Source organism: Watersipora subatra, chromosome 10 (assembly GCF_963576615.1).
Source record: "Watersipora subatra chromosome 10, tzWatSuba1.1, whole genome shotgun sequence".
Taxonomy (NCBI): Eukaryota; Metazoa; Bryozoa; class Gymnolaemata; order Cheilostomatida; family Watersiporidae; genus Watersipora; species Watersipora subatra.
Window position 1 is genome coordinate 39,180,025 of NC_088717.1, and position 123,413 is coordinate 39,303,437.

Below are 123,413 nucleotides of genomic sequence, written 5' to 3' on the forward strand. Positions count from 1 at the left end.
TAGACAAAGCTATAGTAATTCTGTATGTTTCTAATACCATCTCTACTTACCAATTTTACCTGCAGTATGAAAGCTACCTATATTAGCTAAGCTGGTTTTAACTTCACTTTGTCCAAATCGCCAAGCCACCTTTGAGTTTATGCATTGCCAAGCATGAACCTCTGTTCACGAGTCTTTAGCAAAACGGAACAATAAAAACCTCTCTTTCTATTGATTACTGATTGATTAATTTAGTTTTATATAAGTTAGTACTAGCAGCAAAACAGGCAAAACCAGAGACTTCTTTCAATCTTAATCAGATGCTCGCAGTTGGGTATTCAAGCGGCTAGTTTTTCAAGAACTAGATGGAGTTTTATAACCTAACATTTTGAAAAACTAAGTAAAAAGTATCTGCATGCGAGGTTTAAATAAAATTAACCAAAAATATGGAAATGTATGGAGTTTACACGGACTAAAACAAACACGCACTCATGCACGCATGACAGTCACGCATGGCACTCACGCATGACACTAATGTATGACAATCACGCATGACACTCACGCATGACACTCACGCATGACACTCACGCATGACACTCACGCATGATACTCACGCATGACACTCACGCATGACACTCACGCATGACACTCACGCATGACACTCACGCATGACACTCACGCATGACACTCACGCATGACACACACGCATGTAATGCACGCATGACACTCACGCATGACACACACGCATGACACTCACGCATGACACTCACGCATGACACTCACGCATGACACTCACGCATAGCACTCATGCACGACACTCACGCATGACACACACAGACACATGACACACCCGCATGACACTCACGCATGACACACACGCATGACATTCACGCATGCCACACACGCCTGACACTCACGCAGCACACTCGCGCATGACACTCAGGCATGACACTCACACATGACACTCATGCATGACACACACGCATGACACTCACACATGACACTCACGCATGATACACACGCATGACACTCACACATGACACACAAGCGCAATGACATATATAGTTTTTTTTACTATTAATTTATACATTGCTGTATATAAACATAGTTGTTTTTAATGAGCTAATACCAAGTTTTTGGTTTGCAAGCAAGTTAAAAAATTAGAATATAATCTTTGAGGAGTATTTTCTCTAACATACAATGATTTTAACACGAGAAGTGCTTCTGGGAATAAATTATCTTGGCATTTAGAGGTTTGACTGAATAAATATGAAGGATCCTATGAGATTCGTCGGCTGACGGCTGATCAGCAAACGCTAATTTGTCAGCCATCACAGCTCAATAATATAACAGTGAATTGTTCATTTTTATCTTTCATCAGTGGAGGCAAACACTTTTTGAAATATTCCCTAAATAAACACAGTGATAAATCAATGCAAATAACTCTGAAATGTTTTTGTTAAACTAACTCGCTGCTGTCACTTCTCCGTCACAGAGATTAAATTGTCAATCTGTTCAGAATAAACCGTTTCTATTGTGGTTCAAAAATAGCACAATAAGTTTTAATCTATTCTTGAACTGTTTGCTCAACATCTGTTCAAAAACACAAATATACTTGCATAGTATGAGCGTACTGTAAGCTGAACGTACTCTAAGCTGAACGTACTGTAAGCTGAACGTACTGTAAGCTGAATGTACTGTAAGTTGAACGTACTGTGAGTTGAACGTACTGTAAGCTGAACGTACTCTAAGCTGAACGTACTGTAAGTCGAATGTACTGTAAGTTGAACGTACGGAAGTTGAACGTACTGTAAGTTGAACGTACTGTAAGCTGAACGTACTGTAAGCTGAATGTACTCTAAGCTGAACGTACTGTAAGTTGAACGTACTGTAAGCTGAATGTACTGTAAGCTGAATGTACTCTAAGCTGAACGTACTGTAAGTTGAACGTACTGTAAGCTGAATGTACTGTAAGCTGAACGTGCTGTAAGCTGAACATACTGTAAGCTGAATGTACTGTAAGCTGAACGTACTGTAATCTGTACGTACTGTAAGTTGAAAGTACTGTAAGCTGAACGTACTATAAGCTGAACGTACTGTAAGTTGAACGTACTGTAAGCTGAATGTACTGTAAGCTGAACGTGCTGTAAGCTGAACATACTGTAAGCTGAATGTACTGTAAGCTGAACGTACTGTAATCTGTACGTACTGTAAGTTGAAAGTACTGTAAGCTGAACGTACTGTAAGCTGAACGTACTCTAAGTTGAACGTACTGTAAGCTGAACGTACTATAAGCTGAACGTACTGTAAGCTGAACGTACTATAAGCTGATGGATTTAAAAAGCTCCCGAGTTCTTTCAACATTTTGCTACCTACAGATACAATCTTCAAAAATCTTTTAATCATAGCATGCCTTACCTTTTGTTCCATATCACAGTTTTGCACAGTGTATGTCTCCATGCTTTAGAGCACATACAGATACGAACATTTTTTGCGGAGTTTTTTTTTAACAGGTGCGAAATATATTTGTTAAACTATGTAGAACAATATAGTCAGCCTTTTTTAAAACTTTATTCAGTCACATTTATCTAGTTCTCCAATGATGCCTTCGATAGCATTTTTTGAACAACTTCTACCAAAGTAGAAAAAGTCCATTAGCTGCAAGACTCAATTTTTCAAAACTACTGAATTCATTGGTTTTCATGCTACAAATTTTGGTATATAAATTTTCTGATAAACAAACTTGGTTTAACCAAGTAATATTTGCCTATATTTTAAATGATTTGGAATATTTTACCTATGCATGATTGCATTAACTTGTTACAAATAAGCGACATATTGACAAAAAACTTCCTGACTTTAAAAACCAATAAAAGCTGCCCCATCATTGTATTAATGTACAGCAAGTCATCAGCTCACGATCGCATTTGGTTTCAGCTGGTCGTAAGACAATTCGGACGGAAGTCGATTCTGTATGTTCTTGCGATTCTGATCTAACTTAAATGAATGTAGCCTACTAAACACATACTTGAAGGAAGTTTTAGTATGTATTTTAGTCAACTTCAACCTTGTAACTAAAATCTTATCACTTATCTGTTTGCAAATCCGTTTTTACCGTAATGGATAGCGCTGACCTCGTCATGGCAAGCAACGTATATCTCTTAATAATGTATATAATCAATACACAAATGGCCAAATTTTAATCTTGAGGGAAATTTTTGACGATATCGTGTGGTAGAAAAAATCCGCCCTTACAAAAAAATAACAAAAACCTTAACGAAAATAATGAAGCATGGCTTTTGCTACACCTCGCACCGAGCTGTCAGACTTTCCCACAGAAGTGGTTGTAAAGTTGGGTGAACATACATGTATGTCACATAGATCGTAAGCTGATGACTTACTGTATGAAATTTTGTTCATGCTAGTTACCTAGGCCAGCTGCAGAGGAGTGTTTTCTATGGAGAGAAGTTACTTACATTTTGTACATGTAGGCCTACTACCCTCAAGGAACGCCTGTTTCCCCGTTCCGCTCATATACTGATTTACTGCTTAATTTGCTGGCTTCACCAACTTAGCGTAACTGCAGTGACAACTTGCAACTGCCATGACCTCAGATATCACTGTAGCCTGGGCTCCACAACTCCCATCATACAACAGATCGTTCAATCTCAATTTTAACAAAAATGTAAGGCATAAGTTTGCGTTTCCCGTTTTTTCCTTATAACTTTCATCTAGGACAAAAATTGTATGCTCTCACGACAGCTATATTGCATTTTCTAGTTAGCCTAATAGCTTTCAAGGTTCCCCTATCCTGAGCCACCGCTGTGGGTATAAAGCTTTTGCTGTAATTATATTTAGATAGGTTAACAGCAAAGACAGAGGTTATTTTAAGATGTGTAATAAAACAGCAAGTAGATTAAGGTCGAGGAGCTGGCATGTCAAAGGAATGTCAGCATCGATAAACTGTCAAAACTTATTCACATTTGTGTTCACTGACAAAACCTACATGTAAGTTAGATTTGGCTGATAAGTGACAACCACTATGCTACTAGTCTGAGTCTAATCGCACATTCAATAGGAGAATTCCTAAGTGTGTCCTTACGTGTTCCAGTTGAGCGATTTTGTAAACCAATGCACGTGCTTGGACTAAAGTTCAGGTCAAACGATTTTGTGATACAAAGAGTTGGCTACTACTTTTCTTTCCCAACTCCTTCTTTGTCAACTTTCCATTCTTTGTTTATACGTTCTACAACAAGGCATTCTAGAACAAGGTGTTTCAAATCATCTGAGTAGCTGCTTAGTTCGCAGATGACCTTTATATGAGTGCTTCTTTCAATAATGTCTGACTCCAGGAGTCATCTGCCCATTACTATAAGCCTAAGATTATAATCATATAATCACACTGATGACGATGTTGCGTAGTTAAGCATATCTGGACAGTATATATCCACAATGGTACACTATATTTGGGCACTTATTTCTTTTACAAGGTCAGCTGTCTCTCTTGGCTTTTGAATTACTTGTGCTGCCAAGCAGAATTGACAGAGAAATGGCTGACACCAAAAGCGTGTCAACTCAAGGTTAGTGTACCAATCATAAAGTATCATAAGTTAAGGTCATAAAATATCATAAGTTAAGGTCATAAAGTATCATAAGTTAAATCGGCTTTGAGGCTAGTGTGCATGCTGTTCTGGAGGACGGCTATAATATTTTGAATATTTTGAATAGGTAGAGGGTACAAACTTTTTCAACATGACCAAATATTTGTCATCGTGAGGAAACAACTTCGTCTTTAAATGCGGTGCTTTTAGGTTGTTAATATACTGTTGTAAAGCAGTTTTCACACAGAGTTTCGATTTGGAAGTAAATGTAGGTAACTGGTTTAGTGTTGTGAGTGAGCGTTAAGATGAAAACACACTAGGCGATATTTAGTACGATAGCGCGCTGCGTGGCGCTAACTTGCACTAAAACTGGCTCAGCAAGCTCATGCAGAGCGATAACGCTTGACATTATTTATCACAACTTTATCGCGCCCGAGATGCATTTTGATTGGTTGGTTGTTCCAGAATGCAATTCTATGGCTGATAAATTTTTCGTATTGATATGTTCACCAACGTACGACAACAATATTTTGCTACGACTGAAACATCATCCAAACGAACACTGAATTGTTCATAGATTTAATAAGAGCACGCCCAGTCCTGTAGGACATAACACACAAAAATTACGAAGAAACCCAGTTGAAAACCAACATTTAGGAGTCAATTGTTGCAGCAATTGCGCAATTGCGCAGTTGCGCAGGTTGACCACCTTGGGAATAGTAAATAGTTACTATATTAAAAATAAAAGCTACTATGAAGTAAACTATATATAAAAATCGTAAAACGTTACTGTTAAAAATACAATAATCTTTTTTTTCTGGTCTTCTTGTAGTGAACAATCTGTAAAAACAATCTGTAAGAACAATCTGGTAAAACGAGATAGGCCTAATATCAAAAGCGGAAGTTGTTTATATTGCTGACATATTGACTTAAATTTATTAACAGCTCCGAAGAAACTAATGATATGAAATTTTATTGGCAGTTTGTGAGCGTGCCCGCGTTATCGTTTGCTGGTGAATAGCTCAAGTGTGTTTAGGCACATGCCAGCAATATCTCTGCACTCCTCATGACACGCGATAAAATCGCCTAGTGTGCTTGCACCTTTAGGTAGTTGATCGATAGACGCTTATTTACATGTATTATGGGAAAAACTCCACGTTTCAGACAGACTACTTTCTGATAACCTAGGAGTATAAAGTATTTATTTTGAAATATTTACTAAAACTAACAATAAAAAACAAATAAAATATATTTTAGTTTACTATTTCTTTTTCATTTTATCTTTTTTTTATAAAAGACTTATTTACTTTAATAAGGCATAAAAGCGCATCTCTCAAATTGTCTTTCTGTAGAATTTTAACAAGTTTTATTTTCCTAACCTATATTAATGAATTTCACATTGTCATTGTGTCTATTAGTCTGCGTAAACACTATTATGACTTTTAGCATTTCAAAATTAATAAATATTGTTCAAAATAACACTTAACATTAAAATTTCATTTGAATATTGTATGCATATGCCCCATGCCTTCCAACAGGTCGCCAAAAATATTTGGTTTCAACACTCTGTCTGGCTTCTGAGAACCAGCCCCTTAAACACCTCTATGATTAAAAGCTCAAGAATGCGCCTTTGCAGGTATTAAGGAAAATTGCCTTCTATGGCAGTGTTCATGAATTCCTCTATGGGTTGTTGTCATGAAAAAGTGTGGAAATTTACTTTAAAGTGCTGTGAACTATATGATTGAAAATAAAATCAATCACTGACAACGCCGAGCTTACTGCAAGTAAGTTTTAAGTGGCAAGACCAGATCTTGAGAACTTTAGAGTCCGGAATTGCCGATAGACTTTGTAAGGTGATTATTAGGAGTTTGGCATCTTTTCCACTAAAATTTACTTCTTATTGTGTTGGAGCAGTATACTGTCTACGATGGAGAAACGCTGACATGGCCGAGCCAGTGGAGCTCCAGACAGGGATGAGTCTTAAGGAGTCACTGCAGGACTATGATCGACCTATGGTCTGGCTTGCAATAGAAAAGAATGTTACTGCTGAAATGCTCGACGTTGACCTATCTCACCTTGAAAAGCTTGAACTGAAATGCATTGAATCATCTACCCTAGTGCAAAAGTAAGTTCTTTTGTTCATTTCAGTTTGATTCTTTTTGAGAAATAACTGTTTGCAAGTAGTGGTAAGGACAGTAGCATAGCAGACGAAATGACGCTTCCAACGTCAAAAAACTCTGCCAGAGTTACCGAAGCATGAAAGCTTGTAACGACTGGTTTTCGTCATGTTCGATTATGTTCAGCTAAGTGTAACAGAAGCTTCCACTTGGTTAGACAATGAATTTTAAGTGAATGTACTTTTTCTCTCTAGTGCCTCATCGTCATACTCGATCGCGCTAGTTTGGTAACAAATATAAATGGAACCGAGCAACATTAACACAGGAAGTACCTGTAGTGAAGTTTATTTCGTGAATTCAGAATCATTTGACCACTTGTTACAAACTTCAATTGCTTTGATGCAATGAGCCGTCGTAACTATTTGTCTTTTCGTTTGTTTCAGTAGATAGTTTTGTAAATAAAACAAAAAGGATATTGCTCATATTGCTGCAAATAGAAATACTGTCAAATATCTGAACTGTTCAACAAGTTATGTAGAATAAAACCTGAGTAATTTTTACCCTATGACTTTCACATTTCATGGAACAGTTCTGTGAGAGTGAAGATGCTAGTAAAATTTAAAAGTATAGTATAAATAACAAAGTAATATATAAAGCTAGTTTAGAGTTCAGCTGGTCTAAGTTAGAGTGAGTATATACTATACATATTCATCACTACCTCTAAACCTGAGTATCACCTAACCTGTGCTTCCATTCACGTATCTCTAAGGTAGAACACCAATAAAAACCTACTGCTGAATTTTGTTGATGTAGTTTAGTAAGTCATTTTTATTTTTGTTAAAAAATTGATGTTTTTTCGTATAAATTTTTACCAAGTTTATACGCAAATACTTAAAACATATATATTTGTCTTTGAGCTAAGGAATAAATTAAGCAAAATAGAATTCTTTCTCACATGAATGTTTGCTTTAAAATACCATATTTCTTAGGCTCTGGGAACTGAACAACTTTGAGGAATTTTGACTGCATTTACAGATATGCAAACCAGTATCAAGTTTACCAACTGCATTATCTAGCTAAAGTGTAACGTGAGGCATAGTTGTTAGCAGCAAAACCATTGGCTGTACAAAAAACTTTTCTAAACACCAGAGCAACTTAAAAGATTTTAACTTTGTCAATAATGAGATGTTTGAGATTATTGTGAAATTATTTGACATAGACCTATTAACTACACGTATAGTTAATAGGCCTATGTTATTTGAGATGTCATCAATGTAAACCAATTTTTTACTGGTATGCTCTCGAACAAAGCATCAGAGACATTTCGTTCAGAATTGACACAAACATATAGTTAAAGCAATTAAAACTTTTAAAAATTATAATAAAGCAGTAAATGTAGCTGATACAAAGTATTTGTGAAAACAAAAAATGCGGTTCTTAAAATGCGCCCTAGGATATACTTCAAACAAGCTAAGGGTAAGTTTTTTTTACTGTTGTTGTACCGGATTTTCTCAAATGCAGGCTATTGGATTTATTGGCTAAAGGGAATCTTCAGACTCTAACTATAGTCGATGGAGATTTTTCCACCGGGCTTCAGAAGCTTCCTGAATCGCTGCTCGAGCTGAATATGATCAGGTGTAGACTGAAGATTGAGAAGATGTGAGTTGTTCCCACATTTTACATTACAAGTTTTATTTGATTTAGCTAACTGCTTTGTATAAAAGTCTTTTCTAACTGACTGATTATCATTCAATTTCTAATCCTTTCTCTCTCCTTAAAAAAAAATTTGTGATTATTTTGCAATTACAACGTTTATTCTTGAAAAGAGTCTATGGGAGTTCGTCAAAAACTGAAAACCAAAACCACAAAATTGTCAAAAAAAATTGGAGGTTCATAGCTATGTCGTCACATACAGGTAATGAGGCATAGTGTATATTTTATTCAAATTTATTATTTATGCTTGTCAACACCGTGAAACTACAATAAAACAATAATTTGATTGTCGATGAAAGGTTACTGAAAGTATGTTAATTATACATTTGGTCATCTGTGAAGCCATTGGTAACATATAAAATAAAACACATAAAAGATATAACATTTACCTTAATAGCACATCCAAGAAATTGCTAAATAGTATGTGATTCCCCTTTTGGTCAACTCTTGATTATATACATGTATGTATATATATGTATGTATATGACATTGGCGTAATGATGAAACTTATATACAAATAAAAGAAAGTATCAGCATTGAAAAAAGAGCTGATAAACTACATGTTGTTGGCTCAAAGACTGACAAAAATGACTTCAAGCACACCTAATCAAATGTATAACACTATGGCAAGTCATACAGACCACATAACACTCACAGACCATCCAAGATCAACCGATCAACTGCCATTCAATCTGGGCAGGAGCATTGAATCATACAGGGTGTCTAGATTGTGAAGTGAACTATCAAATTAGGAAATTTAACAGAGACAAGCAGAACCTTACAAAATTACTTTAATAATTGGTTTTGATCATTTATCTTTTGATGATTTTATTTTTGGACCATTTTATCTTTTGACCATTTTATCTTTTGACCATTTTATCTTTTGACCATTTTATCTTTTGACCATTTTATCTTTTCCAGCTTTTCAGAATTGAACTTACTCAAGAAGCTCCATTTAGAATGCTCAGACTTCAAAACAGATGAGTCCTTGGGACACCTCCTAGCAGCTACACGTTCGTTGACAGAACTCAGTATTACAGACTGTGATATCAAACGGCTGCCACAAAGGTAGGAAAAATTGGAAAACGTCCAGATTAGAAATTAGCAAACAGGCTTAACGGTTGATACTAGTCACATAGTCGATAAGATGAACAATGTCGATAAGATAAGGTCGATAAGATGAACAAGGTGATAAGATGAACAAGGTTGATCTGTCATTAGAATATAACTAGCTTTATTTAATTGAATAACTTCTAAAATAATATTGATTCTACAGCAGAACATTGCCTGATTATAAACGAGAGCACAATTCTAGAAAATTCCTGAATAGACATGGGCAATCTTTGTCAATCGCGTAATCATGAGAAATTCATTGGTCACGTACAGAGTAAATTCCAAGAAACTGCATAGTAGTCACAGCAAACAATGCTATCTATGTATATAAATCTCATCGTTTGTCTGTCCTCTGTCATTTGTTTGTCATTTATAGTGAATAAAGTTTTAGGTATGAAAAATACACTTCATAAAGGATTTGAACTCAAAACCTTTAGGTGTGCAGATAAGTGAGTCAACCCATTAGACTACGCATCCAACTGAATGTAACGATTAATAATAGTGAAGATGTTCATTACATCGTTTAAAATATGCATGACAAAATTGTGCCACACTCAACAATTACCAGCTGGCCTCACAGCTCTTTTTATAGTAAAGACTAGATGAATTCCCGGGGTTACACGGGTATTCAAAACAGCTTATAAACAGTTGCAGGTAATGAAACTGTTGTAGTGTAAAGGTAATGTAGTAGGTAAGGTATTGTAAGGTTCATAAGCTGTTTTTATTATCTGCGCAATGCAGGGCATTCAGCTGGTATATTCGTAAACAACATAATAAAATTATCAGAAACAAAAGCAAAGTGGAATAATAAAACTACATGTACATCTATAGGGACTATACATGTACATCTATAGGGACTATACATGTACATCTATAGGGACTATACATGTACAGCTAAGTCCTGATTTTTAGACAATACTCAATACTGACTCTATGGGAATAACTCATAATATCAACTTACAATATCCCAATTCTGATATTGATGGCCAATATCGACATCTGGTTTTTCCAATACTCAGCATCGATAGCATTGTAATACTTAATATTTCATACCAGCAGTCAATGTGAACTTTGCTAATATTCACTACCATAAGTCAATATCAAATAAAAAATGCTAATTCAGTGCTAATATTCAATATTAAGATTAATGAATTACTAACATTCCATTCTGATTTATATAATATTTAATATCTGGTATCTATGATCAGTACTAGGTTTGTAAATACAACACATAAACTCACACTATTCTATAAACTATCACTAGAAATTCCACTGTCATACAGCCCACAACCATAGTGATATTGGAAAAAAGAAAGGGTACTGATGGTTGAGAAATGCAATATTAGCAGTCAAATGGCACTGCAGTGCAATAGGATAACTGCAATGGTAGCTGTAATGTACTGGGTGTGGGTGTTATTATATACAACAAACAGCAATAATGAAAGGAAAAGATTATATGTTTATATCTCTCCCTCTGCAATAGGAGAAATGCAATATTGGCCAATATTAGAAGTAAAATGCACTGATATTATTAGAATAACCAATATTATTAATATAGTAATAATATAAAACCAATGCACAATTTCTTTACATTTCAAAACGTCATAGCTAACAATATCAAGAAGTTGTGACATTTATATAAATTTTTAGAAAATATATTTAAAAAAGTGTTTGGTCATGACAAACAGCAATAATGAAATGAAAAGATTATATGTTTGTATCTCTCCCCTGCAATAGGAGAAATGCAATATTAGAAGTAAAATGCACTGATATTATTAGAATAACCAATATTATTAACACAGTAATAATAGAAAACCAATGCACAATTTTGTTTACATTTCAAAACGTCATAGCTAACAATATCAAGAAGAATATCCAAACTTATAATTAAATATTGTAATAATCTCATTAGAATCGTTAGAAAAAAATATCATCGTCATTTCCTTTACTTTCACTGCTTTGGACATCAGTTAAAATACCAAAGTACTCAAAAGTTTCCAAAATGTCAGTTACTTTGAAATCGGCAAAAAAAGAAACAATTTCTATACTTCTACGTTAATTACAGAAACCGTCGCCAATTGGACAATGCTATAGACTGGTGAAATGTGCACGTTATTTTTTCGTGAAATGTGCACGACTTAATTGTTCTCTTTTCTGTCGCTCGGCGTTTTGTTTGTCGGTCTTAATGTTGATAAAAGTAAGGCTTGGCCAGTTTTAATAACGATTTTCGGCCAAATTAATCTGTCTATTTATGTATAATCCGATGAGATGGGTTAGTTTTATGATTTTGCGGTAACCTTTCAAAGACTTGGTAACATGTTTAAATAGGTTTGTATGTGTTTTGTATCGCTATTATACTTTAACGAATCTACAAAAAAATGGTTAAATTTGTTGATGAGATTTCGATGCAAGGGTTTCGCCATTTTTGATGAATAATTTTCGTAAGTTGTGTGCACATGCATTTATCATAAAAACTCTCAAACATTCGTTCCGCTCGTTTGTTCGTGGGACTATTTAATTCTGTGTAGATAAATAACAATGGTTCTAATATTTCATCTTAAAACTTAACAGGAGCAGATAACTTACTATCACTGACCTTACAGTGACCTTTACAATGAAAAAATAGAGCAACTTAATAGCAATTATGCAATAGAAAAATATTTGTATTTGCTAGTCATTGCGTAATTATTCTGTTCTGACCGCTAATTCTGAAGATGCTACTACTTGATGAGTTCTGGAGTAATACAGGTTTCATCTATAATATTTAATTATTTAAAGAGCATCCTGTCACAAGCTGCTAAACTACAAATGTTTATGTAGTTAGAACAATAAGCAACTACTCACTCTATTGAGTTAACTAATGCTATTGATTATTATGTATTAACAGCGACTGAACTACAATTTTACAACTGATAAAAAGTAGCAATGAACAGTATGAATAGAGAAACAGTAAAATACAAGTTTACAAATAATATAAGAAAAGACCACATGTAGTCTGATTACATCAACTGTTATAAATCACTGTGTAATACTAACATTGTCAGCTTACAAACACTTATATAAATATATCATAATATACGTATATGATAACATATAGAACCAAAATCAAATTCATCCTCTAAATGGATCTAATTTGTCAATCTACCATAGTTGTGATAAAAAAATTGCCTGACTATGTTTATGAGTAAAAACATAAATAATAATAGTGAAAGAATGTTGCTGCAATGAGATTGAGATTTCGAAGAAATCGCCTAACTCATTCTGCAAGCTAACGCTGACAGTTTTTCTGCTAGAACTAATGCTGCTAATCTAGTTATTAAAAATTAAAATAAATGATCGTTACTTTTAATAAGTTTGGTACAACTTTTTTTTCAGTTTAGGGAACCTCAAAGTATTGGAGAGATTGAACATGTATAGTACTCACCTCAATTTAGAGAATGAAAAAACGTTGTCTGTGTTCAACCAGTTGGAAAACCTAGCTGAACTTAACCTGACTGAGTGTAAACTCCCTTTCGTTCCGGAAAGGTAAGTTTGTCTTAACTTTAGTCTATGTTATAATCAATTATCTGTCTACAAACCGAAAAGTTTAAAGAGAGGCTTCTGAAGACTGTCATTGCAGACTGTATGGTGAATACATATTCTATCACTGTGGTGGCGTAATAATAGAAATCTTCTATTAGACATTTTGGGCAGCATCTGGTATGACAGCTGTGTGAGAGTAGTTCATATTATAAAACATAGTTTTAAATGTATTGTGTGTGACAGATCATGAGATAATTGATATTTATTAATGGACTTAGATTGACTGTTTTCATATTCTGTACCGAAACAGAACAGTTGCTAGTAGCAAAAGCTATTTTTCATTCATCTATGTAAAGAGTTTGCAAATTTATATGTTGTTTGATGGCATATAAAAAATGTGACTTCCGCTTTTTTAACTATTCTAGTGTCCTGCAACTTCCAAAGCTAACCAAACTGATTCTCACTCGGAACAAACTGCTTGGGCAGACAATTCCTGACAAGTTTGATGGATTAGAGTCTTTACGAGAGCTTAGCCTTAGCACATGTTACCTCTCTGAGCTACCCAGCAGGTAATTTTAGTTACTTCCATATGAGCTGCATATTTTTCCTAAATAAAGCAATTTTCTCATTTTGCCACTCAATACAATTTTTCATTAAAAAGTTTAGTAGAAAATAACTCTTGTTGTTTGAAAAGAAAATATTTTTAAAGCATGTAGCTATTTACATAACTGCTAGTTTAAATTTTAATCATGGTATTTATGATTTGCACATTTGCCATTTTGTTAAATGTTTCAGTCGGACAAAAATGTGGAGTTTTGAAAAGTATATTGTAACTTTGGCAACAGCTCACATTTATTTGAACACCGTAGAGATAGGAAGCTCTAATGGTTTAGACTAAATTAATGTAGAGTAACAACGATTCACTTTTAACCACCAATTTTCAACATTTTAGAAAATTTTGTCATGTTTTACCAAGATGTTCCACGCCAGTGATAGCTTTTTGTGATTCGCGATATTGATGTAAAAGGTTATTCTTTTGGTCACCTTGGCCTAGTCAAATTTGAAGAGATCATCTGGCATCAGCTTTTTCAAGAAAAAATGCTGAAGGGCTTGCCATACTTTTCCTACGGCCAACACTATGTCATATACCCATCATACTATCAGCCATTTACACATTTTTGAAACCAAAATCAAAGAATAAAAATTTGAGTGCAAAAAAGTTACAAAAGTTAACAATTCTGCTTACATTAATTAACAATTTAAATTGTTAAAGCATTTTAGCCGATGAGCATATTAACTTTGAGAGAAACAAAGTGCAGTGAGCGCTATAAAAAGCTATTGATTACGTTAGCAAAGCTCAAATGAAATCACAAAGAGGAAATCTATATATAGATATACATCTCAAAGTTTGTCTTTTGATGGGCTTTTGTTTTCTGTCTGTTTTGCTCTTATTTTGACAGTTTTTAGGTCATTTCAAAATCTATTATTCATTTTTCTGTATTTGTAATTTTCAATTGTGCCATTTAAACTTCAAATGTTCCGTTATAGTGCAACTGTAACGGAACAATTTAAATCCCCAATTTCTGGTTACAACAAAAGGAAGTCGCTAGAAATTTTACGACTAAAAAATATTCACATTGACATTTTTACGTACGAATTGCCTCTACATGCTCTCTCAGTTAGGCTAGGCTAAGTATACTGGTGCGTTGCACTGATGTATCTAATTTCGATATATCTCATTTTTCTGCTTGTACCAGTATCGAGAGGTACCGGTATCGTCGTGTTCAAAATTTTGATGAATAGCTTCTGCAGCAACAGTAACCGTTTATATGGACCCACTTCTATGTACTTTTTCTTATTTTTATTCTGTTTTACCAGTTCTTTTTAATTATGTCGGTATCAATTCCTTTTTCATTGTAACCATTGAAACAAATCATACTTTATCTAGCCATTACTTGATAATTATTTCACATTTAAACACCTTTACCATTATTTATGTTTTTCTTTTAATGCATTTGAACTGCACAAAGCACTTTACTCATGCTATGAAGTTTAAAAGTTATATAGCAAATGTTATATATTAAATTTTTTTTCTCTGTAAAGACTTTTTATTACTTGGGCGTTCATTTAGTCTATACATTAATGTTAGTGCCTGTCATTTGTATGTCCAGTTAAAGCAATAAAATACGCACACACATAACTACTTCTCATCGTATTTGAACTCGGAACTATCTGTTCTGCAGACAGGCAAACTTATCGCTACACCAAGCGGCGTTCATTGCTATTCAGTGGAATAATTGTGCACATACTTATTGCACCTGCCAACCTTTAACGGTGATCGGTTGAACCATAACTGCCACAAACAGCTTTCATTGTTTTTCTGTAGGTAAATCAGACATGCTGATCCCGATTTTGTACTCAAAATAAAGATTGGTGCACTAGCTTTCAAAGTAATTTTTGTTTTTGAAGGCTTTTTTACAGCGATCCAATAGCGGTGTCACAAATGACACAATCGACACAACAAACCTCACCTATAAAAATGTGACGTAACCTAGCTTGTTAGGGATGAAAGTTAGGGATGTTTAATCTGATCTAAAATTATAGAGATGAGTGTCTTAAAACCCATTATTCTCTAAATTCAGCCTTCAAAATAGTTTCAGTTTTTTCTGAAAGGTAAATAAGCCTATTTAACATTGCTTGTAGCTTGTTACAGGGTGTTTAATGGGCAGTCGACCGAAAAAAATGAGCTCAAAAAGTGCGATTCTATCACAAGCTAGCGATGTTATCACGGTTTTTTGAGCTCATTTTTTTCAGTGTTCAGCCTGTTAAACATCTTGTAACAGGCAACAAGCAATGTTAAATAGCTTATCTACCTGTCAGAAAAGACAGATTATTTTGAAGACGGGATTTAGAGAATAATGGGTTTTAAGACACTCATCTCTATAATTCTAGATCGGACTGAACATCCCCAACTTCTGTCCCTAAAAAGCTAGGCTACGTCTCATATTTATGGGCGGGGCTTGTTGTGTCGATTGTGTCGTTTGCGACACCGGTATTGAATTGCTGTAAAAAATGCCTTCAAAAAACAAAAATTACTTTGAAAGTTAGTGGGACCAATCTTTAATTTGAGTACAAAATCAGAATCAGTGTGTCTGATTTACCTATGAAAAAACAATGAAAGCTGTTCATGGCAGTTATGGCTTAACATATCCACTCTTCATGCTTCATCTGACACACTGGAAAAAAACTTTACAGGAAGAAAAATACACGCCCAGAATTCCTGAAATGCTATAAATCTATATATACATTTCTCAAAGTATGTCTATCGTCTGTCTGTCGTCTTTCTGTCATTCCAGCTATAGCTATTAATAGAATAGCTGTAGCTGGACAACAATGTACTAGCTTACTAGCTTAGAATTAGTAAGCTTACTAGCTTAGTTAGTTTATAAGCTGATTTTTAACACTCGGGCAACGCCGGTAAGCACAGCTAGTATATGTATATATAGCATCAACTTAGTAAAACTTACAGCACACAGAAATAAACACCTCCATTTAAAACTTTAAATGGTGAATGTTGTATACGTTAGTTAAAAATAAATTTTCTGCGCAAAAATTTTTTTATTCCCCATGCAATGCTGGGCATTCACCTAGTCACTAATTAAAAATTGCAAAAATCCAACCAGTTTCATGCTGTTGAATTTGACGGGGGTATTTTGTAACGAGTCAAAAATGTCAAACCAGCGGCCGGCAGATGCTTATGGTGTGGTCTTCTAGAAATACACAACAGCTCTTATTACAACTTGAGTAACTCTATAAAACTGAAAAATTATGATATGTAATTGTATATCATATTTGCATGTCACTGTTCATTGTAAATCTTTACGCTTTTCACAGAATTTTCTATTGTGTGGCAGCATGAGCAAACTCAAGAAACTTGAGTCTCTGGACCTGTCTGCTAACAGCCTGTCAATGGAAGGTGACCTGAGCCCTATAGAATCACTTACATCTCTGACCTGCCTTTCTCTGTCGGAGTGCAACCTTGACACTTTGCCAAAGTAAGTTGAAAAAAACTGAACTTGAAATTTGAATTTTTGGCCAGCAATTCACTTGGGACTAACCCTTTACATCAAACAAGCACCGACCAGTCCTTGTCATTGGGCTTATAAATGGGTGCTATTGTTCAATGGTTTTTCATAGATGTTTCACTAACTCTTTCACTGCCGCATTAAATTCTGATCGAATGATTATTCTGCCCGAAAAAACCGGTATACTGCTAGTATTTAAGCAATATCTCGAGAATCAAAACAGATATCGTTTTACTGTAAAAAACATCTTATTCGGAACAAAATATTTTACAAGATAAGTATAAAATTGTTTAGTGAATCCCATTCTTGCAAAATCTCTGACGCTTTATTTGCGTTGAATGATCGCATTGTGCTTCTTATTGCCACGATGATAACGATTCGGTTTTTCCATTTTGAAAAATAATTAAAATGAATTTGCTGAAACAAACAATTTTATTTTAGTTGCACGTGATTGGCAACAAGGTTGTTTCATTGAAAACAAAATTTGATTGGTCTAGCTAATGTGTGGGCTTCGTAATGAAGAGAAAGTTGAAACCCTATTGATAAGCCGATACATCAGCTTATGGCCAGTACTCATATTACCGCGAAAGCTGATACATCGGCTTACGGTAGCGAAAGAGCTAAAGAAACAGACTTCAAAACCTTTGACTTCAAAAAACGTGAAATTCTATTGATAAGCCGATACATCGGCTTACGGTCAGTATTCATATTACCGCGAAAGCCTCTATTATGGTAGCGAAAGAGCTGAAGAAACAAACTTCAAATACAGGCATTCGGTGAAGTAAAGCAAGAATGAAGTAATGCTGAAAAAAAATATTGATGAGCACCTGCCTTGTACAGTCACAATGACAAGCTCTCCTCTTTAACTGCCTACCATTTGTTACTACAAGTTTACTATTTTAACTGATTGCTACATGTCAGTTCTCTGACAGGTTCTAACAAGTATTCCCATCAGTAAGTGTCAGTTAGCTGTTTTAGCAAATGCATTTTTAAATCAAATGCAATGGCAATGTGGAAACATTTTGCAGTTTTTATGGTTAGTAGTCTCACTTTTAGGGAAAATGCTATTATTAATTATAATCTGATGAAGAAAAAATGCAAAAGTTTCTCTTTGAGTAATTTGGTGGCCTCAAAAAGGCCAATGGGGACTGACTAGCCTTTTTTCTACAGCTCACAAGAAAGTGAAAACCAATGTGGGCTCTTTGGCATTAGCAGATTTTTAATTTTCTCCTTTTCATGATGACTTTCATATTTAGTCGGTGTCAGCAAGGTTGGCCTTGGATTAAGCAGAAAACAGTTTATTGTCTGATCAAGGCAATGAAATACCAACTACAGTCAATTCCTGAAATACTAACTACAGTCAATTCCTGCTTCTTTGCACTTCACCTCCCTAGACTTGTAATTGTCCAAAAAAAGTCTCAGGTTAGAATGACTGCCCGATGCGGCTGTGTCAGCCCAAAGAGTGACAAGTTTTGTGGCAACTTTTTGGCTTTCACGACAGAAGACGCAAGCTATGTGCGCACACGAGTTTCACACCAGTCTAGCGCTGTGATTTTTGTTTGTTATTATTTTTACTGCTATTCATATCAGTTTAGTGTTGTGCAAACATTTCTAGGAATTTAAAGTTTAGAGATTTTATGACTTTACTCATGTGTGTGGCTGTAATCAACTACGTATATTGACTTTGAACCATAACAACACCGTGAAGTCTAAAAACAAATGCAAGTAACCAATACAAAAGTTCAAACAAAACTAGTTCAATGAAAAGCCTCATCACTAGGTTTTCTTAGTACAACCATAAGCAAATGAATGATCAAGAACATGAAGGATGCAAAATGATATAAAAGCTCATAACTATAGTACCTTTTGCTCCTGGTAAATAACTTTGAGACTTTGTGTAACAAGAATTCTTTTAGTAATTAAATACATGATAGGTGCAAATAAAACAGACTGACCTTCATGAGAAGTTAAGGCTTTTGAATCACTGACTTTCAAGCCTTGACTTTCCATGAAAGCCAGGTCTTTTATCACTGGATAATCACAAAAAAGGTCTCAGATATTCACATAATATCTCACAGAGTCTATGAAAAATGATCATTATAATACACACTCTTTACAATTACGCTGTACCCTATTGTAGATATAACCATATTTTACTCTCTCATGTATACTGCATATGCCTTTTGTACAATATTGTTGTCAGGAGCATTTTTGCGAAACAATATAGGCTGTTTTATGTAAAGTGCTCAATTTTCCATGTCCGAACTCTGTCAATGTCCGAGCCTCTTCAATGTCCGAATGTTTTCAACTTCCAAACTTTTTCAATGTCCGAACCTTTTTAATGTTCAAATGTTTTTAATGTTCAAACTTTTTCAATGTCCAAAATTTTCCAATGTCCAAACTTTTTCAATGTCCAAACTTTTTTAATGTCCAAACTTTTTCACTGTCCATACTTGGCCTAGTCTGTTTAAGCTTAAACAAATGAGGGTTGCCTGCGCTTTTCCGGGTGTTCTCAGCTATTGGACCCAGTTGTACTAGGTTTGTACCTATGAAGGCCTCTGGAAGAGAGGAGAGCTAGACAATACTCTGCCGCGACATTCTTGGTTCCAAGCATCAACCTATTCGTTTAACACCTAAAGTATATCTACAAGTACAGCTGAAGGAATTGAAACCCCTCAAGTAAGCGTAAGCCAAATACAATGTGTGCATCAAAGTTATTGAGATATCTTTGATGATACAACCTGCCTTAATTGATGGCATGAGATAGAAGGAGAACATCATCAAGTCACATGGTGTACGACCTCGGCATGCAAAAAACCGGCACTGATGCTCGGTATTCTTTTCAGAAAGATTGAATTACTGCAAGGAGAGTCAAATATATCGCAAAGATATTTAAGACAGACCATGAAAGGTTGGCTAAAGATACAGAGTCAACTCTAGAGCATGGGTATAGTGTCGATATAATTTTATCGCAAAGTTTTTTGGAAATTTTCATTCACACCGATAGGCTGGGTTGTAGCTACTTGCTGCAAGGGACTTTCACTCCAAGAGAAAAGCAGTTCTCAAGTTTTCAACTTGCCAAGTCAACCATCACTACAAACATTTTGGACCATGTAAACAACCGAGCAATTGGCATGCAAATTGGCTTTGACAACAGTGGATTATAATTTTTACAAAAGTGTAGTAAAGTAAGCTGACTATTTCACCCAACTTTGGGTGAAGTGTTTGCATTGCAAAAGATCATGGTTGTAGGTCAAGGGTCAAAAGATCATGGTTGTAGGTCAAGGGCACATATAATCTTTATCACTGCATCTACGTAATATCATGCTACTTGCTGAGCATCATCTAAACACACTGTACAATGTTTTAAGACAAGTGCCATCCCATTTTAGCGCTTAGTAATAATTTAGTCCCTTAGTAATTTTGTTTCATCATGGTCTCTCTATCTCTCTCCCTCTCTTTTTGAAGGCTGACTTGAAAGAAAATTCACATTACAGTTATTTGGTATCAAAAGGTTCACCATGTTTTACTCTGGTTATAGGTTCAAAATACGTATAAATGGGATTACAAGTTCTTAAAAGCTAAAAGAAACAGTTTATCGCAACCATCACGAAAACGGCTGTAGGTTGTAATCCATCTTCAAAAAGGCTCAAATGTGACGTAGTTGAACAAGATGGCTTCTGTTTACACTTTCATGCAACCTTATTCGTCGAAATATTTTCACAAATATACTTCATGCATTCAATAAAACCATGTTTATTGTCCTTAGGCGTCCATTTCATCGTCATTGTAATGCTGTCACATTAAGCACTGATATCTCAAAACCTACCTTGAAACGCAGTTTAATTTTTTAACCTTAGCTCAAGGGAGTGCACATCATCCTCTGATAAACATCAAGAACCTGTTGGTCACCTGTGATGGTCAAAATATGCTGCAGAAACTGTTCGCGCCATCTGGCGGAAAATATGGGTCACATGATCAGATTATGACTAAATTATTAGACCAAGCTGAAACGAAATTGTAAAGTAGCGAGCATCTATACTTGGTAAGGGCTTTTCGGTAGAACTTGAAGTGTTTGTCATAAACTAGTGCTATGAAAAGTGTTATATTGAGCCTTTTATTGGCCTCTCATTTCATGTGATATCATCATGTGTCAAAACAATAATCACGTCGAGTTGAATACATCATCAAAATAAGGCATTCTAACCTACGGCGTTTTCGTTATGGCTGTGATTAATGGTTCGTTTTTGTGTATTTGAGAGCTTGTAATCACATTTCTACATATTTTCAGCTTGCATCACAGCAGAGTAAGACAAGGTGAATCTTTTGATAGCAAATAACCGTAATGCAAATTTTGTTTCAAGTCAACCTTTAAGTACCAAGTCTTGTGAAGACATAGGCGATCATGGTTCTTATCATATTGGGTGTTTCTTAGTATGACACCATCTCTAGCTGGCTGGCTGTTGGCTCGTAGGGAGCTCCTCCACCCTTTTTCAGGTTTTGTTTTTGGTCTTGCGGAGTAACCAGCCACCCTCCTAATCCATGCTAAAAGGCAGATGAGGAGCCAGTTTAATGGCTGTCCCAACTTGGCACAGGAGCAATTTTGGTTGGATGTCCTTCTTAACATCACCAATGGTTCTTATGTGACTGGAATCACTAACCTATTGATCATAAGACAGTGCTCTAATGATGGTTGCACATTTAATATTTAATAGCATTAAACTAAACATATACCAAGTAATGTTCACCTACTTACAGTGACCTTACAGTGACCTAATGCTTTTACACAATTACTGATGCTTGAGACTTTTCAGTCATCACCTTTTGAGTACATCTAGTCACAAACTCTAACAGCATGAATGTCATCATCACACTAACTTGACATCTTGGTATACAGCATTACTGTCGTATTAGTAGTCTGCTTGTTCTGGTTTATACTGCTGTAATAGCTAAACATTGCATCTTTGTTTTGCCACCAAATTGTGGGAAAACTAGCAAGTCATGAAATTTTGTAATATATAATTGGTATTAAAAGCTAGCCACAATAATAAGAGCAGTGTCCATCCATCTGTTTCCACGCTAAGAATTAGGGAAAAAGTTGCTTCACGCAAAAATTGAACTCATATACTCTGGTTAACAGACTATCCCATTAGCTGCCACACCACTCAGATGTCATGCTGGTTTACGAAATAATTATGGATATATTACGATTTCTCACGGTGCACTGGGACTGCCAAGCATGTTAGTAAACAACAGTAAACACTGCCATGGACATCATGTTAAGAAGGCATGGAAAGTATTAAAATATTTTGACAAGTGAGGCTATGCAGTGTAATGAGGAAAGCGAAACAAGCTCTAAAAGTTACAATATTGAATACAAGTTCTCAAGAGCCTTGTCAGGACATGACCGATGCAACATGACAATTGCTAATTAGAGCTTGTCATGCTACATGTGTGAGAGATCTCTTGACAATTGAGTATGGTGTCTGTGTAACTTCTGGCATTTTTTTAAAAGCAACATTGTGCAAACAATGGCTTCGTGATTTTGGCTGGACATGTCTGAGTCTGGTGGCAAGGGAACCTCGGCGATGAGATATACGACCATTTGCTAAGCAAAATTTGAGATGTAATGGAATTTTCTTCACCACCAGTGACTTTTTAGGAAATTCAACCCCAAACTGCTGTTTGCACATCAGGCGCTCTAAACCACTATGCCACAGATGTTCTCAACGCTACTAACTTAGTGTTTTTGTATGGACAGAATATTAAGAATAGAAAGTCAGCAAAAGCAGTGAGCAGACAGCTTTGACAGTTTCTAGAAATAAAACATCAGCTCACTAACAAGAAGTGCTGACTGCCATCTTGTTGCACCAGCCATTGACACAAAAGCCTGATGTTTAGATTGTCTTTTAGTTTTCATACTTGGTACATATTTATTTTGAAGACTAGACAAGCTAATCAACTTGCGTAAGCTGGAACTAGCGTGCAATAACTTTTCTACGGCAGTCAGTCAAGAAGATGAAGTCTCAGAGGATGCTTCAGCCACCTTTGCCATATTAGATGGAATTCCCAAAAGGTAATGGAATTTCTTTACACAAACTTTGTAGCATAGATAATTTAATGGCAATTTTTTGTTCGAAGGATATTATTATTGTTTGCACAGAAAGCCGTTATTCAGCCAAATGCAAATTTTTCATTAATTAGCTAAAAAGAAATTCAACTCTATGTTTTGTAGCGTGTCCGAGCTTGACCTTTCTGGCAACAATTTTTCTGGTGGATTACCAGAGATTGTGGGTGACTTGCCTAATCTGACATGCCTGAAGGTTTCAAACTGTTATCTTGCGACGGTTCCAGAAAGGTAGGATATTCATATTTACTATGTTAGGAAATCTAAAGATAGATTTACAAGCTGCCATAAATACTTTGGAAAAATAGGATTAGCATATATATATATACTAGCTGCATTACCCGTGTTCGGGAACAGATTTACGTAAAGCAAGTTTTATTGGTAGTTGTCTTTCATACTGTAAAACAACTCCAAATATACAGTCTACGGAAATTGTCCTGATCAAAGAATGCATGCACATATACATGTCAATGTTGGGGAGAACAATGGAAATCTGCAATGTGTCTTACAGCTAGATGCGTATAAAATCTAGTAAATATTCTAGATTCATGTGTCTAGATTCATGCATCCGTTCATACCCGTCTATATTTGCAGTTGACGATCGCGCACTTTTGCCGCTGAGCCCCGCCTCGGCTGACCAGTCTTCACATGCCTCGCAGTTGAAAATTGCGTTCTTGCACTCACCTCGCAATCAATCGCTTCGCACTCACAATCAATCGCTTCGCACTCACAATCAATCGGCCAGCCTCGCAATCAATCGCCTTGCACTCTCCTCGCAATCAATCGCCTTGCACTCGCCTTGCAATCACCTCGCCTCGCAATCAATCGCCTTGCAATCAATCACCTCGCACTTGCAATCAATCACCTCGCACTCGCCTTGCAATTTATCACCTTGCACTCGCAACCAATCGTCTCGCAATCAATCGCCTAGCACTCAATCGCCTCGCATTCACCAACTCATTCATCCGGAAAGCCGCGCCTGTAGACTCTTGCTGCACTCGGGGCGAAAAAGGTAACCCGCGCATCCCCGAGTGACGCCACGGTCCCAAGCCTAGCTGTGCTACCCGGCGTTGCCCGGGTAGTAAAAAAAGTCTTTGCACAGAAAATTGATTTTTATTTAACATAATTTTTTATAACAACATTTGCCATTCTAACTTTCAAACTACATATCATGAAAGAAGAGTTTTGTGTAGTTGAAATAAATTAAGAGAGAAAATAAAACAACTGTAAAGGTTTTCAAACTTTTTCACACAACTACAACTTTCAAACTTCATATCATGAAGAAGAGGTTTTGTGCAAGTCTAATAAATTAAAAAAATGAAACAATTGTAAAAGGGATTAGATGTAAATTTAAAATAATTAGCAAGTTAAATAGCTAAATTAAGTTGGTTTTGCAACAATTACAATAAAAGATAATACGGTAATGATACGATTAATACAAACTGAGAAAACAAAATAAAAATCATGAATATGTTGAATTAATAGTAGCAATTCTTGCATAAAAGTGTGTGGGTATAAAAAGGTTACTGTCCCATCAGAAACTATCCATCAATTCTTTGAATACGACGATACTAAAAAATATGACAGAATATCATAGTATTTTGTAGTTGAAATTTTATTAAAACAATGTCTGCCAAAAATGGTTGAATAAAAGAATAATATTAATAATGAATTGGAAACTAATCAAGTAATAATAACAGTGATAGGAAAATGAATAATGTTTAAACTTCAAACACGATACTCAATCTATGTTTAAAAGAATGCAAGATGAAATAATAACAACGATGAAACAAACTTTAAAAAACTTATATTATAAACTTCAAAAGTCATAAGAAGTGTATAAATGTAATAAGAGAATTTAAATATCTACTATATGTAAATGTATGTAAATATAAGATAGTGGAGAATAACTGATACTTGCAATCTTACACGATAAATCTTACAGCAATCTTACAAATGTTTGTTGTAAAATGTGAAAATAATTACGAAAAACTAACTGGTTAGATTTAACAGGAAAGGTGTGTAAGCTAATACATCTAGCTGTACAACCCAGCGTTGCCCGGGTAATAAAAAAAAACACTGAACAGAAAATTGATTTGTACTCTGAATACGACGATACTGCTACAACGATATGTTATGTAAAAGTAAATTATTGTAGTGTCTTTGTCTGATCGAAGGTGAGAGAATATAGATGTTACTCCTACTCGAGATAATACAATTGTCCGCGTGAAAAGTAGTGACCTTAACAGCGATTTAGCAATTGAACCTTAAGAAAAGCCAGAAATAGAGGTTCACAAAAACGGCATCGTGTTTCATAGAATTAATAAAATTTAGTCGCCAAATTCTAATATCGAGAGAGTCTATTGTCGATATCGTTTTGCCGAAAACAAATTAGCCCTAATACGTCGAGGACAAAAAAGCACCGTGTGTCATGCAGCTAAAAGAAAGCCGTAGAGTTGTAATTATTACGTCATTTTGGGGTGAAAACGGCAAACGATGAATAGGTTATGAGGCGCAATAACCGGAGATTCTCGTTAATGCGCCCTAGATACTTAGTAGCGGCTAATAGTCCGAAAAGTACGGTACTCTATAAAGCGGACAGACAGATACACAGATAGATAGACAGACAACGATTGCCGTTTATATAGTAGATATATATTAGAACTGCTCAATTATCGCGTCAATTAAACGATTAACGCGATCAATACAAACCCACGATTAATTGAGTTGAGCCAATTAATCTTCATGATGTGGTTCCTTTGTATTGTTTAATATATTGTAAAGGAATGAGCCGGCCTTTACTCAGGCACGATTTAGATTGCAATAAGTGTTGCATAAATTGTAAGAGAAGTGAGTATGGTTTTTTGTTAGTTTTATTCTGAAGGAATTGTCATTAGCCGTCGAGCTGTGACTACTCTGCTCCCCAGCGAGAGCACTCCCTATATATACATATATTTTTCCCGGACCGTATAATGGAACCGGGTAAGAAACCGTATAAGAATAAATCATAAATAGACTCGCTAACACGTTGGCTTAATTACGGCCAAACTAACAAAGTACTAACGATAGGACACATTATAAAGACAGTCACATATTGCAAAATATATATAAGAGTAATTATATGCACGTAAAACACATAATAAAGACAGACACAACATTCAAAATACATTGTATATACTGGAAATTCCGCTGTCATACAGCCCACGACCAAAGTGATAATGGAAAAAAGAAAGGGTACTGTTGATTGTTGAAAAAGTAGTTCTCAGCAGGAATTGACAGAGTATAGTGTAAATGAGACTTGTTTGAGATGATTTAAAATAAATTTGAGGGAGCACGACTCTAAAAAGGTGCGGCTAACAATTTATTTTTGCGGTTGAAACCAGGTATACAAGTAATTGGTTAATTGTTGATATTACAATATCTGTTATAAGTAGGCTATACAGTATCTGTTAAATGTCGGCAGCCTAGTCTCCTCCCTTTTGCGTTGTAAGATTTTGTCATGGATAGCTAATCGAGTGATGCGCTCCCTAGCCAAGTTGTTAACAAGTAAGTCATTGATGTTTCGAACCCCAGAGAGAGCAACAAACGATATTCCAGCGGTCATTCCGTGGTGGCCTATATCAATGACAGCTTTAGCCATGGTAGAACCTTGACTCTTGTGTATTGTCAAACCCCATGCTAGATCGAGAGGAATGCCTCGTCATAAAGTGGCATTGTAGTTCGGCCCTAGCTTGTACATAAGTTGTAAAGAATTTCGGCTAACGTTTTAAATAGTTCAATGAAACCTTCGGTGATTGGACAAAAAAGACATAGGCTGAGAAACTGTGTACCACAATTTTGCACCTGTAAATTGGTCTACGCTTCAAACGGTCTACGTTTATTACAGAAACCTTGGGAATAAATTCGATTACAAGTAAACAAGGCCATTGACTGGTGAAATAAGCAAGGTTTTCTCGTGAAATGCACACTGCTAAATAGTTCTACTATCTGTCGCACGGCTTTATTGGCGTTTCAATTTTTGGTCTTAACTTTTATTAAACCGAGCTTTTCAAGCGTTTTGTGGAAATTTTCATCCAAATAAATCTGTCTATTTGTGTATAATCCGATCAGATGGGTAAGTCTTAAGATAATAATGACGGTTTACAAAGACTTGGTAACATATTTAAATAGGTTTGTATATGTTTTGTATCGTTATTATACTTTAACGGCTCTACAAAACGATGGTTAAATTTGTTGATGAAATTTTGATACAATGGTTCGTCTCATTGTTGATGAATAATTTTCGAGAGTTGTGTGCACATGTGCATTTATCGTAAATCTCCCAACCAATAGCTTCGCTCTGTTTGGTCGTGGGATAAAAATAATTATATGCGATTATATGAAATATAAGAAGTAAATTCATGGCCTGGCATCCGCCACATAACATTAACATAGCAGGTTACTACCATTTAATTTACTAACAAATAAATACTATGACAAGCACCACTTTTTTACCTATTAGTTACAACCACAGTTATATTGCATTTTAACAATGAAAACACTAAGTGTGTCACTAACGTAAAACTTGTTTATACAATACAAAGACACAAGCACCGTGTCGATCTAGTTGTAAGCGGCCATGCCATTAGTTATTTGAACATGTTTCTAGGTAATAGCAACAAAAGCGATTTCAGTATTATTTAGTATTTTACAGTTTAATTTTTGTTTTATATTTGAGAACTTTTTAAAGTAAATTATACATGTATCTTCATGTTTCAAAAAATCACAATCTTATTTCAGCTTTAGAATGATAGTAATATAAGATTGACAATTTATTGGAACGTGAAAGCAGAAAAATGCCCTCCGTACTAGGTAGCGCATTTTCATGATGATGATGATGATGAACTCTTTATTGACAAAATAAAATATGATATACAACAATGAAACAAAAGCCTCTTTTTGCAGGCTAAGATGAAATGAATATGTATGGTCTGATTATAGCACATATTAGCTAAAATAGTAAATATTATCTAAATTATGATATTACATCATATCATATTTTCATATGTTGTTGGAAGTATAACAAGACAGTGAAGTGCAATATATACCACAAAGAATTTGCTTACCACCTCAGTACATCAGCATTACGATATCATTTTGCTAATTCTCATCCTACCGCTCAGAAATCATCACCATCTGTCGCAGACAATAACTGCTACTACTCACTACTGCCACTAGTGTTCCCTGTGAGCGGCTATTCTCGAAAGCTGGCAATACTGTATGCAGGAAGAGGGCATCTCTTCATTGGGATAATGTGAATAAACTGTGCTGCCTCAACTCTTGGCTGGCTTAATTATAGACTTTCATAGACTATTTTCATACTCATAATAACTATTACATTGTAACCTATGTACATTTTACATAACATGTAATCCTGTAAACAATAGTTGTATCAAATATAATTAATTTATAAGTAGCTGTATTATTTGTTTTCGAATATACAGGTTTTTGCTAGATTAATTCTAAGATCAATCAAAGATTAACTGGTTCAGACCAGTTATTAATCGCAATTAATTTTTATAATCATTGTGCAGCTTTAATATATATATTTCATATACTAGCTGTGCTACCTGGCGTTGCACGGGTATAAAAAATCAGCTTATAAACAATGAGAGGTAATGAGAGTTGCCTGCCACTTGCTATTAGCTTGACACATTGCCAAAAGATAATTTGAGTAATCTTACTAATAAGAGCTACCCCTCTCTGTGACGTTACGCCATCCCTTTGTGTCATGACCGAAAGCAGTAGCCTATTTGCTACCATATAGTGACATATATCGCCCAGCAAATCTATCAAGCTCGTGTGGCTGAATTGGTAAGGCAGTCGGTCTGGTGAACATGAGGGTCTGATATCAAATCTTCTGCGGTATGGCTTCTTTATTCTAAGATTTTAATAGCTATAGCTTGACATATACAACAACGACAAACTTTGAGAAATATATCTATATAGATGTATATATACAGTGAAACTCGGATAACTCAAACTTCACGGGACCGAGCAAAAGTGTTCGAATTATCAGAGTGTTCAAGTTATCAGAGCACTGTCACAAGTCCATGTATTTACTTATTTATTAGTAGATACATGAACATATACAAACTATAATATAAATCAAAAGCACAAATGGCTTGTTTCAAATTAAATGCTTCTAATGTAAAGTTTAAAACGTTTTTATCAAAAAGTATAGAGATTTTTCTATCACTTGATATTGGTTTGTTGTTTGAGGTGATGTTATTGCCAGGACGTTTTTTAGAGTGACATTGGCAAAACTTGATCGTTGCTGAAATGCTCAAAGAAAAGACATCTTTTTCTTTTGAGCGTTTTACCCACGATCAATTTTGCCGATCTTTCTTGAAGTTTATGGAAAGATTACCTTACTTTACCTGGGATTCGTTAAGAGCAACACTCTGAGGCAGTTCAATTAAAAGTTTTACGAGGTTTTACGGTACATTGTATATCACTCACGCTTTTTGAATGGATAATTATTGAATGTACACACGTATTTTGTGTTTAGGTCAAACGATGAATAGTTTTTTTTTAGCTAAGACAACGTATACGTTTGATTACAACATTTTTTAAGACGTTTTAAACATTCAACATTCCGACGTTAATTCAACACGGAATCAACGTCGGAAAACTATTCATCACGGGCTAGCCGGGTCACGCACTCAAGGATTTTCGCCACGCAAATACAAAACAAAAACAACATGCTGTTTTTGTTTTGTATGTGCGTGGCGAAAATCCTTGCGCCCGTGACCCGGCTAGTCCGTGCTATTCATCGTAAAGCAGTATAAATCAAATTTCACCAAACCTTTAGAACAGTCGTTGACAAAAATATTTTGCCGATGGAGGTAATAACGACGCTTATGAATTACGAAAAGTTGAGGTTTACCTCTATGGCTTGGAATAAAGTGATTTTCTAAAGTGATAAGCAACCGTTTCGGTAGCCGTTGGGCAAAAAACAGTTCGTTATAACAGTGTTGAATTCGAGTTATATAGAGCCATTTATCATTGCGTGGGAACGGACCAAGCAAATCCAGTCGAGTTAACCATGTGTTCACTATATCCGAGGCCGAGTTATCCATGTTTCACTGTAGCTAAACGCACATATATAATGTCGGAAAAACTTTAAGATTTATATATATATACACTAGCTGTACAACCCGGCGTTGCCCGAATCATAAAAAAGTCTTTGGACAAAAAATTGTTTTGTATTTAACATATAACAACATTTGCCATTCTAACTTTCAAACTACATCTGTTGAGAAAACTTTTTTAAACTTTGTCTAACAACTTTTAAACTTCATATCATGAGGAAAATGTTTCGTGTAGGTCAAATAAATTGAAAAAAAATAAAACGACTATAAAAGGGTTTACATGTAGATGTAAAAGGAAAATAATTTGCAAGTAATAGCTAAATTAAGTCTGTTTTGCTACGATTACAATAAGAGATGATTCGGTAATGATATAATTAATACCAACTGAGAAAACAATAAAAATTCAGAATATGTTGAATTAGTAATAACAATCCATGCATAGAAGTGTGTGTATGAAATAGTTACTGTTTGACCAGCAGCTGCTATCCATCAAAATTTGAATACGACAATACTGGTACGACGATATGTAAAAATGAGATATGGTAGCGTCTTTGTCTGACCGAACAGTGAGAGAATTTAGAGGCCTTCCTACTCGAGATAATGCAATTGTCTGAGTGAAAAGTATTAACTTTCACCGCGATTTAGCAATTGAACCTAACGAAAAGTCGGAAATAGAAGTTAACAAAAACGCAAAAAAGCATTGTGTTTCATAGAGTTTGAGAAAATCTATTGTTGATATCATTTTGCCGAAAACAAATTCGCCCTAATACGGCAAGGACGGAAAAGCATCGCGTTTCATAGAGCTAAAAGAGTTCATAGAATTTAAATTAATACGTCATACGTATACGTATAAAATGTATACATTATGTAGTAAGAATGAGCAGTTGCATAAGCTTCCGTGGTTTTGTTGTTAAAGCGTTGAACTTTCAAACTGTGTTCGCAATCTTCGTGAGTTCAAATCTATCATAATGTGGGTTTTTCATTATGTATAGGTATTAGTATCTATTGTTTCCTAAGTTTACATTTCTAAGTAGAGTTACGGGTTAAACTATGTCAAATATATTTTATAAGCATTTACCCTTTTATTACACACCATTTGATTATGTTGCTTTAAGATCTTTTCTACCAAAACTGCACACTGTGTAATGCAGCCTTATAAAGCTTTCTTTAAAATGTCTTAGCACTTTTGAAATAAATACTTTTTCTATATGAACCATGTTCTTTTGTTGTAGCATATTATCCATCAAAGATTTGGAGGTTCTGGATATTTCAAAAAATAATCTCACCGACCTTCCTGAGAACATTGGTCAAATGAAAAAGTTGAAATCTTTAGATTTGGCAAACAGCTCTAGATTAAAATCTATAATTACTCTTCCAAAACTTGAAATCCTGGACAAGCTGAATGTTGAAAAATGTGGCGCTCTGTTGTCCCCACCGTTTGAGGTATGCAAGCAGGGATTGGAGTTCATTCGAAAGTTCTGTTCAGAGGTAGATGAAGAGAAGCAGCCATTCAGCATTTTGCCCACCGTCGTTGTTGTTGGAAAATCTAGCAGTAGAAAGAAGTTATTGATCAAATCATTAGTAGCAGGCAAAATGATTCCTGTTCATGAAGATGAAGTTGAGGATGATTTCTCCACTATAGCTGAGAAGGTTCAAACGATAAAGATTGGTGAGAAGGAACTGCTTAGGGTTATAGATTTCGGTAGTCGCGAGATATTTCAGGTAATGTTTTGCTTAACTCTGACAGAGGATTCCATCCCAGTTATAGTTGTGAACATGGATGAGTACAAAAAACCTGGCTACGCTAAAATAACGAAACGATTGTGCTTTGACTATATCGCTTATTCCTACCTTACAACGAAACGTCTGCCAAAGCCAAAGCTTGTGCTGATTCAGAGGGACAAGTTTAACTCGACAGAAGAGTTTGAAACGCTGAGATCCAAGTTTTTAGAGGACATACAAGACATTCGACGTAGTTTATCACCAGCCAAACAAGAAACAGACAAGTGTTTTAGCAACTTGAATGAAGATTTCTTTGAAAAGCAAAATATTTTTGTAGTTGGCAATGACTACGAAGCAGTGGGTGAGCTTAGATCTAAACTCATCAATGAAAGTAAATCACTTTCTAAGCAAATACCTGCAAAATGGGAAGAGGCCAGTAGAGAGATTGCTAAAATTTCTGAGCCTATGGTGAGTGTTGACGAGATTGTGAAGAGTAAAATTTTAAAAGACTACAATCCTGAGATCTGCCGAAAGATTCTCTCTTTCAGTCACAGCAGTGGTAAACTTCTTTGGTATCAAAATGTCCAAGAACTTCAAAACTATGTTTTTCCTAAGGTTGAAACCGTTACTAATTTACTGGCAGTGTTCTTCGATTCAAAACAGAAAGCTAGAAAAGAAATGTTTCATGAGTTCTTATCCGATGAGGGCAAATGGATCGGAGGGAAAGAGCTAGAAGATTCAGAAAAAAGGTTTCAAGACACAGGAGTAATGAGCAAGACACTTTTAATCTATCTCATCAAAGAGAAAAGTCAATTCCAAAGTGATGCAGAGGTACAGGTTGCTCTCACAATTCTTCAGTCTTTTCAGCTAGTATTTGGACCAATCAAACAAGAGAAGGTAGAGAGCTACGTATTTCCCTATTTTGTCAAGGGACGCTTAGAAGATGCCGCAAGTCATCCCAAAGAATTCCCTTTCAAAATCGAAAACAAGATTTGGTTTGAAGATCTTCTACTGCCACAGTATGTTTACCACCAGGTGAATGTACAACTCCTTCAGCTCTTGCAGAATGAGTCAACTGCACTACCTCTGATCAATTCGGACATACATGTAAAAAACAATGGAGTTCACGTAGCTTCTGATCGATTCAGTATTCTGATGACTCACGACTTCAAGTCTATCAAAATTGAGCTCTGCAGCGAGGTGAAGTATGTGAAGCAATCATGGGATTTAATGGTGAAGATGTCAAACACTACAATTCAATGGGTGTGCAAAACTTGGAAAGCTGCAGAATGGAAGTGTGAAATAACATGTCCACATTGCCAGCTTACCAAATCAAAAACTTCTCATCAGGATGTGAACCCAAAATGGATCAATTCAGACAGCCGTCACAATGTGCAGTATGTACGAGGAATGAAAGAAATGAGCTGTAACGGGGAACCTGGTGTGCCTGCAGCCCTAAAACAACCTTGTAAGTAATTACTATCTGGTCAAGTTGGCCACAAATGATACTTTGTCTCAACATGACCAGTTATCTTTTATACATGTGTAGGACTTGCTGCTACAGTCTTCCTAAGCAAAATATTGTCACAGTCATTCAGAAATGTATGTAAGTTTGAAATTATATGTTAATACAAATACATATGTATATATAAGTATGGATATAAATGTGTATAATATAATAGTATAATATAATATAGTTTTAGCATTCGTAGTATACCACCGAATGCCTGGCATTGCAGTTTTTTGCAAATTTTTTTTATTTTCAATCAACATATAGGACATTTACTGTTTTAACCTTTGAATAAAGGCGTTTATTTCTTTTTTGTGTGTGTCCAGCCAATGCATAACTCAAATATTTGAAAGATGAAGCTAAAACAGATTGTTGAAAAACACCTCTTATGCTACCCATTTGCTCAAGATTCGAAACAGCTTATAAACAGTGGTAGGTAATCATAGATATATAAACCTATATATATATATATATATATATATATATATTATACATTACTACAACATTGCACATATATATACTATAATTGTTAAAACTAAAACCACTCAAATAAGAGTTGCTACATTTGCCTGAGACGTAGCACAATACAGTTTGTCCTAACCATAAAGATGAGCGTTGGTACCACAAATGACTCGCCATTTTTACAGGTGATACTCTGTCTAGGAGAGAGTTACGAGAGTTGGAAAACTATGTGAATGAAAAACTTCATGCAAGCAGACAAAGTAAGATTTATTATTTAGTATTGCTGCCAATAAAAACCTTACTTTAATCAGTAACCTTTGAATACACATTGTTATTATTATTGTGATTGAAAGCTGTCACTGATTTACGCATTCTTTAGCATTTTTCGCAATTGTTTGTCTCGTTTTAGAAGTTTAAAAGCGCTACTCAAGCATCAATGCTAATGCTAATGATACTCACTATGTTTATGTAGACAGGGTTTGGCACTCAAACTGTATACATGGATTATCAAATTTGTAAAATGTATTTAGAAAGATTTATGAATACAATACATATTCTATATACTATTAACATTCATTCTTGTATATCAATAGCTTAAACATTGATATTTATTTATAAGTAATGTATTATTTGTTTCATGTTGATAGTGAAAAATACATACATGGACATGTAAAACTAACTTAACTAATGGTGTATAAAAAGTTTGCCAACACTGGTGTGTTCAATTGAGTTTTTCATTACAATTGCAAGCAATTACTGAATAAAACAGTTTTAAAAAGTTGTTGGTAACATAATTACTAATTGTTAAAGAACTGAATACTATTTACTTTTGATTTAGTTTATTTATTAAAGTTTATAGACCTTAAACTGGACTAAAAAATTTGAAGGTACTTGCTGATAAAGAATTCGTCTGTGAAGATGGAACATCAGCGAAGAATACCCAAAGCATCAGTAATTTGAAGGCATCAGTTGACTCAAACAATGTAGAGTTCAATAAAATCATGTTTCCTGAACAAAACTTTGGAGCCTTTTCAGAGTTTAGATAATTTTATTAAATGTTTTTGTTGGAGCATTCATTCATTCAACGCATCCTATTACAGCGCGTGAAGAGCCAAAATCACTCCGAGCTGAGTCAGAAGACATAGATGGAGAGGCCAGTGACGTGTCGGATCCCGAGGAAGAACAACACTTTTTGCCCAAGTCTGAAAACGAGCCAGCAGAGATCTCAGTGCAAGTAGCATCAACACGTTTGGCATGTATAAGAAAGAAGTTTGCCAATACGGAGGAGGTACAAAGATGTTCAAATGCATTGTTTTTTGGATAAACTTCTAGGCTAGAATAATCAGTTTGTAAGGTCATAACCAGAGCCGTATAGCTTCACAGAGTTTCGCGGCCAAAACCGGAAACAAAAACGCTTGTTTCCAAACAAACCCGATCAAAATACTGATCTTTAATGTAATATTCTTACCTCACTCTCAATACCTCTCTCTTTTGCATTTACTTTATGTTTTCACAAATGAGTTATTATTAACCTTTAGTAGGAAAATTTGTCCTCTTTCAAATGATGTATGATACAACAATCAATTTTAAAGAAACTGCTAATGGGAGTCATTTTTGTTAGTTAATGTGGCGGCCTCTTCATTATAACTTATTGAAAATAGTGGATGCGGCCTCTTTGTTTGGTAACAAGCAAGCGCACATATACTGTAATTATATGCTTCCAGGGGTTCCATAACTCAAAATATCATAGATTAATAGATTTATTACTTATATCGACATCATAGACTAATAGATTTATTACTTATATCGACATCATAGACTAATAGATTTATTACTTATATCGATATTATAGACTAATAGATTTATTACTTATATCGACATCATAGACTAACAGATTTATTACTTATATCGACATCATAGACTAATAGATTTATTACTTATATCGACATCATAGACTAATAGATTTATTACTTATATCGACATCATAGACTATTAGGTTTATTACTTATATCGACATCATAGACTAATAGATTTATTACTTATATCGACATCATAGACTAATAGATTTATTACTTATATCGACATCATGGACTAATAGATTTATTACTTATATCGACATCATAGACTAATAGATTTATTACTTATATCGACATCATAGATTAATAGATTTATTACTTATATCGACGTCATAGACTAATAGATTTATTACTTATATCGATCGTATTACTTTCAAAGTTTTGAGAACAAATAAGCGAGAGACTTGGGAGTTACAAAGCGGATTTTGACACTCCATAGCGCATGCTGCTCACGAAAAGCATTTTAATCATCTACCTACATGTTTTAAAAACTTCATATCAAGCTGTAAACCACGTTATGGGTGAACGTAAAACGTATCAATAATTTTTCGAAAAGAATTCGCAAATGGAGGCAGAACTGGGAAAATAAATCTGCCCCCAAAGGGTTACAGCAGTTTTTACGTAGAAGAAGATTCGTGGAAAAGGTATTAAGTATGAACTTAACAGTTTTTCTACAAACAGATAAAAAAAACTTTTATCTTGGAATATGATCTCCTAAATAATGTTGCCTTTTTAACAAATCTGAACATCTGAATTAACTGCCTAATTTTCTGTGAATTTTTTCTAGTTAATCTTTTATTGAAGGTGTATTCCATGTCAACCCCAACCGGCACTTCGATCAGAGGACGTACTATCATTATTAACAATGTGCACTTTGGAGAAGAGGTTCTTGAAAGAAAAGGATCTGAAAACGACGCTAATAATCTTTCTCAGCTCTTTACAGCAATGGCCTTTGATGTTGTTCATGCAAATAATCTCACCGCTGAGGTAAAAAATTCCAACTTCTTACATTGCATTTAATGTCACGCCAGAACTCTATTTGTATACATTGCGATCAACCTCACACAGCGCAGGCAAACATCTATACTGTTTACCTGCGCAGTTAACCTCACTGCAGACATAAACAGCTCTACTTCTTTGCTGTCGATGATTAAAGCTTCTTGATATATTATATATATCAAGAAGCATATACATGTATATGTTATGTATATTAGCTACATAGATCAATGCCTTGATCTAGCTAAAAATTTATTTGGCATACAATTATATAATTTTAATTTGTTTTATTATTGTAGCAAAAATATCGTATTGAGTGGTTTAGAAACCCATACTAATTATCTAATGCATACACTACCTGGTAAAATCATCAAAATTTTATATAAATACTGTAAATATTAAAAATTAGTAACAGAACAGTATGTTAACCTTAGTAACCATAGTTACCTACAGTAACTTTAGTATATTTAGTGGTTATGATCTGCAAGTAAATGTAGCATTACAATGTACTAAGTGCAGTACACTACAGTATGGAGTTCTTACTTTTGAGACAGGCGTATAACATAAAATTTTAATTAATATACTAATATACATATACTAATATACATATAATATACATATACTAATATACATATATTAATATACATATAATAATATACATATAACAATATACATAAAATAACACTAATATACTTACTAATATACATATAACAATATGCATATAATAATATACATACATATAATAATATAAATATACTAATATACGTATAATAATATACATATACTAATCTACATATACTAATCTACATATACTATTATATCAATACTAATTTACATATACTAATTTACATATACTAATATATACTACTATATATATTAGCATATCTATTCATATAGATATTCATATACATAGGTATATGTATATATATACGTATACCTATGTATATATATTATATATATACATATATGCGTACATATATACACACATGTATGCATATATGTATATATATACGTATACCTATGTATATATATATATATATATTATATATATATACATATATGCGTACATATATACACACATGTATGCGTATATGTATATATATATGTATATACACACATATGTATATGTGTATATACATAATTATATGTATATATACATGTATGTATGCACATATACATACGTACGTATACGTATGTATATGTATACATATACATACGTATGTATATACACATATACATACGTATATATACATATACATATATGCATGTATGTATGCACATATACATACGTATGTATATATATATACGTATGTATGTGTATTGCTAGATTTTAATCGCGATAGCTGAACAGGCAGCTATATATAGGTACATGTATATGTATTATATCTACCAATGCCATTAATCCCCTCATTTGGTTGACTTCACCATTTCTCTTTTTTGTATTTTTTGCTTGTTTTATGATTCTTGGATGGCATAACTTGAAAAACATTTCTGTTTGATATGAAATTATTGCCATCAAAATAATATGTATGTCTGTATATAGCATCAATGATATACACCCAAGGATAGCCGACGGCTCTCATATGGGTGGGGTTTAATGATCGAGCTCTGTTAGGATTGTGCTGGCCGGGGTTTCGGAGCTAACACACTTTTCACGGGGCGGTCGCGTTGCCTTGTTAGGTTTTGGAAAACACGACACGCTGTTATCGTTTCATTGGCTCATTCAGTCAGTAGACCCCGCGGGTCACAATTGCAAACTTTGAATTTCTACAATGTAGGGGTAATACCTAACCAAAATAATGGATTTATTAAAAATAAAACATTTCAAAACTACCTACTTTTACTAATTTTCAAAATGGTAAAGGTCGTAGTATATGCTTAAAGTTTAATATAATTTACCCAAAATTACCCGAACAACGGCCTTTTTTCCCTAGTTTTTGATTAATATTTTGCCACCCCTGATATAAAATCACAAAGTCTTTCATCGTTGTCACATTGTTTTACCTTGCCAATATGATGGGACAGCAGGCAAAGCTGTGCAGTGTAGTTTTCATACTCAAAATCTAAATATAAAACCGAATTTGGGCTATTTTACGATTGTGACTATTAATATCACGAATGCTTGTGAATGGCAACTGATTGATCATAATGGTGACAATATTGGAATACTGTATTTATTTGACAACAAAATGAATTCAACAGATCAGTAAGATAACCACTATAGTTCATAATATTTTTAAATTCACAGGGGGCTTTATTCAGCATATTTGTTTGTTCGGGTGCCGTGTTCGGGTTCATCCCAACAGAGCTCCATCATTAAACCCCGGCCATATGAGAGCCATCGGCTATCCTTGGGGGGGGGGGCTGTATATCATTATTAGCATATATTACTTTATTGACAGCAATTCCATTTCAAACAATTGTGATCTAAATTATGCCATCAAAAATTCATAAAACAAAAAATATATAAAAACAAAAAAGACAAATTGCAACAGTTCATCAATTAAATCAATAAATCGCTAGTGTTAGTGTCAAAAATCTGAAAGCTGAGAAATCAACCAAATAGGAAAGTTTTAAAGATAACGCATAAATATAAGTATTTACGGTATAACAAAGTGTTTTGGTATTTGAAGCCGAAATTTCAAGAGTATTTTTATAGAAATAATTTTATTGTACTCCGATATTGTAGGGAATGATGTCACTAATTGAACAAGAGACAGATGATCCTAGACATAACAGCTACCAAGCATTTGTCCTGGTCATAATGAGTCACGGCACTCAAACCGGTGGTGTTTATGGTACCGACATGAAGGCAGTTGGGATCCAATACATTGTAGAGTCTGTGTCTGCTTCTAGATTTGCAGGAATGAGTGGCAAGCCAAAGTTGATCATTGTGCAGGCTTGCGGAGGAGGTAATTTAGGAATATGGAAAAACTTTATCGATGTTTTTCACAAGCTGCTGTGATACATAAACCTCTGGACCTAAAACGCTAAGATTTATTATTTTTATGATTATAATTCACACCAATGGTTCATAGCTCATAATTCACACCAATGATTCATAGCTCATAATTACACACTGCATGACCTCTTTTACGCAACAGCTTTAGAGGTCTTACTACATTTACCGCTATGAAATGAAGCAAGTTTTAAAACCGATTGAGTTTCTGGTTGGTATAATATAAAAAAACTTAGTATTACAGATCAAGCCACTCAAATCGAAGACTTCTCACTGCTGAGATGAATTTTTGAATATCATCTGCGACCGATCTAGTAACACAATTCTTTCCAGACTTATGCAAAACCTCAGCATTATTATCATAAATATTGTAGTAGCGTGGCTACCTTAACCGATTTGAGACGCAGTTGTTAAACAGACTATATATTTGTGTCCTCCCAAAATACCTTCCTCGCTCATAATTGTCATATGAATGTGGATTTTCATGTACACATCACTATTGACATTGAAATTAAACAGCTCTGCATGGTGTCTTGAGCCCAAATACATTTAATAAAGTAAAATATTTCTTTAGGTTTATTTTTCTGATCAATTAAATGGAATTCACCTGGATAATTATAATATATTCTGGTGGCAACTGTTTAAAGATCTCATAAACTATTGGACTAACCAGTTGACAGTCCTGGCTTTTTCAGGGTGCAATAATATGACATTCAGAAGATATTCTGTGTTTGGTATGGCTGTTAAAATTTGGCTGACTAAAAATGGGTGGCTTCTATCATTGAAAGTCTTTTGAAAATATTTATGACAGTTATTTAAAACAAATACTTTTTATTCAAAGTTTGTAAAGGCAGCTCCGATAATCAATATCGGCAGCATCCCTTTGGGTACATTCCTCTAAATTTTCTCCAATTTGTTTTATGTATTTTTTAATAACAAGGCCTTTGAGAGAAGCGTGTGCCATGATGGAGATGCATGTGCCAAAACAGAACAACTATTTGTTAGCTAAAATATTTTGACTCCATCAGCATTCGGACACATAGTAATGAGCTGTGTAGTCTTACTTCCTTTTCTGGAAAATGATGTCTACAACTACAGTGTCTATGTCTGCTGCTACAGATAAAAGGGCTTTTGGTGACTTAGCAGTTCATCTCAGACCCAGCGCTGATGATATCAAGGCAGCTGATCTAGATGAAGAAGCTCGAAAACTTGCAGGAAATCCTAGCGGCGACATTGTTGTAGTTAAATCTAGTTGTGAAAGTAAGTAGCAATATTTAATTAAGACAAATATTATTAATTTTGAGCTTTTTACGCTAAGGTTGCAAAATAATTTTTTGCCAACATATGCATGATCAGTAGCTAACTTAGGTATGACTAATGTCTAACACAAGTATTACTATCATCTAACTGAAGTTTGACTAGTAGTTAACTGAAGTATTACTACCATCTACCTGAAGTATGACTAGTAGTTAACTGAAATATTACTAGTAGCTAACTGAAGTATGACTAGTAGTTAACTGAAGTATGACTAGTAGTTAACTGAGCTATAACTAGTAGTTAACTGAAGTATGACTAGTAGTTAGCTGAAATATGACTAGTAGTTAACTGAAATATGACTAGTAGTTAACTGAAGTAATACTAGTAGTTAACAGAAGTATGACTAGTACTTAACTCAAGCGTGACTAATTGCTAACACGCATCAGGTCAATAGTTAGCATACGCCTGACCTATCGCTAACTTGTCTGATAGTTTTACATGAAAACTCCTACCATCTTGATGGTATGGCTATTCAGAAAACTTTCCTTTTGGAGTCATAATGACAAGATGATAATAGAGCTCATTTCAAAGATCAAGTCTTTTAAGCATGAATTATAGCATGCGAATTGACATGGGAAAGAAACCACACATATGTAAGATTTTATATTAAAATGTTTTCCTTTTTAGAATATTCTTCCGCCAGACATCCTAGATATGGTTCACCCTTCATAAGGTGTTTGGTGTCTACATTTGCTAAGCATGCCTGCCATCGAGATGTGGTAACTCTTCTTGAGATGGTGAGTCACTTCTCAGTCTGATCCAAGTTCTTTTCTCTTACATCTTTTCTCTTATCCTAGCTATATCCTTTATTTCTCTCTATATTTTATTATCTCTATATTTTATTCTAGCTATACTCTTTATTTCTCTCTATATCTTCTTATTCTAGCTAAAGTCTTTAATTTTCTCTATAGCATATTGTTCTGGCTATAGTCTTTATTTCTCTCTATAGCATGTAGCTCTGGCTAAAGCCTTTATTTCTCTATATCTGATTGTTCTGAAGTATGACCTTGAGCTATAACCTGATTTCTCTCTCTCTATCTTCCTGTTCTTGCTGTAGCCTTTATTTCTCTCTATATCTTCTTGTTTTAGCTATAGCCTTCATTTCTCTCTATTTCTTCTTGTTTTAGCTATAGCCTTTATTTTTCTCTATATATTGTTGTTGTAGCTATAGCCTTCATTTCTCTCTCTATCTTCATATTTTGGCCATATCTTCCACTCTTGTATTCATCCTCCTGCTCTAGTAATAACTTGCAGTTCTACCTATATTTTCTTTTTCTATGTTTTCTAGTTTAACTTACATGTATAACATCTATCATCGCTCATATTGAGTACTCTAACCTGTCTTGACACAGATACATGGTTTCATTACAAATGCACCATACTATCTATTTATTTAAATGTGTGGTGGAAGATCGTCAGGGCCAGCGCCGGGTGCAAAGCTGACATCGAGGAGGTGACCGACGCCGTGACTGGAGCGAGCACTGACGCGGGAGGCAACACGGCCCCCTGTAACATTTGCAGTCGACCGATAGTTGGCTGCCAAGTCAACTATGCTACTGAGGGATAGAGCCAAAGAAAGAGCGAAAGGGATATAGGAGTCACAGGGGTAACGAAGAGCAGAGCACCTGAAAGTATCATCCTATTCAGGTCACCTCAATACTTTTGGCTTGGAAAACGTAGGGTGCTTCTTCAGCCGATTCCAGGAAGTAGCAGAGACAAATAGCTAAACGAAAACTACCAGCCTGCTCCATCAGCAGGAAGCTGTCAGAATGGAAACAGAACTGTGGCCAAACCGATCAAATGGAAACCGTCTTTGACATGTTATGAGCTCAGTTCGTTCTCTTCTCCAGCCAGACTCGGTGTGCCACTACCTTCTAAAAACAGCCTTGTTATATAGGGTGGCTAGTCTATGTGGCCTACTGAGACTTCCCGGCTCCCTACAGAGCAAACATATCCAAAGAGCAGTTTTGCAGCAACATGAATTACTCAGGCCTACAACGTCACTTATTTGCACTACCGACCTCATGTTGGCTGACGTGGTCCACACTGAAACTGAGCTTTTTCGAGTCAAGCCTTAAGAACACCAGTTGACGGTCATCAGATCCATGGATGATGTACAGGCTGAGAGGACTGCTGTAGAGCAAGACTAGACCGTCAGCCAGCTTGCACAACTCGTGCAGCAACTGACGAAGCAAGTTCAGCAGCTACAGCAAAAGAAGGACCGGCCTAGGGAGTTCAGGGAAGAAACTCAGACAATGCTGGGAGTGCAGAGGCCAGAGCCACGTCTGCAAGGACTGCCCCAACCAAAAGCCACAGAACCGGGGCACTTGCGAAGGGCCGCAACAGCAGTGCTGACTACTAGTTGTACTGAGGCCCTGAACCGATCCTACTCTGGCAAAAGACACTCTGACCTGCTGGTTGGAGATATCCTGCCAGGCGGAACACCAGCACAGAAAAGCTCAAAGAGTAATGAAGAGATGAGACGAAAAAGGTTTGCCCCCGCCACACCAAATGAGATGGTAACGAAGGAGACTTCCACTATAGCTCTCTAAAATTGCTACAAGGTCTTAGAGAAGCTAGAGTCTGAATGCCTTAAGAACAGCACAGACATGGAAATATGTCCCGAGCCAGATCAAGCCACAGGCTGTTTCTGCGAATGTACCCAAAGATCAGCCTGAAGAACTCTGGCCAGTGCACAGTGGAAGCCTGTCTTAAAATCAGCATGGCCGACTTGCCTTACGTCCTTCTTCTGGTTTTAGCCAATACACCAGGAGCTTACTCCAAGAATGCTTTCCTTTGAGATCACTCTCAAAATCAAGTCCAAAGGTTCCTGGCTGGTGCATAGTTGGAAACCTGCCGTAAAAGCAGCAGAGCCGACTTGCCTTACATCTCTTTTTCGAAATCAAAAGGCACCTTAGACGGCTGGCTCAGCACATTCAGGAGTGTCTGGCCCCAGAGAATTTACCTTGCGAGGCAAGGGTGCTATTGAAACTGATCAGGGCGCAGTCTTTGGACCAGCTCCACTCTCTAAAATACTTCCTCGCCGAGAAGTTAAAAAGGCGGTCTATTCAGTTACTGATCAATTCCGGGTACACCATCAACTTGTTAAGTAAGCAAGTGTTTTACACGCTCCCTCAAAGGGCAAGGAACTTGGTTAAAAAGAGTGACAGTCACAGTATCATAGCCATGAGACCCAGCTGCCATTCTACAAAGTTATACATTTGCCATACAGCTCTGAAATGTAAAAACCGAAGAGATCTTTGTGAGGAGCTACATCAGTGATGACTCCATTCTAGGGATGCCCATATTGGTGGGGCACCAGTGCGTTAGGGAGTTTTCAGAGTCCGTAGTTTTTGTCGACGGTCGGCGCCTGACCTTTACAGATAAGCATGGGCAGCCGCTACTCAGCAAAATGCAAGTAGTAAGGAATATGGTAGTGCTAGCCTGGACAGATGTCTGTTCCATGTAGAAGTACTAACGAAACTGTAGCCCATTGGGGCTGCTAGAGGGTTGCTCGAGGGTTTCCGCTGGCTATGAGCTTGAATCGGCCTGAGCCAAAGGAATGCAATGCTTGAAACTCATGAACTAACCTCTACCTCTCTGTGCTGGCATCATGGTCGGCACATACTCAGGAGTGGAGGACTAACAGGGGAATGACAAACCGCCTCTCTCCAGCTCGGGTATTAAATCCCACTGTGCAAACATTGGAGGCAGGGTGCCAGCCTACCTGGAGGACTTATTTATGGCAGTCAGAAAGAATTGCACAAAGCCAAGACAAGCCGAGCGACTAGCGAGGCTGCTGACGCGCTATCAATGCATGTTCAGCATCGGTGAAGGAGACGTGGGACGGACCTCCGAGGTGGAGCATTACATTTTCCTAAAAGTGGAGACCTTGCCCATTCAGCAGCCTCCACTTCAACTAGGATCAGAGAAGGATACAGAGTGACAAGTCCAAGACCTACTCAACAAGAGACTTATCAAGCCAGCTAGAGGTGTTTGGAGCTCTCCGGTAGTTTTGATCTAGGACGGAAAATAGCATTGTATGGTCGATTACCGTCAGCTGAATGCAGTCACCAAGAGGATGCCTACCCCCTTCTTTAGGTTGATTACAAGTTTGATGCTCTTTTCGGCAGCAGATTCTTTAGCACACGGTCCTTGGTCAGTGGCTACTAACAGGTGCCCCTGGACACCAATGCACAGGGGAAGTCAGTATTTGCTAGCCACTTCGGCCCGTTGATGCGAAAGGTCGTGTCATTCAAGTTTATTTTCGTGACAGCCATCTTCCAGAGACTGATGAAGTGTGTACTACATGGCTTACATTGGAAGATATTGTTGCTTTATCTAGGCAACATCATCATTGTCCCGACTTTGACACGCACTTACACTGGTAAGAAGAAGTTCTAGAACCTAAAAAGAGCCGGACTGAAGCTGAAACTATTTAAGTGCGAGCTACTCTGGTCACCGGTGCGTTACTTGGGCCATGTAGTTAACGTTGAATATTGGCTAGTAATCTTGAGAAAACAAGGACAATTCGAAAATCGCCAATTTTGGAGCACCGAGCCGGACTATGTCAGGAGAATGCCGATGGCCCATCAGACAAATATGTAAAAACTGCAGGCATTGCGAGCTCCTTGAGCTGAGGGATGGTGAACTGACTCAGAAAGAGGTTGCCATGGAAAGCCAGGCCTTGTTGAGTGGACTAGAGTGAAGCCCAACAACAGTATCAGAGGTCACCAGAACTACGCTCGAGATGGTCGGTCACATGGGCTACCCCGCTGCCATAATGGCAGCCATGGGGGTTGACCCAGGACCGGCTGAGGCTACCCTGGGACTATGCGGCACGACTCGGGTAATGCCTCAAGGTGACGCTGACAAGGCACTGGCCCAGATGCAGGCAGCTGACCGGGAACCTATATACCAGGTATCACTGGTGGCCATCATATAACATGTATCACTCAAGCAGAGGAACTGACCAAAGATCAGCTGGAGCTAAGTGACCAAGAACTACAACAATTACACAGGTATTAGCCATTTTTCTGGCTGCAACAGAGTGGGTTATTGGAGGCTCAAAATTCCACATGACCAACCTCGATGGTGGGCAGTCTACTCACTGGCCAACAGAAAAACAATTGTTTGGTAAACCTACATCCTTGCTCTATCTGAGGTGAGTAGGACAATTGGTCGACTCTGATTGACCTGGTACTGGCCAAGAATGACAGTCACGGTGAGCAGACTGATCAACAGCTGTGAGGTTTGCAAGGCAGTGAAGCATGAAGGAATGAAAAGAGTCGGTTGCAAACAGAGACTAAATGCAGAACACTGCTGGCAAAAATTGGTCGTGGACCTGGTGAGATCGATGCCAACAATGCCTAAAGAGAACAAGTGGACCCTGGTACTGATTGACTCCTTTACCAGATGACAAGATGCTTTGGCCCTCCTGGAAGCTACAGCTCCAATAGCGGCCAGTGCGCCGGACAAACAGATTTATTGTTATAAGGGCCTGCTGGAGCAGACCTACACTGATCAAAGGGCAGAGCTCGAGAGTCAGCTAATGACCAAGCTGTGCCAGCCCTGCCAAGTGGAGAGGCATACTACTCCCTACCACCTTTGAGTCAAAGTCAACGGTATAGTAGAACATAATAGCCAGCAGCTGGGTGACTTCCTCCGAGCACTGCTGCTGACCAGAGACCAGTAAAAGTTGGATACGCTGCTCCGGCAATGATGAGGGTGAACCGCGGAACACCTCAATCAGCCACAAGAGAGACATCAATCTACTGATGCTCGGTTGAAAGTTACTCTTGCCGGACCAGTTGGGGTTTCACCCACCAACCATGGAAGCTCAGCCGATGCATGAATATGTGGTAGAAACACTTAAGAATCTGGAAGAAGGACATGTGGCTTTCAGAGATGAACAACTGGCTATCCGGCAAGAAGATAGAAAGGAGCCTTCACTCTATTGCACTGGAAGATTGGACTTGACTGTTGAATAAAAGAAAGAGGAGACAACATTAAGCTCCAAGCGAAGTTTGTAGTGCCGTACCAGGTCATTAAAGCCTGGCCCAACCATACTTGCTTGATTGCGCGTCAAGGGCAGTTCTCAGAGGAAAGTGAGAGCCGGACCAAACTCTTTCATGTTTGCCCAGAGGTTTTGGGATGAATGCCAGCCATGGTCGAGTCTCGCAGAGGTTCTAATATGCAAGGGGCCAAGGCTAAAAAAGCAAGAAGTTTGAGCCGAGCTAGAAACCCAACTGGAGTTGGTCAAAGCCAAGGCTACAAACAACCCAGAGCTCAGCAAAGAACTCTGAGCTTGACTGAAGGAGCTCCGAAAGAAACTAAAAGAGAAACAGGCTAATATTCTAGAGCAAATCAGCGAAGCCTTGAAGCTCACAGCCAACAACACTCGACGCCACATGGCATAACACTCCGCTAGCTCAGACCACTCGGTTGCCGGATCAGCGTAAAAAGTGGGCATGGCAATCAATCTTAAGCAACCCTTGCATGGGGATACAGAGTCCAAGAAAAGGTGGCAATCTCAAGGGATTAATGGGCCAAGCCATTTGCACACCACAAAGAGCAATAACTATACCGGAGATGTACAAACACTTATCTACCAAACACCACTTGATATTATCATGAACCTGTCGACCGGCCCCAACTGGGTGAAGCTATAGATTCTATTGCAGATTTGTTGAGCCTGTTAGCACCATTGGAAGCCGAGAAAGAGAAAAGCTTGGAGCCTTTGTCCGTTCGTAAGAGCACAAACATACCAGACTCAAACGAGGCAGTGGTGCCCTCCAGCATGGAAGAAGGAGAGTCTTTTGGCCAGGCTGCCTCCACAAGCGACTCTTTTCCAAGCAGAGAAGCTCATGTCAAGTCCCGCCTGGTTGGTGCTCTGCCTTCCAACACTCAATCAAAGCCAGCGTGAATCATACCCTTTAAGGAGATCCCGAGCAGCCAGCCGGAAGAAGAACTTCTTGAAATTCTCAAACGACTTGATTGGGTAGAGGTTGAGCGAGAAGTTGGCCAAGCCAGCCACAACACAGACTTAAATCCAGTCTCGACAGCTACGTTTGCAACTGAAGAAGTTGCCTGCCAAGTAGATCAAGAATGATATCCGGACGAAGCATTTTGTCAGTGATGCCGAGCAGAACAAGCCCGGCACCAGCGAACTGTGCGGCATCACCACCAGCATCCAGAGGAGTAGGCAACGTGTATTACAACGAATTCAATGTCCTTGCCGATGGCAACAGGCCTCATGTGACCAAGTGATGTTACACTGAAGGGCACACAAGGGTAGCAAGTGTGGTTGCGCTGTCTACCTTATTAATGAATCCAAGTGACCTACCTTCTTGCAGGAGAGAATTCGGCTTACCGACCTCCCAGTGAAGCCATGTACTCCTACACTGACCACGGCACACCAGTTCCCAAGAAACTAAAAAACAAGTCGATCAGTGTGGACAGTAGTGCTGGGCACGGGTAGCAATACTCGTTGAACTCGCGGGTTTATCTTCTCTCGAGTATCGGGTAATAGAGATTTCGGGTATTCCGGTCCTTCGGGTTCGGGTTTTGACTTTCAAGTTCGGGTTTTGGTAAACGAATCCGTCGGGTAGTGTTAACAAAAACTCGGTCTATTGCACCCTGTGCTCTTAGTCTGGGACCACAGGGCATTTCTGTGTCATTTTTGCTAAGGAGGCATGACAATGGGGTTCAACGAGTCTTAATTTATTAGATAGAATAAAACATATCATACCTTATTTACTATACCTACTAGAAATATTGTAGTCAAGCAGTGATTACTTGTCATTAAAAGGTGAGAAGAAATACTTTCGTCAAATTTTATTTGCGCAATTAGCCAAATCGGCTTCGTAAACAAGTCTATGCCTTTTTTTAATACGGCGCGTGTTCGCTATCACTGATAACACATAGGTCCTTAGTCTGTTTCCGCTATCGCCTTGTTAGAAACAGCCATCAGCGTTCGTAGTAGCAGTGAAAATTTAATAACTCTGTTTAAATTGATTACCACAGCTAGCTATTATGGATTACATAATTCATTATAACCAAGTTTTACTAAGCCAACAAGCCTTACTAACGGAAAAAGCCGATAATGTAAAGTTTTTTATGAGATTTAGAGCACCATCTACAGAAAGTCAGGGAGGTACATAGAACATGCTCAAGTATTAAGCTACCATAGACATTATCTTCTGCCACCTGTTGACACGAAAATGCTCTGTAGCCTCAGACTATCTTGACTGTTTAACAATCCACCTGTTAACGCTGCGAGTACGAATGTCGGTTGATAAAAACTGTGAAAAATGATAAATAAATTGAAAAGAAATCTAATTGCTTTGTAAATTTGAAGATATATCTGTTTAGAAAATTTAAACGTAAAATTCATATCAACAAAACCGATACCTGAAAAACCCGTAGGCAAAGAAATACCCGAGCCTAGCACTACTAGCTACCCGATACTCGAAAAACCCGAACAGAAGGGGGCGGGTCTAAACCCGTTGACCAAGAAGTACTCGTGCCCAGCACTAGTGGACAGGCATGTGCCAAATGGAGGTCAACCCAAGCAGCCGACCAACCGAGTCGTCGAAGTTGAAGCCACTTCGGCGATCTCAGATAGTATCATTACCGCCAAACCGGCCTAGATCTACCGAGCCACGAGCAGAAAGTTGCCTGCCAGGATGAAAAGACCGGTGAAGGAGCCAACCAACAGACCGCTTACCCAGTCCAAGAGACGTTCCAAAGAGCCTTCAACCCAAACCGAGTCATGTTCAGGAGCGACTAGCTTGACTGCTCGGATGAACTACGGCCGACAAAGTCATCTATTGCCAGCAAGAGGGGAGTGCTCGCCAGCTGTTGGAAGACAGGCAGCACTGGCAGTTGTCTTTCTAAACCGTCAACTTGATACAGGCTCAGAAGCTAACCAAGGAAGACTGCAAGTTAGCGGAGATAGAAAGTCTGGTGGCGCCTGGAGGACGGTGCATGATAGCACTGGCTCTGGTTACAGTTGATCTTTCCTCTCGACGCTGAGTGGACAGCCTTCAAGCGCTTTCACCGAAGAGAGAGTGTGATGGAAGATCCTCTGGGCCAGAGATGGGTGTTGAGCCGACCGATGCCATGACGGGCCAAGCCCTGATTTGACAGGCGACATGGCCCCAATAATACGTCCGGTCAGCCAAAGGTCAATTGCCGAGTTGACAATGCTACCAAAGGATGGAGCCAAACAAAAAGGAATAGGTAATGTACATCAGGGGTCGCAGGAGCAACAAGGAGCAGAGCACCTGGAAGTCTCATCTTATGTAGTTATTTGTATGCCTATTACTTTTGACTGTATTATATATTTGTGAAATATATACAGTTGTTGCCTTGCACTCGAGTGGTTTGTTTCCTTGAGGAGCAAGTAGAGGAAATGTTCAAGTCTTTTACAGATGAAAGAAACTGTAAGTGTTCATGATTACCTACATGTAGTTTTGTCTTACAGGTTCAATGCAGAGTAAAGCTACTGAGTGTTCAACTGGAAAGTCGGGACTATGTCTATCCTCAAGTGCCTGTGATATGTAGTACATTATCCGATGCCAAGAGCTTCTATCTATTCCCTGGCTACTTTGGAAGGCAGGAAACCAGCTAAATTAGGTTTTAAAACTGAATCGCTAAAAGATGAGTTGCTTTATGACATTGATTTCATAACTTTTAGGTTACAAGTATGTATTCTTATTAATAGCACCTTGGCAATCGATTGTGCTGTGAGAGATTTTCAGGTGCAATTACTATATGTACAATTGATTGGTACAACTTGGTAGATCAGCACGTGTTTGCGTGCTGATCTACCAAGTTGCATGTTGTAAGTTCAAATCCCTTACAGTCATTTTTTTCCATGCCTCCAATTGTGGCTTCTGGTAGATGTACAGCTGTTATCATGGTAAAGACTACTGAATTCCCGATGTTGCACAAGTAATGAGAAAGTTTTATCGAGAAAACCTATTTTTAATCAACATATACAATATTTACCATTCTTACTTTTAAATAAAGGCATGTGTTTATTTCTTTGTACTGTGTTTATTTCTGTGTACATTTCTGTGTAATTCATACTGTAACGGCTGCAGTGCCTACTACAGCTCTATACTGATTGCAATAGTCTTGTTGGCCATGTGAGTTTAAGTATTTTTCTTCCAGTATGATTTCCATCATAACACTAGCTTGGCTAGCGTAAAGGCGAGTGAAGCTATTCTTGGCTTCACACCTAGTGTGAAGCTAGAAATGATAGGCAGGTGTAATAACCATGCACAATCTATGCCATAGTATAGCTAGTTGGACACATATGGTATTGGATAGGCATGTCTGTCTGCAGAACTAAAGGTTTTGAGTTGAATTCATTGCACAGCGCATTTTTTATTCTTCAAACAGCATTAATATAACTGGACAAACGGACAGATAGACAGACACTGAAGTTTATATATATAGACTATCTGTTGACATAAAGCTGAAGAATACTAGACAAGCTTCAATTTAGATGATCTATCAAGAATTTGAAGGCTATCTTTTAGATCTTACGGTGTTTATCTACAGTTATTGAATTTCACAGCCAATTTCCTGTTCCCATTTCCTTTATTTGTGACTAATTATAACTAACTACCATAGATTTCAACCAAGATTATAATAACATTGCATAGCTCTATGTAATAACCAGTACTAGTAATCAAAAGCAAACACTGGGTGATTTGTAAACACAGTTTAAATACTGTACTAACTGTTAAATGATTATGTAATATTCATCAGCAGTCATGTTTAGTTGGTTGGCGTTACAGCCTTCGAGCATATGGAACCAGAGACAGTTGAAATTCTTCCAATGCCTTGTCAAGAAACAAAGCTTGGTGCACTCCTTCCGGGTATTCAAAGCAAGGATGATGAAAGCCAACAAACAATCCAAGAGGACGTAACTTCTCTGAGTTATGTAAGACTTCGTAGACAATGCTTCCTGAGTCACCATCTTGCAGTGTCCTGCACCAATATCAAAGCAAATTTTTAGAGGCACAATTCGCCCACAGAAGCCAGTTGCAAATGTATGAGTAGGTTCAGAAGCCCTTTTTAATGGTCTGACATTGGCCACTTCAACATATTTGAGAGAATCTTTAGGAGAATCTTTATAATTAAAATCATTATAATTAATAAAATTATCTAATGCTAGAACAACAAGATGGACGTATGATCTTTGTACTCGTATTCAATTCCCTCACCTACTATCTTAGTTAGCATTTTCAGAAAAAACCTCTTTGAATAGACTGTAAGTAGCCTGCTAACAATTATTTTACTATCAAACATCTTAAAAACTAGTAATGCTGACATAGGAAGAGGCAGGCCTAACTGGGTCAATAAAAAACAATAAACAATATGATTGGGAGCAGAGACAGCTTTTAAAAACTAAATTACCTCACATTACCATCCTCCGTGTCCAATTTAAAAAGAATATGATGCGGTATTCCAAGCTGTCGTTGTTGTTGTGGCATCAGCCTGTTCCGATAAAGATAGCCATAAAATTCTTTCACTTTTATTCTTTTTCTGGGTTCAGCCATAGTGTAGTTGGCTAAGCACTGGTCATTTCTGATGCGAATGACACGTGAAGATCTCAATGATTGCCATTCTGCAAGTTTACCATCAGCCTCTCTAGCTATATTATCACCAATACGGAAAAGGGCGATGTCATTTAAAAAATACTTAAAATTCAAATTATCATCGATGTGGTAATCTCCTCCTGCAATGTTATAGCGGTATGCAAACAAAGGGCGTTGCTGGACATGTTGAACAATTCTCCTTGGATCCTGAATTACGACTCCATCAGTAGCGTTTAAAGCCTCAATGTTTGCAACATAGCGATTGCGAGTTGTCTCTTCCAAATACGCTCTTACGATTTCATTTAAAAGATCATCTCGCTCCTGAATGTTAGCTGCCCTCTGTAGACGAACATTGTCGTCTTTTGTGAACAACATGTGTGCAGGACCCACCGCATATGCTGCTTCCTGCATAAGACAGCAAAACTTTGCCAAATCACAAACATCTCGTAAGTGGAATAGCTATTAAGAAAAGAAACAAAATAAAACAGGTGTTTTTATGAAACCAATCTAGAAGAAATGTGGTAGTAGTATATGGACTAGAGCTTCACGATATGATAATTAAATTGTTTGGTGGTGATTTTAAGGTAGACGATTTAAAGATCGACCTACATGTATCTAAAGAAATATTGCCAATCAAATAAATAATATAATCGTGCAATGGCGATTTATCTCACACCTGACGATTTTCAAAGTGAGCGATACTGGAACTAAAACACACAGGCCTTCTACTCTTACAATACAATCGTTCCATTGCCTTCCACGCACATACGCATTCGTGAACTAAATGTTTCTAATTATCATGAACACAAAACTGCTTCTATTTAAGATAAAATATATAAAAAATATTAACAATTACAAATTTTTTTAAAATATTAATAACATTACACGTATCATGATATATCACGAATCGTCTCTTTGCAACACCAAACCGTCTGGCGATTTTTGGAAATCGTGAAGCTATAATCTGGACTCGTGTGGACAATATGAAAATCAGATGGTGAATAAGTCAACAATTATAATGAGATGAAATATCAGTTGGGAATGAACTGCCTCAACCAAGCCGGAAAGTTTGAAGCCGACTAGCTTCAAGGATGATTCACGTTGCATAGCCAGTCGCATCATGGTAAAGATAAATTGCAAATCTGGCACCATATGTTGAAATACCTCATTTCTTTACTTTGATTTTTGACTCAAGATTCAGCTTTCGAAGTTGGTTTTTAAACTTGGCAGACCAATCACAGACTAGAACAGAGAATTTTAGAAAGACCAAGAGTAAGCAATTGCTAATTCATTTGAAATGAATCTGTGATAGCAAATATAGTGTAGTTGGCATGCTCATGATGATTCACCCATCCATTTAATCCATTTTACTTTCAGAAATAAACCAGCTTCGCCAAGTCTTTTTCTAACATACTTCTGCTCAATTTCATGTGTTGCATTTGGATTTGTTCAACTATTGTAGCACGAGACCAATTTTTCAGAAGCCTCTATTGTGGAAGATTTGTGTTGCATTGAAAAAGATTTAATCATAACACAGCTTCTATGAATACATAAAACTACAATTATTGATCGATATGTTGCTCTGTAGAGCAAGCAGACCAACATGAGCAGGTGTAATGTTGGTCCAGCAGAATTCTAAACGACGACACCAATCTTCTGAAGCGCTTTGTTTAATGGAGAGGTTTGCTCAATAAACTGCTGAACAAAAATATATATAAACTGTCAGCAAAAATAGCTAATTTCAAAAGCGACAGCTTAGAAACCTATCAATTCTCTTTCTGCTTTCTACTATACATTTTTCATCTGCGTGTATCATTGTATTTCATCATGTACCTAACAAGCTAAGTACCTACTTACCCGCTACTAAAACCAATGACTTACCAAACCAGCGCTCAATGGTGGATATGTTACCTGATTTCTTCTTTCTTTTACTACCATCTCCCAGATCTGAGTGACTCCAATCGGTTCATACCTCTGCAGCACCCCATGGTCCCAGACGCATTGGCGTGTGATAAGTAGTCCGTCATCTGGCAGATGAAGTACGTCAAGCTCGCCATCCAGGTTCTCATTTTCTTTCTGTATATCCTCATCTGCTATTCTGTCCACACCAATCCCAATGATGGTGAACTTCTTTGAATTCTTCGCATCGCGTGTTACAACGTAATTCAACTCCTTAGGCCCAACCCTGTCGCACAGCCTATAATTATGATGAACTGATAAAATCGGTTAAAGTAAATGTTTTACTGCAAGCAATTTTGACAAAAAGGTAAATTCACTGTCTAAAAAAACTTTAACCCTACAAACAAGGGATGTAGCGTTGCTGATGGCCATTCTGCTCGGTGCCTCACCGACAAGTCAGCTTCCATGTTTGATGAGTAGAGAGCAAATACAGGCACAACAGTAACCTTACAGTACACCCACCTACCACACCTGAGGCAGTGTGTGATGGTGCATAGGAAATATACGAAATTTCATACTCTAACCACTTGACATATTGTCAAAGCATAACCAACAATGGTAGGCATCGCAGTTCTAGTTCAAGGACACTCCATAAAGTTATTTCTTGAGAGAAACCGAAAATCAAAATTGAAAATCCCCTCAATATTTCCCTCATGTGGTGCCTTTATATACTTTGAACGGGTAAGAGCTTATGGCATGCCATATAGATTGACACATTTCATGAGAACAACTGGATCGGAGAGCCTCGAATAAACTGACTCAGCTTAATATGCAGAACATTTTTAAATGTAGAAAAAAGCCATTGCCAAGAGTATTAACACCCCATAATTATTTGACATCAATTGAGGTTTAGCTTTTTGTCTAGCCCTCTGTACCACCCAGACTATACAATATACCACCCAGATCATACAATATACCACCCAGACCATACAATATACCACCCAGACCATACAATATACCACCCAGACTATACAACATACTACCCGGACCATACAATATACCACCCAGACCATACGATATACCACCCAGACCATACGATATACCACCCAGACCATACGATATACCACCCAGACCATACGATATACCACCCAGACTATACGATATACCACCCAGACTATACGATATATCACCCAGACCATACGATATACCACCAATACCACACGATATACCACCCAGACCATACGATATACCACCCAGACCATATGATATACCACCCAGACCATACGATATATCACCCAGACCATACGATATACCACCCAGATCATACGATATACCAACCAGACTATACAATATAGCACCTAGACCATACAATATACCACCCAGACCATACTCTTTCTCTATTGTAACAATACCACCAACTCGCTGCTTATCACAAGTCAAGTACTGTAATGCCTGTTAGCAATAGTGATACAATTATTTATATATTTAACTATATGTTTAGATTCAAGAGATCGACTTTAGTAATATGATGCTTTTGTTATGATGGAACAAAAATTGTAAAGTTTTCCTTAGCACCTTGTCAAGTTAAGCATTTATCTGCAGGACATTTGATCTGCAGGAGATTTTAAAAAATCCGGACACAACCAGGCTTGTTGCTAGTCTGTTTTCCTTCAAATATAACAAAGCCTTTCATTAATTGAATAACATTGAAAAACATCGAATTAAATAAGACGTTCAATTTAGAATTGAGCTTACAGAACATTTCAGTCATTATAAATAACAAGTTGGTAGTGGGTGTCTACATTTACAGGCTCAGCGAAATTGTTACGTTCAGAATTCTCTTGAAATTTCTATGCATGATTTGAAGAGAATATTTATGTCTCTGTTAGTTTATATATGTATAAATAAATTGATACATATACAAAATGTGTTTTTTGGTAATTTTGTTAAACCCTGTGTCTATTTATAGCAATGAAAAATCCGCACAGCTCTCGATCTGGATCTCGGGACCTCCAGATCAAGAGGTGGCAGATTTAACCATTAAACTACACGGATTACAATGTATTCATCGAGCAAATAATCATTACATTGGTTAAGATACTCATGCTTAAAGCACTTGCTTGGAGTTGATAACTATTGTTTTTGTAGTTTTTTATGGAAATCGTATCATGCACACAGTTTGAAGTTGTTTCCTCATGTTAATCAATGGAGGGGCAACTCCCTATAATACTCTTGTTTTTTATTTGTGCACACCTCTTTTACTTTTCTGTTTCCTGTTTGCTCTGTATTTAACTGTTTGAATGAATACAAGACTGTGAGAGCCTAATCTTAATCAACTAGTAAACTTCTACAGGTTATGGGCCCAGGAACGTTATATGTACTGTGTAACTAGTTAGATTAGTCATCTGTCATCATTATGGACGATAAATGGAGTGTAGACAAACTTTTTAGCAGCAACTATGCCACATGGAAGTACAAGATTAAACATCTGCTGATTGCTAAGGAGCTATTTAGATATATTGATGGAACTACAGTTGCTCCGGCAAGCACAGCTGATGGGGCTGTGAAAGCTACCTATAATAAGAACTCGAGCAAGGCATTATCTCATATTGTGCTTGCGGTTGGCGATGAGTTGCTCTACCTTATAACTGAATGTGAAACGGCCAAGGAGGCGTGGGACAAACTGTCTAAACATTTTGAGAGAGACACTCTAGCTAATAAAATGTTCTTGAGGAAGCGCTACTTTCGCTCAGTAATGTCTGAGAGCGCATCAATTGAAGGTCATCTAAAGAATATGAAAGATCTCACAAATTGGCTAGCTGCTATCAAATCACCTATTGCAGAAGAGGACCAAGTTGTAACCTTGTTAGGCTCCCTTCCGGAGAGTTATTCAACTGTAGTTACTGCTCTCGAAACGCAGAAAGATACGCCATCGCTAGAATTTGTTCAACAAACTTTTCTAAACGAAGAACAGAAACGAAAAGAACATAGCTCTGTATCAGAATCTAGTGAAAGAAATGCTGTCGCCAACCCTGATACTGCTCTCTCGGCTACAGACCGCAAATTAGACACCAGGTTACCTGCTGGTACTGTAATAAAATTGGCCACGTTCAACGTTTCTGTAGAGAGAGAAACGGAGAGAGAAAAAATGCAGAACCCAAAGATGTTCCACACCTAGCTAAGCATGCAGCAGATAACTATCCTGACACGGGTGAGGCAGCCTTTTTGGCTGGTACGGGTAGTGACTCCAGCGATAAAATTAATCAACGCTGGCTGATAGATTCAGGCGCTACAAAGCACATGACTCCTTATAAAAGTTTGTTCAGCGAGTTCACTCCATTTGACAAACCTCATAAAGTAGAAATAGCCGATGGAAGCTCTGTAGACGCCATTGGGATAGGTAACATTAAAGTATCAAAGCAGTTAGGTCGTAGAGTAAATCGCAAAGCAACGTTATATGATGTTCTGTACATACCTGACCTAAGCACAAACCTATTCTCTGTTCACGCTGTAGCCTCTAAGGGCTTGATTATTCAATTTGGACATAGTCGATGTTGGATTAAAAACCAACGAAAACAAGTATGTGGCCGAGGAACACTCATAGATAAACTGTATTACCTGGATATAGAAACTTCAAATGACAGTGCGCACATCACTTCTCAAAGCGGTGAGCTATGGCATCAACGCCTTGGTCATGTTCATGAAGCCGCTATACATCGTATGGACAGGGAACAACTGGTGAGTGGCGCTAATCTCTCTGGTGTAAAACTAGGTTTGCGTGAACCATGTGTAAAAGGAAAAATGTCGAGAAAACCCTTTAAGCCCAATAGCGACATCAAGTCCACGCGTGTCCTTGGACTTGTACACACAGATGTGTGTGGTCCTATGCAAACACAATCCATAGGAGGTAGTAAATACTTCGGTACTTTTATCGATGATTTCAGTAGATATACCCATACATATTTTATACGAGATAAGTCTGATGTATTTTCTAGATTCTGTGAGTTTGCAGCTTTAGTAACCAACTAAACCGGAAAATCAATCCACACAATACGCTCTGATCGGGGTGGCGAGTATATCTTTACAGTATTCGAAAACCATCTAAAATCCCAAGGTATCCGTCATGAACTGACTGTTAGACATACTCCAGAGCAAAATGGTGTGGCCGAACGTTATAACAGAACGGTATGTGAATCTGCTTGTGCTATGATCATAAATGCAAATCTTCCCAAATCTCTATGGGCTGAGGCTGTTGCCACAGCTGTTTATTTAAGAAACAGATTTCCGACTCACACACACACAAAGCGCCTACAACACCTTATCAGATATGGTATGGTGAGAAACCTGATATAGATCACCTTCGAGTATTCGGCTGCATGGCATATGCTCACATACCAGACGCTATTCGTAAAAAGCTTGACGACAAAGCTGAATCCATGACATTTGTGGGCTATAGTGTAAGGTCTAAAGGCTATCTCTTATACAACCATCAATCTAATTCTGTGGTTGTGAGAAGGGATGTTATGCTCAATGAACAACAGTCCAAGGGTGGACAACCCTGCTACTGTAACAGTAAATATTTGCAGTGCTGACAAAACTCAACTTCGCCGATCTGACCATCCTCGCAAATCACCACAGCGCCTAGGTATAGACACCGCTTGTCATGTTAGTGAGATTGTCGAACAATTGAACCTTATCGAAGTAGAAAAGTGTGAGCAGCGTGATGAATGGTTAGCTGCAGCTGAGAACGAGTATGATGCTCTCATGAGCAATGAAACATGGACACTCGTAGAGCTGCCTTCACAAGGTAAATCAATTGGATGCAAATGGGTATTTAAGGCAAAATACAATGCCGATGGTCAAGTCGATCGTTTCAAAGCTCGCCTTGTAGCGAAAGGATATGCGCAAAAGGCTGGCATCGATTATGATGAAACATACTCTCCAGTAGTTTGACACTCATCTCTCAGAGCTGCGCTTGCTCAGGCCGTAGATCGAAGTATGCTAGTGCACCAGATGGACGTTGTGACGGCGTTTTTAAATGGCAAACTTGCAGAAGAAATTTATATGTGTCAGCCACCAGGCTTTGAGAAGACAGGAGAAGAACACCTAGTCTGTAAACTCAGTAAGACGTTGTACGGTTTAAAGCAGTCTCCTATGTTGTGGAACATTGTGCTAGATAAATTTTTCAAATTTCTTGGTTTCAGTAATTCAAATGCTGATCATTGTGTGTATGTACGCGACATATGTGAAGTGAAAACCATCATTGCTGTACACGTTGATGACCTAATTATTATGTCAGATACTGAATGTGAGATGAGCAAGATTAAACAAGCGTTAGCCTCAGAGTATCAGATGAAAGATCTTGGAAGTTTGCACTACTGCCTGGGAATTTCCATCCACCAAAGTGAAACCGCCATCACGCTAAGTCAAAAACATTATATCGAGCAAGTTCTACGCAAATATGGAATGGAAAATGCTAACTCTGTTTCTACCCCGATGGCTACCGATGTGAAGTTTATGAAAGACGATGGTAGTAAGCTAGCAAATGCATGTGTGTACCAATCGATGGTAGGTAGTCTTTTGTATGCGGCATCTGCTACTCGTCCTGATATATCTCATGCAGTGAGAGTGTTATCTTGGTACAACTCATCACCAACCAAAACGCACATGACAGCTGTAAAACGAGTACTCCGATATCTCAAAGGTAGTATAGACATCTGTCTTCACATTGAAAAACATAGCATTGGTGAACTGTTCGGGTATACAGATGCTAGTTGGGCGGACAATTGTGATAACCGACGCTCAACCTCCGGATTAGTATTAATGCACGGCTATACACCTGTTAGCTGGTTCAGTAAATCGCAGAGTATTGTTGCCGTATCTACCACCGAAGAAGAATATGTAGCGCTGTATGATGCTGCAAGGGAGGCCACATGGCTTCGTCAGCTATACGAAACTGTCACCAACTGCCCGACTCTAGCTATTAATGTCTATGTTGACAACCAGTCAACTATCACAATGGCAAACTCAGGTTCGAACACGAAATGAACTACGCACATTGACATAAAGTATCACTACTGTAGAGAAGTCATAGTAACTTCTTATTGCCCGACTGAGAAAAACATAGCTGAAATTTTCACAAAACCGCTCGCTCGCCCCCGATTTGAAGAGCTCCGTAAACTACTCATTCATTGACAATAATAATTCACTCGTTGGTTACGTGTATCAATTATTTTCCTCTGCTAATTGTAAAAACTATGTAGGAGTATTGTTTATGTAGTTTTTTATGGAAATCATATCATGCACACAGTTTGAAGTTGTTTCCTCATGTTAATCAATGGAGGGGCAACTCCCTATAATACTCTTGTTTTTTATCTGTGCAAACTTCTACTTTACTGTTTCCTGTTCTCTCTGTATTTAACTGTTTAAATGAATACAAGACTGTGAAAGCCTAATCTTAATTAACTAGTAAATTTCTACAATAACTAGCACTTTTGATGTTACGAGTAACGATTGTTAAGCTGGCCCAAAATGCGGGTATTGTTTTGTAAAGATTTTAGAGAAGATCTAGCTTTCCAGGTAAGTTACTCAAATTCATTAGGTAAATCATTCTATTACCCGTCTAACGCCTGGCATTCAGCTAGTGTTGACTTATAACTAGCCAAATAAAAAAGGTTTCTGCACAGAAAATTTAGCATTTTTTGCTTAATTTAGTTGCCATTGGCCGAGTTTCTTTAGCCAATAAATTTGAGTAACTTAAGCTAGTCTAATTCTTTACTATAATAAGAACTGTGTCAGAAGCTGTCTGAAGCAAGTTTGCTTATAATTGTAAACTGCTTATAATCGTTATGTTATGCAAATTATGTTATGTAACTTCAAGCAAGCTACATGTAGTAGAAACCAATAGTATGTACAGTTTTTTGTAATTGTGCTACATAAATATGTGCACAATTATCCCATAGTATGGCTACGACAGTGTAGTGTGGTGGATAGCGCACCTGTCTGTGGAATTGGTGGTTCTGAGTTCAAATCTGAAACAGATTTTCGTTGCTTAATTTAAATACCTCTAACTGGACACACCAGTGACAAACAAACACAGATTTATATCGATTAGCCATTTTTCTAGGTAAACTACGATTATTCCATTATTTATATAAAAATAGTCAAGCTTTATAACGTAAGTTATACGAGATATGAGCAAAGATTGTAAATATTGTCTTAACACAATCCTAAGATCAAAAATAATAAGATGCTCAATGCTTTTGCATTTTTAAACGATTTGTTGCACTGAAATATAAAAGTGCAATAAGGGCATAACTGTTCATTAATATAGTTATGAAATGTTGTTACTAAAAATGATTAACAACGACACTTCATTGGAACAGACTACACCAACTAACACAACCAGTGTACACTCAAGAGTGTAGTGTTACACTCTTTTGCCTAAATAGAAAAAAAAGAGTTGGCAGTTTTTAATTTTTGCAACAGACAAAAACAATGAACACACCCACCAATAGCTAAGCCACCCTGAGGTTAATTTTTGTGTATTGGTGATGAACAAGTTTAAACTTGTTTTTCCTTAAAAAAGATTACCTTTGTGCGGCAGCGAGAATCTCATCTGGAATAGGAATTTCAGTGAAACCAGGCCGAGTGTCAGATAGCTCGTCATCACTGCTCGATTGAGAAGCATCCGACTCTGGTGAAGCGCCGAGAGGTGAGGCTTCCAGAGGTGAGGCTTCCAGAGGTGAGGCATCCAGAGGCTCTGCCAATATATAATGTTGGGAAACATTGCATCAAATGCATTTTATTAAAAAGCCTGCACATCAGATTGAAACAAGTTGTTGCAGCCATTCAACCGATAGAAGCAAATGATTTGTTCTCGATCAACTAATAGCAGCAAATGATCGTTTATATTCGACTGATAGAAGCAAACGATTGTTTACATTCGACCAACAGCAACAAATTATTGTTTTCATTTGACCAACAGCAACAAACGATTGTTTTTTAGCAAGAAAACATTAGGCTAGCATGCTATTTGTCAACAACCTTATGTAAAGATTTTTAAGTTAATGGTCAACAGTTTCCCCTCTTGAGTGTTCAATAATAAACTCAGCTCGCGAAGCTTAAAAATAGACAAGTTTCCAAAGATCATTTGTTGAAATAACCACATGTTGTAATTACGCTGTAGATTAACACTGCAGATGAGCAGTAGGACAACTTCTGTAACAAAGTAAAATAAAATCATGTAAAAGTTAATTAACTAAAAGAAACGATTTATAAAACAATTATTACACCATGGTCCAAACATGATTAATAATAGCTCTTTTGACATGGTTCAGGAGAACACAAAAGAATACAAGGGCTTGTTATAGATTCTTAAAACCCTGCGAATTCAAATTTCATGCTGTAAGATCTCTTAATATTCAGATTAACTTGCAATGCTGCTATTTTTGTGACTGTTAGCCAAAAGTGGACAAATTCAATGCTGCCACCATCAACAACACGATAAGTCGTCTGGGTGAGTAAAAGTGATTTTAGCTCAAATATTGATTGATCAGTTTATCTAAAGTTAGAACAAGACTTCTGTTCTAATTTGTCGATCATCTACATATTTATTACCTAATTAGCTCATTTCAAAATTTTACAATGTAAATAATATAATTGGCTATAAAAAGGGTGTTGTATATTACTTGTTGAAGCGTTTCGATTGTTCACTCAGTGAGGAGTTGGCTATATGACTAATGGAATAAAATACATCTTACTAGATCTTGACTAATGGCATCAATGATGCTGTGAGACCGTAAAGAGCTTTTGCAAATCAAGCTATTTTTTATTTCCTCTAACATTCACACTTATCAAAAAGTACAGCATGTTGTTATAATAACCTACCCAGCTTCTCTTTTTCTTTTGTCTGTTGGCTTTGTTTCAACTGCTGGATGTCTAAAATATAAGACGGTGTGTTTTATCAATTCATACTCTCCATCATTGTCTAGCTCAAAGGTTCAAAGCTAAACGGCTATAATTTTCAGTCGATTGCTTGTCGCTGGTTTTTTTTTCATAAGCAGCTATTTGACTATTTTTTTGACACATCTGACGATCAATCACGGCGAACTAGAATGTCATGGAACTTGTATATACCGTAAAACCTTTATTTAAATGCTATGGCATTCGATTTTTCAACTCATCCTCCATAGTTTATTAGAGGGTGGCTGGCATCCTATTATTCAAATGGCTTGCCAGAGTTTTAGGAAAATAAATTTAACTCTTTTACGGGCGAAGGGAATGTGGCCTATATTTTGCACCCTTCTTCGGGAGGAGCAACATTAACCCTTTCAGATGCAAGAAATCTGCTGTAACTATCGTAGGTGTCTATATAAATATGCATTGAAAAGCTGAAAAATATTTCTATCAGTTGATATATATTGCTTGCAATTAATCTACAATGATATAGCCTGCATTGCAATTTGTCAGAGCTTTCAATTTTTTATTTCTTTCTACATTTGAAGACATTTATATTTTATAACTATATTTAACAATGTTGTATGAAAGTTCATTGCACTCATTGATGTTTGCTGCAGGTTGAAGCAAAAACTGGCTTTTTAAGTGCAATAGAAAATAAGTTATAAGCATCGATCCTTTGTAAGCCGAGTTTAGATAAGCGCAAGGATGCTACCTAATAATATGCTATAAATCTGCAAATTTATAAGTTGTATAATAATAATCTACCAAATGCTACAAATATATATTCAACAACAAATGATAAACAAACTGTATTTATAGTACATGCAGAAACAAAAATTAACTTTTTTGAAACTAAAATATTTGCATTGTTTGCTCGGCCAGTTGCAATCTCACTGTTGCTTTCGTATGAAACCATTTCATTTTCTTCTGGCTGTTCAATAACTCCCACAGCGTCTGCTGACTTTGACTCTTCTTCTGCACTGCTGAACTATTCGATATTAGCATCCAAATAATTTTTTAGCGGAGCCAAACTGTTAATCATTGCTTTTTTGCACAAATAATGCAGCTAATAAGATTTTTAGCTACATGCGCAGGAAGCATGATTTTTAGTAGTAGCAAAGGTTCCATCAGAAATGTAAACCAATTTTCATAAATGCCAAAGTATCAAAACTGTGTTAAATAAGGAAATACAATTAGTTTGGTGCAGATATTAATAATTTTTATGGTGTTGCATTGAAAGTTGTAACGAAAAAAACCGAAAAGCTTGGAGTTAGAACAGTGGCTTCGATATGAACAGAAACAATAAAAGAATCAATTGTTATTGATATAATCAAGTCATTATTAGTGCGATTTTGTGGACACTTTTCTACTAATTATTTGATATCATGGTTTCGTAAGGATCACAGAATGCCAAAGTGGCGGTCAAATAGAGGTGACATCTAAATTAAGGTGACATTCAAATATAGGTTTTACGGTAATAGAGATAACGCTATACATATGGCGGTTTTTCTCTCAAGTACAGCGAGAGAGAAAGTGACATTTCTAAGGCTAACTACAAGATAATCGTTATTAAAATCAAATTTGAGAACTTTAACTGATTTGACACTTTTTGTTATATGGAACTTTTGAAGTAATACGAAGCAAAACTTTACATAAATTCTCTATGTTATGTAGAATTTACGTTATAGGGGGTACACGTTATAGAAGCATCTACTGTATTAGAATGTGATAAATAAATACTGCAGTATCCTGGCAATCTCATGTCACCTAACAATGAGTGAATAAAGCTGTTCATCATTGACTCGTTAATGAGGCTATCTTTTGGGCCACGTGCGGGTCTAATCAGTGAGAGATCGTATCATTGGTATTATGATATTATTATTATTATATCACTATTATATTATCACTGGTATTATTGGTTGATCTGATGAATTTCATTTTAAGTGGCACAACAACTAGTTGATAACTAACGTTCAGGTTTTAGGTGAGAGTAGAGCAATATGCTTTATGCCTGGGATGCAAACATGGATACTCGCACCAGAACAATTTGAAACACAGACCATTATTGTAGTTTATGGACTTGTTTTCTGTGTTCATATATACAGACAACTATGATACATGTTACTTTTACAAAAAAAAACATATAATTTATTTTTTAACAATCTGTCGTCGTCATCTGTTTGAATGTCTGCCTGTCCAGTTATAGCTATTAAAATTTTGGAATGAAAAACTTACTGCGTGCTAGATTCAAACACACAGAGATTTCAAAACACGCAATTAACCACTGAGCTATACAGTCCTGAGCACTCTATAGCTCTTATCATATACTGTATGCACACGCTAAATGTGCACTTTGATTATTAACTTTTGATTATTTTGAGGTCAAGATTATGATGAAAACAGCTTTCGACGATACTGCAGCATGTGACAACCAGATTGGTAGATCGCCGCTATAACACATTTGCATAAATTGATCGCCTTTAAGTATTTATGAACAATTACGCCGCTATTTCTCGGTTTTGTCGACACATGTCGACATAGAATGGCGCGAAAGTTATGTATAATAGATATAACGCTAGACACACGACACTTTTTCTTCCGCAAGTGCGGTGAGATAAACTAACATTCAAATTGATTTTGAAAACTCGCCCAACTTGACTCTTTATGTTATATGGAATTTTTTACATAGTACGAAGCATAAACTTCAGATAAATTTCTTACGTTATATGGAATTTAAATTATAGGAGGTATACGTTATAGGAGCGTCTATTGTAGTAGCTTTGTTGTATCTTTAGCATGTGTGTAGCATCTGGAATAAGCTGTTGACAGGCCTATTTTTATTATCAAGGTTAAGCATTACGGGATAACATGTCTTAGCTTGTTATTTAATGTAATAAAGAAATTTTAATGTAATTTTTGCTATTTATTTCAATTGCCATAAATAGTATTTAAATGTGCACCTTTGATTATTAACTAATATTACCTTTCGCCTTAGTTATTTTTTGAAATTGTATAAAAACTAATGTTTTTGATAGTAATGCCTAAGTTTTTAATTTGTAATTTTTAAATGTGCTGTTTCAATTTCAAATCTGCGTAACACTTCTATTTCTGGTTTTTCGTAAAGTTTGATTGTTAAATCAGTAAAAACTAATACTTTTCACGCGGACAATTGTATTATCTCAAGTAGGAATAGCTTCTACATTCTCTCTTCGTTCAGTCAGACAATGTACCAGACAAAGACAGTCCGATATCTCATTTTTACATTTGTACCAGTATCAAGAGGTACCAGTAGCAACGTATTTAAAGTTTTGAAGGATAGCTTCCGCTGGAACAATAACCGAATTGGTATTAATTCAACATATTCAAGGTTTATTTTTCCGTTCGTATTAATTGTATCATTACCGAATCATCTTTTATTGTAATCGTAGCAAAACCAACTTAATTTAGCTATTTCTTGTTAATTATTTCACTTTTACATTTAAACACTTTTATAGTTTTATTTTGTTTCTTAATCTATTTGATCTGCACACAAAAATTTTCCTCATGATATGAAGTTTGCAAGTTAAAGTTGTTTGACAAAGTTTGAAAACCTTTAGTTGTTTTATTTTTTCTCTTAATTTTTTAAATTGCACAAAACACTTTTCTCATGATATGAAGTTTGAAAGTTAGAATGGTAACTGTTGTATGTGAAAAAAAAACGTTTGTTCAGACTATTACTACTCGATAACACCGGGCATTCATGTAGTTCATCTATATATACAGATGTCAAAGTCTGTCGTGTGTTGGGTGTATATCCAGCTACCCTAGGACACTTATATTTCGCTAGTATTTAGTTTCGTCAGTAGCATACAGAGTAAAATTTCGCTGCAACTTAATTTCGCAGTTCTGATGAGTGCGAAAATATAGTGATGTGAAAATAAATGCAGCGGAGCAAACATCATTAGATTCCTCAGGTCTAGTTCACTGGTACGAAATATTTTTTTGATTTGGGACTACCGTACTTTTCGGACTATAAACCGCACCTCTATATAAGCTGCATCTGCTTCATTTTCCAAAAAACGATAATAAAACAATACATAATCCGCACCTTTGTATAGGCTGCAGAACTAAGGACTGTGCTTTTTAACGTGGCAGCAACTTTGCCATTTAAAACGGAACAGTGCAGAACGGCACAGTTTCGTATTATCCGACGCTTTTTAATTTAGTGTCTAACGGGACAGTACCGTGAGGCATTGTTTCATATTTTCTTTCACCGCTAGAGCGCATTAATTGGAGATTCCTGTTAGTGCGCTCTAGCGGAAGAAAAGCCACAGATTAGCCACACCCTTATATAAGCCGCATGGCTCAAATCATCAGAAACAACTAGCGGCTAATAGTCCGAAAAGTACGATAGTTTGTATTTGTGAACCGCAGGTAGAAATGTGTAGGCGAGATCAATAATGCAATTTGATTGCTTGCTGCCATTTGTTTCCTGGACTATCAATGACCTCAAGGTCCCTGCCGCGGTGACTGATGTTGTACCAATACATATTATAATTCAAGTAGTTATAGCACGCGGTAGCCATGGTTCCGGGTTGTTATTGCTTTTGGTTGGTAATAAAATTCATCACCACAATAATTATTATTAAATTTTATGACTTTCCCTACCAGACTGTCATCCTCATCACTTACAAATTCAATGACTAAACTAATATCATCATCTTTCTCATTTGTATAGGCTTTTCCAAAAAAACTTATAATCTTAATTGGTTTTGCCAGGTTGCTCAGTCGGTGTATTAGCTATAATGAGTTTAGCAAAAATTGCCCATTGAGCTAACCACACACGAAATTGCCTGCATTTCTAATATGACGATTTTATTGTGAATATCAATGAACAAAGCCATTAAATTTCGCGTTTTCGCTCGTTCGTTATGATAGTTTAGTTTCGCTCATGAAATTTTCGCGAGAGGATGTCCCGCGAAAATGCGAAAGTTAGATGCCGCGAATACATAAGTGTCCTAGGGTATAGTAATTAAAATCTAGCAAAGAGAAGTCTGATTCAGACTGGATTAGAAATCAGAACCAACAGTTCTAGTGGCGAGCTAGGCTATTAAAGGCTGGTTCACAATTTATCGCTGTAAGTCGGCGTTGCCCTTTTGACGTTCATCACCGATTATGTGGACGGCAAACCGATAGCATCGTCGAAGCAATACGAATACGTTGAGAAAATTTGCAGCTGCCAAACTTTCCCAATATTTCGCGACAGTCTGAACAGCGATAGTAATTCGCAATAGCGGATAACGTAATTTATTTATTTCTGTTTATGATAGTTGCTGCGGACCTAGTATTTGGTTCGAGCACGCGAAAACAAAGATGTTTCTTCGCGAAAAACTAAAAAGAAAAATCAGACCACTACATCACGAAGTATTTGCTGATACAAACGCAGATGGGTTTGTGATAGTGTGAACGTTATTATCATCGACAATCACCGAAGTATTGTGGCATCAACACCGAGATATGGTGATATAGTGAACCAGCATTTAGCCAACCAGCCCGCTTGCAATACAAAGGATTAGTTGTGCAGATATTAATTATACCGATTAAAATACTCATAACTACGCTGTGTGAAACGTATTGTCACTAGTGCTGGCCTCACGGCTTTTATTATAGTGAGTCTAGCAATATAATAGCTTGTATGTTACTCAAATTAGCCAAAGGCAACTACATTACCTGTCATCGTTTATAAGCTGCTCTTTTGATAACCCGAGCAACACCGGACATTCATCTAGTTTTATTATAAATATCAGGAATACATTTTATTTGTTTATAAATAATTTGGATATAAATTATTTATTTTATTATTAAATGAAATATAATTTATATAACTTGATTGTAAATAACTATGGTACATTTTATAAACAGCTGTAATATTTAATAGATATCCACATATCGATAGACGTATGATTTTTGGAAAACTCAGGAAGTAAAACATATCTTATAATTATCACATTTAGTTGCTGTGAAGTAACAAATGTTGGGTTGTGTCACACCACCTCAGAGTCATGTAAAGCGAAAGTACAATCAAGCGTTTGGTCATACAAAGGTCATATCAAGGTCATACAAACAACAACGTATTCCATCACCTCATAGAAACTTAGCGAATATGAGCATAATGTTTCACCTCGGTCAAAATTAAAACGAAACAATAAAATAACAAACCGAAAGCAATATGATAACTTGAAGCTTTATAGTTGTTATACTTCTTTATAAGGACTGTTATAAACTGTAAGTTTTGAAGCTAAGTTTAGACTTTCCTAATTAGCTTTTAAAATAGTCAAATATTTAAAACTTAGCATCTGCGCCTGAATTTTCTAAGTTAATAACTTTGGGTCTCTCTTTTTATTTCTCAGATCACATGCTAATGGAATTATGTTCTAATTACCAAAGAGTATTCCAAAATGGATTAATTACTTTTTTACCTATAACAAGCTAGCAGATGAATTTCTCAATAAAAAAGGGTTTTAATAAGTAATCAAGAAGAATTCAATGAACAATCAATCCATGAAGCTGGACTTGATAACAACTGAAGATATACAGTAGTAACAGTTAATTTTGAAAAACATAATGAAATGGTTTGGAGTTGAAACCAAGAATCACAACTGAATTTTCATCAGCAAAGCATGGCCTGCTTTAAACCTTTGGGACAATTTCTAGATATGCCAACAGAAGCATCATTTGCCATACTAGTTGTGCAACGTGACGGTCACATGACTCACTTGAGTTTTTAAAAAACTCGCTCACATCCAAACTACTTACAAAGCTGGAGTTGTGTATTCTTTTCCTTCTCCACTTCTAGCTCTTCTACAATGTGTAATCAGTTACTAATAGTCCAAAGTACTCAAGCGAAAGGAACTTAAAGTTAACTTGAACATAACTTGAAGGTTATATATACAAGATGCATGAGAGCAAAAATCAGTGAATTGGTCAATACAGGTGAGTCACATAACAGACAAGGTTGATGTGTGTTTCTCAGAATCCAGTTCAAAACTTCTTCACAAAATTTAGAAAATAGCTGATGCACGACACTGAGCAAGAGAAAGAATCGATATGATATGAGTGAATCAAGTCCTACCTAGTTGTTTTGTTAGCTGGCTGTTTTTCTTTTTCAATTCTTCCACAGCTAAAATATAGAGACAAGGCGGAGGTCAACACATTGCAATGCGCTGCCGTTGTTATGGTTACCTCGGGCCCTACACTAGTCACGTTGAAGGAGTCTTCCCAAGTGTTTTCCGTATCCTTATACGGCTCACATGACTTGTTGGGGTGCAAATGATAAACAAGCTTGCAACCAGAATACTTACATTCCTGGAGTTGTGCACTCTTTTTCGTCTCTTTTTCGAGATTCCCTTTAGTCTGTGAATAGTTTTCCGCCCAAGCTTCTTTAACTAGTAATAGTATGAAGTACTCAAATGGAATGAACTGACTTGAACTGATAGGAGCAAGTGGTACAAGCAGCAAGCTCAGTAACATTTATAATCAGTACATTATAAACTATAGTATTGCAAAGGATAGTGACAAGTGGCCTGCCAGCTGCCGGACGGCCAAGAGCTGATTGGCCAAACACCGAGAAGACCAACCAGCCACTGAGTTGACACTGAGTTGGCACTAAGTTGAAAATGAGTTGGCACTGAGTTGGCACTGAGTTGAAAATGAGTTGACACTGAATTGACACTGAGTTGACACTGAGCTGGCACTGAGTTGACACTGAGTTGGCACTGAGTTGACACTGAGTTGGCCCTAAGTTGAAAATGAGTTGGTACTGAGTTGGCGCTGAGTTGAAAATGAGTTGCCACTGATTTGACACTGAGAAAAGGGAAAGCCTCACCTAATGCAGCTAATCGTATGCACACACTGTTAACTGTATATATACACATGTATATATTTTCTATAAATATCATAAAACCTCTAATTGAACATCCCTTTATGTGAACGACTTTTATTTGTCAGCCACTATAGGAGAAGAATTGAAAAATAGAGCCCAACCATTTCATTGAACGCTACCTCCATTTGACCACCACTTTGACATTTGTTGATCTTTACGAACCTATAGTAGCAACTGATCAACAAAAAAGTGTCCACAAAATCGTACTAGTAATGACTTGGTTACATCAATTACAATTGATTCTTTTGATGTTTCTGCTTGTATCGAAGTTTGTTTTCCAACTCCAGAGCTTTTCGTTTTTTCGTTAAAACTTTGAAAGCAACATAGTCGAAATAACTACTAACTGTATCAGGCGATCTTAATACTTCGACGCATGTGAAAATATGGTTTAAATTTATGATGTTACATGAATGACTAGTTTTAAGCTAAAGGTTGTAATAACGGGGTGGCTAAAAGTTCCTTATTATTAATGCAAATTGCTGCGAGGAAAATTATTGCTTGGTTAAAAAATTGTTCAGAAGCTATTCCCAACTAGTTCAGTAGTGCAGAAGGAAAGTTGAGGTCGGAAGATAATGTGGAAAGTAGTGAACAGCCAGGAGATGAAATTGTTCCAAACTAGAAAGCAACAGAACGGAACTGGCTGAGCAAACGACGTAAATATTTGTGTTTCAAAAATGTTCATTTTTTTTCTGCATGTATTTTAAGTATGGGTTGTATATATCGCTCATTCTTGAATACATATTTCTAACATACACAGGCTTAATATTTCATAACTGGCCACGACTATAACAGGCAAAAAGTTGAAAAATAGAGCCCTTTACTTTCAAATAGAGGTTTTACAGTATTCAACTGGAAAACTTGGAAGCTTGGTAGCATATTATTTGATAGCATACTTGCAGTTACCTTAACTCGGCTTACAATGCCCTAATGATCGACGCTAATGATCCCTCTTGTATTGCATATAAAAAGCCAATTTTGGCTAAAAACTGTAGCAAACATATTAATGAGTGTAATGAGCTTCTATGCAACATTGTTAAATGTAGTTATAAAATACAAATATGCTTTCAAAATTAGAATAAAATAAAAAATTGAAAGGGCCAACAAACTGCAATGAAGGGTACAGGCATCATAGGTAATGTCATCGCAGGTTAATTGCTACCTATAGATATCAACTGGTATAGATATTTCTCGGCTTCTCAATGCATATTTATTTAGAGATCTAGGAGATATGATGGAGTTAAGTTATAGCAAATTTGCATCGAAAAAGCGTTAATGTCGCTCCCCCGTATGGAAAGTGCGAAACAAAGGCGACACTCGCTTTGCGTGTAAAAGAGTTAAATTTATCTTCCAATAACTTTGACAAGCTACTTGATGAATACAACGCCACCCTCTATTTGAACATCACCTCTATTAAAGCGCAACATCAGAAAAAGGGTTGAAAAATAGAGTGCCATGGCCTACAAACAGAGGTTTTACGGTATATACTCTATACTTGAACAAAACGGTTGGTTTGCAGTGGAGCAGTAATTGCTTCATGGTGAATCCTTTACAGTATCTCACCAGTTCAGTATAGTAATAACTAATATTTCCTATTCTTATATCAGATTTATAAATTGGGTTCAAATTTGGCTACAGGATAGGCAGGATACTCAACTGATAAACCTCATCACTCTTTTTTAAAAATTAAGAACAACTCAAAGACATTTATTAAAAACTACAATTAGTACATGGATGCCAAGGTAATAAGGCTAGACTTAACTTTACAATAAAGGTCCATCAGCAATAATGTAGGTATTCAGTTGTGATTACTTTGTGAATTGAATGTTTTTTAAGCACAACTATCATCTTAAAGTTATGAAAATTGCAGCTCCTCTATGGAGATGTGCTATTGGAGCTATAACCCTCTGGATATGTGCCAGAATGTAATTCAAAAAGACCACTCTGGTGAAGTATATACTAAAAGCACAAAAAATTGGAGATCTAGCAGTGTATGAGCATACCTTGTCTCAGCTCTTGGATGTCTGTGTCTTGTTTTGCCACAGTTGAAATATGAGTAGCAAAGTTATAATATAAGGGTATATAAGTTATCATATAAATATAACATATTTACCCTTAATTGATAAAGGTAAATTTGTTATTAAATAGGGGTAAATATGTTATCACATGCTATTGTTGCCACAGTTATCTCCCGCTCTAGTATACAAATGTGAAATTTTCAATCCATTTAATTCCAATCCAATCAATCCATGAAGCTAGGCGCAATAAAATTTAAAAATATACTGTAGTAGCAAAATCGAAATACAGCTTTAGCGCGATGGTTTTGTAGAAACTACGAAATAGGTTGGAGATGAATATTTTGGTTAAAATCAAGAGTCAAAACTGGATTTTCATCAGCAAGGCATGGACTGCCTTAGACCTTTGGCACAATTTCTAGATTGTAACTGACAACTGACATGACAAGGTCACATGACTCACTTGAGTTTAGAAGGAAAACTCGCTCACATCCAAACTACTTACAAAGCTGGAGTTGTGTATTCTTTTTCTTCTCCACATCTAGCTCTTCTACAATGTGTAATGAACTACTAATAGTCCAAAGAACTCAAGTGAAAGGAACTAAAAGTTGACTTGAACATAACTTGAAGCTTATATACACAACATGTATAATAGGAAAAAACTGTAAACTGCTCAACATAGGCTGATCACATGACAGACGGGATCGATGTGGATTTCCCAGAAATCAGCTCATGATTTCTTCATAAGTTTGAAAAATAACAGACGCTGAGCAGAAGAAAGAACAAATGTGGACAATAATAATAATAATGAGTGAATAAAGTAGTACCTAGTTGAACCGTCAACTCGCTGTTTTTCTTTTCCAGCTCCTCCATGGCTAAAATACAAAGAGACAAAGTTTTACCAATCGAGGGTCTACGCATTGCGATGCGCCGCTGTTGCTATGGCTACCTCGGGCCCCACACTAGTTACTTTGAACAAAGTGTTTTCCAAAGTATAGTTCCATTATACGGCCTTAACATTTGAAGTTATTATTCACTTATTCCTACAAAACAATGCCATTTTAGTTCTTTTTGGTCACTTTCAAAACCTAAGCTTCTTACATCCAGAATATGTCACCATACCAATAAGTAAAATAGTTACTTGCGTATCACGAAGTGGCATATGAGCTGTTGCGTTATGATGAACCAAGGGATTTCGCAATACCATTGTGTTGACATATGAAGTCACATTTATTGGGAAAAATTTTCAAAATTCTTGGCCTACTCACAGTTCAATGTTTAATGTCATATGAGCTCAAAGATTTCATATTTTAACATAAGCTGAAAGAAAAATTTGCAAAATTCCACCAGCTAGGCATAGGCCACCATTAACCTATCCCTTGTCATCATGTCCAAAAATGTCAACAGAAATTTCTTTAGTAATATTAGCCATGCAACTGGCACAAAGTCCCATGACTTGTTAGAGTGCAAAATTTAAAACAAGCTCATAACTAGAATACTCACATTCCTGAAGTTGTGCAATCTTTTTCTTGTCGTTATCTAGCTTTCCTGCAGTCCGTACATATTTGTACTCACAAGCCTCTTTAGCTAGTAACAATATAAAGTACTCAAATGGAATAAACTGGCTTGAACTGATAGGACCAGACAAAGACTATCATGGGACAAGCAGCAACTTCAGTAACATAATCATTACATTATAAACTATAGTAAAGGATGCTGACAGAGCCCCAGCCGGACGATGACAACATGGCCAACCGGCTAGCCACCGCACTAGCCAGCCGGCAGGAAAACAGCTCAGATGGCTGCCACACGGTGAAGAGATGGCCAACCAGCCACCGAGAAGACTGACCAGCCACCAGGTTGGTTCTGATAAGACCGACAAGCCCCGACAGATTAGAGCGGAGCCTAGCTTGCATGTAGGAGGCGCGACAGCCAAGACCAGCAGAGCAAGGAAAAGCTTTCCCTGATGCATTTAATTGTACGCACTGTCGGCCCTACTATATCTATATATATATAAATCTCTGTGTGCCGTTCACGTGTCCAATTATTTATTTGCATGCTCAATGAACTAAACTAAACAGACACTTGAGGCTAAGTTTTAATCTTTTACCAAATTTACTTCAATTTTGTCATCTTAATTTTTTATTATCTGTTTCAGGCTTGGCGCTTTTTGCCTCGCATTCACTATACATGTAACTTTGAGCCCACCTTTAAAAAAACATTTTTTAAACTGATACGATAAGACCAAGCAATGCTGTTCTCAAAAGCGGCCTCTCACATACTTGGCTATTTAGTGGCCATCAAGAACCGGCTAAAAGGTTACTTGTAGCTCAACAAAGAAACTTGCTCGAAATTCTGCTTTGATCTCGATTTTCTTGTATTATGGGGGGCACTAGCATGTCGAGGTTTGACCGTACTCTATTCTCTCACCGTTTGCAGTAAAGGGTTCGCAACTAATCCTTTACAATATCTCATCAGTTCGGTATAGTAATAACTAACATCTGCTACTCTTAAGACATATTTATAAATTGTATCTGAAGTTTGCTATAAGATTTGCAGGATACTCAACCAATTATAGGCATCTATTAAAAAACTACAGTTAGTACATGAATGCTTGTGTACTAAAACTAGGCTTTCAATTTTACAATAATGTAAAGTTGAAAGGTCCATCAGCAATAATCAGTAGTGATCCCTTTGTGAATTGAATGTTTTTTCAAACTATCATCTTAAAGTTATGAAAATTACAGCTACCATAGGAGCTATAACGATATGGAAATGTGTCAGAATGCACTTAAACAATGACCACTTTGGTGAACTATATACTAAAATCACTAAAACTTTGTAGATCTAACAGTGTATGAGCATACCTTGTTTAAGGTCTTTGATTGTCTTGTCTTGCTTTGCCACAACTGAAATATAGAGTAAAAATGTTATCAGCAAATAAAGGGATATGTGTTATCACTTGCTACCGTTGTCACAGTTGCCTTTAGCTATACTGTACAAATGTAAAATGTTCGACGAGATATTTATCAAACTAAAATTCCAATATACATAGCAAGTTGAAACACAGAAACTACTTTGTGTTGTATTCAAGAAAGCAACTATTATTAAATGATTGCATAAAAGACTGATTTGTTTTATTTTTAACACCTCTTTCAGTCCTAAAACCCTAAACTTTTCACTTGTATCATATAATTGAGTGTCAATTTATAAAATATATATTGACAAAACCAAATCGAAAACTGAAAGCACAACAACCACTGCAATTGAAGGCTGTAACAAAATGCAGCACAAGCTTGAAAGAACTCGGGAAATTAAAGAAACCAATAATGTATGTCCTGTTGTCACCGGTTGTATTTTACAGCTATGAATTGTAATTGAATCTTTTTTGTGAAGAAATAAAGTGAATAATGTATTTGCTAATAATAGGTTGTCCAATCAAACCTGAGGTGTACATATGCATGGATGAGCAAAACTGCACGACCAAAGGTTTCAGGTTTAAGTTTTTAGGTTTTAGATGCGTCAGCTCACCCCTAAACCAATGTCTATCATCATTTACCACTGCTTATTCCAGCTTGTGTAAGGAGGTTTTGGCATGTTATACTCCAACTACAGTGTGGAACTTGTTCCATAAAAAAAAACTAAATTCCAAGTTATAATTAACTCTGCGGTTCCACAATGTTCACAAATATTAATATATTTAGTAAATCCGTTATAATTCCATTTATTAACATTTGGCACTTGAAAACAAAACTAACTCTGAAATAAAGTTAGGTATGATAAGCAATAGTAACTACACAACTGAGCTATTGTTGCCTAGCTGGTTGTGTAAGAATAGTAACTACACAACTGAGCTATTGTTGCCTAGCTGGTTGTGTAAGAATAGTAACTACACAACTGAGCTATTGTTGCCTAGCTGGTTGTGTAAGAAAAATAGTTCTCATCGGGGTTACATACTACTGTTGAGTGTTGCATTCTTCTTTTTCAGCTCCTGCACCGTCTCTGTAAACTGGTCTTTTCCTGCCTTTTGACCTATTAATAATACAAAAATACTCAATTGGGAAAAATAAGTTAAACTGGTGCCTCTCTTGTTATTTTAATAATTCAATTGCTGGCTAGCCTCAGAAAAAAAGTTTTAAAATTTAAACAAATCTCTTGTAGAACTATCTTCTGGAGAGGATATCGAACAAAAACTGAGGTTGGACAGAGTTCATATAAAAATATACAGTAATTCATATTATTTGTTCCAAGCTCATAAAACCTTTGGTAACTCTTATTAAGTCATGCAGGCAATTACAGCAGTAAAAATTCATGATATTAAACTATGTGAAAAGTATAAATTATATGTAAAAAGAACTAGCGTAATACAGTAATTGTAATCAATAACCAGGGACAAGTAAAAGCCCAAGTTTGGTCATGTGTAGGTTTTGAGGTAGAGGATGTGTTAGAGATAGCTGCCCAATTCATAATTTACTTCAACATAGTCTAATTAAAGTTGCAATTAACTTAGCTTATACCTATTTTATTATTTTTATATTTTTCACTTTTTTGTATTAATTTTAATTACTTTTTTATTCAATACCAGCTTCTTTACTTTTACATACAAAACTGCAAAGTTTTGTAGAACTACGAGAGCAGCATGCTGAAAAACTACTTCATTTCATATACATGTATGGTCGGAAATTTTCCCTTCTTTTTCACTTCATATGTCAGAAAATAGGCATGTTGAGGGAACCGTTAAGAGAAGTTTGAAGGTTTAAAGCATCAGAGGTTTTACTGGATAAACAAATAAAACCATCAAAATAAAGCATGTAGGTTTTTATGACTAATCGTAAGGAAAAAACTAGTGACTACATGGCGCTGAGCTTGTGTGAGCCACAGTTGCGTCTTCTATACTAAACATACTAAATACTTGGGATGCATATATATATGTTGTATTGCTCAGCAACCTTTTAGGTTTTAAAAAACTACAAACAGTTTGTCCAAAAGTGTGTAATTAGAAAAATGGTTACAAACATAATCTGTGTGAACATTAAGCGTATTTGATATTCTATTACACACTTTTACAGTGCTTTTGCAGAGCATTTTTACCAAGGAACTTGCTAATCTGTCCCATAAAATAACATATATATTACAATTACAAAAGTATTTATATTCATATTGAATATCGTTAACTATATACGGTCAGTAAACAATCTAACTATAATTAACATTCGCGGAGAACAAATATCACAATTGTTGAGTAAAAAAAATATTATTTTGGTTACAAACAAGGGTGTCTTATAAGTAAATTTGCTAAAACTCATGCTGAACTATCCAACTAGGGAGCTTCGACGAAACAACCTAATAATTATCATTAGCGTTATCTTGGGAGAAATTTGGATTATTACTGGCTAACAGTGAGAATCCTCTAAAAATTAACACGAGTTAGTAAATCGATGATTAGCTGACAACCAGAGAGGCTCATGATTACCAGCTAATCAATATTTTTTAAAGAATAGAGAAAGCATAATATTATTATGCTTTATTATTTATCTTGAGGTGTTGACTGATGTTCTAAAAAAAGAATCAAGGAGATGGACCAACCAGAAGCTGAGATATAGCCAGCCAAACACAGGTCTACCAAAAGACAAGTGTTTTGGTAATCATCAATATATGACGTATGAAATCGACTTGTGTGCCATTGGTCAATTAAGCCAACTAATGCGCTCTCCTATAACAATCACGGCGTTTTAATTGGTTTAATCCCTGGATGTATAGAACAATCCAATTGGGCCTAACAATCATTGCTCTGATAATTCCGAACCAGTCCCTCTGACGTGTAGATTAGTTTTAGCATGAAATAATTATACGTGTCTATTATGTCGCAAAATTTCGCTATCTGGCTAGTTCAGCTCAGTTTTGTTGTTCTCCCACTTAGCTTCCCTATTCAGACTCATCTTTAGCGCTGTTCAGATTTTTTTATCTATAGCTAATAAATGGAATCAATTAAATCAATCATCAATCTCGGTTATCATTTATAATTTTCTACAAATTATATTAGTTACATCATTTATTCTATACACAGTAATATTATTATTTTGTATAATATGCATTATGATTATTATATTAATCATAAAAATAATCATAGATAAGATAATAGATAAATAGAAAAATCAAATCAAAAGTTATCGTTTTCTTTTCTTACAGCAAGAGCAGCACGGTCAAGTTATTTTTTTTTAAATTATGGCTGTAGTGAACTTACAGTCTGTTAATAGTGACGATAATCATGAAAATCAACTGAGTGCTGCAGTAGGTACACAGTAGAAAAATGATGAATGAACAAAAATTCACATTCCCATTTCTTATTCTACACAAACTGCAAATCACGGATGTCGCATGTTCGTTGAACAGAGGATCTTTGGAGCATATCCGTGGAGATCAAGTTAAAATTTGAAGCACAATAGTCAAAATCTGCTCTTCTGTTTTGAAAAATCATGGCGAGGGTTGTGGGCAAATGCCTTTACCACACAATGTTTGCTTGATTTTTTTGAGAAACCAGAGCTAGTCTGTAAATTCTTTACTATCGCGAGAAGCGTTTCACATCTTGTAGCCTAAAACAATCATTATACGTAATGGCGGTAAGGGTGCGCAACTCCGGCACATGACCAATAAGTCGATTTCATACGTCACAATTCTCGGGATTTTCGTAGGGTTTTCCTCTGATTCGTTATTAGGTAGACCTGTGTTTGGCTGGCTATATCTCAGCTTCTAGTGGGTCAATCTTCTCGATTCTTTTTTTAGAACATCAGTCAACACCTCAAGATAACTAATAAAGCATAATAATATTATGCTTTCTCTATTCTTTAAGTTTGATTCATTATCTGGTATTAATCAATACATTTCCATGCTTTGAATGGGTTCGAAGTAGCTCACTGCCAACAAATTCTCATACTAACGTTTCAGTATAGATGCACTATTTATTGTTTCAAGATTCGCGATGCATCACTCAAAACAAAATTTGTTAAAGTATACGAGTTCGAGTCACGGTCACTTTTCAATTCATGAGTAGTCAATGAGCTGTACTAAAGAGTAATTATTTCATCATCGTACAAGCAACCCATACTGGCATGTAAATGTTAATATAAAAGCAAAAAATCAGCAAAAACAGTAGCGAGTAACAGTGTAATGTTTTTATAGTAAAGACCCGCTTGGTTGTGTGTTGAACTTTTTTACCTCCACTATGAAGAGCTCAGCTGAGTATTATCGATTCAAATCCATCAGAAGTGAGCGTTTTTACGATGTCAAATAGTACCCTCACAAAGAATGCATTCACATAAATTTAGCAGCAAAATAAAATGTCATCAAATGCGTTAGGGTTTTACTGTTTCTATGCTTCACAGGAGAAGCAACTCCAAATCCAATCGAAGCATAAAAACGTTTTGATCATGACATTTTCATACGCTTTTGCAAATGGGAGTCTTAAATTATAAATTTCATAGGTTGCAACATTGTGTGAAATCTCTCCTAAAACTTGAAAGGTCAATTATATGCCTGTACTAGCTAATAGGATGCTACTACTAACAGTAGTAATACAGCATCGAAACATCTTAATGTATGCTTAATCTTGGTAGTGATAGTGACAGTACTACCTTTCCCTGCCTTTCTACGACTTGAATCAGATGCACACTTGCTCAGGAATTTCATAACAGGCTCGTTATGACTTGTAGCAATTTCCAAAGGCGTGAGGCCGTAATCATTTTTTATAGCGCAAAGCTTCAACTTCTCCTCTGCCTCTAGTTTACAATCTAGAAGAGACTTGATTTGATCATCTGAATCGCTTTTAATCCTAGCCGCCATGTGCACAGCAGTTTCTTTCGATACACTTTGCATGGCAAGATAGTTATATCGCTCAGAAACTTTCACTGCATTTAATATGGTCGTTATACATGAGCCAAGTTCATCAGACATTGCTGAATGCAATGCTGTTTCACCAATTTTATTTTCTATGCGTAATATTTTTAACTTGTCATTTTCATCTGGAACAGCCCGCAGCATGATTACCATGCAACTATTACAACCATTCTCTGCCGCAATATGTAATGCTGTCGCATCGTCATGGTTGCAGATTTTCAAGATCTCTTTGGCTTCTCCTTGCGGCACCCACTTCAACATATCGTTAATAACCGAATGGTGATAGTCTTTTTCAGCTGCGTAGTGAATAGCAGTATATCCATTGGAATCTACCATTCGCAAAAGGTTAAACCAGCTCGATTTCTCCAAAAGAGTAAAAATTGGTGTAAAGTCTATTTCTTCTTCAGAGCCTCTGATTAAACAGTGCAATGCAGTGCGGTTGTTTGAGCTTTCCTCCTTTTGTAGTAACTCCAAGCGCTTGCTTTCGTTGAGGGAGTTAAGCATGGTGCAGATGGACTCCATTTTACCTTCTTCCGCTGCAACAGTGAGAGCGGTCTTTCCATTTTTGTTCTTTTTAAAAAGTAGGTCTTCAATTAGCTTTAGTGATTTCAAATGCTTCAAAGAGTCAAAGATAATATCATGGCGGCCATAGCGAGCAGCTAAATGAAGAATAGTGTTCTCATCTGAGTCTCTGGGCTCAAGCAGATCAGCAATATGAAAATTAAGCCATTGTTGAAACCAGCCCCTTGTCGGTTTCTTGTCCGAAATAACAGGAAGCTCAGTATCCTTTGTCACTTCCTCTATTGACCTAAAAGTGCCAAAGCAATGAGCTTAAAATCATGGTAATAAAAAAGAGCTCTGTAATGTAGCATCATTGTTGCGCACAATACTTAGGAATGATTTTTTGCAAACAATGATCAAGAATGATTTTGGAGAACACCAGCCATCCAGTTTGTGCTTAAATGAGAGTGCCAGTAATGGTCTGTTCCAATTGAGAAAAGCAAAGTGGTGCGTACCGTTGCGCCTTAGTTTTGTCAAGGACTGCATGCTACTTATCATTCGTACCATGGTTAAAAATGCTATTCGTGGTAATTGAAATAAATAGCAAAAATGATGACAATACTTTGTTACATTAAAGAACAAGCTAAGACATGTCATCCCGTAATGCCTAACCTTAAAAATAAAAGTATGTATGTCAACAGCTTATTCCAGATGCTACACACACGCTAAAGATACTGAAATATAACTGTAAAGAACGCCTGCAAGACTGATTTATGGCGTACCACACCAATCTCCATTAACTGCACAGTTGTAGTCGAAAATAATAGATATGTATTTATATCGAGTAATAGATACAACAAAGCTAATACATATATAAGACGCAAAGGTGCTTTTCTTGATTAGTGCTATTGGTCTCCTAATATAGGTGTCTTCATAGGGTGAGCTCCACCATTTCGTACCTGGTTCTGTCTTGGTAATTTAGCCAAGTCGAACAGAGTGAAGCTGAGTTAACAGGCCGGCTAAGACACAGGGCCAGCGAGCCCCCACCATATAACTTCATTAACTTGTGCATGCTGAATACTATATATAAATACTATATATCATATATATTGTGTATATATTATTACAGCAAATGTTGTATGTAACTATAAAATAACTACACTTCAAGCTATATTGAATTAATAATCAGTGCAAAGAGGTTTCTATTGTTGCTTGATATTCTATTAATTATGGAAATCAAGGTTTGCATTATATTGCTGTTGCAAAGTTCCAAGGTCAGAAAATATATTATATATTATATAATAATTAAATATAATTAAATTTATTATAATTATACTAAAAATTCCACTGTCATACAGAGCACGACCAAAGAGATATTGGAAAAAAGAAAGGGTACTGATAGTTGAGAAATGCAATATTAGCAGTCAAATGGCACTGCAGTGCAATAGGATAACTGCAATGGTAGCTGTAATGTACTGGGTGAGGGTGTTATTATACACAACAAATAGCAATAATGAAAGGAAAAGATTATATGTTTATATCTCTCCCCCTGCAATAGGAGAAATGCAATATTAGACAATATTAGACATAAAATGCACTGATATTATTAGAATAACCAATATTATTAATATAGTAATAATATAAAACCAATACACAATTTTGTTTACATTTAAAAACGTCATAGTTTTTATAATCTCATAAGTACAATCTCATAATCTTAAAATCTCATAGGAATCGTTAGAAAAAAATATCATCATCATTTCCTTTACTTACACTGCGTTGTACATCAGTTAGAATACCGAAGCACTCAAGAGTCTAAAATGACAGTTACTTTGAAATCGGCAAAAATGAAACGATTTCAGTACTTCTACCTTAATTACAGAAACCTTCGACAATTCGACAATGCTATAGACTGGTGAAATGTGCACGTTAATTTTTCGCGAAATGCGCATGACTTTATCGTTCTATTCACTGTCGCTCGGCGTTTCAATTTCCGATCTTAACTTTTATTAGACTAAGCTTTTCAAGCGTTTTGTGGCGATTTTCGTCCAAATTAATCTGTCTATTTTTGTATATTCCGATCAGATGGGTAAGTTTTAAGATAATGCCGACGGTTTACAAAGACTTGGTAACATAGTTAAATAGGCTTAAATGTGTTTTGTATCGCTATTATACTTTAACGACTCTCCAAAATGATGGTGGAATTTTATGATAAAATTTTTAGACAAGTGTTCATCTCATTGTTGATTAATTTTCATAAGTTGTGTGCACATGCATTTATCATAAAAACTCTCATACTTCGCTTCCGCTCATTTGTTCATGGGATAATTTTAAATATTATATATACATATTTGTATACTAGTTGAATGTCCGGCGTTGCCAGGGTAATTAAAGTCTTTGCACAGAAATTCATTTGTATTTAAAATATAACAACAGTTACTGTTCTAACTTTCAAATTTCATATCACGAGAAAAATGTTTTGTGCAGGTCTAATAAATTAAGAAAAAATTAAACAACTGTAAAAGTGTTTAAATGTAAAATAATTAGCAAGTAATAGCTAAATTAAGTCTATTTTGCTACAATCACAATAAAAGATGATTTTGTAATGACACAAATAATACAAACTAAAAAAACAAAATAAAAAGCCTGAATATGCTGAGTTAATAATAACAATTAGTGCATATAGATGTGTGTGTATGTGTGTATAGAAAAGATTACTGTTCCAGCAGAAGCTATCCATCAAAACTTTGAATATGACGATACTAGTACCTCTCAATACCGGTACAAATGTAAAAAGAAGATAACAGACTTTCTTTGTCTGGTACTTTGTCTGAAAAAATGTAGAGGCTATTCCTACTCAAGATAAGTATTAGTAAAAGTATTAGCCGTTACCGATTTAGCAATCGAGCCTTACAAAAACAAGAAATAGAAGTGTAACGATGCATTTCACATTGAAACGGCACATTTGAAATTACTATTTAAAAAAATAGGTGATGGTAGCAAAATATTGATTTTTAAAAATTTCCAGAAAATAACAAATGCAAAAGTTAATATTAGTTAGTAATCAAAAGTGCACATTTAGGGTGTGCATACGGTATATGATGAGAGCGATAGAATGCCAAGGACTGCATTGCTAAGTGGTTAAATGCGTGGTTTATAACTTGCGGTTGCAATCTCCATGAGTTCAAGTCCAGCGCCAAGCGAGCTTTTCATTCCAAGATTTTCACAGCTATAACTGGACGCACAGATAACAACAGACGACGATAAACTTCGAGAGTTGTATATAAATAAACTAGCAGTGCTGCCTGGTGTTGCCCAGATATTAAAAATCTGCTTATAAATTAGAGTTGCCTGCCACTTACTATTAAGCTGGCACATTACCAATCGATAACTTGAGTAAGCTTACTAGTAAGACCTACCCCTCTCCATGACGTTATGCTATCATGCTGCATAGTAACGGAAAGCAGTAGCGTATTTGCTCCCATAGAGTGACATAGATCGCCGATTGAATTCATCAAGCGTGTGGGGCTGAATTGGTACAGTGTCAGACTGGTGAACTAGAGGGTCTGAGATCAGATTTTCTGCGTTACGGATTCTTTAGTGCAAGATTTTAATAGCAATAGATGAAATGACACACATACAAACTTTAAGAAATGCTGTAAAACCTCTAATTGACCGCCACCCCCAATTGACCGCCACCCCCAATTGACCGCCACCCCCAATTGACCGCCACCCCCAATTGACCGCCACCCCAATTGACCGCCACCCCAATTGACCGCCACCCCAATTGACCGCCACCCCCAATTGACCGCCACCCCCAATTGACCGCCACCCCCAATTGACCGCCACCCCCAATTGACCGCCACCCCCAATTGACCGCCACCCCCAATTGACCGCCACCCCCAATTGACCGCCACCCCCAATTGACCGCCACCCCCAATTGACCGCCACCCCCAATTGACCGCCACCCCCAATTGACCGCCAGCCCCAATTGACCGCCACCCCCAATTGACCGCCACCCCCAATTGACCGCCACCCCCAATTGACCGCCACCCCCAATTGACCGCCACCCCCAATTGACCGCCACCCCCAATTGACCGCCACCCTGAGAGAAGGGTGGAAAAATAGACCGTCACATCCATTTGACTGCCACTTTGACATTATTTGATCTTTACGAGCCCATAATATCAAATGATCAGTAGAAAAGTGTACACAAAATCGTATTAATAATGAATCGTTAATATCAATAATAAGTAATTCTCTTGTTTGATTCCAAGGCTTTCTGGTTTTTTTCGTTAAAACTTTGAAGGCAACACCGTAGCAATAATGAATAACGGTCTCAGGCTAGCAGTAGTTCTTGTTTAAAACGGTTTTTCTACTTTGAAGTAGCCCACATATAAAAAAGGCTTAAATTTACGATGGTAGATGAACTTGTAAAGCAACGCTATAGAAATAATTTCCATCTCCGGCTAATAGTGGTTCCTTGCTTAATTAATAAGTTTGCTTAGTAAACGTAACCTTTGGTCCAAAACTAGCTGTGCCACCTGGCGTTGCCCAGGTAATAGAAGTCTTTCGACAGAAAATTGATTTGTATTCAACATATAACAACATTTGCCATTCTAACTTTCAAACTACATATCATGAGAAAAGTGTCCTGTTTTATAAAAAATGAGAAATAGTGAGAGTTGCTCGCTATTAGCCAGTTTAATACGCAAAGCAGTTAGGTATTTGCTCTCATATAATGACTTATATTGGCAATCTAGCCATTCGATTTCGGTAGTCTAGTGGGTAAGGGGTCATACAGGTGAACAGCAGATCCAAGATCGAATCTTCTTTGATGCGGAATATTTATTCCAAGATTTTAAGATCTATAGCCAGACAATCAATCCTACAAACCTACATACGACAAACTTTGAGAAATATCTACAGTGAAACTCGGATAACTCAAACTTCAAGGGACCGAGCAAAAGTGTTCGAATTATCAGAGCGTTCAAGTTATCAGAGCACTGTCACAAGTCCATGTATTTACTTATTTATTAGTAGATACATGTACATATACAATCTATAATATAAATCAAAAGCACAAATGGCTTGTTTCTATTTAAATGCTTCTAATGTAAAGTTTAAAAGGTTTTTTATCAAAAAGTATAGAGATTTTTCTATCATTTGAGATTGGTTCGTTGTTTGAGGTGATGTTATTGCCAGGACGTTTTTTAGATTGAAATTGGCAAAACTTGATCGTTGTTGAAATGCTCAAAAGAAAAGACATCTTCTTTTGAGCGTTTTACCCACGATCAATTTTGCCAATTTTTCTTCAAGTTTATGCAAAGATTACCTCACTTTACCTCGCTTCCGAAGGGGGATCGCTACGCGGATGTTTGGTATAAATCAAATTTCACCAAACCTTTAGAAAAGTCGTTGACAAAAATATTTTGCCAATGGTGGTAATAACGACGCTTATGAATTACGAAAAGTTGAGGTTTACCTCTATGGCTTGGAATAAAGTGATTTTCTAAAGCGATAGCAACCGTTTCGGTAGCCGTTGGGCAAAAAAAAGTTCGAATTAACAGTGTTGAGTTCGAGTTATATAGAGCCATTTATCATTGCGTGGGAATAGACCAATCAAATCCATTCGAGTTAACCATGTGTTCGATATATCCGAGGGCGAGTTATCCATGTTTCACTGTATATAGATATACATAGATACTATTACGCCTAGCATTAAAACAAATGGTGTATATGTAACCACAGGCTGAATGCCTGGTGTTGCATGGGTAATAAAGTACTCAACCAATGAATTTGAGTAACTTAAGCTAGTCTAAATCTTTACTATAGTAAGAGCCATGTCTGTTATGTTACGCATTATGTTCTCACGAAGTCAATCATGATCTTTAAAGGTGGTAGTAGTGACAATGGTATTTTTGCAAGCGCTGTAAATGTGCGTATTTTGACTCGGGTATTGACATTGACCACAAATATTTTATAATATAGTAATGTAACCGCTTGGCCTGGTGAATAGCATGACTGTCTGCAGATTCAGTGGTTCCGAGTTCAATTCAAGTTCAGTGCAGATTTTTCATTCTCATAACTTTATCATTATAAGTGGACAGACAGATGACAGACAAACACTGACATTTATATATACATGTAGATTTATCATAGTGCTCCAAACTGTGGAATGCATTAAACAAAGTATTATGTAATGTTATAAGTATACTTGCTCCAATATATGACGACTTCAACATAAGAATTGGATATCGAAATGGATGAACTTTGTATGTCATTGTTTGATGAGATAGCTATACTTCCTTAACAATACCTACGTGAGAAGGCAAGTACTTGCTATTAAACCCACTTGGTATGATACAAAACAGCAGCATTTGTATGCTATATAAGTATCCGTAAGTTTTGTATATTTGCATACTTAGATGTCTTACACTCACCAGCCATAATTAAAATTTCATCGATACTTTAAAATCAAACTTAGGAAAATTTAAAGTTCACCCATGACATTTCCCAAGATGTACACGTTTTTAACCAGTCCAAGTTGGCGCTTCCTGTGTGTTGATGAACATCACAGTACAGTGCACCCTAAGGATACGATGACCCTGATATACGATTTTTTCACCTTACAAAGTGGAACATGATGATTTTTTCACCTCACCATAAGAATTTTATTTCACCATACGAATTCAACAAAATTTTCAAACCAGTTCAAATTTGACAGCCGGTGTGCTTAGTACGTATGTAAAAATAAAAAAGACACCGCAATTTTGTTCGCCGAAAATATTTTTACAACACCTGTAAAAGACACGATGTCTGATTTCGCTGAGTTTAGAAATTCTTGCGTGTAAAATGGTAATATTTTCCCTTCAAAACTGGTAGCAAGACTGGAGTTGCGATCTCTTCGAAAAGAAAGATTCGGTGGTCAGTCAGACAACTTTTCTTAACCTGCTAACAAAAATCCACTTCAATATAAAAACAGCATTGCTAGGGCTTTCTTGCCGAATTAAGTTGAAAAAGGTTTCCATGAGGCCGACTAAAATTATATTAAAAACAAAAAAAACTAATAGGCAATAAAATTTTAGTGATAAAAAGTTGAGACTCAGTAAAATAGATAAAAAATACATACTAAAACTTAGCTTCAAGTTTGTGTTTAGTATGCTGAATTTATTTAGAGTGAACTAGGAGTTTATGTTATACGTCTGTCTTGAAGGTAAGAACTCTGTACGATATGCACTACAAAGCACATTGCGACTTCACATTTTAATCTAAATCATAACCGGAATACAATAAAATTACTGTAGGTAACTAGAGTTACTAAGGTTAAACCATAATTGTCACGTACAACTTTTATCGTATTTACTAGGCAAATCAGACACGCTGATTCCGATTTTGTACCCAAAATAATGATTGGTCCACTAACTTTCAGAGTGATGAAGGCTTTTTTATAGCGTTTTAATATCATTCTCGAAAGCAACACGTTCGGCACAACAAGCTCCGCCCATAAAGACATGACGTAACCTATCTTTTTAGGAACAGAAGTTACGCAGAGATTTTTAGACCGATTTAGAGTAATAGAGATGGGTGTTTTAAAATCCATTATTATCTAAACTCAGCCTTAAAAATAATCTGAGTCTTTTATGAAAGGTAGATAAGCCATTTAACATTGCATATTTAAAAATTAGCTAAAAAAAGCGCGATAACAGCGCTAGCTTGTGATAAAAACAATGCTTTTTGAGCTCATTTTTTTCAGTGTTCAGCCTATTTAAACGTGTAACAAGCTACGAGTAATTTTAAATAGCTTATATACATTTCATAAAAGACTGAGATTATTTTACAGGCTGGAATCAGATAATAATGGGTTTTAAGATACCCATATCTATTATTCTAAATCACACTAAACATCTCTAACTTCCGTTCCTAAAAAAGCTAGGTTTCGTCACATATTTATGGGCGGAGCTTGTAATGCCAAATGTGTTGTTTTCGAGACGGATATTGAAACGCTTTAAAAAAGCCTTAAAGGTTGACTTGCAACAAAATTCACATTACCGTTATTTGATATGAAAAGATCCACCATGTCTTACTCTGTTGTGTTGTAGGTGCCAAATATGTGGAAAGGTGATTACAAGCTCTTAAAAGCTCAAAAACGAACAGAAAATCGCAGCCACACAAGACCGCCGTAGTTTGGACTCCCTTTCCAAAACGGCTCAAATGTGATGTAGTTGTGAGAGATGGTTTCTGTTTACACTTTCATGCAACCTTATTCGTCGAAATATTTTCACAAATATACTTCACGCATTCAATAAAACTATGTCTATTGTTCTTACGCGTCTGTTTTATCGTCATCGTAATGCTGTCACTTTTAGCAGTATATCTTATAACTTACCGTAAAAATTTGTTTAATTCTTTAGCCTTAGCTTGAAGGAGTACATATCATTGTCTGATAATCATGACGAGCCTGTTGGTCACTTGTGATAATCGAAAAGTGCTGCAGAAATTATTTGCGAAGTATGGGGTCGCATGATCAGATTACAACATGCCGATTAGACCAGGCCGAAACAAAACTGTAAAGTAGCGAGCATCTATATTTGATACGGGGTCTTCGGTAAAACCCGAAGTGTTTGTCATAAGCTAGTGCTACGATAAGTTTTATATTGAGCTTTTTATTGGTCTTTCAATTCACGTGAGAACATCACGTGACAAGACAATAACCAAATTTCATGACTACATCATCGAAATAAAGAGATTCCAATCTACGGCGGTTTATCGTTTTTGAGAGCTTGCAATCACATTTCCACATATTTGGCACTTACAACACAGCAGAGTAAGACATGGTGAATCTTTTGATACCAAATAACTGTAATGTGAATTTTGTTGCAAGTCAACCTTTAATGACTTTGAAGGTTAGTGGACCAATCTTTATTCTGAATACAAAATCGGAATCAGCGTGTCTGATTTACCTAGAAAATACGATAAAAGTTGTACGTGACAGTTATGGTTTAACATTCTATTTTGTTACTAAGTTTTAATACGCAGTTCGTTCAGCAGTAAAAGAGAGACTTCATTATCACAGATAAAGTTGTACCACTAACAGTAATTACCATTATTAATAGCAGATTACAAGAATCATGGACTGTTTTGTTACTAGATGCACGGTATGTCAGTATGTGAATATATATACATGTACTGTATATCTTTTTTCCATAAATACAAACAAATAAATACATCAATTTTTATATTTTCTTTGCATTATATTTATATTTGCATAATAAAATAAACAATTATCGATGCAACACAGAAGATCTGAATCGGATTATTTTTCAATAAGAATCGGTATATCGGATCGGTATCTGAATCGGCTGGTGAAATTAGAATCGGGGCATCCTATTCTATACCCTTACATACGACTGTTTCACCATATGATGCCAACCCTGGAACGTATTAAAATCGTATCCTGAGGGCGCAATATCTGCTTTACGCTATCAAGATTGATAAAGCACATGCTTAATCCATTTTTGTTTTACCATTTATGAAAACATTATATTACGGGTGATATCTTCTTGTATCAAAAATTGTCTACCATATTTAGTGATTTGTGATGCTACGGCTCATTTTTGGCAAAATAAGGATGATTTTTTGTGTACTAAGTTCATTTTATGAGCAATATTTGGTACACAGAGTCAATCTTGTATTGTGACAATTCCATCCTAGCAATTTCTCTCGAGCTTGCTGGTGTGACACAAGTCCTCAGCTACATTTTCACCAATCTTATAACTTGTCTTGAATAATGGCTGACAATTGTTGAAATAACCTAATAATAACCTAAATAAAAGTTACCTATCTCACACCATTAGCCCCTGCGTCTGTTCTGAAGGTAAGAACTTCATACAGTACTATACATAGCAATGTGACATTTTATTGCAGATCATAACACTAAACAGGTACTTGTTTTGCTTTGGTAGTGACTTACAACATTAAAAACACAGTTTTTCATTGTAAGATCTTGTTTTTGGTGGTTTTTATAGTATGGGAAAAAGAAAAATAAATTGTAACAGGAAAAGAGGAGAGGGTGGTCACCCCTAATCCCATTTTTGTGGTCTTAGTTGGTCAGTACAGTAAGTGCAGCAAATTTAGTGAGTCGCTGCTTCTTGGTTACATACATCTCTGCTCTTGGTTGCATCTATTTATATTTCTGAATGTAAAACAGATTTTAATAAACTTTTTCAATGATCTTCCAGCTTACGCTATCGATCTGAAGTGAGAGTCAGCTTTAACTAGACACTTATTATAAATACGAGTTCACTTATCCTGAATGAGTATGTCTCATGCATAAAAGTGGTCGCTACCAAAATATTGGCTAGTTGTTCGCTATAGCTGTTTATTAAATAAGCTTTACAGCAAGTGAAAACCAGGCCGATGACAATCAACTATATACTCAAATACCAGAGCTGTGCCAGAATTATTGATAATTCAAATATTCAAGACAAATCTATTTGTAATGATGCGAGTCAGTTTTTGTTAAAGCTGTTCAATGTCTACCTGCACTATGCATTCGATTTCAGAGTTGTTTTCTCCTGAAAACTGAATGTAATCGAATCTTCATTTGTTACTTTGGTTTACTCAGATGGGCATTATGAACCGCATAGAATCGAGAAAGAGAAGACAACAAATGTCTCTAGAACATTTTCAATTATATTAATATTAGTTAACCAATACAATTTGAAAAATATTATCCTCTTTAAAATTTAATGAATCAAAATCACATTAATCAATTTAAAAACAATTGAATAAATATAAATAAAAAAATTACAATATGCTAAGGACAAATATAATCAATGAAGATTACCGTAAGTCCTCATGCTCAAGCAGCGCGGCTTGTGCTCACAAACAGATGACTCACGAAGGAAAAAATAACCCTCCAACAAGCCGCACACGCCCACAGGCCGCGGCTAACGACTGAGGTTTTGTCATTCTTGACTCCTTCGGGAGCGAGAGTGTTGAGACGGGTTTCGCTATACTCCTGTCCTCTTGAATAAGAAAACAGGCTACATCAGTGCATGTGAAAAGAGTTTTCTTTTCCTTCCAAGTTCGAATTAAAATTCCTGAACCCTGGCATCAAGAATTTACTTGCCATGTCTAAGCTATATTTTTATTGCGCTGTTAGAGGGCTCCATGTATATGGAAAGATGCCGATCAAAAATGAAAAGGTGTTAATAGCCTATGACTGTGGAGAGTTAAACATACCTCATCATCTTCATAGATAGAAGGTTCGATTGGAATTTAAATTTTTTTTTTTTTAAAGTTTCGCACTCAGTTTGGTCCATAGTTTCTGCTTCGATGTCAGCAGGTATTATTAACACGCTCCCAACCACTTGTCTTTCACTCGTGTGTCACGAATTCATCTCGACTTGGAGCGATACATTTTTCTTTAGTTTAAAGTATTCCATAAACATGACCTTGAAAATAAACGAGTAGGTCGCCAAAACCCCCGTACATAAAAGTGCATCATGAATGCGATTCTATGGTTATAGCGCGGGAGCTGAGCAGAGACCGCATTTATCGAGAAGCCTCACTGAGCCCCACGTAAGTTTTAAAAGAATGGCCTTTAGCCGCGGTCTATGACCTTGAACCAAAAGCCGCGCCCAACGACAGGCTGCGCGGCTTGAGCATGAGGACTTACGGTAATGCCCTAATAAGATATTACAAATATAAGTCTCTTAACTACAAAACATCACATGAGTTAATTTGGCAAGAGTCAAGACTATTGCTACAATTTGGATGAAAAAAAACTCTAAACACATTTGCTGACCGATCAATGCTCTCACAAAAAATTTGCTTAGGAAGCTGCTGTTTGGGCATGCGCAAAGACTGAATTGAATCGTGATGTGCAATTCGGTTCATATGCAGTTGTCTTCTTCTTCTGCATTGGTGAATCTAGAGAGAACAACTCTCAAAAGACTGAATGCACTCGAATCGTTATCCAGCATTAGTTTTTGTTAATCTAGGCAAATGCAAAGGTGATTTGAGAATTGATTAAAAAGGACAAGTTATTGGATTTAATAAACAAATCAATTTGCTAACAGACATTTTTCAAGCAGTCCTCTGGAAGATCATTTATTGGTACATGTAATCCAAACAGCTTAGTTGTTTTGCAATTACCAACAAAATTAGTTCGGTTAAGACGATGCTGGTAGCAAAATGAAGATGAAATGGCTCGTGAAATGATTGTATGTTATACATCGAATATGATCACATTATACATTTGAAATTTGAATAGACGACAAATCTATATCAAATCTTGCAGTGAGCAAATCAAAATTGCAGTGTGCAATTGCATAAAATTAAAAAAGAAGGTTCGTTGTTATTTTGCATTGTATAAAAAAGTATTTTTATTGGGAAGCCTGTTCGTTTCAGTTTTTGTGTATAACACTAGCATATACTAGTGTTGGGCCGGTATTGGGTTATCCGCTCTTACCGATACCGAGGGATTATCGGTATCCGAGGAAACCATTCATTTTCGGTATCGGCTAGGTATCCGCGGCCGGTTTGATATGATCGGTATTTATCCGTAAAAGCCTATCGGTATATGGTTATACGGATATCCGGAGAGATTTTTAAAACGCTTCATGACGAACATGCCAATCTGAACATGCATTGGCGAACAAATTCAACGAAAATTTCCACGCTTACTGTATCTACTATTATATTACGTTACATTGATAATGCCACCAGCCTCGAAGGTTTGGGAGTTCTACACAGATGGGAGGACGTATAAAGACTCTAACGGGACTGGACTCTAATTGGACTGCGTATAATTATGTGATTACATTACCTGATTACAATATGTGATAGTAAGATTTTTTAAAACTGTTTCAGTATATTTAACAAAGAGAGCCCATTGCCATTATCTATCTGTTCTTTATTATACATAACGTTTGTATCAATAACGATATTTTTAATAGAATAAACAATAAAAACATCTATCATGAAAATTATATTTCCATCTTTGTTGGCTTTTTAAAACAAGGAGTCTCTTTGCCGTAACAATATACTGCTGACTAAAGAATGTTTTTTTGCACAGGCTACTTTTTGCACAACGATAAAAATTGTTCGAGACAGTTATGATTTAAAGTTTAAACCATTTAAAGACACACTGATAACCACATACCGAACAATAGTACCGACAATACCGAACTTTCTTAGTTGGCAAAGGATACCGAAGATGGTAAATACCGAGGATACCGATACCGGAAAAACCGATAAAAATGTGCAAGGATATCCGATCCGGCACTAAATTAGATACCAGCCCAACACTAGCGTATACACACTACATTGATTTCCGTAAATTTACGTGTTGTTGCGCAGCCACTGCATGAGTAGATGACGGAATAAGAATGTATAGTAGAAACGCATTGGCATGGTTATTAATTAGCTTAATTACAAGTCGGGAAGTCGCGCAACTAATAGTTTAGTTGTGCGTGTGCTTATACAAAAACAGAATGTATAACTAGTCTGAAAGCTTCACTGCACTGGTGTACCTATTGTAAAGGAGACAATTTCGCCTTACCCTTGGGTTTGTTTAAACCATAACTGTCACGAACAACTTTTATCGTATTTTCTAGGTAAATCAGACACGCTGATTCCGATTTTGTACTCAAAATAAAGATTGGTCCACTAACCTTCAAAGTCATTTAGGCTTTTTTAAAGCGTTTCAATATCCGTTTCAAAAACAACACAATCGGCATTACAAGCTCCGCCCATAAATATGTGACGAAACCTAGCTTTTTCAGAAACGGAAGTTGGGAATGTTTAGTCCGATTTAGAATAATAGAGATGGGTGTCTTAAAACCCATTATTATCTAAATCCAGCCTGTAAAATAGTTTCAGTTTTTTATGAAAGGGATATAAACTATTTAAAATTGCTCGCAGCTTGTTACATGACGTTTAAATGGGCTGGACGCCGAGAAAAATGAGCTCAAAAAGCGCGGTTTTATCACGAGCTAGCGTTGTTATTGCGCTTTTTAAATATGCAATGCTAAATAGCTTATCTACCTTTCAGAAAAGACTGATATTATTTTTAAGGCTGAATTTAGATATTAATGGATTTTAAAACACCCATCTCTATTATTCTAAATCGGGCTAAACATCCCTACGTAACTTCTGTTCCTAAAAAGCTAGGTTACGTCAAGTATTTATGGGCGGAGCTTGTTATGCCGATCGTGTTGTTTTCGAGACCGATATTAAAACGCTATAAAAAGTGCTTCATTACTCTGAAAGTTAGTGGCCTAATCTTTATTTTGATTATAAAATCGGAATCAGCATGTCTGATTTACCTAGTAAATATGATAAAAGTTGTTCGTGGCAGTTATGGTTTAAGTACCTCTGCAGCTGCCATCATTAGTATTAGTTTATATACGAGCTACTATCAACCACTTAGCAGGAACTACACGTCGGAAGTATTTGTTAATAGCCTGTGGTTTCATAACGCACTACGCAGACATTATGTTAATAATCAATCAATCATATAAAAATTGTCGCTCGTGCTAACTCTCTATAACGAAACTGCTAGTTTGGCATACTTCCAAAATAGTTACCCGTTGGACGCACAAGCCTGACAGGTCTAGTAAAACGGGTGATGCGTGAAGATTTTAGCCATCACGATCACGCGTGACGCCGAGTGATGGCTAAAATCCCCAGGGGTTCACTCTCTCCTATTCATCCCAAGGGGCTAGTCTGAGATGTTATAAAATGCACCCTTTCCACTGACTTACACACTAATAAAAAAACTACCTCTTATCACTTCATCACCATAGACTAATTGTCCCTTTTTTGCTCAGGAATATTCATGTACCAAGTTAAAAAAAACATACGCTTTTTTATGAAAACACTCTAGAGTGTCAGGCCGCCGAAAAACACCCCTAAACGTGCTTTGTTTCGTCGAGCCGTCGGGGATGAATAAAAGAGAGTGAACCCTCTGGGCTAAAATCATGCCAAATCGTCATAAAAATGCTCCCCATGGCTTACCAGATGCATTTTGAGTAATATCAACAAACCAGTGATTTTCTTTCCAAGTTTAAATTATTTTCAAGCTAATACAGTTCGAAGGTTTTTTAAGTATGTGTGAATATGACTCCTGACAATGTTTAAGAGATTTTAAAGTGTTTTTAGCTAGTTTTAATACATTTTGGACCAATTTTGACCCTCATGCATTTTTCTAGTTTGTTGAATATTTCCTCCAACTAGGAAAATGCATGAGGGTCAAAATTGGTCCAAAATGTATTAAAACTAGCTAAAATTGTCAGGAGTCATAATCACACATGCTTGAAAAAAAAACTTCGACCTGTATTAGCTTGAAAAAAAATTTTAACTTGGAAAGAAAATCACTGGTTTATTGAGATATTACTTAAAATGCATCTGGTAAGTCATTGAGAGCAATTTTATGACGATCTGACATGATTTTAGCCATCACGCAGCGTCACACAATTCTTCACGCATCACGCGTTTTACTAAACCCACAAGCCTGATGAATGAATCGTCAAATTGATTCATGAAATCCACAAAAACCCAATATACATGCAAATTTATCTGATATTTGAGACGGTATTGACTTTGGAAAACATGTATTACCAACTTTACACTAGTGGAACTGTTTTATGTTAGGTTAAAACCGCTGATAGTACGTTCGTTTTAACATACGAAAGGCTGCGTCGCCTTTCACAACACTCGTAGTACAAGTACCCTTATTTGTTAAAATTGTCATTCTAAATAGTTAGTCGTCCCATGCATGTCCCTGGACGTACTAATTGCAAGACAATGGTGTGAAATATGTGAATATCTGAGGCTTTCCTGTGATTAGCCTTTATTGCAGGAGTTGGCTCTCAAGGAAAGCTAGGGCTTTTGAAAAGCTGGCTTTTAACAGGAAAGCAAAGAGACTATTTAAAGGTCTCGCTATATAAACGGGTGTGAACCAAATAGTTGGAGAGAAGCTTCAGTGAGAAGAGCAAATGAGCCTATCTACTGAGTTGTTATGTCTTTGCTGACAAAAAATCTGTGTGTGGTCGTTTGTGCATAAGAGTGCATCGTTTAGCATCGTATTTGGCTTGCACACAGGTGGCAGTAGGGACTGCTACGAGATTAGTGACAGCATTCATTGACAGCAGACAGTCACAGCATTCATTGACAGCAGACAGTGACAGCATGGTGGTGGTTGAGCTTGGTGACAAAGGGGAGATTGGTGTGCCATCGCCGCAGCTTGGTGTTGCGTAAGAACACTTCTGTTGGTTTATTACAAAAAATATTTATAAATATTTTATTATATTGTGTTATTTTGCTATATTCTATTTTATTATTATATTATTATTATATTTTGTTTTTATTATCTAATATTAAAAATAATTAAGCCCTACCAAGGCTCATGCAACTGCAGAACCTACTTTAAGTGCTGGTCACGCTTGCTATATGTACTGTAACAATCTCCTTAGTTGTATTTTTTTGTTGTTTGAGCCTGGATCAATTTAACAGAGCCATGCTGCATACGTTTGTGAATGTGAGCTAATCTTTGCAAGCATTCATGAGCTAAATGCATGAATGCTGGCGCTTGTTTGCCTGTTTATCGTTAATTGAGTATATATAGTATGACTAGCTGTGCTACCTGGCGTTGTTCTGTTGTTAAAAATCAGCTTATAAACAATAAAAGGTAATGAGAGTTGCCTGCAATTTGAGAAAGCTTACTAATAAGAGCTACCGATTCTCATGACCTTACACCATCACTTTGCGTCGGGATTGAAAACAGTAGCCTATTTGCTCCCATCTAGCGACATATATCGCCTGGCAAATCTATCAAGCTCGTATGGCTTAGTAAGGTGGCAGACTGGTGAACGGGAGGTTCTTAGATCAAATCTTCTGCTATTGCTAAATAGCTATAGATGAACATATACAATGACAACAGATACTCTACTGAATTAGAGCTGATATGGTTAACAACAGTCTTTATATTTATGACACTGTACTTTGTAATCAATAAAGCAATAAAAGTTAGTTATAACAATCTATAAAAGAAAACATACAAACACTCATGTTAAAACTGACAAGAACTTATCATCTTGAATATTAAAAAAAACTAAACTGTCATGATTACACCACAATCAGGAGAAAAAATAAGCTAAGCTGTTTTACACTATGTGTTTACTTACAATAAAGTTCCCAATTGCTCTCGCACCAGTATATTAGAAGAGTTGAAGTTTATAAAACACTTATGCTGGTTAAAAGTAAAATACAACAATATGCAGCACAACTTGCTTGCTGTATGTCTCACATTCAACTGCCCTACCGTAATTAACGCAAAGCTTGCTATGGTTAACACCCAAAAGCTAAAAGATTATAAAATGTTGCTATATTCTTGCTAACAAGTGAAACAAAGATAAACTCATAATAGAAACACCTATTATATACTGATACACCGGGAGGGCTAGACTTTACCAAGATATAGCAAAAATTCAGGTAGTAAGATGCCAGTTGCAAACCGCTTGACCTGAAACCTGAATTAATAGAAATAAAGCCTATGTCAGACATGTCAGTCAAGTATACAATAAATAGAAGTTCGTCCAGTCTAGCTCGAGGGAAAAAGGGTTAATCGCATGCAAACGTTAGAGATAACTACACATCAGTACTTGACGTTGGGACTTATAGGTTAGCTAACGATACTTTTACGACTCATCTATGGGAACCAGCAAGGCTATCCGGTGTACACCTCTCGTTATTGTTACGCTACCCGCTCCTTTGTACTCATTAACCCTCTCGCCAACTCTGAAATTCTTATAAGTCAACTCTACCTTCCTCACCCTTCCATCTCGTCCACGAAAAGCAGTCTTCACCCAAGCCACATAATACCTTCCTCTAAGGGAGTTACTATCTGCAACAACTACCACATCTCCCTCCTTGAAGTCTCTACTACCTTTATGCCATTTAGGTTGAAAGACCATTGTAGGAACACACAAATCACTCCAATGCTTCCAAAAAGTCTGAGACACATGTTCTATAAGAGGAAGGGTTTGCTTCGTAGTCTGAACATCTTTCCAGTTACCTAAATTTCTGGACATTGATCTTCCTAACAATAAACAGTTGGGAGTTAGAATTGTAATGGTTGAATCACCACTAGATAAAGATCCAAGTGGTTTCTCATTCAGAGTGCTCGCAGCTTCATAGCACACTGTCGTGAACTTGGTTAGAGAAAGTCTCTGGTTGCTCATTGCAAACCTAAAGCATCTTTTAGCAGCTTTCACCAGACATTCTACAGCGCCTTGATTCCATGGGCTATCTGCTGGTCAAACACCCATTCAAGGCCTTGGCTCACACTAGACCTATATATTGAAGACTTTTCCATTTTCTCCCAAACCAATTGTAGTTCTATCTCGGCTCCAACAAGTTGACTTCCAGGATCTAAATAAATCTTGTTAGGCCACTCCCTGATGCTAGTAAAATGCAGCAAAGCTAGTATAAATGACTGTGTGTCATATCCAAAAACTCTTTCTATGTGCACAGCTCTAGAAGCTAGGTCAGAAAAGATCACATCATAGGCTTTTCCTGTAGTTCTTCTTTGTACTTCTCCCCATACGCTGTATGGTCCAAAGAAATCTATCATCACCGTGTTGAAAGGAGGAGCAGACTTTAATCTCTTTACCGGAAGAATTCCCATTTCTTGTATAGCCATTTTAGAGTCTCTTAGGCGACACAGTTGGCACTTGTTTCTTATAGCTCTTGCTATTTTGGCACCTTGCGGTGTCCAATAGGCTTGTCGAAAGCGTGCAAGAGTAGCATCTCAACCCCTATGTCTTCCATCTTTGTGCGCATTTCTCATGAGTAGAAGTGTTAATGGATGTGATGAAGGTAATAACACTTGCAAATCATTTCCTACCAATTCAGTCTGAGGAGTGTGCTCCCAAAGTCTACTGCCAACGACACATAAACTTGCACTAGCAAACTTTGTGTTGAGTCTTACATATTTGTTTTTCTACTTGTCTTTCATTTCTTCTCGTAGTTCCTTTTGCGCATCCCGAAGCAATAACACCCTAGCCTGTTTTTCTTGAAAAGAGTAAGTGTGGCCAGTAACTGGGCACTTGGAACATTTACAATTACTACACTTTGGATTTACTTCTGTGCCCAACTCTTCACCTTCAATAAATCTTTCCATTTTGCATCGTGCTGTTATGGATGGTCTTTCGAACAGCATATGAGAAGCAGTAGGCGTAAACACAAAAAAAGCTCTGCACTCTATTTCCTCTATCACTATTTACATGTACATCAAGCAAAATTTTGAGACTGGTCTTCTCCCTAAGCAAAGGATTTGAACCCTGGAGACACATACCAAACTCACCTTCCATAATGATTAGATTAGTTCCTGCTTTAGCGACCTTTCTCTAAGGATGGAATCCAAAATAATCATTTCCAAGTAAAATGTCGACTCTCTTAATTTCCTGTCTCGATAGTGCAACTGAGTTGTAATAGGGGAACAGCTTTTGTATAGTTTGCGTGTCTAACTTAGATATATCTCCAGTGATGTCGTTCATGCCGAAGGCGATTATTTTCACAATCTCTCCCTTCGAACTGAGTAAAGAAACTTTATACTTGCATGTCTGGTATTGGCTTTAAATATTTCCCATGGATGTAACTTCCAACGTCATGTTAGAGAGCCGAATTGCCTTCAATCTCTTTGCAGCTTCATGAGTTATGTAAGACGTGTCGGACCCACCATCAAAAAATAGAGAAGTTTTGCGAGATGATGCTCCAGGGGCTTCCACGGCCATAATAGGTAGAAAATCTACACTACTGTCTTGATTTGTTTGGTAGCCTCTTGTGGTGATAGATTTTGAATCGTCATGCTTGTTTTTTTTGGATTCGTTGAGCAAATTAGTTCATGATGCTTATTTCCACAAAATCTACATACATCTGTCTTTTTACATTTACCACGCATATGACCGCCAAGGCAAGCAAGACAAGATTTGTTTTTTCTAAGTTTTTCAATTCTCTCATCTAAAGGCATAATCAAAAATATTCTACAATCTTCGGTTTTATGTTTCACCCTATTTCTAGTGTGAATAACACAATTGCTAGGTTGCGATAAATAATCGCTTGATCCAGCATCAATACTTGAGTGAAACACTGTCTTCCTAACATTACCATCTGCTTTTTGAGTTGATTGTCGCTCAGCTAAGAGCATAGCCACAGATCTTTTTTGTTCTAGAAAGTACATGAAACTTGAGAATGGATGAACCTGATCCTCAATAGGAAGTTTACTGTAAGTGTGCATCCACTGCTTTCTTGTTTGAATTGGAAGAAGATCAGTCATGTTGTCTATGTGGGCAATTGTAATAGCCTTCAACTGCCTTACGTTTCCCAATTGGCTATAACACAGCTCAATTTCATTCACAAACTGTACGAGCCCTCTAAAATCCTCATTTTTCACTCTAGTGAGCTTGCTTAGTTCACTATAGACTGACTAGACTGATAAGCTTAGCACAGTCAACACTCTCCAAACGTTCCCACATCCTAGCATAAGCATTGGGCTGTGTAACTATTATAGCTCGAATACATTCCAATGGTCTATCTCTCAAACTCTCTTTAAGGGCCCAAACTCTCTCCTCATCACTTGAATACTCGTGCTGTCCGTATCTCTTCCAAATAGATCTGAACTCTGCCCACTTCCTCCTATTACCATCAAAAATAAGGGACGAAATTTTTTTTAATCTAGTTCTGTAAAAATTCAAACGAGAGGTGGGGTCTATGTTGCTAGTAAGGGTGGCGTTATGAGCATGCTCAGGAGCGTTGTCAGCGTACGTGGCTACTATTGACGTGTCAAGACGTGTACTGTCATTGGTCGGCATTAACGTAGACACTCTAGTATTCCAATATTCGCGTGAACAAGCGTCACTAGTATTGGAATGATATTGATTGGAAGGAACAGAAAAGGGTATGGACAAAACAGTTTCAGAATTTGTAGGGTCAGTCACACGTAAAGTACCATTAGGTTTGTAAAAGGTGTTTGTTTGGTTTTTTATGTCATTAGAACATGGCTGAATTACTGGCATCCTACTAGCCTTTACAATACTATGTTGCAATCTATTCACCCTAATCTCCATGTCATTAACTAGAGAGACAGAAAAAAGAAAGTTTAGATAATTGAGCTAACATAAAGTTGCTCTGTGCAAAAAGCTGTCTCTTTTTGTAGCATCAGTTTCAGAATCATTTAACACGAAAGTATTTGACTCAATAGTGCTAATTAGCTCACTCAAGTAGGTGTCAATATTTTCCATCAGCTGAGCTCCTTGGTTCATTAATGTGTTTTTTTGGAACTCCCTCACTTTAGCTGTGCTAGATCTATAGACCTCCTGTGTCTCATCTAAGTATTTATGTAAGTCCTTGCCTCCCACTATCTTATGCTTGTCATATGTAGTATCAGTGTTGACCAGTTCCGTATACATTACATGTTGGGCCGACAACTCTGACCATTGCTCATAGAGATGGTCTACCAACTTATTTGTACTGATAAGATTTTCTTCTCTGATAGAGTTTTCTATCTTTTTTACTGCAGAAGTGATGTCAGCTTTGCTTCCAGATCTTGCCTTCTTTAATGACTTAATCTCTTCTTCTAAGCCAGGTTCCATGTCTGCCAAACTTTATTAGTACTGTACTGGATTAGAGCTGATATGGTTAGCAAGAGTCTTTATATTTATGACACTGTACTCTGTAATCAATAAAGCAAGAAAAGTAATAAAAGTTAGTTATAACAATCTATAAATGAAAACATACAAACATTCAAATTAAACTGACAATAACTTATCATCTTGATTATTAAAAGAAACTAAACTGTCATGATTACACCACAATCAGGAGAAAAAATAAGCTGTTTTACACTATGTGTTTACTTACAGTAAAGTTCCCAATTGCTCTCGCACTAGTATATTAAAAGAGTTGAAGTTTATAAAACACTCGTGCTGATTAAAAGTAAAATATAACAATATGCAGTACAACTTGCTTTCTGTATGTCTCACATTCAACTGCCCTACCGTAATTAACGCAAAGCTTGCTATGGTTAACACCCAAAAGCTAAAAGATTATAAAATTTTGCTATATTCTTGCTAACAAGTGAAACAAAGATAAACCCATAATAAAAACGCCTATTATATACTAATACAGATACACACACCAACTTTGAAAAATATATGTGTAGATGTAGACTATTACGCGCTTTTAGTTCAATACAAAGCATTACGCTGTCCATAAAACTGAGGTTGGGGCAGTTACTTTGACCTTATCTACTATATAAACGGCAATTGTTGTCTGTGTGTGTGTCCAGCTTACAGAGTACCATACTTTTCGGACTATCAGCCGCTACTTTTTTCTGATGATTTGAGCCATGCGGCTTTTATAAGGATGCGGCTATTCAGTGGTTGTTTCTTTCACCTCTAAGGTGCATTATCAGTAATCTCTGGTTAGTGTGCCTCTATACATAACCTATTCATCGTTTTTACACAAAAATCATGTGATCTCTGGTTAGCGCGTCTCTTTACAGTTCCCAACGGCACTGTTCCGTTTTAAACAACAAAGTGGCTGCAATGTTAAAAAGACTGTCCTGAGGTCTGTAGCTTATACAGCTATACAAATGTATTACTCATTAAATGAAATATATTAATGAGTAGTAATTTACATGCAATTAATATTTACTGCCACCGTGTACCGAGAAGGTCAGGTAAACGTTTGTTTCTTGCAGTCACTGGAAAAAACGCAGTTCTCACCTACTAAACTTCTACATCAAAAAGGTAAGTACTTCTTATTCAATGTTGTAATGTCTATGAATTGCCACACTCCTAATACATAACCCTTTCACTTGCGTCCAGGTACAAACTTAGCTATCGGCCTACTGCCAGCCATTTTGCCGATATTGCTTCATATGTATACAATATTTTTTCAATTTCAAACTCCATCTAAAACGTTTGTTTTGGTTATATATTTTATTTTGCCAACATATTAACAAGCACTGCTATGCAAAACATTAATTGTATCTATACTTTGTGCATTTTAGTTATCTGTGTAATTACAAAAATCTGAATCGGCTATAATGTCATCAGCATAAGTAATTGTTTTCTAACTCGGTGGCGTTTTCAAAACTTACACAAATAATGTTCTTTTAAGCTGGAAATTCTCAAACAAAAATTTAAAATTAAATTATAGGCTAATTTTATAGAAAAATCTTTGAATAACACTGTCACTACCATAAAAGTCTTAAAGATCGTTGGTTATGTTATCAACAAATAATCAAATTCAGTTACTAGCAATTGCTGGGAAAGTCGCAAAAATGTGTTTACGGCGGTCGACCATAGAAAACACATAAATATGTCTACTTCAGTGAAAGGGTTGAAAACGTTGGATTTGCCACTGTTTGTAATAGTAAACAAGTTCATTTCCTTCCACAGCTGAGTTACTTTTACTTATTTTTTCAGCTACGAGCACTACAGAACTACAGCTACTACAGAACTTGCAAGGGTACTGCTACTTCGCTTTACTTACTAAATTTCTACATCAAAAAGATTAGTACTTCTTATTCAATGTTCTATTGTCTATGAATTGCCACACCTATACTACTTAAAACGTTGGATTTGCAACTGTTCGTGATAGTAAGCGTGTTCATTTTCTTCCGCAGCTGACTTGCTTTTACTTTTTTTTCCAGCTACGAGTACTACAAAACTACAGCTACTACAGAACTTGCACGGGCAATCCGAGCATTGCGATAGGCGACGGTGAGAAGAAAATATTACAAAAAAGCACACCATCTCATTCACTTTTAGAAACGCTTGAAGCAGTATAATGCCTCCCAAAAAAACCTAGAACAGATTGATTCCCGTAGAAAAAGACCGAATTTGCAAAGCGGGAGCTAGATGAGCAGAAACTGCAGAGCAAACACAGCTACACCTACAATGAAACAGAATAGCTACTGCATCTGCTAGAAGTGCAGAAACTGCAGAGCCGACCCAGTAGCGACTCAAATGGCTCAGAGCATCCGCTACAGCAGCCAGACGTTCAGAAACCTCCGAGCAGATGCAGCAGTGACAAGGACATGATGCACTAGCTATAACAGCTGCTCGGCGAGCTGAATTTTCAGAGCAGATGTAACGGCAACAACAGCAAGATGCACTAACTACAGCAGCTGCTACCAGGCGCCATGAATGGGCAGAAAACTTTGCACTTGACTACACTCATGCAACACAGTATAGGGCCAAGTTTTTTTATGGGACGAATGTCCAAAAATGCTCCAGATGGCTAGCCTTATGTTGGAAAGGCGAGAGGCCATATATATAGTTTATATAGTAGATTTTATTGATAATAAATTTTATCAACACAACCACATTACTGCTGCACAGTTTGTATATACCATGTCAAAACACAGGCTATAGACGAAAAGCTTGTGAGTCATGATTAGTGTTTTAAGCATGTAGAAGTCTCAATTCAATAAATGCTGGCGATAGCTTAGCAGTGCAATAGCAAAATATTTTTTAGAATTTCTTAAAATATGTAAATCCTTTCAATACTGCCAGTTTGAACAACTTTAGTTTGCCTAGCAATGTCAATTTCATTATCAGTTCTGTGTACAAAATTAGGGCAACTCTGATTTGAGCGGTTCGAGACTGATGCATTGTAGACTAGCTGTAAAACACATGGCATATTTCTATTGCTCCAACATTATTGACATGTACGACTGCATAAGTGTATGCAGTCTGATCAGCACAAAAATTTCAGTAAATTGCATATTTGGAGCTGTTTTACAGCATGAAAGACAACTCCCAATAAAACTATTGCGTTACGTAAATCTGTTCCCGAACACGGGTAATGCAGCTAGGGCTGGAATAAATATGTCCGTCAGATTACAAGTGGTTAATGAGATTTTCCATTTGCCCTTTTTATAATACATGTATGCTCATCTGCCCATTTTCTATAACAAAGAATGGCAAGAATTAATACAACTCGCAAAGTGCTGCAAAGCATAAGAAGTATCTTTATAAAGCTGAAAAACGACCAGATGTCGACCTGTCACAGGAAAGAATTTTATACGAAGAGGGAAATATACAACTAAGATTCCAAGCCAAGTGGTATAAAGAGATACTATCAGATGAGTAAAGATACACTACTATATTATGCTGGCGATAAACCAAAGTGGCACCCTACCATATCTAGCGGATATTATGAGCATAAACAGGAAGCAGTTTGAGAAACGTGTATGGTAAGGGCATGGGTAGTAGGATGAGAGTAGACACAAGGCCTAAGTTTAAAAATTACAACAAACCTTCAACAGCCAATCTCAAGATTACTGTAGATGGTAGAGTATATCTCACTTTCAGAGATGTTAAATGTAGATGGTAGGTGTCATTCTACTAGATGGTAAAAGTAGGTAGTAAGGAGCGTGTCACCCATTGAACTTAAAACCCCTGGAATGGCAAGAGGTCATTCGCGAGTACGGAAATCCGGTCGACGCCATTATCAGTTAATGTTCAAGTTAATTTCATTGCGTTCAATGTGAGAAAGAAATCTAATTTCAGATTTAACAGCTATGGAAGGTCACGAATACACCGCTCAATCAAAGGAACAGACTACTGAGATTGCTACTAATAATTTATGTACGAGAGATAAGGGTGTAGGTGCACAGTGCTATTGCTATTGCTATTCCATGAACTGCAAAAACCGCAAGAATGGACTTTTAAAGGAAAAGGCATGACATTTCACAAGTGAGTCACTTCTACTACTAGTTCTATTACTATTGCTCAAGTCTATGACTACTAATAGTTGTGCTACTACTAGTTAGTACTGCCACTAGTTGGTTCTACTACACTAGTCACTGGGTGAGTGAGAGGCGATCAGTGTCACTACTGAGTGTACGAGTTTGACTGTATTTTGTCGATGACTAGATAAATTTATAAGCTAGTGAGTGAAATGTTCTTCCTTCAGAACGAAGGTTTTTTATTATTTAAATTTTGAATTTTTTTTATATTAATATTTTGGAACTACAACCCATTAGGTTATTTCTAAATATTTATATTTGAAGGAAGTGTTTGTCGTGCTTATAATATTATTTATTGTTGTACCTGGATCTAGCTAGCAGCAAGGAGATAAGAGTAATAATACTATTGTTATTACTACTGTTGCTAACTAACTACTACAGTTTCATTTTAATTTTTAGATTTCCAAACAAAGCAACTGAGAACTCTCGTTATTTACAATGGTATCGCAACCGCAGAAGAGTGAATAAGCCTGATCCTTGAGCACTTATCTGCAACGAACATTTCAATGATCTATGTTTTGACAGCAGGTTAAAACGTTCGACTGAAGCCATTTAAAGGTAATATTTTTCAATGTTGAATGATACTTTTCAATGATTGAATTTAAAACCATATTGTCAAGCACAGTGCTGCAAGGTTGCTCAACTTAAAGTAGCTATATATATATCTAAAAAAAATTAGAAACCTCAAACAGCACCCAAAACAGTGACAGCTGCCACAGCAAGTGCCTATAAATATGTCTGCAGCTTAGCAGTTGTGTGATCTGTTCTCTGTGATTCTTCATCTTCGTTTCTGGGATTTAATGTCCAACGCATAAATTATGCTGTCCTTTTTATCAAATGTTAACTGTGTAAATGTTCTTTTCACTTCCTAATTGTTGTAATAAAACTACATCATACTCCTGCAAATCATAAATTCCAAATTGATAGCAATAACTTTCAATTTAGAACACAAAACATCTTTTTGGAACAAAAAAAATCAAAAAAGTTGGTTTAAATAAAAAAAATCAAATAAAACAATAGAAATCGATTTTTTGATTTTAAAAAAATCATCGATTTTTAACAACCCTGCCTACAACTCAACAGGGTAAGACATGGTGAATCTTTTCATTTCAAATAACGGTAATGTGAACTTTAGTTGCAAGTCAACCATTAAGCTTTATGCTTAAGATGGGTGTGAATGACTTCCAGTGAAAATTGCTACATTTTCATTTTACATAGCGATATGGTAGCATTTTGAGCTGTTTTATTTTCATTTATTTTATTAGTTGTATTGTTGTTTATTAAGGGTACTATGTTTATGTGAATAAGACATTCATTTTTGTTGATTTTATGTAATTGTTATAATTGATGCTTTTGTTTAGGGGGTTGGAATAATAATCCTACTGTTAATCCTACTGTTTAAGGCTACCTTCGCAAACTTATCATCAAATGTAGTGCAGAATCAGATGCTAGTAAGACAGGTAATGTTACTGCTCAAAACGAGATTCTCATCATACAGGCTACTCCAGAAGTTGATCAGTTTGTCGAACTCAATGATTTCAGATGTCAAATTTCTGTTATAGGTAACAGTATAGTCTATATAGCTGGCTACATTGTGCAAAAGCTAACTAAAGTGCTGTCGTGACATTGGCCGTCAGTTGCTGGTTACGACTAAGTCAAATATCCAGTACCGACATCTCTATACTCTACTCAAGCTACAAAACAATGGAGGATTGGTGCGTCCATCAGACGATGTCATCAGGATCCTGCTAGTTGCAGATCAATATTTTCGTATTCATACAAAGCCAGATCCACTCCATTGTGTGGTGTATTTTATTAGTAGTGTAAGGTCTAGTGATGTGTTATGCTTTGGGAAACACCTTACGGATATGGCAGATGGCATATCCAACCACTGCTTCATTGACAAAAAACCTTATTGAGTCGTTTTATGATCTCCGACAGCATCATTATGCTAAAATCCTACACTCAAACTGCAAGGTGCATCTTTGTGGCGCACAATACTAAAGTAGTACTTTTTAAAGGCCAGTAACAATATAATCACTGTAATATTCATCTGCAGCTGTTGTTGTGCTGTTATTCCTAATCTAATTTAGTTCTAAGAAACTGATGCACCTTGGCTCAATATCCACTTCAATACAAATCTCCTTTTACACAGTTTCTGTAACGTGTATGTATAAGTTTAATCATCTGATTACACTAATTCCTGCATTTCCTTGTTTGCATTATTTTGATTATTCTCTATTACAAAGGTTTTTAATTTCTGTTTAGTTGTTGCAGTAGTTCATTCCATCTTTTACAGATAGTGTACTGTATTATACATATCATACATTCATAAGCTATTATCACTTAAATCTTGAAAACAGTTTCTGTTTTGGCAGCATACCTATGTGTTGTTTTTATCGAAATACTTCATGTGCTAAGTTTTTCCATATGCATTTATGCATATGTAATATAAATTTTAATATAATGGAACAGTTGTTATTTGCCTGAATATATCATTTGCTGGGTTTATGCATTTGTAATACAACAGTTTGTATGAGTAACATGGTCCACAAAAATCTATTATACATCTACTTATCATTTGATATATCCTACTCCATATGTTATAAATAGGTTTTCTTCTGTCAGGGCACTCTAAACGTTGTGTTGGTGTAGCTTTCATTAACACCCAGCTGGAAAATAACTATTCAACATGTATATTTCTGTCATTTTTCACCGTTTGTTTACAAACGGAAACAGCATTCGATTAGCTCTACAATATGGCGCACACGTTACGTATTATTATCAACGAAAAAGTCACGTGATTGCCATTCCAGGGGTTTTAAGTTCAATGGTGTCATCCTATGGGATTATAGATGTAAATGTTAGGGGACTGGGCACTGTAAGAGATTGTAGATGTAGCAACCCATCGAGTTTCCGTCTTGTTTCAGTAGCTACTCCCTGTTTTATCTAAAGTTTTTGAAAAGCGCTTAGATATCCACATCTACCCTCATTTGTCCTAAAATGATATTTTACATCCTTATTAGTGTAGTTTTGAAAAAGTCACTCATTCGCTGGTTTTGCTCATAAACTAATCTCAGACTTTAGATTTTTAAACAAAGGATGAATAGGTTTGCTTAATGTTTTTGGGTTTCAACAAGGCTTTTGATCGTCAATCAAAAAATATTATTTGATAAACTCAAATTTGCTGGTTTTAAAAGTAAATCCCTACAAGTACTTTAATCAAATTTTCACAAAAGGCTTCAAAAGGTTTTTCTGAATGACAAAGAATCCTTGATGCAAGAAGTAGATGTCGGTGTTCCACAGGAATCTTTTATAGCTCTAGTTTTATTTTTAATATATATAAATGATCTTCTCAGACTTAGGTATTCCAGAAGCTTTGCATACACATGATGCTGTCTTTATGAGTCAGCATAAAGATTTGCAAGATTTTGGAGTGAACTGCAAACTCCTCATGCAAATTATCAGCATTTGGTTTACTTAATAACCTTGACAATCTTTGAGCAAAAATCGCATTTTCTTCTTTATAACACTCATGAGAACATGCGAAATAGCTTTACTCTTTAGTTTAACAGCCCATCTATCGCTTGTAGACGGGACAAAATTGCTAGGATTAGTTCTGGCAAATCGACGCTCTTGGAGTAATCATGTTGACACTATTTGTAGTAAGGTCACTAAGTCATTGACTCTGCTCCATTTTTGCAGGCCATACATAAACTCAAAATCTGTCATTGCATCTTATTACCAGTTTAATTTTCGTCATATTATTTATAATATATACATTTATTATAATCTGGCTCTAAGAGATGTCACTAATGAATTATTTTTGTTGCAAAAAAGCAATCCGACTAATTGCAAGTCTACATCATATTTCAGCGAATGATCTTTTGAATTTTTATATCTTCTTACTTTACTCAGGCTAATTTTTTATTCTATGTCACTTAAAGGTTTCAAGATCTTTCATGGTTTTTGTCCTCATTTTTACAGAACAGTTACAGGTTTGCTGCTCCTTTCAATTTACGTGATATGAACAAATTGCATACAACATCTAACAATCATTTTGAAATTATTATTGCTAGCTGCTTCAACAATTTCCTACCTAATATTCGTTCTCGTAACAAAAAAAACTTGTAAAAACTATTTATTTAATTTTAGTGGCTAACTGTTGCCCTTTCATGTTTTATGATTTTTGTATGGCATAATTTAGAAAATATTTCATTTTAAAATGAAAATATTGCCAGTAATATATATCTATTTCAGTGTTTGTTTTTTCATCTTTGTGTCGAGTTATAGCAAAAAGGTTAAAATTTAGCTATCAGAAATCTGTATTGCGCTGCATTTGATCTCGGAACCCCCAGATGTAGAGGTGAGTAGCTTAACCATCAGACTAGGTGTCCAACTGAGCATTGCAATTAATAATAGTAAAGGTATTTATTACATTGATTAAAATACTCACACTTAAAGTGCTTGTTGTTATTAATTAGCACTGTTGATCATTACGGGGTAATAAAACAATTATTAAGCTACCAAGTCGTCTGCACATGCAGCAATCGTATTACTTAAAATTACTAACTAGCTTACAAAGTAAGTTCCCCAAATCCATTAGTTAATTATTTTATTACCTGTGCAATGCCAAGCATTTGGCTAGTATACATGCACAATGTATATATAGGTAAAGCTTTTTATGGTGTTTGACTTACAAGAATATAGTACTGTACACTATTTTCGTATTTCGCATACTTCATCTCTCAGCTTGTCTCTTCTCAGTGATATTTCAACGGTAATGACCACACCACTAGTTGTTGTTCCCGACTTTTTCTTCCTGCTCTTTGCGAAGCTTTTGGTAACTTTTACCTTCTTTCAATTCAGGTAGCATTTTTAGAAGGTCCATTTGAAAAGGCAAATGTTAGTTGCACCTGTAGCATACTATACCAGTCTACATAACTATTATAGTACTTTATTCCATAACTGATCTGAGTAAAACATTATTGTTTAGTTGATATACAAAAACTAACGCCATATCAAATTAAGAGGTTTAATTAAAATAAAATTGCATCATTATACTCATGCTGTAGTCAATTAATCTATACACATGTATATTTATTGAATGATATTTAAAATTAATTTTTTATCAATTTCACTAACTAAAAATGAGTAATTTTTTCATGGCTGGTCAAATTATTGATAGCTATTAACTCATATTTGAAACGCTAATAATAAATATTTCATAGAATATGAACAATAAATTTACTAATGGCAGTAGCAGTCTGAACCTAAGAGATATATGATTTTGTAATATTTATATTAATTAATAATAATATAATTATTGTTAATATTATACCTATATCATTTATAAATAATATAATAATTACTATTTAGTTAATAAATGTAAATAGTAAATTAAAATCAAATAAACAATGACTATAATGTAAGACATTATATATGTGAAAAAATATGTTATATTTTGTTGGCTGTACATATCTAACTCATCTACTATTCTACTAACTCTATTATTATACTGAATGTCCTTGACCTTGTTATTATACATTGTTGTAACCTTGACCTGATTAAATAAAAGGAACTTCCTGTCTGAATACCTAGCATATTTATAAAATACTATTCAATTTCATGTAAAAATAACATAATTTAGAAAACAATATTATATTTACATTCATATTGTTATAAACAAAGTTTATTAGTGTTTTTTAATGTTTGCTCTATTATTATTTACTATTTACTATCTTACTATTTACTATTTATCATTATTTAGCAAAAAAAACAAGTGAGAAGAATATTTCAAAAGCACAATAACTTAATTATCATTGTAAGGCAAGCGAATAGTTTACAGTATATTATACAAAAACTTCATTTTAAAATAAAATTTATTACCAGTTTTGCTATTTGGTTACATCACAAAATGCGGAAGTGTAGTTATGCACACACACAAAAGAATAAAGACTGTGACGATCGTCCTGCTCATACAAACCCTCATCAGTATTACAGAATTGAAAAAGGTGTACAGCCAGTCTGTGTTATTGAAACAAATAGAGAGCAATTCACAATGATCTCTTCAATAATTTTCTGTATATTCTATTTTGAAAATGAAAATAATGTCTTGTTTTCATTGTTGAACATGGACACTTTTTTAATTTAATAATTTTAATTTAGAGCTGCTGGTATGATAATTATAATTAAATAAGAGTGTCATGCTGACAATGCAAATTTTTTTGCAAAGCTTTCAAGACCAATTGTTATTGTAAAACATTGCAAGAAGCGTGAAATTTTCTATTTGCCGAAAAGTTTGTCTCGACGGAGTAGTAAGGTAGTTATAATAATTTTTATAAGCGAGCCTATTACTATCGCGGCAAATTTTAATGACCACAGTGACGGTTTCTTGCAGGTGTTAATAACACTAAAACTAGTGCTTGGGGGTTAAAATGCTTGCGAATTATGTTCGAGCTGTAACAAAAGTTGTTTCAATTCAATTTGAGAACATTTTGGAATTTATATTTTATCATTATGCAGAGAACAACAATGGTAAAGCTGAATATTTCCGTATGCATTACCATCACGACCTCAACGACCAGCAAAACATTTATTTTAATTTCATTTTAAAGTTAATATTCATTATATTGTACAATTTATGATAGAATAAAATGTGAAGATAATGATAATGAAGAACTTTTGTAAAAGTTAACGGGAAAGTATATTTTTAGTCAAATCTTAATAGGAGGTTCCCAAATCTGCTGCTTCCCATGATAAAAAAATACCCATATATATATATACATGTATGGGTTCTCATATTAGCTAAAAAGCTAGCCATGAAGTTCGAAAGCATTATCAAATTGGAAAAGGTATCATATGTGATATAGGGCCGGCCTACACTAATTTTAAGTCTACATCGACAACCGTACGAAAGTACATACTGGTGTTGGTATGGCACCTAGTAAATAGCCCGGGTGAATCGTTGAGATTAAAGGTCTACAACGGTGAAGATGCATTGGAAAGGTTTTGTGAGAAATTTGTTAATTAAATTAAGGAAGTTGTTTCGGCATGGATTTGTTAGTAGCCGAACACCTATTGCTAGGGTGATTATTGCCCTCCATACAGCAGTGTGAGTTTGAGTTCGCCAAAAGATGTTACATGATTGGCAAATGAACCTATCGATGAAACCTGGTTCAACATGAGGTCTGCCTATGTATATGGTCAATACATAGACCTATTAACTATACTTTTAACTGTATAGTTAACAGGTCTATGGGTCAATATCAAGGAGACAAAAAATTAAAATTTCCACTTATGAGAATATGATTCTTATCTTACTATAAAGGCTATATATTAGATAAGACGAATAGGCATGCATGAGATATCGATGTTATGGACAAACTGATAAGAAATACTTGTTCATGCAAATAGAACGCGTTGAGTTTATTGATGGCCTGCAATATTTTAACAGTTTTGAGAACTGTTGGCAAAAGGCCTAAGCAGCCAGCCATATCTTAAATGTAAGTACCCAGAACATATTGAAACACTTTCTCACAAGACTGTATATCCCTCAGCTATGTATGAACCATATGTATATCCCTTGGCTATGTATGAACCATATGTATATCCCTTAGCTATGTATGAACCATATGTATATCCCTTAGCTATGTATGAACCATATGTATATCCCTTAGCTATGTATGAACCATATGTATATCCCTTAGCTATGTATGAACCAAATGTACATCCCTTAGCTATGTATGAACCATATGCATATCTCTATGAGTATTTGGGCTCTCATGAGCAATTTGAGGAACAACTCCTATTGCAATCAGTTAGGGCATCATTCGCTAGTCACAATAGATTATACGTTGAAGATTATAAGCTTACCAAAACCATGTGTAAAAAGCTTGGGGTAAGAATATGGAAGCTTATCATGCTCTATACCTCAAGATGGATGTGCTGCTATGTTACACATATTGCTATGCTGACAGTAATAAAAAAATTAATTACAACAACATCATCGTTTCGATGAGATGCTCTACAAAAATTGACTAGGGGGAGTTTGGAGATCACTGGTGGTTTAGATATATGCAGTAGTGTAGATAGCGGCGTTTGAAGTGGCGTAGTTACTTGTGAGATTATGGGTTATTCCAACCAACACCAACAGCCAATAAGCAAGGGTACAATCAGAATAAAACGCGATTTACAAAATTTATATCGACGTTTACACCGAAATGTACATTGGGTGAGCAGTGTCACAAAAACTTACAATTGGTTGTGTTTAGTGTTGAAGTTTGAAAATGGAGTTTTGCACCAGAACAACTTTGATGATGAGGAGGCTACATTGTCGAGGTAAACTTGGAGTACCGAAAGAAGCTACACGATGATGACAGGGATTATCTATAGGCATAGTCGTCTATAAAACTTGATCAATTATCTTAGTATATAGGCACTCTGAGAATCAAAAGAGCGAGCTAGATCTACCGTGTTATGCGTAATCTCCTAAACTGGTCCACAACCTCAACAAGTGAAAGTATGTGGAACATCCCTGACTCTTGGTCTATTATCTGCAAAAAATGTGGCGATTGGCCACGGTCCATAAGATTCACATGTTCGAAGAGAGCATCTAAATGGAAGTTTAGATTCAATTAAACACCAATCAGCAGAAGAGTGTCAAGATCGATTTTGAAATGCATGAACAACTTTATTTTTGGATGTCAATGGAATATGTGCAAAACGCTTTCAATAAAGGAGTTTACCACTAATAAGAAGTGAAAGCGAAACTTGATTAACAAGCCCAGACTTGAAAGTAAAAAGGAGGTTAACAATCATCTGGCTAATGTTCTCAGAAACAAAGTCAATCTGTCTGTTTTGGTATATATATAGATTTGCTGAATATAGCTATGGAGCTGCACCTATAAAAACAAGATTTAAAAATTAACCAATCATTACATAGAGTCTTGACTCTTTATACGTAATTCATACAGCATAAAGAACAATAACTGTATTAACATATAAGAAAAACAAACAAATCATAGTAATACTTAAAACTACTTACACATGGTGATGTATGATGGTACTTGCAGTTAATCATATCACTAAATTAGTATAATGTACAAATATTTCTTTAAAGGTTGACTTGCAACAAAATTCACATTACAGTTATTTGGTATCAAAAGATTCACCATGTCTTACTCTGTTGTGTTCTAGGTGCCAACTATGTGGAAATGTGATTAAAAGCACTTAAAAGCTAAAGGATGAACAGTTAGTCGCAGCCACACGAGAGCGTCGTAGTTTGGATTTGCTTTCCAAAACGGCTCAAATGGGACGTAGTTGTTACAGGATGGTTTCTGTTTACACTTTCATGCAACCTCATTCATCAAAATATCTTCACAAATGTACTTCACCCTTTCAATAAAACCATGTATATTGTTTTTACGCGCCTGTTTTATCGTCATTGTAATGCTGTCACTTTCAGCACTGATATCTTATAACTTACCGTAAAAAATCGTTAAACTTTTTAACCTTAGCTCGAAGGAGTACATATCATTGTCTGATAATCATGACGAGCCTGTTGGTTACCTGTGATAATCGACAAGTGCTGCAAAAATTATTTGCAAAGTATAGGGTCGCATGATCAGATTACGACTTGCCGATTAGACCAGGCAGAAACAAAACTGTAAAGTAGCGAACATCTATATTTGATACGGGGTCTTCGGTAAAACCCGAAGTGTCTGTCATAAACTAGTGCTACGATAAGTTTTATATTGAGCTTTTTATTGGCCTTTCAATTCACGTGAGAACATCATGTGACAAGACGATAACCAAACTGTAATGACTACGTCAGAGAAATAAAGAGATTCCAATCTACGGCGGCTTTTCGTTTTTGAGCTTTTAAAAGCTAGTAATCACATTTTCACATATTTGGCACCTACACCACAACAGAATAAGACATGGTAAATCTTTTGATACCAAATAACTGTAATGTGAATTTTGTCGCGAGTCAACCTTTAAAGTTCATTCACAATGCAACCTTGTTCGTTATGCTCTTTTCACCTCAATCCCAGTTTCTTACAACACATGAATCCTTTATCCAATAATTTAAAACTTTCTTAAAAAAATTACTCATAAGAATGCCTTAGCTGAGCCTTAATATACTAAAAGCAAGGTCAGACAACTTTGAATACACTTACTAAAGTGGTCAGTATACATGGGCAAGCTATTTTGGCTTTTGTGCAGCTTATGTGCAAGTTCTTTTACAATAATATCTATTAGAGGTGTTTCGATTCTTGCATGACATATACAGACATGCACAGCTTTGCACTGTACATCGAGATAAAGGATTTTTATAGAGAGATCCCTTGAACAGGGTGACACTAGCACCTGTTCCAAAAACCACCCATACTACAATAATGTAAAAAGGGTGATCTAGAACTTAGATATTTGGTTCTGTTATAGCAAACCAATATTATTGTATGAGCAATACATGAATACCAAGAACTCGGATACTTGTTTCTATTGTAACAAACCAATCTATATATAGATAAATCTTAATGCTTGGCTGTCTGTTTGTCTGTCTGTTTGTCTATCTCTAGATCCAGTCATAGCGATAAAGTTTTAAGAACTAAAAATCTGCTGCGCACAGGTTTTAAATTCAAAATCTTTAGTTCTACAGACAGGCATTTATCCAACGCACTAAGCTGTCCAACTGGCTATACTATGGCATATATTGGACAAATACTTATTATGCATACCAATATTTCATGGAATCATGCTTAAAATGTGTGCCCATACCGGCCATACGTAAAAAAATGCCTAAATTCACATAGCCAACAAGACTAGTGCAATCGGTATAAATCTGTAGTAGGCACTGCAGCCAGTACAGTATGCACGACACAGAAATGAATACAGCACACAAAATGTACACATTACACAAAAAAAAAACACCTGCATTTAGAAATTAAAATGGTAAGTAGTGTGTGTTGATTAAAAATTAATTTTCTGTGCAAAAACCTTTTTATTACCCGTCCAACAAGGGTTACATGGGTGCACACCGTGTTGCACAGGTACAAGGGTTGCACCCTTGCAACATGAGTGCAAACTTTTTTTGCATCTGTGCAATCCGTGCTTGTATTATTCTATCGACAGTTCATGTATATCCAGAATTTAGTTACATGGTTCCGTTGCAACAAATCAATGTTATTGTATGATCAATATATAATATGTATTCAGAATTCAGATACTTGGTTCCATTACAACAAATCAATGTTATTATATGATCAATACATGTATATCCAGAACTTAGGTACTTGGCTCTGTTGAAACAAACCAATGTTATTATATAAAGCTTTCTAAAAGAGTCTGACGTATTTGTGATTTCTCAAGCAGTGCGTCACTACTGTTGACTTTCATTCAACATTCAGACTACTGTGTATCAACTGATAATTTATCCTTATTGTTGATGTGCTGTTTTCCGCCTTATAAGTTGATGGCGATTACCACGCGTGGTAATCGCTATCAACTATTAAGTTGATGGCGATTACCACGCATGGTAATCGCCATCAACTTATAAGGTCTAGTTGATGCAAATTGTTTTAACCAAAGGTCAAGGACACAATAGTTGTCTTTCAGTGTAAACAAAATTTTAATTTTCTAGTCGTGCTGTAAGTTTTGAGCTAATTATTCAAGCAAGGGTCTGACACTCAGCGTATTACGTGGTCCAGAAAATCTGTAAATTAGGTATCTTATTCTTCGAAGTCTAAAAAGCTAAAACCATTCCTTACGAATGTCTACCTTCTCGACACTGAGACAGTAATTCAGGCTAAATTTGCAGGAAGATAGTTTTTATTAAACCCTGTTTTAGTCTGTTCAAGATGAGGTGTTTTCCAGCATTATCAAGACTAAGAACTAGCACTGCTCCCATTGCACGAAGTAGTTGTGAAGGCTGCATGCTAGTGTATATATGGTCAGTTGCTTGCAACAGAAAATCGATGAAAAAGTGTGGCAGAGAGTGAAGACACATCTAGCATGATTGGTACTAAAAACTTTGGCTGAGATGTGCATGCTAGCTTACATGTGATGCTAAACAGTCAAATAACAATGATACCGGAAATTGGGACTGCTAAAAATGGCATGAGTTCAAAAAAAGAGAGAAAAACAGCTTTTCCAACAAGATTTCTCTCACCATGGTAACTGAATTTGACCTGAAATAGCTTTACTAATATGCTGTTCTTTATAGCTTAACGTTATTCTCGAATGATATATCTCACTAGCTCTGTTATTGCACAATGTCACATAGCCAGCAAATAAAGACTGCACTACAATCACTTAGTATTTAACTTGCTCTGTATCACAAAGGTAATTAGGTAAATATAAACTTACCCTGTATCACAAAAGTGACTAGGTAAGTATAAACATACTCTGTATTACAAGGGTAAGTAGAATAAAATATAATGAGCATTTATAATAAAGGTAAGAAATAAGTACAAGATGAATATTAATTATAAAGGTAAGTACACAAATAGTATACACAAATAAGCTATGCATTCATTGAAAACTTGAGGATAAAAGTATACAGTTGAATTAAAGCTACTTGGATAAATATTTACTTGAAAATCGCTTTTTCGGAATGAATTAAAAAGCATCATACAATATGCTTTAGAAATGCTGAAAAAAGGCAGGATATCCTTGATTTTTAACACAATCATGTCGTGTCATTTATTTTGCTTCATTCTTGTATGTATCACAAGTATGTATCTTGAAATAAGACTAAATATAGTTCAATAATAAACAAAGATTGTGAGCCTAAATTATATTCTACCAACAAAAGTGAGAAACTACAATATTCAATTCTATGGGATTAGTCCAACTTTGTGATATTTGAACCAACCATGCCCACTCATGTAAAGACAACTACAACTCTCTCACAATGTTAAATTTGTTTTGGCTAATGTACTCTATCAGGGTCTATTTAAACAGGGCAGGACTTTTCTAACTCAGACTTACTTATAAGCTCTCCTATAAAGAGGAGACAATTCCTTGTGACCTTTTAGAACTTTTTTCTAAATTTACTTAAACTCCTAGCTAAAATTCACACCAAAGAGTCCTAACCATCTTACAAAATGCATTCGAAATGCTGAGTAATCCTCTTTTCAAGGGTAGATAATTACTTATTCTTTAGTAGCCTGTTTGCAGGAGGCTGACTAATAATAAAGATTAGCTACTGGCTTACACTAGCAAAATATTTAATGCCTGCTAAGATTAATCTAAACTAAAAAAATATGCCAAGAACCTTGTCATTGAAGTAGGTGCTAATAGTGAACTAGCCTGAGTGATGATTCAATTCTGCTGTCTCAAGAGCAAGGTTCTCGTGCATGATATAAAAAACTACACAATTAAGGTACTTTTACCTATGTTCAAAAACAGTTTTCAGCTTGTATCACGAACAGTTTTAATTTTTAGCACATCAATTTTTGTGTAGAAATTCTTTAACAATTCTGCAACATATGATGTAGAGATAATATGTTGTAATACTTTTGTAATACTTTTAATTAGCTAAGATATCAAATCCTGCATTTCCCTAACATTTTTTTGCATTTTTCTAATTTTGCCAGACCGAAAATAATTGAAGATCAAACCTTTATAAGCTTTACTGACATTGAACTGTGTCAATAGTGAGATAACTTGGATCAATAGACTGCCGAAACACCTATTAAAATTAGACCAAAATTAAAAAAACAGTTTGAATACAAATTACACTAAAATAGGTTTTTACTAGCAATCACAGCTATTATCAAGCCTTTGTTAAAGGTTGAAGATTAGCTGGCGTATCATAGAGATGAGACAGCAGAACAGAGTGACCAAATCAGTCAGCTATTGTACGGCTAACAGATATTCAGTACAAATAAGTAAGTGAATGTTTATTGTATTGTATATTAAATTAGATATAATATATATCACATGACATATGTATAATATATATATGCAGTTATATATATAATATGTATATATACATATATGCATATACCGGTATGTATATATACAGTTAGTATTAGCTGAATGCTAACTAAAGAGAACTTTATACTGAAAATAGAATTTCTGTGAAGTAAAATAATCATAATATGGTCAGGTAAGGGAAAATATACTCAGCTGAAGGTCAATAAAAATTTGTTTCACCCAACCATGCTCTTCAGGCAACAGGCCATAGTTGGGCAAAACAGATTTAAACAGACCTTTAAAGATATTAAGTATTTACTTGAAAGGCTGTTTCCATGCTTTCCTGAAAAAATATGAATTGTTTTATTTTAATGCAAAAACAAAAGAGTTGTCTTCTCCTGCTAGTAATTCTTTTCCATCCTGTGTTACAATATGACTGAGCTTTGCCACATGATTAGGTGTGTACCATGAACACAACAACTCTTGAAAAACTTTAATCCACCCTGTAGCTCACTAGGTTAATTAGGTTGTCACAAGAATAGAACTAAAACTATCAGGGAGGGGATAACTAAAACATTATGGCACCTTCCATTCCGAGTGCCCGTTTTTGTTGGTGCAGCTTCTCTGACCTACAGTAATATAACAAACATGTACAATTTTTGGGATTCTTTGTTGAAACTTGTGAGAAAAAGGCTAATGGGAATAAAATGACAGCAACGAGACTACCTAATAGAAAACACAACTGTCACTTTCATGCGTAACACCAACAATTGGTTTACTAGAACAAAGTTTGCTTAAAAGTGCTTGCTGGTTTTGTCTATATGTAGACATTATTTTATCATTTTAGTCAGCCATAATGGTCATAGGTTATCAGGCTAAATAATTAAAGTTCTCTAGTTCCATGTTTTGTTGGTGGATTCTTTATGGTCCAAATAGTTTTTCAATTGACATTTCCCATTGAAAAAAATCTGTGCAATTAAAATAATTGTGCTACATGTATATATTAAATTTACAATTTTGCAGATGCAAATAATTAGCATTACTCTATCACAATCTAGAAGTGAGAGGACAACTCCACATAACTTTGGGAAGTTGATCTCTACTAGGTAATAAATAACAGATTAGTCATTAGACTAGGCACATTTCATATGCCTAGTCTAATGACTAAGCACATTTGTCTACTATACATATATTATATAACACACTATATTATATTTTACATTGTATAATATTATGTAGTTATCTAAAGTTGTCATTTATTGGTGAGTACCAGCATACTGTCAGTATGTGTTTTTTAAGGAAACATAACATAAGCATCTTTGCTAAACGTGCTTCTAATTATTAATTTTTTTACTGTACAGCTTTAATTAAAGGAAACCTTTAAAATACATACACAGCTTCTTCACTGCCAACTTACTCGCATAGCGATTACGGTACTTACTTATCGACTTACTTACTATTTACTTACTTATAGAGCAACCACATCCGGCATGACTACGAAATCTACATAGGCTAATATCTGTCTCAGGTAACACTTTTTGTTATGCCTAATATCAATGTTGTGTAATTAAAAGTACTGTTAGAGCTTTTACAACTTATAGTACAGTATATTGTAGTAGCAAGTAGCACATTTGTTTATTTATATTGT

The 123,413-nt window shown here is 36.1% G+C and overlaps 1 protein-coding gene and 1 long non-coding RNA gene across 2 annotated transcripts; both read left to right on the forward strand.

The window, feature by feature from the left end:
• The first annotated feature begins 4,472 nt into the window (after nucleotides 1-4,472).
• LOC137405824 (uncharacterized) lies at nucleotides 4,473-51,262 on the forward strand. Its single transcript, XM_068092241.1, has 17 exons — nucleotides 4,473-4,559; nucleotides 6,495-6,705; nucleotides 8,219-8,356; nucleotides 9,332-9,478; nucleotides 12,899-13,048; nucleotides 13,471-13,614; nucleotides 16,960-17,100; nucleotides 23,075-23,206; nucleotides 23,366-23,488; nucleotides 31,623-33,580; nucleotides 34,270-34,344; nucleotides 35,185-35,372; nucleotides 36,745-36,927; nucleotides 39,626-39,848; nucleotides 41,015-41,155; nucleotides 41,840-41,949; nucleotides 50,700-51,262. Exons 1-17 carry the CDS (start codon nucleotides 4,529-4,531, stop codon nucleotides 50,844-50,846), a joined length of 4,242 nt encoding a protein of 1,413 aa, XP_067948342.1. The 5' UTR covers nucleotides 4,473-4,528; the 3' UTR covers nucleotides 50,847-51,262.
• Nucleotides 51,263-107,551: 56,289 nt separating this feature from the next.
• Nucleotides 107,552-110,385, forward strand: LOC137406406 (uncharacterized). Its single transcript, XR_010979866.1, has 3 exons — nucleotides 107,552-107,789; nucleotides 108,242-108,400; nucleotides 109,405-110,385. It is a non-coding gene; the product is annotated as an uncharacterized lncRNA (long non-coding RNA).
• The last annotated feature ends 13,028 nt before the right edge of the window (nucleotides 110,386-123,413 follow it).

What these genes read in the sequence shown, in the direction of transcription:
- LOC137405824 (XM_068092241.1), top strand. Translation starts at nt 4,529, where the DNA reads ATGGCTGACACCAAAAGCGTGTCAACTCAAG. An exon ending in CTCTCTGAGCTACCCAGCAG is followed by an intron (nt 13,615 to 16,959) that starts GTAATTTTAGTT and finishes ATTGTGTGGCAG; the next exon opens with CATGAGCAAACTCAAGAAAC. An exon ending in TGTGCAGGCTTGCGGAGGAG is followed by an intron (nt 39,849 to 41,014) that starts GTAATTTAGGAA and finishes CTGCTGCTACAG; the next exon opens with ATAAAAGGGCTTTTGGTGAC.